The following is a 105,543-nucleotide window of genomic DNA, read 5'->3' on the forward strand; positions in this document are numbered from 1 at the left end:
TTTTTCAATTTTAGTTACATAACAAAAAAATCTGGACCACCAAACTGAGAAAAAAAACATAATTGGGAATAAAGTGCCATAAAGACCCTGGGTTCTTTCTAAACTGTTTCAACCAGTTCATTTTAAAGGTATAATTTAAAGTACTAAAGTCCAGATCCACCCTTTTCACTAATATTCATATACCATGGATTTTCAAATATAATGAATTGAGTTTTTCCACAAAAAATCAAATTCCGCAAAGAGAATCTGGTCAATAATTTTACAGCGCTTTGATTCCAAATGAACAGATTGGGCAGCATAAGCCTTTAGAAGCCTTTATCCTTTGTAAGAAATACCCTGCCTCTCAAAGAAAGATCTCTTTGTAGCCACTGGTTAAATCTCTTCTGAATTTTATTCGTAAGGGGTTGAAAATTAAAGATACATCTTTCATTTTGGTCCTTTACTATATAAACTCCAAAATAATAAACCTTTTCTTTCACATGAATATCATGAATAAAGGAGTCATTGCAGTTTTTTATGGCTAAAAGCTCACATTTTTGAACATTTAAATGCAGGCATTAAATGCTTTGGAGAAAAAAAAAATCAATAATATTTATTGCCAATGGGATCTAAGAAAGAGGGTGGTGTCATCAGCAAGTTGACTGATGATTACCTCTCCCTCGGCTATAGCTACTCCTTTCAGATTGCTGGTTTTTATGTGAGCACAGAGAAGCTGAGCAGAGAGAAGAAAAAGGTGAGGTGAAATGGGGCATCCATGCCGAATTCCCCTTGAAATTTCAAAATGGTGGGTAGCACCATGTTTTAGGATAACGGAACTACTGCCATTTGTGTATAAAGTTCTTATGGCACTACAGAAGAATTCTCCAAATACAAATTTCTCAAGACACTGGAAAAATAAATATATGCTCCAGAGTGTTGAAAGCTTTATAAAAAAGAAAAAAAAAATCATCAGAAACTAGACTTGAATAATCTAAGATATCTAAAACCGTCTAGGGTTACGTATGTAACCTCTGTATGGCAGATAGGCCCTGAAGCATGGCAACGCGACACAGCGCTCGTTCTCTGTTCTCAGGGAACAGAGGTTACATACGTAACCCTAGACGTTCCCTTTCGAAAGGGAACTCTCGCTGCGTCTAGCTGACGCTATGGGGAACGATATACCAACGCCGCCATGCTGAGGGGAGTGTCTGCCCATTGGCAGTGACAACTGTCAACACAAGTAATTCATAGAAAAACCTGAGCGACTCCCCCTCAGGTCACTGGGCTGACAGTGACAGCACTCCCTACGGTCATAGCCCAAGCTATGAAACTAAACAGAACCCTAACGCACTGCGTGGGGTCCCATCCAGACAGCTCGAAGGCCCGGGACCACTACTTCCACAGAAGGGGTCCCTTTAAGGGAATGTGGCTAGGGGACCCGAAGGAACCCCAGCCAGTCACTACTCGGGAAACCAGTTCTCCCGAGTGCCACCAGGGAGGCCTGACCTGGTGCCCTAAGTGTTATGGACACTTCGGTTTAGCCAACCCTGTCTGTTCAAAAACAGAACCTCTGGAAGGTGCCCAGGGGGCATCCAAACTAAGGGACTGAAACACTGGCAGCCCGGAACTCAGAGACGGGTTATCCAAGAGAGCAATACTCAGCGTAGCGCTTTAGAACCCTTGCTAGCGAGGGGAGTCTGCCTGCTCAAATCAAGGATCTACCAGGTGCTTGTGTTTCAAAGCAGTAGGGAGGCCGAAAGGGCCTAAGGACTGATCTAACAGGGAGGCCTCATGAGAGGCCTACGACCGTCTGACCAGGCTCAGGCAGTTGAGCGCTCATAGACGACCCTCATTGAGGGGAGCAGCTGAACCTGCCTGGCGGGTAACCTCCAGCTGTAGGCCCAACTACCACAAGTTCTCCACAGAGAACTGGTAATCAAAAAATGCCTAGCTCATGAACTTCACCTTCAAGGAGGCCCTGTGGGCCTACTACTTGATAGCGGGTTTTCCAGGGAGGCCTATAGAGGCCTACTACCTAACAGCAAGCCATGCTGGCAACCCGAACATCCTGGCTCGGGACTCCATCCTCAGGGAGGCCTACTGAGGCCTACTACCTGACAGCAATACCGCCAATTTTCAGAGCGTTCAAGCTCACTTCCAGGGAGGCCTAGGGAGGCCTACCACCTGCCAGCGAAGCATAGTCCCTTGCTGAGGTTACGTCTTGTTTTCTCAAGGAGGCCTAATGGAGGCCTACTACTTGACAGTCAAGCTACGCAGGCTAGTCGAGCATCCTGATTTAAGGATCTCGCCCTCAAGGGAGGCCTATTAAGGCCTACTACCTGATAACCAGCCTTTAGGGAGGCCTGGAGAGGCCTGCTACCTGTTTGCAATTCGTGCTAACTGTTTCAAATGACTGGGTCCCAGGAACGCCTTAGGGAGGCCTGATGGGGCCTACTACCTCGTTCGAGTGACCACAATCTGGGAGCTCACCCTCAGGGAGGCCTATTGAGGCCTACTACTCGACAGTCAAGCTACGCAGGCTATTCGAGCATCCTGATTAAGGAACTCGTCCTCAAGGGAGGCCTATTAAGGCCTACTACCTGATAACCAGCCTTTAGGGAGGCCTGGAGAGGCCTGCTACCTGTTTGCAATTTGTGCTAACTGTTTCAAATGACTGGGTCCCAGGAACGCCTTAGGGAGGCCTGATGGGGCCTACTACCTTGTTCGAGTGACCACAACCTGGGAGCTCACCCTCAGGGAGGCCTAGTAAGGCCTTAGAGTTAACAGCAGGCCTTCAGGGAGGCCTGATGAGGCCTACAACCTGCCTCTGGGAGTGACCACAATCTGGGAGCTCACCCTCAGGGAGGCCTAGTAAGGCCTTAGAGTTAACAGCAGGCCTTCAGGGAGGCCTGATGAGGCCTACAACCTGCCTCTGGTAGTGATCACAACCTGAGAGCTCACCCTCAGGGAGGCCTAATAAGGCCTTACAACTAACAGCAGGCCTTCAGGGCCTTCAGGTTAACTCTAGTAAGGCCTTAGAGTTAACAGCAGGCCTTCAGGGAGGCCTGATGAGGCCTACAACCTGCCTCTGGTAGTGATCACAACCTGAGAGCTCACCCTCAGGGAGGCCTAGTAAGGCCTTACAACTAACAGCAGGCCTTCAGGGAGGCCTGATGAGGCCTACAACCTGATAGCCGGCAGGCTAGCTGTCCCGATGCGCACATCGGTACATACCTCCAGTGAGGCCTGGTCGAGGCCTTCCAACTGAAAATGCGCCTTGTTCAAGAGGCCTACTGAGGCCTACAATTGACAGCCGACCTTCAGGAGAGCGTAATTGCCCCTTTTTAACCTGATAGCCAGCTAGGCTAGTAGTACCTTGATGCCTCAGCATCGGCACCTGACTTACTGGAGGCCTGATAAGGCCTACCACTGTCACCGTACTCTTGAATCGGTGCAATCCTCCAGCGAGGCCTAACTTTAGAGGCCTGCTAACTGGGAAAAAACATATTGCAAAATGTGGGTTGTAGTAATATTAGACCCTACGGCTCGTCTTCATGGAGGCCTGCTGAGGCCTAACACATGATAGCTACCCATTGCTATGGGGACCCGTTCCAGGGAGGCTTGTAAAGCCTACAAGCTGTACGAGTTTCGCAAAGACGAAAAATAACTGCCAGACAAACAAACTGGCTGCTACTTAAACCAACGACTCTCAAATGAGAGGAGGCCTCCGATCCAAGTGGTGCACAACCAAAGGTGACGGTGCCTCAGCAACGCGCCTCCTTCATCCACATCCCAACTGACGCCGCAGCGCTCAGTCGTAACAGAGACAAACTAATCCAACCTGCAGTGGCTTAGGGAACCGAAGACACATAGTAACCCTAAGCGGTAGACAAACACTCCATTCTATCAGAAAAGTGTGCTACCGCCTAGTAATCCGCAAACATTTCAAAGAAAAGAGCGGCGGCCTAAACACTACTCTCAATATGAGAGGAGGCCCATTTTCTGATAACCATGCGCGGTGGCCTACATGGCGCCATCTTGACCAACCAGGGAAAGCCAACACACGCTACCTACACAGCCCAGAGCCTGGCGCTGTGCTAAGCCATCTAAACAGGGGAAAGATAGTTCTCTCTGATGAATACCCAACTCTATACAGGAACCTGGGGTCTGTAAGAAATACATATTTTTAGTGTAATACACAAAAATGACCACTCTCACCTGCGGCATGTTGAGCGAAGACTCATTGTGCAGTTCTCACCACCATGTTCTACCGCCCTTGCATGCCTGAAAGGGGCGTTCTCGCCTCAGGCCTGATGTAAGAAGCGCCTGGGTAAAAAATCATTAAAAGACATTAAAAAGGAATCCGTCTCCTCTGTGCCCTGCTCCTCCACAGAGGGGGGGCACGAGAGGAGACGCTAGCCCTCTGGTCCTGCCTACGGTCCTCAGACCGTGAAGGACCAAGTCCCGCCTGCCTGGGTGGGGGCGTGGATCTCAGCGGTATGCATGTCTTAAATGCGGCTGAGCGCGCCTTCGCCTCCCTGAACTTTCCAACCACCGCCTCAACGGAGGTGCCGAAAAGTTCAGTCGGTGAAACCGGCGAATCGAGGAGGATGCCCTTCTCTTTCTCCCCGATATCGGCCAGGCTCAGCCACAGATGCCTCTCCGTGACCACCATAGCCGCCATAGAGCGGCCGATAGCAGCAGCAGTCTGCTTGGTGGCCCGGAGAGCAAGATCTGTGGTGCGGCGCAGCTCAGCAACCGCCTCAGGGGACAGCCCGGCCCCCTGGTCGAGATCCTCCAACAGGTCCGCCTGGTACGCCTGCAACACTGCCATCGTGTGCAGGGTCGCACCAGCCTGACCTGCTGCCGTGTATGCCCCTGCCATTAAAGCACAACGTGATTTAGAGAGGCAGAGTTTGAGCTCTCAGTGTTGATGCCCACGAAATGCGAGAAAAGTTCGCAAACTTTCCTCGCCAATCGGTAGCCTCAACACATATCCATATTCCCCTATCCCCTCGACATCAGCGAAGTTAAAACGCTGATGTCGATGAATATTGGGTAAAATATGGATTCTATGCCCTCTCGATCTCTTTAAGAAGATCAGGAAGGAATGGAAGGCTCATCTGAGCTGATGGTTTATGGCCAAGGAGAAATCGATCGTGCAATCTATCACGAGCGATCTCTCCTCTAACGCGCCAACATGGCAGCCGCAGCCTGCCTGCAGCACGTTCCATAACATTCATCAGCTCAGCATACACGGTCAGAGTGGCTGAGAGGATTCATACCACTCTCACCAGCCATCCCTAAGAGCACTTGCTGTTTAGTCTCGTTAGCCGCCAGATTGTCGCAGCGATCAGCGAGCTGCATCTGAGAACCCATGATGCATACCAGCGCTCAGCCTCAGCATGAGCGGGACAGCATCATCCAGTCCCAGATGCCAAACTCTCTTCCCTCAGGAAAAAAGCCAGACTAGAGTGGAGCGATCTCAGATTGAAAACCGCTCACACTCACACACAAACAACTTCAAATGAACTTGACTGTGCATGCTCTTGATCCCAGGCAGTAAATACACACTCGTGTTAATTAATAATTGAATTTGTTTTACCTTAACTCATATAGCAGTTCAAACAGACAGTCCCTGAAGACGAGAAAGATGTGTATGTGTTGGCACGGCGCCCTTTTATACTTCCGGGTCGCACGATGATGACGTCATGGGCTGACGTCGGTCAAAGACTTTGGCGTGATTCGATAGTAGCTTCAGACACAAGTCACGCCGAGGGCGTTCCCCATAGCGTCAGCTAGACGCAGCGAGAGTTCCCTTTCGAAAGGGAACAGAGATTGCAAAAGCTACACACATCCTTCACTCAAGGAGAAGTACACATACTCATGTGTAAAGACACTCTGGTAAAAGTTGAAGTACGATCTATACTTTTTTTTTACTCAAGATAAAGTAAAGAAGTATGGGCTCGGACATGTAAGTTAAAAAAAGGCCATTACTACATCCTGTTTTAGTGTCACGATGGTAACTGGACATCACATCATATTAATACATTAATACAAAAGAACTTACATTTCTAATTTTGTTAGCTGATTAATGTTTCCGTGCTGAACAACCAACATGTACAACAGGGCTGGACTGGGAGAAAATTTCAGGCCAGGAAATCTCAAACACATCCAGGCCATCCCAAACACCCACAACAAATTCTGAAACCACAAACAACCCATTTTTTTTTTTTAAATCCTTAGGCTGGGACTGTGCGTTTGCCAGTCAAGACTTACCGATTCATGATTTATTAGAGATGCCACCAAATACAGATTAAAACTAAAGTAACAAGCCTGGTTTAAAAATGTAAGGAGTAGAAAGTACAGATATTTGTGTTAAAATGTATCGAGAGAAAAAAAGTTGTCAGAAAAATAAATAGTGAAGTAAAGATTCACTGATTTACTGATTCCAGAAGAATCTACTTAAAGGGGTTCTTCACCACTGGAAAGATGAATGTGTATTTAAATTGGGTAATTTATGTAGTAGAAATGTGAAATTATTTTAGAAGTTGGTGCCTTCTAGACTGAGAAAAGACAGAAAATGTATTTTTGTCTCATATGGATGAAAGACAACTGTTCAATATAGCATGAGAAGAACGAGAGTCGCTGCACAGACCAGCAGCAGGAGTCAGATCTCATTCATCACGAGACCAAGGAGCTGACAGATTGGAAGATTTGGTTTCAAAGCGAAATGTAAAAGCGCCTATTTAAGTGAGTTTGTCATTGTACTGTTTTGTTGTTGTGTTTTTCATTAAGAATAATAGGTTAATGAACCCACAATTCAAGAAACCCACCCCCAAATTGGTGCCAATTCAAAACCGAATTTAGAAACTAAAATGAGAAATTCCTTCAAGGCTGCATTGTCATTCATTCACGGACTCACAGTCATTCACAATGCATGTCCAGTCCATTCTGTGAGTGAGATCCTATACCCCTATGGGTGGGTTGAAAACATGCGGAACTAGCTCCTACTACTGGCTGTAGTCTCTAGCCTCTGGCCAAAAAACCTACGATCATCTGAGCGTCATCTGCGTCATCTGAGGCGTATTTCCAGACATAAAATACATAAATCTCTCGTCTCAGGGGGATATGAGGGTGAGGCGGTGGGGGGGCACGATCATTAGAATATACTGCCGGGTTTCTAATGATACAAAGATTAATGCTAATCGCTGAAGTAACCCTTTAAGTGCAGTAACAAGTATTCTTCATTACTTCCCATCTCTGATTACATGGTGTTTACACAATATCTATTGTATTATTCATTTAGATGTTTCTAAGTAAATCATACACAACAAAAACATGGTTTAATTCAGTGTTGTATTGTTTGAGCAAAAAGTATTGAAAATTAAACTTCAATTAAAGCTGCAGTCCATAACTATTTTTGATAAAAAATTATTAAAGTGGTATGGTGGATTTCCGCAGGAAATTCAAGCATGTCTTTGTGTCATTACATCACGTCTGTATACATAAAGAAGGAGTCCGGCTAGATAGGCTATCGCATGTGAAGAACGGACCATTTATAGCCTTTTCTCACAGCAGCTGGAGTAATTAAATGTATCATTTTGATGGCGGATTATAATCCAGAAAGGCCCAAATGACACCATCAGTGACAACTGAAGAGTCACCTGTCAAAAGAAAAAGAATAGACTGTACGGAATCTACAGGTAATGCTAATACACACTAAATACACAGTCACGCAATGCTAAGGCTGTTAACATTAACAATTTGAGAACAAAGTATAACAATAATAACAATTTGCACGGTTTGATGTGATATGAGCGATCGTTAGATTTCACCGTTGGTAGCGCAATATGTTGTAATGTTTTGTTCTCAAATGTTGCAGACATGTTACTTACTTGTTCAGATGACATTTTCCGGTGAAAACTCTTATTTAGGTTATACTCCAAAGCCCTATTCGGATGGTAATTTTAATCATTTACAGGGGCTAGCTAGTCTGTGATTGCCGTCCAAATCCAGAATGTCAGTGTTTTTCTCCAAACACCCGCGTAAAAATCCCCGGCCGAATTACCTACTGTTTTTTGACAAACACCATGGACGTGTGGTAATTGAATTGCCGTCCGAATCCACATCTCTAGTCTCATCTTTAGTTTTCAAAAAGAGATTGCTTCAAAATTCACTGTTTATTTTCTTTTTGACATGCACTATGGAGCACCATATCGTTGCGCTTTGCTGTAATTTGGATGCATTTTAAAGATCTAGCCTACACTTTTATTACTGAAATGCTGGAAAGTATTTAAAAGAACAATCTTTTATTACTGCTCAAAAGAGAAAGAGAAGAAAAAGATGTAAATATTTGAAATGGGCCGTTATTGTGGCAGTAGTTAACGTACGTTAAATTAGCAGCATTATGTGTACCTCATGTAAATAAGAAGCTGTATTAACTTATTTCCGCTAATTTCCAAATTTTTTACATCATATGTTCCTGTTTTTTAAACAGGAGATTTAAATAATTAAATAATTGCCTATTATTAAATTAAATATGAATTTATTCGTATTATTCCAAGCCAACGTTTTATTTACAGCAGACAATCATTCAAATGCACGAGTTTGATCACTGAGGTGACATGCACATTTATTTTTACGGACGTCCACATGAGAAACAATTACTGTTCGAATAGGGCTCAAGACGTAGAATCTGTGATTCTGAAGTACAGTATCCACACCGGTGCGGTGACTGACATCAAGCCGCACAAACTCCTCAAAACATTAGATTCATCTGCGCTGAGGCAAAACTTTGAATGCATTTATTAAGAAATATTTGCTTTCTCACAATATCAAAGCAAATATAAAGAAAAATCCTATCCAGTACCCACAAACATCATGCTGGGGCTACTTAAAGCTACACTATGTAACTTTTCCGTCCACTAGAGGTCGCCTGTTCAAAACAAAGGCGTAGTTTGATGACGCCACGTTTGAGCGCAGAATCTTGGGACATGTGGTCTTCACCTCACAGCCGGTGGGAAACAGTCAGGATAGGACTCGGGCAGAAATCATGTTCATGGATGCGATTATTAACATTACTGTAGTCTGAAGCAGAGCAGGACCGAGTGTTGTTGAGCTGAGCAAGGCCGCAGGAGCGATTGAAGAGCGGGACTGTTATTATGGCATAGTCGCTGTCGGGACTTTTATTATGACACGGTTGCCGGCGGCACTTCCTCTTCTCCAGTGCTGAGTGTGAGGTAACGCAGCTCTGTTTATCGTATTAGATATATCTGAGTGTGTTGAAAAGGAAGTTATGACGTTCGCTCGGCGGCTGCTATGACACTTGTTCACAATGCAGTGAGAGTAAAGTGTTTCACTGAATAAAACAGGAGACCGAGGGTGACGCAGATATGACGCAATCGACAGGCGACTCCCTCACACGCATAGCTCACACGTCCCGGCTCCTTGGTTAAAATAGCAATTTTCTCACGATTTACAAATAGTTGAAAACATTTGGGATATTCTAAGTACTCAACTGAACAAAATATATAACACTGGCCTAGTGATTTCTGGATGTTTTACTGCAAAAATCCTACATAGTTCACCTTTAACTTTGAAAAATATCGAATGAATTCTTGAAACTGTAGAAAACTACAGATTATTATTACCACAATTATTTTGAATGAATGTACCCTTTTGTTTTTTTTAAAAAAGCCTGTTGGTGTAATCAATAAACTAGATTACTTACGGTTATATTGACTGGCATATGCTTCTCATTTGTTCAGTGCCGAACTGCCGATATCTTTATCTTGGTATTACTCCTTAAAATGAGCAAACAACTTTAGCATTATGCAATATCGAATATTATCATTTGAAGCAGCTGACAGAAAGTCCAAAGTGCAAAGTCTATTTGTAACATGATCTTTATGGCACAGATATGATATCTATTCTACAGAAAATAATTTCTACTACTTCTCAGCACCATAACTATATCTTTGCAAACTTGTTTATTATAAAATAAAATAACAATTTATTAAAGAGTACTTTGGCTCAGTGCTCATTTAACTACCTCCTATCATAATTTGGATGGTTAACTTGAAAGTGAGAGCAATCAGGGAATGACAGATTGCATGAGGAATGAGAGTTCATGAGGGAAATTAATTGAATTCAAATGAATTTTTTTGTGTGGAAAGAGGCAATTTCACATGTACAGGTAAAAGCAACACAGAACAATTAGATCATACACATATTCTCACACACATTTTCTACAACAATCAATTGTTTTTATCATATTACTACAAAAATAAAATAGTTGTGTAATGGCTGTGACTGATGTTTAAAATGTTCAGTGAATGAAGTTTGTGAACCCGTACAACATGCTTTTCTGCATAATTTTACCTTAATTGAGATCAGCTCTTCATCTAAGTCCTATAAAATAAGATAAAGAAGATAAAGAGAACCCAATGAAATGAGAAAAAAAGGGGGTTTAGTATTGAATGTAGTGTTTGGTTTTCGTCACACCATTAAAGTTAGATTTTAGACTCACATAGGTCCATTTATACTTAATTACTTTAGCTGGACAATAACTTTTTTTTTCTAGAGCTGAAAATGTTGTTCGAAGCATTTGGTAGGCCTAAAAAAAAATATTCACTGTAAAGACTGAAGGATCAAATCATTATTCAAGGCATTATTCAAGATGATACAACATATTTTTTTTATTTTAAAGCATGCATAGCAGTAAAAAAAAATGCATAGACAGAAGAACAATTCAGTATTTATTGACAGAGGAATTGAATTCAACTGAATTGTTTATCAGTTGTAAGCGATCTACTTCAAATGCAAATGTGTCACTCAGTTTTCCTTTTTCTGCTGCAGCACTTGACACACAGATATCTAACTGTTAAATATATAGATAGAGTGAATATCAGAACAACTGCAAACAATATAACTGCAACATCTACTGAGTAATAAGAGTACCAAGGCAGTTTGTAGGACTCTGTACGAAGGTTTACAGCACCTTTGTGTCTCATTACAAACTCAATCTAGAAGAGGGCACTGTCCAAAGGTTTAATTGGCTTGTCTCTGTGCAGATGAGAGAGTCTCTGCCAGTGTTGGGCACGTTACTTTAAAAAAGTAATTAGTTATAGTTACTAGTTACTTCTTACAAATAGTAACTGAGTTAGTAACTGAGTTACATCATTATAAAAGTAACTGTAATGTATCTATATGTGTAATACGTGATGACGTAAACTGTACTTTATGATGTAAGCCGTACGGGGAAGTACGACGGAACACATGTGCAGAGTGAGTGAATAAAGCGCATCAGTTCAGTTGTCATCTGTTGCAGTCTTAATTTATTACAGGACAAACAACAATACATGGTGTCAGAAGTTGTAAATGCAAAGAAAGAAGAATGGCACAGTTACAGCCACCATCAAACCTATGTCTACAAGGAAACCTAAAACTGGAAGATTTGGAGTCAAAAATTCGACCTGTTCCTAACGGCTAGCGGTATCGTGGAAAAATCTCAAACAGTGCAGTGCGCCACATTTCTACATGTCGCGGGTGAGGAGGCAATTCAAGTTTTCAATACTTTTGAATTTGATGATGATGAGAGAGACAAAATCAACGTTCTCAAGCAAAAGTTCAAAGACTATTGTGAACCAAGAAAAAATCTACCTTACATCCGTCACATTTTCTTCACGAGGGCTCAAGGACCGTCTGAGAATATTGACTCCTACGTCATGGACCTAAAGAACAAAGCCAAAGAATGTGAGTTTGGAGAATTGCATGATTCATTAATCAGAGACAGAATTGTTTGTGGCATTAAAGATGACGCAGTAAGAGCAAGATTGCTAAGAGAAGCAGATCTCACATTAGCAAAAGCTGTGGACATCTGTCGAGCTAATGAAATCACATCCAGTCAAGTGAAAGCACTAAATGAAGAAGTAGACATGCACAAAATTAAAGCAGTAAAATTTAAACAGAAAATTAAGATTAAGATGAAGATCTTGAACTGCAGAAACTGAAAGACTACATACTGAATGGATGGCCTACAGAGAAAAGTTCAGTGCACAAAGACATTCAGAAGTATTGGACTTTTAAAGAAGAAATCAGTTATGCATCAGGTCTCGTGTTCAAAGCATCAAAACTCATAATTCCAAGTAGAATGAGAAAAGAAATGTTGGACAAAATTTAGACATCATTTATTGGCCCGGAATGTCAGCTGAAATTGAAAAAATGATATCTCAATGTGCCACATGCAACACTCATCGAAACAGTCACGCAAAAGAACCGCTAATACCTCATGGTTGTGAATATTTGATGTGTGTGGACTACTACTCCAAGTTTCCAGAGATCACAAAGCTGAACGGCACAACCAGCAAAAGTGTAATCCTAGCAATGAAATCACTGTTTTCAAGACATGGTATACCGGATGTGGTAATATCAGATAATGGTCCACAATATGCCTGTCAAGAATTCAAGCGTTTTGCAGAAAACTGGGAGTTCGAGCACAAGACGTCTAGTCCGAGATATGCTCAATCTAATGGACAAGCAGAAAGAATGATCCAAACCATCAAGAGAATGCTCACAAAGTCACAAAGTGAGAATGCAGATCCATATATTGCATTGCTGGAATACCGCAATACTCCACTAGATGGCATTGGTCTGTCACCGGCACAACTTCTAATGGGAAGAAGATTGAAAACCAAACTGCCGACTTCAAGCAAATTGTTGACTCCAAAAGGAAGAAAGAAAGTTCAAGAACAACTTAAACAGAGGCAGTTAAAGCAAAAATTGTACTATGACAAAAACACCAAACAATTGCCTGAGATATCACCAGGAGACAAAGTGAGAGTTCAGCAAGGACAAATCTGGAATCCTGCAACCGTTTTGAGGATGCATGACTTGCCAAGATCGTATGTTCTTCGCACATCAGATGGAAAGATCTACAGAAGGAACAGAAGGCATCTGTTAAAGACAAAAGAACAAGAATTTCCATCAACAAATGATCAAGATGACTCTGACATAGAGTCAAACGCAAGTGCAACACTGGAGAGAGAAATAAATCCAGACACACATCAAGAGTGTTCAACTGAAGAAAAAATCAATCCAAACATCATCACAAGATCAGGAAGGGAGGTTAAAATTCCTTCAAGATTTAAAGACTATAAAATGCACTAGCTTGACTAAGGTATCCGAGTAAATGTTTAATTACACAGCGGAGTAATAATGCTTGTTGGTGAATTCCTTATTTAGTGTTGAGATAGTTGTTAAAGTTCTAAAAAAAAAAAAAAAAAAAAAAAGGGGGATGTAATGTATCTATATGTGTAATACGTGATGACGTAAACTGTACTTTATGATGTAAGCCGTACGGGGAAGTACGACGGAACACACGTGCAGAGTGAGTGAATAAAGCGCATCAGTTCAGTTGTCATCTGTTGCAGTCTTAATTTATTACAAGACAAACAACAATACAGTAACTAATTACCAGGGAAAGTAACTAATGTGTTACTTTTTTTTTTCTTCAAATGTTCAAATATGTCAAATAACTTGGATGCCCCCAATATTAAATATGTTAAATGAATGAATTGGACACTAAATAGAATAAACTATTATTATAAAACATTGTACATTAATGTACACTATTGTAATGTTGCTGTGGGACAATGTGAGAGACACCTATCAAATTCAATATATTATTGACAATATTATAACATTATTGTAAATATTATCAGTAGACCTACTATAGTGTACATATTGTGTAAATATTATCAGTAGACCTACTATAGTGTAAATGTTGTGTAAATAGTATCAGTACTTCTTTACTACTCCACCCTAAAACACTTCCCAACTGAGGTTAGTAACTGAACAATGACTGAAATCTCCTTGTGTCATATTATAATCTTTGTTTTTTTGTTTTTGTTTTTATTTTGGTTTTCTTTCTCTTCCTCATAATTCACCCTTATTTTTACCACGAAGACTGTTTATAATTTCCTGTTTGTATTAAGAGCTGCTCTCTCTGGCTATGTATTTTCTGTATTCTATTCTGAAGAAACGATTTCTATGCAGCCATGTTTGTTTTGTAAATCTTATTATTTTCAATAAAAAAATAAAAAAAAAATAATAATAATAAAAAAAATAAAAACTGCAAAAAAAACAAAAAAAAAAACTTCTTTACTACTCCTCTGCAAGTGGAGCGTTATCACCTGGGTTTTTAGCCACTAATGTTGTGGCTGTGATGACGTGAGGCTTCATTAGATTAGAAATAGAATTACTTGCCACCGGCGTGGAGAGACTCTTTCTTCCTGTGCATAAGCTGCACGTTACAGAAACATTCTTACCTTTCACCGCAACGAGGGAAAAGTAGCACTTATACTTTCAGTTTGCGAAAACTACCTTTGAAGTCGTTGGACTGCCATCGATGACTGTGCATATGCGTGTGCGTCATAAGTGTGTGTGTGTGTGTGTGTGTGTGTGTGTGTGTGTGTGTGTGTGTGTGTGTGTGTGTGTGTGTGTGTGTGTGTGTGTGTGTGAACTCAACCTATCAACCTCAACCTTGTCTCCCATCCACCAATCATCATCAGTTATGTGTAGCACCCAACCCACCCCCCAACACGCATGGCTGGCGCACACGCGCGCGCGCGCACACACACACACACACACACACGCGTTGCAGGTCCGACTGACAGAGAGCCTGTTCGGATGAAAACCGCTTCAATTGAGCTCAATTATAGTAACGCCGCATTTCTTCCCTCAGTAACGCTAACGGCGTTGTAACGGAAGAAACAGTAATTCGTTTGATTACTCGTTACTGAAAAAAGTAATTCCGTTAGTAACGCCGTTATTCCCAACACTGGTCTCTGCATACTCCGTCTGTAAGATGTTTCATTGATTAGTTCCTGTATGGCTGCATGCAGCGTGTTCTTGTTTAAAGTTGCGATGGAGAGTATCTTGGCTCCTCCCTTTTCTTGTAAACGAAGAAGATTTTCATACTGGTCAAAAAAGAATGGAATTCCAACCACTGGAATACCATGGTACAAAGCTTCTTGAACCCCATTGGTTCCGCCATGTGCAACAAAAACTTTAGTCTTTGGATGCCCTAGAAGATCGTTCTGTGGCATCCAGTCAACCAGTAATGTGTTGTTCCCCAATGTAGATGGTCTCTTTCCAGTGTATTTCCAAATCACCTTTTGAGGGAGCCGAGCAAATGCAGCAGCTATTTCTGCTGTAAAATCATCTGGTAGGGCACTGATAAACGACCTTAAAGCAGCACTAGGTAACTTTTCAACCTTCATAATATATTTTCAAAACTCTTGTGATGATACATCGACTTACAATAGGTTGAATGACACGTCTGCCATAGCCTGACGGGGTCTGTATCGTTTTTAATCGTACTTTTAAACTTCGGGTTTCGGGTAGTAACCCGAGAACAAAAAGAACTACAAAATTAGACTGCTTTACGGCATATACGTCACTTCCACCACCATCCCCACTTCCTTAAATTCGGACGTGCGTGAAAAAATCGCTCGCAAATCATTTGTTTGCCGAATGTTATAGTCATGGCCGAAGCAGCACAGAAAAATAAGAAAGCAAAGGTTTTGTCTGAGGAAAGCAAAAAGAGAAAACGAGAAAGTGATCGGATTAAAGGCAGGCCGAGGATCAACATTGGGCCAGCGTTTGCTCGTTGGCGTGAGCTGAAGGAGGAGGGGCTACATTCTTGCAAGTAAATACGTAATACATACAAAATCATATTTTAGGATACCTAACATGTCTGTGATATTGGTTTATTTGTCTTTCCTCAAGCTTTAATGCAAATCGATTTTTCGAATTTGCAGATTCATCTATGGTAGCTTGATATTATAATATTGACGATATATGGTTATTACCTACCACTCAAACATTGAATTGAAGTATCATATAGATTCTGTAAAACGGGAACCAATAGACTAGGCTACTATAATGACGCTGGCTTGTAAACGTGAGCATCGCGATCATTTGGCGTTTGAAAAAAATAAAACCCATGAAATTGTATTCATATGACATGCTGAAACATATGCCACTGTACCTGGGATGAAGACATTTCACACGCGACGCAAGCAGAACACCTGCATGTGAACTCCTGCAGAGTTCAGGGCTATCATGGTTGTCATGTCAACAAATGCACGTGCGATGCATCCCCTGATGTAGAGTGACCGTTTACGACAGTAGTAGAGGACAATACTGTTTCACAACTGTAGGGGGAGCCCGAGAGCAAAAGTTACCTAGTGCGGCTTTAAAGACATGATAATGACTCCATGCTCTCCAGAACTTTGCATGAAGTTTTCCAGATCATGTGGAAGGGCCTTTGACGGTTTACACTGGAAGCCACCAATGTAGATGATATTTGGCATTGTTGGACGTGGAAATTCAAAAACAAAATCAACCCTCATAAGCCATCAGCCCCCTGGAGAAGTTCACGAAAGTGCACACGTGGATGGAAATATTTGTCACACAGTGCTTGGTACTGTGGCAAATTAAAACGGCTGTTCTGAATGTCCATTAGGAAATAGAAGAAAATGTTCCCTTACGAGAGTACTCTCGTATTGCGTTTTGCTAAAACGCTATGGGGGAATTCCTTTCCTCGAGATATTGAAGCAAATTTTTATCCAAAAATACCTTCTATACGCAGTGCAGCTGCACAACTCTCAGCAGGAAGCAGCTGCGTGCTGATTGGCTGTGCCGCTGCAACTGCAGCAACCTATAGCGAGACCGTGGGGCGGGACGGACCAATCAGGTCCTTCCAAACTCCCGCCACAAGGGGCAACATAATTTGCATAGCCTAGGGTATATAAGACCCACTCTCGCAAGGTTAGTCAGATTAATTCTTCTTCAGCGACTTGCAATCGTTGAGCTCCGGATCGAAGCCTGCCGTCGACACGCACCCAGCGGAACACGCAGCCTGAGGACGTCGGATTCTCCGCCTTCAGCCTGCCTTCCAGCTGCGCCATCCGGCACCATATCCTTTATACCTTCTGTTTTCTAAACATTCAAAAAGAGCCGAGACGTTGATGCAAATGTCTCGTTCCTGCGCCTCGTGCAGAGGTTTCATCGCGGACGAGGATCGGCACATCATCTGCTTGTCATGTCTCGGACGAGACCACACGCAGGCTGCACTCAACCAGGGCGGCTGCCCTGAGTGCGACGAGCTGGCGCTGCAGACCCTTCGGGCTCGGCTCGCCAGCTTCGACTCGGATCCCGTCCCGTGCTCCCAGCCTCTAGAGCCACGGAAGAAAAAACGTCGCGACCAGAGGCCACCGGAGCGCTCTGACGAGCACACGCCGGGCATGTCCCCGCGTGCCTCGCCATCGCCCGTGTTGTTCGCCGACGAGCAGCACAGCTCCCCTCGCATGGCGGCTGCTGCTGTTTCGTTCGGCGGACCGGAGGAGGAAGAGGATGACAGCCTTTCCCTTGCTGCATCCGGGAGCGGGTGGTCGGACGCCGCCTCGGAGCACGCCACTTCGACGCGGACGGCTAGCGGCGTCATAACCTCAGTCGACGCTGAGCTTATGCGCTTGCTCACCAAGGCCGTGGACGACCTCGGCATTGACTGGTCTCAGCCCGAGGAGCCCACGAGAAGCCGTCTGGATGAGTGGTATTTCGAGAACCGCCGTCAACCTACCGCTCAAAGACCCGCTCCCTTCTTCCCAGAAGTCCACGAGGAGCTAACAAAATCGTGGAAGGCGCCATTTTCATCTCGCGCCAGATCCTCTTTTTCTCCAGCGCTTTCGGTAGTCGATGGCGCTCAGAAAAAAGGATATCAAGCCCTTCCTCCCCTCGAGGAGGCTGTCGCTGCACACCTTTGCCCGCCCTCCGCCAGAGGATGGCAGTCAAAGACCGTGCACCCTTCCAAGGCCTGCCGCACTACGTCCAGCCTCGCCGGTCGAGCATTCGCCTCCGCCGGCCAGGCGGCGTCAGCGCTACACTCCATGGCGGTTCTTCAAGTCTTCCAGGCCAAACTCCTCCGTTCCCTGGACGAGTCTGTTCCTGATAACGAGGCTCTGAAGGATCTGCGCGGCGCCACTGACTTGGCCCTGCGCGCCACCAAGGCCAATGCTCAGGCGATCGGCAGATGCATGGCCAGCCTGACGGTGTTGGAGCGCCATTTATGGCTTAACTTAACGGAGATGAAGGACGCGGACAAGACCGCGTTCCTGGACGCGCCCATTTCGCCTTCAGGATTGTTTGGTTCCGCCGTGGTTGGGTTCACAGAGCGCTTCACTGAGGCACAGAAAACTTCGCAGGCAATGCGACATTTCCTGCCCAAGCGTTCCAGCTCCTCCGCTAGCCGTCAAGCTAAGGCTGGACCAGCCCAGCCCGCCAAGGCGCCGCCTTCAGCTCGCCAGCCTCACGCAGCTTCCAAGCCCGGTCAGCGTTCCCGCTCTACGAGCCGCAGCAGACCGCCGGAGCGTCGAGGTCCACGACCCAGCAATGTGTCGAAACCTGAGCCTCCGAAGCCGTCCTAGCCAGAGGTATGAAGAGAAGGCGGATAGTGCCCGCTTCGGCCGGTGCACCGCCTCGCTCTCTTCCAAAACGTTCCCCAGCTCCCTTCAAGGCGGCTGGGAACGCCACATTCACAGCCAACGAGCCCGCAAGCAAGCGCGCTCGCCTGTACACAAACGCCGTTTTCACGGCGACCCATATGAGTCACAAAAAGAGCTTTTTCTCTGTAGGCAGTGTGCCAGCATTAAAGCATGTACCCCTACACTCAAGCACTCCCCCATGTTCCCCAGCCCCCTGCACTCAGGTGGCTGGAAACATTATTCTCACAGTCAACGAGCCCGCACTCAAGCGCGTTCGCCTGTACACAAGCACCAATCCTCTATGTCCCCCGGCCCCCTGCACTCAGGCGGCGGGAAACAATTCCCTCATAAGCGCCAGCTTAGCGCAAGGTTATCGGGCCACCGAGTCCCTGTTACTCAGCGACTCGCCCCACAGATTAATTCAGCCCCTGGCTTCGAAGGCCGAGGCCTGGCGGGCCATTCCCGGCATTTCGAAATGGGTGTTGAACATAATAGAACGAGGTTACTCGCTACAGTTTGCTCGCAGACCACCGCGCTTTCGCGCCGTGGAAGAGACAACGGTGAGAAGCGACAAAAGTCACGTGCTTCGAACCGAGATATCAAAACTGTTAATAAAGGGAGCGGTAGAAGCCGTACACCCCTCACAGAGCGAGTCAGGCTTTTACAGCCGTTACTTCCTTGTACCAAAAAAGGACGGTGGTCTAAGACCCATCCTAGATCTCAGACATCTGAACAAAGCCCTTATGAAGCGCCCGTTCAGAATGTTGAGAATGAAACAAATCCTCGCGCACATTCGCCCGGGAGATTGGTTTTTCACTGTGGATCTAGAGGATGCCTATTTTCACATACAAATAGCCCCCCATCACAGGCCATTCTTGAGATTCGCCTTCGAGGGGAAAGCATACCAATACAAGGTGCTACCTTTTGGTCTATCTCTAGCCCCTCGCACGTTTACAAAGTGCATGGAAGCGGCGCTAACCCCGCTGAGGCTTCGGGGAATGAGAATTCTCAACTATCTCGACGACTGGCTCATAATAGCTCAGTCAGAGATACAGTTATTAAACCACAGATCTTGGCTTCTCAACCATTTACAATGCTTGGGACTCAGAATCAATGTGGCAAAGAGTTTATTGTCTCCCACACAGAAAGTTTCGTTTCTGGGAACAGTATTGGACTCAATGCAGATGAGCGCGCGGCTGACGTCACAGCGCGCGCTCTCTGTTCGGAACCGAGCGGTTTCCCTCAGGTCCGGTGCACACATTCCTCTCAAACACTTTCAGAGGATGTTGGGTTTCATGGCCTCGGCGGCGCCAGTTCTCAGACTGGGTCTGTTGCGCATGCGCCCCCTACAGCACTGGCTGAATCGCCGCGTTCCAGCTCACGCATGGCTTTCGGGCCGATTGCAAATCAAGGTAGACCACAGCTGTGTGTTAGCTCTGGCTCCTTGGAAAAATCCCGTCTGGTACAAGACGGGCGTGAGTTTGGGCACTGTTACGAAGTGGAAAGTTATCTCGACAGATGCATCCAACCTAGGTTGGGGAGCCCTTCACGAGGGCAGGCCGATCTCCGGTCTCTGGTCAGACTCGGAGAAGAGCCTTCATATAAACTGTCTAGAGATGAAAGCGGTCACGATATCGCTAAGAGCTTTCCTTCCGTACATAAAATACCACCATGTCCTGATCCGAACGGACAGCAGGTCGGTGGTAGCCTATATAAATCGCCAAGGCGGTCTGAGATCTATCGATCTGCACTCAATGGCGGAAGAAGCCCTAATATGGGCAGAGCACAATCTGAGCTCGCTGAGAGCGACTCACGTGCCAGGCATTCTGAATTTGGGTCCGGACATGCTGTCCAGGGGCAAAGTGTCCCCGGCAGAGTGGTCTCTTCACCCAAATATAATTCAGATAATTTGGGGCAAGTTTGGAGAGGCAAAAGTGGATCTTTTCGCCTCAAAAGACAATGCTCAATGCCGAATATATTTCTCCAAGCACGAGGATGCGTTGGCCCACGAATGGCCCAACCTTCCTCTTTATGCGTTTCCCCCAATCTCAATGTTACCTCAGGTCATAGAGAGGATCAGGGAGAGCAAATGCGCTGTGCTTTTAATAGCCCCGCTTTGGAGAAATCAACCTTGGTTCTCACTGCTGAGTCAGATGTCAGATGCAGCTCCGTGGCCGATCCCGCTGAGGAGAGATCTCCTCATGCAGGCGGAACGGCAGATCTGGCATCCCCGTCCCGATCTATGGGCGCTTCATGTTTGGCCCATCAACGGGTACATGAGAACCTTTCTGAAAGCATAATGAACACTATTACTGAAGCTAGAGCCCCCACAACTAGGCGGCTCTATTCAGGCAAATGGTCAGTCTTTTCAGACTGGTGTAAAGCGCGAAGTCTGACCCCACATGATTGTGCAGTGTCAGAGGTGCTTACATTTTTACAAGAGCTTCTGGACGCGGGTCGTTCCCCCTCCACGCTCAAAGTTTATGTGGCTGCTATAGCAGCGTATCACATTAAAGTGAACGGACTGTCACTAGGAAAGAGCGATCTCATTGTTCGCTTCCTTAAAGGGGCTAGAAGGCTTCACCCACCTCGCCCCCCTTCAGTCCCTATATGGGACCTGTCCACGGTCCTGGATGCCATGAAGAGCTCTGCATTTGAGCCTCTGCATTCTGTGAGCTTAAAGCTCCTGTCACTAAAGACCGCTTTTCTGCTAGCGATTGCATCAGTTAAGCGAGTGGGTGATCTGCACGCGCTCTCTGTGAGCGCCTCGTGTCTGGAATTTGGGCCAAACGACTCCAAAGTCGTCCTCAAACCAAGACATGGATATGTACCTAAAGTGCTTTCAACTCCGTTCAGAGCACAGGTTATTTCACTTTCGGCACTTTCATCACAGTCAGATGAAATAGATGCTAATTTGCTCTGTCCTGTCAGAGCGCTGAGAATATACATAGAGCGTTCCGCTGCTTACAGGCAAACTGAACAGCTCTTTGTATGCTTTGGCGGACGCACCCGAGGGTGCGCGGTTACAAAGCAGACCCTGTCACGGTGGATAGTGGATGCTATCTCACTGGCCTATGAGTCTAAAGATCTCGGCTGCCCTTTAGGCATTAAAGCCCATTCTACTAGAGGCATGGCCTCTTCGTGGGCTTGGTCTACTGGCATTTCTCTGAATGATATCTGTGCGGCGGCAGGCTGGGCCTCCCCGTCCACTTTTATCAGATTCTATAATTTAGATGTTCCGGCTTTACAAGCTGGGCTTCTTGCTGTATGAACAGATTAACCCCTTAAGGCTCGATAAGTCCGGCCTGGGTTGAATATTGTATAAGTCATAAGCATATTCCTTATACGGCCCGAAGTGTCTGGCCACTCATTATTCCTGACCCGATTATGTCTGGTCTATACTTTATTGCACGAATATCGTGTTCATTCTCATGAGGACCCGACTCAGGTCTGGCCCATTCTGAATTATTGATATCATACTACGGGCCCACCTAGGTTGGCCTGGGTTTGGTGTCGTCGGCTTTAGAGCCGTTAAGCAAGCACGGCGTTTTGCATTGGTCCCCCGTAGCGTTTTAGCAAAACGCAATACGAGAGTACTCTCGTAAGGGAACGTTTCGGTTACTAACGTAACCTCGGTTCCCTAAGATGAGGGAACGAGTATTGCGTTTTGCTTGCCGTGCTTGCTCACTTGCTTAGGAGTCGCTTCAGTCGATTAACCTGACTAACCTTGCGAGAGTGGGTCTTATATACCCTAGGCTATGCAAATTATGTTGCCCCTTGTGGCGGGAGTTTGGAAGGACCTGATTGGTCCGTCCCGCCCCACGGTCTCGCTATAGGTTGCTGCAGTTGCAGCGGCACAGCCAATCAGCACGCAGCTGCTTCCTGCTGAGAGTTGTGCAGCTGCACTGCGTATAGAAGGTATTTTTGGATAAAAATTTGCTTCAATATCTCGAGGAAAGGAATTCCCCCATAGCGTTTTAGCAAAACGCAATACTCGTTCCCTCATCTTAGGGAACCGAGGTTACGTTAGTAACCGAAACGTTTTTTACCCGTTGAAAGAAGTTCATCTTGTCAGTGTTTCCAGATCCTGTGATAGGGATGTAAGACATTGGTGAGGGAGCGATATCAAAGTGTCCCTCTCCAGTAGTGGTCCATCTCACATTATATACCATGGGTAACTTGAGTTCATGAGCTAGGAGAATGCCTGCACCCCATGCTGGATCAGTAAGCATCAGATCGTATTGCTTTTAATGCAGTGTCTTTCATAATTTCCTTGCTTTCAAATATGTTTGTTATAAGCTGACATATCATTTCATGATTTTTATGAATAGCATTGTATGCATCCAAAAACAGCCATACAGCGCTCATCCAGTGGCTCTTTCCTCTTTCGGATGTCAACCAAATTTGACAAATTCTTCATCCATTCCTTTGGTGTCAGGTATGGTTATAGAGTTGTAATAAGTTGAATTCTCCTTTACGAACCAGCTATTATAGGTGCGTTTTACATCAATGCTGTGCCCTTGACCATGTAAAGCCTTGATGAGGATGTCCATGTTCACCCAGTGACTTCCCTCCACAGGCACCAACAAGATTTTGCCATCACAGTGAGAACCAAAAAGTATTATGACTATTATCCAGAGAGAGACAGAAACCATGTTCTTAGAAAATGGTTTCATCTTGCCTGTAAATAACAAAATAATTGAATTACATAAATTTATGTGGCCGTTCAATGCCTTCTTGTAGGCTATGTCAGGAAACATGACATCTAAAAAAAAAAATATTATTTTATTCCTGACTAAGTCTCAAAGGAGACACAGAATTAATGTATTTCTTGTTTAGGGAAGAAAAACAGTTTTTGGGGATACACTTCCAATTAATAAAAGGGGCTGGCATATAACAAAAATAATCAAACCACCAAATCGACTCCAATGAATGCAGAAAACAATAACATAATTACAAAACAAAATAAGAAGGTTCTTCACAATGATAATCTCAAAAATAAATAAAAGGGGTGCAAAACAGGGTCACACCTATAAAACATATTTACGTTGTAATACCCATGTCATTATACACATTTGTGTCCTCATAAACCATATACATGAACATACACACACTAACAGCAGGCCCTGACAGGAGGAGGACAGAGTAAAGGTACACAGGACCTACAATTTCCACACTTTTATTAGCCCCGGGTCCAGTGGACCCGAACATCCTGTGTGTAATATAAATGTGGAAAAAAAAAATTAATCGTATAATTTTTCTTTTGATAAAAAATGAAAACAAGGGTTAAAAAAAAATAATGATGACAAAATAAAATAAATACATTTCCCAGGAAAACGGATCAAACAGGGCAAATACAGTCATGCATGACTAAAATGTCCAACTGTCAAAATCACGAAATTAACCGATGATCATTTTCAAATGTCAAAAGTAAGAATAAACTAATTTAAGTGCAGTAAGTGCCCAATATAAGTGATTGGAATAAACAACGTAATTAGCAGGCATTACACACACATTACTGCACACACCACAGCCAAAATGTGTCATTCACTGATACATACTGTACGATACTACAACAAAACATTAACAACAAGCAAGGGTGTAGATTTGGTTTGAACATTGGGGGGGTTGAACGTTGGTTTGCTGCCTGTTTCTATCTATCTTTCTATCTATCTATCTATCTATCTATCTATCTATCTATCTATCTATCTATCTATCTATCTATCTATCTATCTATCTATCTAGGCCTACATGCTTTAACTGATTACAAATTCAACATATATACAAATATGAAAGAGACAACATTTAGACATTTATTTTAAGATTTTTACATTCCACCTTAATGCATTTAAAAAATGTTGTTTAAAGGGAAACACATCGGCTCTTGGACAACTAAATCATTGATTATTACAGACACTATTGAAAAATGAAACAGATGTTATACTTCTAGTTATAGCTAAATACATTGCAATGGATTAGCTAGCTAAAATATATGTGGTGTGTACGTAGCTATTACACAATATTCTCATACCTCATTCTCAGTACATGCTTTATTTTTATTTTTTTGCATCCCTCTCTGATCAGCAGTTAAATATAGTCCGCTGTGCAGCGCTTCTCTTCTTTTTTGGTGCTACGTTACCCGTGTGCTCTCCCATTCAAACACAACTTGCGTTGTTTTGGTGAAAGTGCGACTCATTGGTTGGGCGTTACCAATCGGTTCAATTGGTGAACTTTTTGTCTGATTTATTATGACAAACTCATATTTGATTAGGAACAAAATTATTGTTACAAAATAAATTAACTCTACATATTTTTCATTTGATCTACTGTGATTTTCATGTTGAAATATTGGGGGGGTTTGAAAAGAGGTAACATTACTATCAGGTGGGGCGTGAATGTTAAATAAAGTAACAGATGTTCCATTCATTATTGCATGAACAAAAATAAACCGGCCCTCTTTGTCAACATATTCCAAAATTTTTAAACTGACCCAGCTCTCCATGCCATCTTCAGTCTGTCAGTGGATCTCCAGCTTCCTGACAGACCGGCAGCAGCTCGTGAGACTAGGGAAACTCACATCGAGGACTCTCACTACCAGCACTGGTGCCCCCCAGGGGTGTGTTCTCTCCCCACTGCTCTTCTCCTTGTACACCAATGACTGCACTTCTAAAGACCCCTCTGTGAAGCTCCTGAAATTTGCAGACGACACCACTGTCATCGGCCTCATCCAAAAATGTGATGAGTCTGCTTACAGACTGGTGGTTGAACAGCTGGCTGTCTGGTGCAATTATAACAACCTTGAGCTCAACACGCTCAAAACGGTGGAGATGATGGTGGACTTCAGGAGGAACAGCCCAGCTCTCCCCCCACTCACCATCATGAACAGCATTGTGGAAGCAGTGGAGTCATTCAGGTTCCTGGGCACTACCATCTCTCAGGACCTGAAGTGGGACAATCACATTGATTTCATTGTGAAAAAGGCCCATCAGAGACTGTACTTCCTTCGTCAGCTGAGGAAGTTCTACCTCCCACAGGAGCTGCTGATTCAGTTCTACTCGGCTGTCATTAAGTCTGTTTTATGCACTTCCATCACTGTCTGGTTTGGTTCAGCTACCAAATCAGACATCAGGAGACTACAACGCACAGTCCGGACTGCGGAGAGGATTATTGGTGCCTCCCTGCCAACCCTCCAGGACCTGTACTCTTCCAGAGTGAGGAAGAGAGCAGGTAAAATCATCACAGACTTCACTCACCCTGGATACCGCCTGTTTGAACCGTTACCGTCAGGACAGCGACTCCAATCACTGGCCACTAGAACATCTAGGCATAGGAACATTTTCTTCCCACAGGCCATTTCCCTCTTGAACAGTTAAATACCCCCCCAAGGCATATGCCTGTAAGTGCAATACTCCCACTGTTTAGTGCAATATCTTCTAAACTCAGGAGATTATTTATATTTATATTTATTCATACTACTCAAATACTGTAAATATGTTAATAATCTGTAAATGTTTATTCTGACTAAACATAACTGTGACCTTACATTTTTTTATACTATTTTCATATTTTTATTCTTAGAATTTGTATTACTATGTTCTTGTTGTGTTTGTATTGTATATGTGCACTGGAAGCTTTAGCACCAAGAAAAATTCCTTGTGTGTGCAAGCACACTTGGCAATAAAGCTCTTTCTGATTCTGATATTCATCTCTGTATTGTCTTTTTGAAACACATTTTTAAAACTGTTCTCTGAAGTAATGCAAATACAACATTTATTCAGAATAAATATCCTTTCATTAAAAAAGCCTGTTGTTTTAATTCATAAACTATAGATTACTTACGGTTATATTGACTGGCGTATGCTTCTGCTTTGTTCAGTGCTGATATCTTTATCTTGGCATTCTGTCTTTGAAAATGAGCAAATTTCTCCTTTAGCATTGCACTTTACCAAATACAGTGAGCAGCCCACAGCAAAAAAGTTCATAGTACAAAGTGTATTTGTCTTCTATATGGCACAGTCAGGGGCGCCTTTTGATAACCAGAGGCCCTTGGACTACAGCTATAGAGCGTTAAAGTGCAGTTAAAGGTATTTCAAGAATTTAAAAAAATAAAAATTAAATAGGAACATATTAGTATATTTTACAGTGCAGAAGTAATATATAAATAGTAAACTGCAAGTATAAGTAAACTTGCAGTATAAATCTACAACTAGTTGTTTTCTGAGAGTATACTTCAAAGTGAACTTTTTATAAACTACAAAATGTGCTACAAGTATTTGACTAGTAGACTATCAGTATACCTATATGTTCACTTGTAGTATAGTTGCAGTACAAATTAAAAACTAAGTTGTAACCTTGTGTACTCAAATTTTACTACTGTTACACTTGAAGTATACTTTTACACACTAAAAAGTGGGCCAATGTAGGCCTTTGTAGTATTGAAACATTATTCTTATAGTACATTGATATTATACAAGTATACTTAAAAAATATACTTGAACTTTACTTAAGTATACTTAGTAAAATGAACGTATTTATTCCAACAGCCTGGATCGTTGCTGAAAGAATCGTTTATGGTGCTCTCGAAACAGGCGTTAGCATCAAGGCTTCCTGTGTCAATTTCTTCAGTCTGCCATAGCAGCTCAACAACCAGGGTACTTTAGATGCATCTTTCATGTGCACATTAGTAGGTGCACTACAGACATTATTAAGGCCCATAACGGGTGTAGATGTTCTCTCACCTTTAGGACAGTGTTGTTCAGAAGGTTTTGTTGTTTTATTGCTGGTGTCTTGGTCATATAAATTGCACGTTTTAAATTCTCTAAATGATGGTTAACATCAGTTATTGCTGAGGAGGTATTACTATTTGCAGGCTTAAAATATCCTGTAAGTCTTTGTAAAAGCTGTTGGTTGAATTGTTCTATTAGTTTGTTCATTTTTCTTTTTTGTGACCCACTCTCGTGCTTTTTGAAATCCGCCATCGTTTACACTATATCGCATACAGCCACAGCGGGCTGGTAACCGAAAGGATGCATCCATTAACCAATTCATGTGTTCACACTTACAAATAATCTGCATGAGCTAAGGATAACTCGGACACATTTAGTCTATAGAACAGCACAAAAGTGTGTGCGTAGCCCAACTTGCTGCCGCACAAAACTCCTGAACTAAAACTCCCTTAAGTAAGGCCTGTGATGTAGCCATGCCCCAAGTGGAGTGGGCCCTTAATCGCTCAAGAGGTTGAGAACCTCTGCATTTATATGCTATAGTTATAGCTTCTACAATCCAATGGGTCAGCCGCTGACGTGACAATGGCTTCCCTTTGTGAGGAGTTGCTCAAGACACAAAAAGCTGGTCATTCTTTCTGAATCCTGCTGTCCTTTCCATGTACCCACGAAATGTACTGGACATAAATAATTAATTCTCTTATCCTCCGGAGAAGAGAACGGAGGAGGGTGGAAGGCTGTTAGTTCTGTAATTGGACATCTATAAGACGAGTCCACCACTTTAAGTACGAAAGCAGGTTTAGGGCGAAAGGAAACCTTTGTGAGCCCTGGAGAAAACTGCAAACAAGTCGGGCAGATAGACAGGGCCTGTAAGTCGCTCCGTTAATCTTGTGAATTGGTAAGTTTCGTCAGGGCGTGAAGAAATATTGAGCTGAGTATCGTCAGCATAAATATGAAAACTAACGCCATGCTTCCTAATTATATCTCCCAGTGGTAGCATGTACAGGGGAAGAGCAACGGTCCTACTGAACTTGTGATCGGTGTGACATCTCTTTATTTACTGCTACAAACTGATAACGGTCATATAAGTATGATTTAAACCATGCCAATGCAATTCCACTAATGCCAACATAATTTTCGAGTCTATTCAAAAGAATGTTGTGGTTGATATCGAATGCAGCGCTATTCGAGTAACACTAATAGAGAGATACAACACAATCGGATGATAAGAGTAAATCATTTGTAACTCTGATGAGAGCAGTTTCAGTACTATGATACAGTATAAATCCTGACTGGAAATCCTCAGAGATACCATTTTTTTCTAAAAAGGAGCATAATGGTGAGGACACTGCCTTTTCTAGTATTTTTGACAGAAAGGGTAGATTTCAGATTGGCCTGTAATTGACTAATTCTGTAGGATCAAAATGCATTTTTTAATAAGTGGTTTAATAATAGCCAACTTAAAAGTTTTCATTACAAATCCTAATGACAATGATGAATTAATGATATTAAGAAGAGGATCAATGACCTCTGGGAGCATCTCTTTTAATAGCCTAGTCGGTAAAGGGTCGAGCATACATGTTGTTGATTTTGATGATTTAACGAGTTTAGCCAATTCTTCTTTTTCTATCAAATCAAATCAAATCAAATCACTTTATTTGTCACTCTACATATGCACAAGTGCAACAGTAGGTGAAATTCTTAGGTGCAGTTCCGAGCAACATGGTAGTCATGACATGACATGTACAACATTTAAAGCAGCATCAGATTACACTGATGCGCCCACAATTACTCACAGCACAGTAAACTCTACAATAAACAATAAATAATTTACACAATGTGAGTGTAGTTCTCACAGCTTTAAACAATATACACATACTTACAATATACATATACTTTAAACAATATACACTAAACATACACTAAACAATATACATTACGCTATAATAGTAATAATAATATACAATGTACAGTATAAAATATTATTCACAGATTGAAAAATTGAAATCCAAAGTGCAATAGATGCTGTATGATAAATAAATGTGTATATAATGTGTGTTTATCTACAGTGGGTTGTGCTGAGTGATATTCTGTCCAGTGTGTGTTATGATCCTGATGGGTCAAGAGTTAAGGAGTCTGATTGTTTGTGGGAAGAAGCTGTTCTGGAGTCGGCTGGTGCGTGATCTGATGCTGCGGTACCGTCTGCCTGATGGCATCAGTGAGAGCAGCCCATGGTTCGGGTGGCTAGAGTCTCTGATGATCCTCTGAGCTCTCTTCACACACCGCCTGACATAAATGTCCTGGAGGGAGGGAAGCTCACCTCCGATGATGCAGCTGGCCGTGCGCACTACCCTTTGCAGGGCTTTGCGGCTGCGGGCGGTACTGTTGCCGTACCAGGTGGTGATGCAGCCAGTCAGCAGGCTCTCTATGGTGCAGGTGTAGAACCGTGTGAGGATGTGGCGGCTCATTCCAAACCTCCTCAGCCGTCGCAGGCAGAAAAGGCGCTGATGAGCCTTCTTCACAACGGCCTCGGTGTGGACGGACCATGAGAGATCCTCTGTGATGTGGACACCGAGGAACTTGAAGCTGCTGACTCTCTCCACCGGTGCTCCATCGATGGTGATGGGGCGGTGTTCTCTCTCATTCCTCCTGAAGTCGACCACCAGCTCCTTGGTCTTGCTGACGTTGAGGGAGAGGTTGTGCTCCTGACACCACCGTGTCAGAGTGTGCACCTCCTCTCTGTAGGCCGTTTCATCATTGTCAGTGATGAGACCTACCACCGTCGTATCGTCAGCAAACTTGATGATGGTGTTGGAGCTGTGGGTTGCCACACAGTCATGTGTGTACAAAGAGTACAGGAGTGGGCTGAGAACACAGCCCTGAGGGGCTCCAGTGTTGAGAGTCAGTGGTGAGGAGATGTTACTGCCCATTCTGACCACCTGGCGTCTGTTTGACAGGAAGTCCAGGATCCAGCTGCATAACAAGCTGTTTAAGCCGAGAGCCCGGAGTTTAATGTCAAGTATGGAGGGCACAATGGTGTTGAATGCTGAGCTGTAGTCTACAAACAGCATTCTCACATATGTGTTCCTCTTTTCCAGGTGGGAGAGAGCAGTGTGAATTGTTGATGAAATGGCATCATCAGTGGAGCGGTTTTTGCGGTATGCAAACTGCAGTGGGTCCAGTGAGGGGGGGAGAACAGAGCAGATGTGGTTTCTGACTAGTCTCTCAAAGCATTTGCTGATGATGGGGGTCAGAGCAACAGGACGCCAGTCGTTTAAGCAGAGTGTTTTTGACTGCTTAGGTACAGGAACAATGGTGGACGTTTTGAAGCATGTGGGGACCACAGACAGGGAGAGGGACAGGTTAAAAATGTCCGTGAAAACTCCAGCCAGTTGGCGCGCGCACGCTCTGATGACGCGGCCGGGAATCCCGTCTGGACCCGCAGCTTTACGGACGTTCACCCGCCGGAAGGATCGGGTTACATCCGCTTCAGATACGGAGAGTGCACTAACCTCTGTATCTTCAGCCGCGAGCTCTCTCTCCGCGAGGGCGGTGTTATTTCCCTCAAAGCGAGCATAAAAGGTGTTGAGCTCGTCCGGGAGAGAGGCAGCGGTGTTCACGGTGGAGTTTGTGTTCCCTTTATAGTCTGTGATGGTGTTAATTCCCCTCCACATGCTTCTGGAGTCGGTGGTGTTGAACTGTCCTTCAATCTTGTCCCTGTACTGGCGTTTTGCTGCTTTGATTGTTTTCCGGAGGGCATAACTTGCTTGTTTATGCTCCTCCGCATTACCAGAGTTAAAAGTGAAGGTCCGCGCATTGAGTGCCGCGCGAACATCCCCATTTATCCACGGCTTCTGGTTTGGGTACAGCCGAATTGTTTTGGTCGGAACAACGTCATCTACGCACTTCCTGATGAAACACGTTACGCTATCAGCGTAGACCTCGATGTCGTCATCAGAGGCCGACCGGAACATCTCCCAGTCCGCGTGATCAAAACAGTCCTGTAGCATAGAGTCCGATTGGTCTGACCAGCACTGGATGGTTCTGAGGGCGGGTGCTTCCTGTTTCAGTCTCTGCCTGTAAGCGGGCAAAAGTAGAATGGACGCGTGATCTGATTTGCCGAATGGTGGGCGAGGGAGGGACTTGTAACCCTCCTTGAAGGGGGAGTAGCAGTGGTCTAAAACACGGTTCCCTCGCGTGTTGATGCTAACATGTTGGTGGTATTTGGGTGCGATGCGCTTGAAGTTGGCTTTGTTAAAGTCCCCGGTCACAATAAACGCAGCCTCAGGATGCGCGGTTTATAGCAGTGAATGAGTGTAATTCTTCCTCAGTGACACTGCAATGCATTGTCTGATGTGATACTGTAGTAGACGGTTGCATGGTTATAATTTTTTCCCTAATATTATCAATCTTGCACGTAAAGAAGCCCATAAAGTCATTACTGCTGTGCTGTTTACGAACATCAGAAGTTGAAGCTTTATTTTTGGTTAATTTAGCCACGGTATCGAATAAATACCTAGAGTTGTGTTTGTTTTCTTCTAAGAGAGTTTTTACGGTCTTTCTGTATACGATCATGTAGCCTGGATGCCAGCCGAACTTAGCCTACAACATTTGAGCTTAGGCAGTTCGGTCTGGACTTGATCCGTAAAGGAGTAATTATGCCTGAACAGAAACTGTTCGGACCAATGAAATTGTCAGGGCGGGCTTTAGACGATGATGGACAGATGATAAACAGTAATGTAATCATCTACGTCATCAAATGCGCTAGAATTGAATTCTTCTCCGGAAAAAAATTGCATTTGGGGGGTAAAATATGTGTTATTTTGGCAGGTATGCCAGCTAAAATTCGCATTCCTGGGTCTCTATATCACATAATTGGGGTCGCTTCAACCCGCGGACTTGGCAACACAGTGCATTTGAGTTCTGTTGACATTTGACAACTAACGTTATAACGTTATTCTTCCAGCTGCGCTCCATTTTTTCTGGCTGCTGTTTTTAGGGGCCAAGTGTGCTTGTTGTACCACGGTGTTGGACTATTTTCTTTAATCTTCTTTAAGCGCAGGGGAGCAACTGTGCTGGAAGAGAGAGTGTCAAGTGACAGATGATTGTTTACGCAAATGTTTGTAATGACAACTCTCTGAGTGTTTAGCATGGTAATGGGTTTTTCAATGTTGATATGTTTGGTCTTGGCAGAATAGATCTGCTATGCTGCTGCTTTTATTGCTCCTTCAGAACAAGTATAGGACTTGCTACTGCCAATACATGCACAACATGCTGCTGTGAGCGAGTAAGACATGCTACTGCTGTACAATATAATCTACATGAGTTATTCATAGCAGATTTATACAGTTGGAGCTGGGGAAGGTGGAGGGTTTCTGAAAGCATGCTGCACTGCTAGGGCAAATGCTAACCAAGTATTTGAAGGTTGAGCATGCAAGCTCATTGGCTACTGATTAGAGGTCGACCGATATTTGTCATTTTGTAATATATTGACATCGGCCGATATCCGTGTTTAGTAGCGCCGATTTAAAGTCAGGCATGTCCACGGGTAGCCCCGTGTTATTGGTGCGGTGGAACCATCGGGAACTGGCATAATGCTACAGCTGGTTGAAGGTTTGCTTATGTGGCAGGATGGACTGTGGTTGGACTCAGTCCCTCCTCCCCATTTAGTTATATTGGCTTTATCCTTTCTAGCCGGTTTACTATTGGCTCGTGGTGGCCAATCAGGTCAGGAGGAGCATGTTATAGCTCGAACGTAACCCCGGGTAGTGACGCTGAAGGCTCGTGTTGTTTGGGTCCACCCAGTTTTTGGTGGTGTCGCAGGTATGTAGAGGTCATTTGTAAATGTTGAACTGTTGCTGGTTTGCTTGGGGGTTTATGTAGGATTTCGATTTTCCATAGAATTCCTTGCTTTGTTGCGGCTACCCCGTTTTCCACCGGATTGAACGGAATAACGTGTTATTGTTGACTCGCGCACTGCGCATTGCCTGCGAGATTCATGTGTCAGCGTGCTGTTGCTCAGGTAAGTAGTTTTACGTTCGGGCTATGTGGTTGCTTTATTTGGGTGGTAGTTTAATAGAACTATTATTATGTGTTTTTAGGGATAGCTACCATCGCAAGGAAGCGTTTGCGGCCTGCCTTGGGGCAACTGCTGCTTTGTTTGTGTTGTGAATACACGCCTCTTCTAAGTGCGGAACTTTTCGCCGAGTCCGAGTTAATGGACTGAGGTCATCTTTCATATAAACCGCCTCATTGGCCACTTGTGTGACCGACTGAGCATCTGCCCTCATGCAGTTACCCACGGATGAATGTGTTTGTTACGTGATTTAATTGTGATCGTTTGTGATTTGTGCGTCCTTGTTTCTTAACGATTATTTCGTTTGCCTCGTTTGTTTAGTTCATTTATCAGTATTTTGTTTTTGTGAAGTTATTTCATTTGCTCTCTTTGTTTATTCATTTACCAGTATTTTGTTTTTGTGAAGTTATTTCATTCGCCCTCTTTGTTTATTCATTTATCAGTATTTTGTTTTTGTGAAGTTATTTCATTCGCCCTCTTTATTTATTCATTTATCAGTATTTTGTTTTTGTGAAGCTTTCATTTGTCTCTGTTTCTTTCATTTCTTAGCATTATTGTTATGCAATATTATTTTTTCCTTAGTTAATCTCACTGATCAGCATTTCTGTTGTTTTGTAACATGATTTAATTTTCTTTGTTGTTTATTTACTTTATCAGTGTTGCTGTTGGTAAAGTTATTTTGTTTTTTTTTGTCGTTGTGGTGTTAGTCTGATTTCTGGTTTGAAATTATGACCTGTAGTTAATTTTGTTTATTCTGTCCTTATTATATGTTTGAGGAGCTGAGTGCTGACGGTGGGGACGGCGCGCTCGAGGTGGTGGGCTCTCTTTGCTGTGTAGTGTGGGTGCCCTCACAGTGTGATTATTGCCGTGTTGGTGGTGTGGTTGTGCACATGCGTTGGGGTGGATTATCTGGATACTTATGCCCGACGGCCCGAGTCGCTGGACGCCCACCAGTAAGCCTCAAGCTCGGTCTTGTGAGTGTGCGTGTGTAAGAGACTCCTTGTCAGTACACTGACTCAACCATCTCAGGTGCTATTTATTATTGTGTTTTATTGATAAAGATGAATTGTTCAATCCATTGGATTGTGAATTTAGATATACTGTGATTTACCATTAACTCTCCTCCAGAGTATAGTGTTTTAGGAATGTGCTGATGTCAGCTTTCAGAGTGTTTACTACTTTTTGCTGTGAATTTGCTGTGCATCTGATTAATAAAATTTGTATTTTTTTTTGTATGGAACTACTTCTCTGTTTGTTCAGTGCCCGAACCTGACGGCCTAAGTTTATAGAAACCTTGGTGGTTACTTACAGTTCCCCGGATTAGATCTCGGGGTGGCGTAGTCGAATTACATTACTGCCGCTGCTACACTTACTTTCAGTTAACTTTAAGGACTGTAGTCGAAAACTATTATCAGCTTGCTTGCTAACATATTAGCCCCAATGTTATAAGTTCTGTTTTATTTTTCCTGTATCGGAGTCTCAGAATTTCACTCTGTGCGTGGGGTGGAGAAGGCGGCAGCTCTCACAAACACTGCAGTGTGATTGAGGGCGAGGGCTATGTTACTCCGCCCCACTCACAGACAGCACCGTGCACCGTATTATAATACATTGCCTATTTAAATATTCAAGTGCACATAGATGAGAGTTCACGCGTCTCTCAGTTTTTTTTCTCGTGCGGCACAGCAACACTAGCTTAAGCGCACCCACGCATCTCACAGAGTGCGAATATTCATACAAAATTATGTCAAAAAACCTGTCTTGTCGTGTAGCATCGTAAACATAGTCGGTTATGTCTTTTAAATGAACGTAAACATGAAATATGCCAGTCACCGCCAGCGTTTTTGTCATTTTCACAAGTTTCATGGCCCACAGTATGAATATCTGAACATGCAATGTATCAAAAGAACAGACTCTCTATTTTATTCTCTCTTCATGCATGATTTTTTTATCAACACTTGAATGTGTCATGAAAAAAGCAATTTTGAGTAAAAATGTTTTGTCAAAGACTAACATTACATTAGCAACAGTAACTAAAGGGGGCAGGTCTTTATGAACGGTTAATCACACATGCAGACCATTAGTAGGCAGTGTCCACGGGCATGTTGAAGGTGTAACCCACAGGTGTCAAGGCAAAAGCAGAAGAAGAATAAGCTTGTTTTTGTGCCTTGTCAGATAAGCAGCAGCAGTGATGGCGGCAAATAGACAGCAACTTGTGAAGAACAGATAATTTATATATGCAAAAATGCATATGAGAAAATGCAACTATGCAGGCGGTGTGATCCAGGGTATGGCCTTGAGCAGGGACAGGCAGATGATGACCCACACCTGGGTCAAACGTTAAAGAAACTTATCACTGTTTGAAGTAGAGCTTAGATCGGGTACAAAAAATGAAGCCCGACCCTACCCGAGCCCATGCACGTTGTGTCCGAGCCCGGCCCGGCCCGACATTTTAGCTAATTATGAGCCAGAGCCCGATTTAAACACGACCATTTTTCAATATGTGGGCGTTCTGACGAGAACGAGCCTGTAATGAGCAAAGCGGACCAGTGTGACGCTCAGCTCAATAATCCAATGCATATGAAACAATGTATTTTGTTTCATATTTATGTTTAAATATTATTATGTCATTTTCAAATTTAATCTGATTATGAAAAGTGCAAAGATGCAAGTGGGTCAGAAATGATTTTGACCTCTTCATTAAAGGTCCCATGACATGAAATTTTCATTTTATGAGGTTTTTCAACATTAATATGAGTTCCCCTAGCCTGAATATTGTCCCCAAGTGGATAGAAATGTTGATCGGTGTAAAACCGAGTTGTGGCTGTCTTTCTCTGCCTTTGAGAAAATGACAGGCCAGACTAGCCAATCCTGAAGTCTCCTGGTTTGACGTCCAAGCAGGCACGGTTTCCTCCCTTTCCTCCGCCCAGAGAATCTGGCACGCCCATGCAAACGCTCGAGAGATCATTGCATCATTGCTTGTGAACGAGTGAACGCTGGCAGTTTCTCAGTGTTTGGATGTACAAATGAAAACAGAAGTCTTTTTTCAGTTCCTTCTGATCTGTGATCAGTGATTTCTGATGTGTAGCTAATTATTTATTATTCGTGCACACAATGCGGCTTCTCTCTCTCCAGACAGAACGGTGTTTTCGTGTTTTATATCTTGTGAGTCAGTGTTTTTGTACGTCCTCGACGCGTCTATCGGTTCTAAAATGTGCATACAGTCATGAGTTTCTGCTCAACATCAGCAGAGATAAACCTCACACACGCCGAAGCTCGGCCTTCAACATCCCCGACCCACAGTACTGCATCTGGCCCACAGCGGAGGCACCAAACGCGGCGTGAGATTAAGCAGAAGGGGGGTAAGCTTGAGCATATCCGGGCTAGCCAGCCTAGCCCCACAATAAACTGGATTACATCCGATTACTGCTGTTGTGTCTTTGTTTGCGCTGTGTACTCAACGCGCGTCACTGACGCTTTTATTTTATTTTAAAAATAATGCTATTATCAACACTTACTTTTAACTCGTTCATCTCGACAGCTGTAATGGTACTTTGCATGTGTTACAAAGTTGGTAGAATAATGATGAAGAGGACTCGGTGTGACTGGGACTCGTGTTTATTCAGAACTCTCAGATACAAACACAATAAACTCGCGCTGACTGACAGCGCTCTCATAACTCAGTAGTTACTATAAATAACTTTGTTAGCAATCGCTGAGCTCAGTCTCTGATACATTAGTGATGTCCGGTTCGCGAACGATCTTTCTTTTGAACCGGTTCTTTTTAGTGAACCGAATCAGTTCACCAAATCGGACTGAATCGTTCTAAACGGTTCGCGTCTCCAGTCAGCGCTGATCCATAATTTACTAAAGTTACTAACTTTCTGACATGAGTGACAGTCCCTCCGACTAGAAATAGACTAATAACCTAAAGTATATGCTGTAACTAAAACAGTTCAGACATGCTGAGAACTGATGTGAAGTGAACTCAGGTCCATCCGTCTCCCTGGCAGACTCGTGCCTGCTCGTGCCTCGATAAACCACGCCCCCTCCGCTCATATAAAATGCAAAGATGTCAGCCAATCACAACAGTGGGTGTTTTTACTGAAGTCTCACAGCAGACACGCCTCTTGAAGCAGGGCATTCAGCCACAGGGCAAACAGCAGTATAGAAAAAATGCCTTTTATTTCTAAATTATGACATTTTATGATGTAAAAGTCATACTAACAATATAAGTACAGCTCAGGAAACATTATAAAATAATAGAAAAATGCCATGCCATGGGACCTTTAAGTTTTGTTTTGTAGAAAGCCTTTCTTTAAAGTGAATTTCATTTTGTATAAATTGTATCTTTATTTTAATCAATATTTCAAATACTTGTAATAAATAATTTAATAAATCAGAAGCAAATAGGCTATAGCAGACAATAATCGTGACATGAAGGTGCCGGAGCGATCACTTTCATTGCACATGAATTGGAGCGCGTCTCATAAATAAACCGAAACTCATCAGGCTACTTGCCTCACAGACATGAGAAATATGTGTATAGAATGCTTGAAATGTCTACTTTTAAATGAAACAATTCAAAGCGAAAAAAAAAAAGTTAAGCAAAGCGCACTGTTCACGTGAGCAGCTCATGGCGTCTCAGAGCGTTTCTGTTCAGAATGCTGCGCTTCATCACTGCATGTTCTGTGAGTTTAACATGCATTTTTAGACTAATCCTGACTTGTGCAACTTTGTACACATTTGTTTTTTAGTTGTAGCACTAGTTCTTACTTTGCTCTCACACACACACACACACACACACACACACACACACACACATATATATATATATATATATATATATATTTTTTTTTTTTTTTTTTTTTCTGATTATGCCATAGCTTTCTGCCCACCCAATTAGGCTAATAAAGTAATGTTTAAAAAAACACAACACAAATGCTTGATCAAGGACCTGGCCCCACTCTGCAGCACCCGGCCCGAGGATAGTGGCGGGAAATATCCGCACGACCCGGCCCGCGGGTCTAAAAATGAATAATTCAGTATTTATAATTTCATGAAATGTAACTGTGATTAATGCACTCTGAATGTTGTTTCAATAACAAACAAACATCTAAATATATTGTTTTATATTTTATGTATACATTTGTTTAATATATATTTTTAATATGTTTTCATTGAACATTAAACAGTGAAAACAGAATGTTTCACTCAGTTTTCCTTTTTCTCCTGCAGCACTTGACACACAGATATCTAACTGTTAAAAATATAGATAGACTGAATATCAGAACAACTGCAAACAATATAACTGCAACATCTACTGAGTAATAAGAGTACCAAGGCAGTTTGTAGGACTCTGTACGAAGGTGAGCAGCACCTTTGTGTCTCATTACAAACTCAATCCAGAAGAGGGCGCTGTCCAAAGGTTTAATTGGCTTGTCTCTGTGCAGATAAGAGAGTCTCTGCATACTCCGTCTGTAAGATGGTTCATTTATCAGTTCCTGTATGGCTGCATGCAGTGTGTTCTTGTTTAAAGTTGCGATGGAGAGTATCTTGGCTCCTCCCCTTTCTTGTAAACGAAGAAGATTGTCGTACTGGTCAAAAAAGAATGGAATTCCTACCACTGGAATACCATGGTACAAAGCTTCTTGAACCCCATTGGTTCCGCCATGTGCAACAAAAACTTTAGTCTTTGGATGCCCTAGAAGATCGTTCTGTGGCATCCAGTCAACCAGTAATGTGTTGTTCCCCAATGTAGATGGTCTTTTACCAGTGTATCTCCAAATTACCTTTTGAGGGAGCCGAGCAAAAGCAGCAGCTATTTCTGCTGTTAAATCATCTGGTAGGGCACTGATAAACGACCCTAAAGACATGATAATGACTCCATGCTCTCCAGAACTTTGCATGAAGTCTTCCAGATCATGTGGAAGGGCCTTTGACGGTTTACACTGAAAGCCACCAATGTAGATGATATTTGGCATTGTTGGACGTGGAAACTCAAAAACAAAATCAACCCTCATAAGCCATATATCAGCCCCCTGGAGAAGTTCATAAAAACGTACAGGCGGATGGAAATATTGATCACAAAATGATTGGTAGAGTAGCAAATTAAAACGGCTATTCTGAATGTCCATTAGCAAATAGAAGAACACGTTTTTTACTCGTTGGAAAAAGTTCATTTTGTCTGTGTTTCCAGATCCTGTGATAGGGATGTAAGACATTGGTGAGGGAGCGATGTCAAAGTGTCCCTCTCCAGTAGTGGTCCATCTCACATTATATACCATGGGTAACTTGAGTTCATGAGCCAGGAGAATGCCTGCACCCCATGCTGGATCAGTAAGCACCAGATCATACTGCTTTTCCTTCAGTGTCTTCAGAATGTCCTCACTTTCAAATATGTTTGTTATAAGCTGACATATCATTTCATGAGTTTTATGAATAGATTTGAATACATGCAAATACAGCTGTACAGCACTCATCTGGCTCTTTCCTCTTTCATAGTCAATCATTTTGAAGAGGATGTCTTCTACAAATTCTTCATCCATTCCTTTGGTGTTAGGTATGGTTATAGAGTTGTAATAAGTTGAATTCTCCTTTACGAACCAGCTATTATAGGTGCGTATTACATCAATGCTGTGCCCTTGACCATGTAAAGCCTTGATGAGGATGTCCATGTTCACCCAGTGACTTCCCTCCACAGGCACCAACAAGATTTTGCCAGCATCACAGTGAGAACCAAAAAGGATTACGACTGTTATCCAGAGGGAGACAGAAACCATATTCTTAGAAAATGGTGTCATCTTGCCTGTAAATGATAAAATAATTGAATTACATACATTTGCATGATAGTGTATTATTATGTTGTCGACACTCTGCAGTACAGATGAAATTATATGAAAGAGACACTTTTTTTCATCCAGGACCTGTACTCTTTCCTTTCAGAGTGAGAAGAGAGGCAGACAGAATAATTGCAAATGTTATGTGTGAAAACATTAAAGTTCCTCAGAGGAACGCAATACTTTTGGGAGACAACATCAAAGTTTTGCGAGCGAATGCAAAGAAGTATATTATTTCCTCCCATTTCATATTTTTTTCCCCCATTGCCATGTCCCCCTAGGGGCTTTGTAATTTTCTCATTCATGTATTTCTTTATCCCTCTTTCTTTGCCACTCATTTTTTATATATACTAAATAATAATAATAATAATAATTCTCCTTCCCTTACTTTTTCTTCTATAATTATTTTTATCTTTAATATTATTCAAATGATTAAACATATTAATCAAATCAATCATGCATTCATGTGTTTTTATCATTTTTTAAATTAATTGTTTTCTTTCCTGTGTGTTTGTTTTCTGTGCTTCAGTTCAGTTTAGTCTTGATTGCATCCTAGTTACGCCTGGAAAAATGATTTTCAAATTATGTGAGATATAAGGGCAATTTTAACCAATCATCCAAATGCACACACTAGAAAATTGGTCCGGACAGCGAGAGCACATATCTGTCGATTATAGTAACATTTTCACACGAGATCTCACAGAGACTTGCGGGATCAAACGTGACCTGAAAAGAAAAACTAATGGAGGATTATCGATGGTGGCAGCTGATTATCTTTTCATGAGTTTTGCTTTACAGGAAGGAAAACAAAGAAGAAAAAAACAATATGGGTGTTCTAAATACTTCACTTTGGTGGCATGTTTGTGGCTGCCAAGTTTCAGCCATAGAAGCATGCAACATCTGGTTGGTGAAGCTTGCTCACTCGCTCTCATTGTTTGATATTTACGATTTGCGATTGTGCATGCTCTGATGCGATCGGGAGCAGTAAAATAATCGCAAAGACACCACACAATTGAGGTTTTTTTGGACAAAAAGTTGTTTGCGGCACGCCTACAATCGGGCCATGCCCCCTGATCGCTTGGGGGTGCAAATTGGGCTCAAAATCTTCAAGTGTGTAGCCTTAGGCTGCATTCGAAGTCGCATGATTCCATACAGTAGTAGACGAAAAACAGTATGTGACAAAATAAGTATGTCCGAATTCACAGGACTCAAAAAAGAGTAGACAAAAAGTTCCCAGATGACGTACTATTTCTGACAAGATTCTTAAGTGTGCATATGATGGACCCTTTACAACTGGAGAAAATTTGTGATTGGCAGTGAAGAGACGTAAATGATGCTGGTAGGTCACATGATAAGGACAACATGGCGAATGTAATATGTCCGGATTACATGGATACAACACACATCGTACCAGAGGCATTTCCTCCGGGTAGAAAAGGGAGGCAGTGTCTCCTCAAAATAAACTGGATGTCTAATCTATATAACAGTAATAATCTATATAAGAAAAATAAAACATTGCAAATATTACAAAATGTGACCGTGTAAAAGTCACTTGTTTTTATAAAGTAACAGTGTCCACCAGTGACACCCGCAGGTGAAGTTACAGAGTCTGTTGACTTTTAACAGAGCCCCTAATACGTGCGGTGAGTTTTGTGCGGGGTAATAGAAATTAATGGGGAAAAGTCATGTGAGAGGAGGCAATGGTTCCCTCATGCTATGATTGGATACGATCAGTTCTGATTGGGTATGATTGGTTTGTGCGATAAATCCCACCTCTCGTTTTAGTACGTATCGCCTGAATGAAGACAAGGATGGTGTTAATGGGAAGACTAATTAATAAGTAAGTAAACAACTCAGTCACTTAGATATCACCACACAAGATACCGCTTTATGTCACATCAAAATCAAACTTGAAAAGTCCTGAAAACATGATGACTGTGGGTTTTTTAAAGTGAGCAATCGGCTTGGGGAAATTAAAGGTACATCATCGTGTCTGTGACCAGTGTGTATACAAGCTTGATGACAGCTGAAAATAAGTAGATTATTAAAAAGAAAAGCTGAACATTAGTTCACAAATAATTGTTTAAATTGTTACCAGCTTTTATTTATTATTTTGGAATAAATGTGATTTAATACAAAATGTAATGCATTGTTCTCTCTTTTTTATGTAATGTTTATTTGACCACAAAACAATTAAGTGTAACAGGGACATACATTTACATTTGATATAAAAACAAATGTGAGGACCTTGCCTCCTCATTTTAAAATACCACCATGGACCACTGATTCGTACTATATATAGAACATACTTTTTTAGCGGTTGTGAAGTGATTATTCAAAATAAGCACCTATTCAGGAGTATGCGATTTTGGATGCAGCCATAAAGGCCGTTTCTCAATATGCGTTCTTGTCTGTACTTGTGTTCTCGTGGACTTGTGAAACGTCATCAGTTGCTGCCCAAGTACTGTTCCAATTCAAAGTTTACATCTAGCCAAGTACAATTCAAATCCCCGGATGTGTCCTTGATCCTCCCCTTTTACCGAGGATGCATCGAGAGGTGACTTGTGTGGACTTCAGACAGACCGGTATCCCAGAATGCATCTTGCGCCAACAAGCAAGCATCAATAACGGATGAGAAACCACGCATAGTTTAAAAATACTACTGTTAATGTGTCACAAAATGTAGTTTTAAGACTTTTCAGGCGAGAATGTAGTTGTTTATAAAGAGAGTGCCTATTTGAAAATTTATCTGCTGTTTTCGGAGTTGTGAGATCCAGTCGATCAGCGGCGCTCAGTGCTTGTTAACCCCGCCGAGAGCAGCCTTTCCTCGGCTAGTCCTTCTGACCTTTGCCGCTGGCTCTGATGTCTCTGTAGTGGTTAAACATGATATAATTTGTCTTGTATAGATCTAACGGGCGATTTTTGGTCTCATGAATCTATAATTTGTTCCCTGCCAAATCGTTTTGGCTGAGGGCAAAGTGAAGTTTCATAACTCAATTTTTTTAGGCTATTTAACTTTACAGTATAGCCTACTAGCGCTGACTTTGTTTGACTGAATTATTTGCTTTATTTATTGTATAGCTTCTTATACCTTTTACTTATACTTTTATAATGGCTATTATTTATCACCAGGGAGTAACGAGTTACAAAAGTAATGCATTACAGTAACATATTACTTTTTGCTGTAATGCAGTAGTGTAAGGCATTACTAATACATTTTCAGTAATATTTTACTCGGTACATGTTCAGTAACGCTATCGTTACTACACACTTTTAGCCGCTGGCCAGTGGAAAAGCTGCTAAAGAAGGCTTAAAGGCTCTGTCGTTTCAAAGAATAGCACAACGGCGAGTGCATCGATTATAAACACCTCCCCAAACAGACGAGGCACGCGCGCAGTCAGCGGAGGCTCGTGAAAGTTTACATACAGTTCTGTTGTGTCTAATATGAATAGACCCAAGCTTTGCCCAGATATTGCGTAGATAATCACTTTACCTCTACCATAATTTTCGTTTTTTTCTAAAATTTTCATAAAAGTCGTTTTTGATTCTGTCTGTCTGTCATCCTTTCTTGCATTGTCTTGAGCCTTCACGTTGCAAATGATAGGCTATTTTGTTAGTAGCTTGGTTAGCCCACATTCATTATGCTACATCATATCGCCTTCTACTGGATGTAAAATGCTCAGTAGAAGCCTACATTTTGTCATTTTAGAATGTTATGTTCTACTTCTGTAGTTAATTGGGTGAAAGTAACTCAAAAGTAATACAGGAGTAATGTAACGCATTACAATTCTGATACAGTAATATTGTAAGGTAAATAATTACTTTTAAATAACAGTAACAAGTAATCTATAATGTATTACAGTTTGGAAGTAACTTATACAATACTATTGATCACACATAAATTCACATTTAACAAAAAGAGACTGGGTTTTATTTTACTGTTTAATGAGAGTATAGTTCCTAGCCATTTCTGCCTATAGAAACTGTTCATTTTCCTGTCTTAGTACACGATGTAACTACAGAAGAGTCAAGTTTTAAATAGGAAAAATATTGAAATTCTTTGGTCATTTATGAGCGAGATGCTAACGGCCTAATCAGATTCAATGATCTATGCTAAGCTATGCTAAAAGTGCTACCACCAGACCCGGAGATCGGCTGAATGGATTCGAAAACAGTAAAACTCAACTGTTTAACTCTAGGGGAGTTGTAAAATGAAAGAAAAGAAAGTGGAGTGTTCCTTTAAGCGTGACAATAACAAATAAATTGATTAATTTTAGTTAGTTTTGCAAAACGATTATGGCCCAGATTTACTAAACAGGGCAAATTAGCGTGAGAGTGAAAAAAAAAAAAAAAACACTGATGGGAGTGGAAAGTTTTGCACGTGATCTACTGACTATGTGCAAATTAAAGAACACAGATGCAGTCGATCATTTCCATAATGACCAATGCAATATACTACTTTATGTCTGGTTTAAGACATGCTTTTTTTGGGGCGGTAAATGAAGGCACAAACACATTGACTTAGTAAATCACCTTGCATAATTCATTTAAATACTCTCCTTACATACATTTTGCGTTTGAAAGGGAAACTCCTACAAATACATATGCAATGAGGTCAGCCAAGTAACCCTATCCATGCCTTTTCAACACAAATTTTTCACTGCGCATCTTTAGTAAATCCTGACAGTAGTTTTTTAACACCAAAAGAGGGTTTGCGGTGGTGCAAGCTGTTAGTAAATCTGGCTGTATTTCTCAAAATCTTGAATGTACAATCACTGAGTGCATTAATGAAGAAATCTTTTTTTTTTCACACAACATAAAATCAAATATTAAACAATTCTGTCCAGTACCTGCAAGCATCACACTGGAGCTACTAATCTGTATTGTCTTTCTCAAATTCATTTTTAAAAGTGTTGTAGAAAACCATAGACGATCTCTGAAATAATGCAAATGTCACATTTATTTGAATAAATATCCTTATATTAAAAACTGTTTTAATACAGTAGATTACTTACGGTTCTATTTCATATTTTTTCAGTGCTGATATCTTTATCTTGGCATGTTTTTGAAATTGAGCAAATGTCTCCTTTAGCATTGCACCTTATCAAATACAGTGAGCAGCCCACAGCAAAAAAGTTCAAAGTACAAAGTTTATATGTAACATGATCTATATGACACAGATGTTTTTAAAGTGCACACTTTTACTTGATTTGCTAGTGATATCAATTCTAGAGAGAAGAATGTATACAACTTTTCAACACTGTGACTATATCTTTTCACACTTGCTTATTATAAAACAACATATCTATTGATTTAAGAGCACTTTGTTGGTGGCCATTTAACTGCCTGCTATCAGTATCTGGACTGTGAATTTGAGAGAGAGCAATGAGGGAAAGAGAGTTCACATGAGTTTATGAGAGATCACTCAAGGGAGTGCATAATCTCAAAAGGAATTCAATCTGTTGAATTTTGTGAACAAAGACAGAATGCCACACGCACAGGCAAATGTCTTAATAAGTTGGTATTTACAACTCCAGCCTATTGCTTTTTTCACATTATTACAGACAGACATGGTTGTGAAGTGGCTTGAGGCGCTAATTTACCAAGTACAAAGGTAGTTTGTAAGACTCTACAAAGGTGAACAGCACCTTTGTGTCTTATTACAAACTCAATCCAGAAGAGGACACTGTTTAAAGATTTAACTGGCTTGTCTCTGTTCAGATGAGAGTCACTGCATACTCCGTCTGTAACAAGCCAATTCAAGCCTGTAATCTTAGCCAACAAAAAAAACAAACCCATAACGCCTGCTAACGCTGCAGTACACATGGAAGGAGACAATTTTTGAATGGATGTCATTAGGGGATAGGCTTCACTACGCTGAATTGACTGCTTTTGTGAGGAAATAGCTTGTAATTTAATTAATCGACAGCCTATTGGCTAATCTTCAACATGTTTTCTCTTAAACATTCATTTTGGATTGATCTTCTTTTAGAGTTTACGCTGGAAAAAAAGAGAAGTCACGGGCTATTGCGTGACAGTTCTGATTCAGTTTACGGCACTTCTCATTCATTTCTATGGTATCCGCAAACAATGATCGACTGTTCCACAACTCTGAATGAAATTCAATGATGTCAAGGCTGTGATTGGTTATCAAAGCACACGTGATCCAAGTTAGTCTTACGCTTTCTCCAATGGTAGAGCCACAGACCCTTATATCTCCCAATAATAAGACCATCTCTGGTAGCATGGCTCATTGATTACTTCCTGTATGGTCGTGTGCAATGTGTAATGATGGGGAGTATCTTGGCTTCTCCCTTGTAGTCAAAGAAGATCAATCCTAACCACTGGAATACTGTGTTACAAAGGATTTGAACCCCATTGGTTATGCCATGTGTAATAAAAACTTTGTTCTGTGGCATCCAGTCAACCAATAATGTGTTGTTCCCCAAAGTATAGTTTCTTTTCAGTGTATCTCCAAATAAACATTTAAAGAAGCCGGGCAAAAGCAGCAGCTATTTCTTCTGTTACATCAGTAGGACCCTGCCCCTAAAGACATGATAATGACAATGTTGTCTCCAGAACTTTGCATGAAGCCTCCAGATCATGTGGAAGGGCCTTTAATGGTTTGCATTGGAAGCCATCAATGTAGATAATGTCATTTTTGGACATGGGAATTTAAAAACAAAATCAACCCTTGGAGAAGTTCATGAAAATGTTTTGTTTATGTATATGTGCGGCAGTCGTCTGTGAGGGGCTGCCGCTTTTACTTTCACTTTGTTAATTTATTTTATTAAAGTGTGTTGTTTATTGTTCGCCGGTTCCCGCCTCCTTCTTCCCACACATACATACTGCGTTACATTGGTGCCGAAACCCGGGAGGAAGGAGAGACATGCTGTCGAAGAGCCCTCGCTGCTGAGGGGGATCGCGGTGCTGAGGAGTTCGGGCAGCGCGGATGGGTGAAGACCGCGAGTGGCTGCCCGAGGCGGTGGTGCTGGAGTGAGTGAAGATCCAGTGGGACGGAGAGCTCCCTCGCTGCCATTTAATAACGCTGCGTGTCCACCAAAGCGTTTTTATCCAGCTGAAAACGCTAGGCGCTCTGCTGAAAACGCCTCCCTGTGGGCGCTCGAGAGCGTTTTGGCAGCGCAGCGTTTTTTTCAGTTGAGACTCTTTGCTTGTTATGATACGGAATATCCGCGGAAGTGTTACTAGCATCTCATTTTACAGAAAGTTTTTTTTTCTGTATTGATTCTATATAAAAATGCGGATACAATGTAAAGTATTTGCTCTGGCTCTTGTTTTAAATTATTTTGTTCCGTTATTATACTGCTTTTTGTCATCTGTTGACGTTGTACAGTACAAGCAGAATGTTGCGGTTGGTTGGTGTTGTATTTGTCCCGCCCCTCCTCCACTCTGATTGAACGGCTGGGTGAAAAGTGACAGTGATGAGCGCTGCGTTTTGCTCAAAGTTGAACATTCTTCAACTCTAGGCGACCAGTAAAAAAACGCTGAGCGCTCGATCAGCGCTTGAGCATGAAAAATGCGGCGCTCCCATTGAAAACCATTGAATACGCCAGCCAGCCGCGTGAAAAAACGTTTTGGTGGACACACGCCCTTTGATCTCGACACTCTTTGATCTCGCCGCCACGTGGTCACGTGGTTCATGGAGCTCTCAATAGAGGGTATGCATCGACGTCACTTTCCCGCCGGAACACGCCCCCTCAGCCGGGACTGAGTGGCAGAAGAGCTGCTGCGTGACTGGAGTTAACAGGGAGTAAAACAAACAGTTATCAGTTTAAACTTAAGGTTGGACTTGATATAGTGTTCTTTACAACTTGGCAAAGATCCAGTGATCCATGAATATTGACATGCAGCAAGGAATCGAGTTTTCCTGACATTTATATAATAGCCTGAATTCCATACATATAATATCAGTCATCACAATTTTGAGAATGAATCCCGCATGTATATGCGGATATGGGTCTATGTATTAAAGTTTTTATGTCTCCGTTTGTCAAGAAAGGAAAACAAAAGTTTTATTCAAATTCGGAATATATTATAGGCCTATTCATATTTTTTATTTATCGCCTAGACAGCGCAAAAATAGTGCTCCCTTTATAATCACTAAAAGCTGTCACTCATTCAATGAACGCAATCTCACAAAGTTCCATTATATTAATCAGTGAAGCTGACGTCACAATTATTATCTCTTATTTACATAATGTCTACACTTTGTTAGAGAGGATTAGCGCGTGTGCAGAACTGGACAACAACTCGAGCGGTGAGTGGATTCTAACTTCAACACCTGTGATTGGCCATTGCATATTAGAAACCAACAAACATGTCTGTGATTGGCTACATTACTCATCGAGGGGAAACACGTTGGAAATGTAATAATTTGACGAGTGCAAATACAGAAACGCACTGGCTCTTTTGCCAAATCTTTTTCGATAATAAGATGCTATTATTACAATTTCTTACAGCGGATTACATATCCTAGATCAGCAGTGTTGGGCAGCTTTTCCCTCTAAAAGCAATACACCGTAGCAGTAAATCCTGAGTGCCAGTGCACTGCCTGGGCAGTGGTTTGAGTGCGAAAATCTCCCGTCGGTCCAGAGGGGGGCACAGGGATGTTCATGGGGTCCGTAGCCAAGCCTCTCCCAACCCCCCCTGGCGTCGGGCCTTGTTTTGTGTGTTTTTCGCTGCATTCACACTGTAAACCAATGCTGCCTCAGTCTTTTTGCAACTCAATGTGGCGTAACCGCAGTCACTCCAGCTGAAGGTGACGTCACGGGTATGCACGTGACGTCACCGTCAGCTGGAGAGACTGCAGTTACGCCCAAGCCTGCAGCACTCCTCTCAGAAACTGAAGCCTACGCGCCTGGATCGCCCCCCGGTGGTTGGTCCCAGTATTGCTCATAAACTCCACCTCTCCATGTATTAGAATGGACGCGATACACACTAAACAATTAAATTACACTTCAAATAATTGTTTCCTAAAGATGGTTTCTGTCATTTTAGGCAGTTTTTATCACGATGATTTAATTTCAAGTGCTCGTTTTTTAAATAAGTTAAGTTTTAGTTAGTTATTTGATGCTATAAAAACGGGGGGTGTGACATCATGATTGACAGCTGAGATTGAAGGCTTCTCTGAGTGAAGTTGTCATTGAGGCTATAACGGACATCCCTGTGCCCCCCTCCGGACCGAGGGAGACGAACTTGATAATAGCGTGTAATTTTCTCACTAAACCACTGCCGTCTGCTGCTTCTGCTAAGGATTTCTTTTAGAGGGAAAAGTTGCACAACACTGCTGACCTAGGATCTGTAATCCTCTGTAAGAATTCGTAATAATAGCATATTATTAGGGGAAAGGAGTTGGCAAAACGATCCGTATTTGTACTCATCAAATGATTCAATTTCCAACGTATTTCCGCTTCGGTGAGTAATGTAGCCAATCAAAGACATGTTTGTTGACATTTCTACAACGCAATGGCCAATCACAGGTGTTGAAGTTAGAATCCACTCACCGCTCGAGTTTTTGTCCAGAGATTCATTGTGTCGTCAGCTTCACTGATTAATATAACAGAACTGTGTGAGATTGCGTTCATTGAATGAGTGACAGTGTTTAGTGATTATAAAGGGAGTGGTCTTTGTGCGTTGTCAAGGCAATATAGGCCTATAATATACAGTGAGGAAAATAAGTATTTGAACACCCTGCTATTTTGCAAGTTCTCCCACTTAGAAATCATAGAGGGGTCTGAAATTGTCATCGTAGGTGCATGTCCACTGTGAGAGACATAATCTAAAAAAAAAAAGTATGATTTTTTAACTATTTATTTGTATGATACAGCTGCAAATAAGTATTTGAACACCTGAGAAAATCAATGTTAATATTTGGTACAGTAGCCTTTGTTTGCAATTACAGAGGTCAAACGTTTCCTGTAGTTTTTCAGCAGGTTTGCACACACTGCAGGAGGGATTTTGGCCCACTGCTCCACACAGATCTTCTCTAGATCAGTCAGGTTTCTGGCCTGTCGCTGAGAAACACAGAGTTTGAGCTCCCTCCAAAGATTCTCTATTGGCACCTGTTACCCATGGCTATCTGCTAAGAACTGTAGGCTACATCAATAAATTACAACAATTTCGTGCTATAGATAGATAGATAGATTTTTATTGTCATTGTATGCAATACAACGAAATTCTGTTGGAGCCATCCTCTCCAAAAGCAGCATGAAGTAAAAATTTAAAATAAAACTATAGTATATGTACACATACACCAGCACATTCTCACCCAAGCACGTCTCACACATACACATTCGTCTGGTACATACAGTACACATTCATTCCTTGTTCTCAATAAATATCTATAAAACAGTAAGCATTAAACACAGCAGTATTGCACCGATTCGGGGTAGGTGGAGTATGTATGTTTTAATGATTGTATGGGTGTATGTGTGTATGATTTCTGTAATATGTTCACAGCTCTGGGGAAGAAGCTGTTCCGAAGTCTATTAGTGCGTGTACTTGGGGTTCTCAGTCTGCCTGAGGGGAGGGTGGTGAACAGGGAGTGTCCGGGATGTGAGGTGTCCTGCCTGATGTTTGTGGCCCGTGTGAGAAGGCACTGTCACTGATACAGGCAGCGGAAGAGCATATTTTACGCTGAGCTTGCTTCTGCTTTTCAAACATGGAAGTGTGACGAAGGCACATAGGCTATATAAATTCCTGAATGTGGATACAGGCATAGTTTGTACACAGGGGCGTAAATTTTATCTAACAGTAGGGGGGGACGATAAACATGAAATTTCTCAAGAGCAATTTTTGAAGGGGACACAAATAATATAGCCAAAATCGTACTTGTAAGGATATGTGTACCAAAAAAAAAAAAAAAAAAAAAAGTGTGCTTATTTGCCGTTTTGGTGCACTGAATAATTATCTAATTTTTCTTTTCTCTGTCATTTTATCTGACCAACAACACAAAGCAATAGTTGTTTAAATATGAGTAGGTTCACCACACAGTCATATTATTTAAAATTATCTTGCATCCTCCACATAGTATTTTATACTATGATATTCAGTTCTTTAGATATTCAACTGCAGCAAGCTCTGATCTGCCACTTATTATCATTTTGAGCAAAACCCAACACAGATCTGACAGAGCGCCGTGCGCATATACTTTAGATTTAGAATTAGCGCCAATTCGAGGGTGGGTTGCTTGAATTATGGGTTCATTAGCCTATTATTCTTAATGAAAAACACAGCAAGAAAACAGTACAATGACACACTCCCTTAAATAGGCACTTTTACATTTCGCTTTGAAACCAAAACTTCCGCGATCATCTTGTCTGTCAGCTGTTTGCTCTAATGATGAATGAAATCTGACTCTCGTTCGGCTCGTGCTGTATTGAGCAGACACGTTCAGTTTTTAATTGTTGTGTCTGTTCTCTAACTAAACAAAATTATTTTATTACTATAAAAATGAAAACAACGGTGGCCCGGGGCGGTGCCGCGGTGGGCAAGTGGCGCTAACAGTGTTTTGCCTAATCTGTATTAAAGAGAAAAGAGTCACTTCATCTGATGTTTAAAGTGAATAAAATAGTATTGACAGCTTACTGGAGTTTCACAACTGCTGTCTGAAGAGCTTTGTTCTCTCCCCAAACTTGTGGTGGTAGTTTTTTTTACGTTCAATGGGTAACGTTAGTTGAGGTGCGCGGTGGATCAAACCACTGTGGGGCAAGGGGGAGGGGGGACTCAAAATGTTTCTAAACTTAAACGCATTTTTTGTCCCGTTTGCTTTTGTATTGTTTTACTACTTACACATTTATTTTAAGTATATATCATTATATTATTTACAATACTCAGCATGGTTTTTAGGGGGGGACAGCCCTCAGATTGGGGGGGTCCTGTCCCCTCCGTCCCCCCCGTGATTTACGCCCCTGTTTGTACACATCACTGTACAACACGTCCTTATTAGGAGAATATATATGTCGTTTTAACAAGAAAAATATGTCGTTTTAACGACATAACATCTAGTTATTACGAGAAAATTATGTCGTTTTTATGACATAAGTTATTAAGTCATAATTCAGTGGAAAAAAATTATATGTATGTGGCAGCAATGCGTCACCGTTGTTAATACAACAATATGCATTTCAAGGCTTGTTTGAACTATTATTAAAAGATGGCTCTTTCTGTTTTGCAAACATCAAGTGATAACGAAAGTATTGGAATAAAAGTTTATTGTCAGGAATCCGGATATAAACACTAAAGTTGCGGGAGCCGTGATCCAAATGAGTAGGATAAATTACATTTGAAAGTCTAATGTTTTAAATAAAGATTCTATTACAATAGTATTCCACTAGGTGTCGACCAGTGACTCATAAAACATGTTTGATGTAGCTCATTGTATCATTCATTCAAGAGATCCGTTAAAAAACTCAGGACGAACTAGTTTTCATTCATAAATTTAAATTAAATATTTTTATATATAATTCATCCATTTAAATTAAAATATTAATTTTTATAGACACATTTATAGTAGAACCTCAAGTAAATTAGGCCTACATGTTATTTTGTTTAGATCATGGGAGAACTGTGAAAAAATGCATATTTTCCAGAAACTAAAAAAATTAATCTTAAAAAAATTAATATATCTGGCATATAGCCTATTATAATTCATAATAATAGGAGTGAATTCAGTCATCTCAATGGCAAAAAATTTCCCAATCACCCTGAATTCCCCCCATACAATCTTACAAACTAGAATGAAGTCTTTATGTACATCAACAAGGATTTTGGACGATTATAGTGCATTCTAACCATATGCTGCAAACCACTTTATGCCCCAAGCACAGTATTCAATGATAATGATTACAAGATGAGAACTTGAGAGACAGTGAAAATGTATGTTAGATCCAGTGTTGAGTTGACCTCTCTCTCTGCAGAAGGTATTCATATATAAAAATTAATTTTGATATCCAAAAACATCAACAGCTTATGTTAACTCACTGTCTTACCAGCCCACGAGTCAGCGGAGTCAGCAGATGAAATATCAGAAGGAAGGAGACGAAATCATGGTAAAAATATCAAAATATAATAAAATAAAATAACAATATGACAATATGTTTATTGTATGAAAACAACAATGTGTTTATTGAATAATCTCAATGTGTTACTACCATGAAAAGTCAATGGACAATTAATGACAAAATGGTCCCATGACATTGAAGACTTAGAAATGTAAACTCTTTATCTTCTAACTTTTAACTCTTACTTCTAAAACAATAACAGACCATATAAAAATATGTTGACCTTTTTTTTTTAAAGAGCAAACAATTACATAAAAATTGATATAGCCCACATATAAATAAAATAATATAGGAAAATACAAAGACATTAATTAACAGTAGCCTACTACTGTATGTATGTACAGTTAGGTGAGTCTGGTGTTTGAAAGTTTGAAACATTAGCTCCTTCTGTCATGGAATACAGAGAAAGTCATGATAGGTTTTTCAGTTCATCACTCAGAAACACTTAGAACAGCCTACAACATCTTTAAAGGCTTATTCAGGGAAGTACAGCAGGATGTAGGAAATGGTTGAGTATTCTTTTATGTAAAAATATCTGTATTTTGTGCTTAGTATCCATTTAGAGTCTTTACACATCAGCTTGTGTCGTCATTTCGTCATTTTGCGTCATCGGAGGAATTTTTGGCCAGAGGCAAAAACTACAGCCACTAGATGGAGCTGTTCCACATGTTATCAACCTGCCCACAGGGGAGAGATCTAACGCACAGAATATAAGACACAGGCGGCCACACGGACAATAACAGAGCACGGTGCAGAGTAAAGTGAGTGTTTCAACTTTTCAATCAATTCCTGTGATAGTTTAGCTTCCATATGCGATCTAAAAACGTGCCAGACTGGCGCTTACCTCAGCTCTCCTCAGCTCTGCTCAGCTCTTCGTGAGGAATTAAATCTGACAGTGCTGCATCTGTGACGTGACTTTCGTTCGGCTCACTCACACTTTAGTGAAAAGACACGTTCAGTTTTTAATTGTAGTGTTTATTCTCTAACTGAACGAAATTATTGTATTACTATGAAGATCAAAACGACGGTGTACGGAGTGGCCTCGTAGGGCAGCGAAGCAAGTGCATTCTCGGAGTTGTTGTCTTTCATCCACATGAGACAAAAATACATTTTCTGTCTTTTCTCAGTCTAGAAGGCACCAAATTCAAAAATAATTTCACATTTCTACTGCATAAATGACCCAGTTTAAATACAAAGCTTAATGCTAAATCACTGAAGTTACCCTTTAAGGTTGAACAGCGGCTATCCTGCAGTTGAATTTTCCTATTGGACGTTGTGGTACATCGTGACGTAGGATGGTTCTTCCAACGGCTCACTACCCACGCCCCTGGCACGAGCTCACCACGCCCTCAGAAATGTTTTCCCCAATCACATGATGAGAATGGCTTCACTCCAGTATGAACTCTCATGTTACACAAAATAGAAACGTTATGAATGAAACTTAGTTGACTCTTGCTTTAACATTGTAATGAAGAAAATGTGGTTTAATAATGCAGGCTTTTCTTGCGATATTATTGCCACCCGTCAGGTCTGTTGCAAAGCTACTGGCGTCACTCCAGTCATTCTCCATCTTTGCGACTCGCGAGTCAGACGTCACTGCGGGTCTCAGGTGCACGCCCTCCGCTCAGTCCCGCCCTCGGTTCGTCCCCTCTGTCAATGCTGGGCTCTGCCCACTTTTCCAGCATTTTTCAAATATTGCCAGTGGGTGGAGTTAGGCTCTGAGCTGGGCTTTAGTTACCCTTTAAACTGATAACTGTTTGTTTTACTCACAGTTTCCCCTATTGACTAGGTGCACGAGTTGTACGCTTCCGTGTGAACTGATGACTGACAAATATTTATATAAAATATTTGTATCAATATCAGGCTCATATAAATGTCAGGAAAACATGACTCCTGGCTGCATGTCAATATCCATGGATCACTGGATCTTTGGTGAGTTGTAAGGAACACTTTAGTTTAATAACCGTTTGTTTTATTAGCAGTTTCCTCTATTAACTCCAGTCACGCAACAGCTCTTCTGCCACTCAGTCCCGGCTGAGGAGGCGTTTTCCGGCGGGAAAGTGACGTCAAACATAAACAACTCCGCGCTGTCAATCTGTTTGAATAGGATTAAGCAGGACAGACAGCAGTTTCACTATATTTGCAGCAATTTCTGGTAAATATTAACACAATATGTGCATCAACTTCGACTAGACTTTACAGTAGCATTTTATTCTGGGGAGAGGTAAAGAAGAGATAAAGTTAATATTTTTATTTAGTGATCTGGTTATTTTATTTAGGTCATGTGAGTGCATGATTTTACAGAGTGTTGTAGCCTATCACTGGCATTTCTGTTGAAAATAATGACCATGTCATATGTTTAATTTACCAGGAATGAGAATCCATATCGATTTAAACAAGTTTTATACAGTCTCTAAACGCTGAATGAATTTTAGTGCAAGTTTACGTTTTACACAAATCTTCCCATTATCTACAAATCCTCTCATCATAACAAAGCACAGAGACGATTTAAATAAAGATTTATTGTGAAGTTTAGTCAGAAGTTTTTGTTTTTCGTGAGACTTTGTGATTTTCCCTACAATTAGCCTATATATTTAACACTTAAGTAGCAAAAATAGATATGTAAATAATTGTGATTTGATGATCTATAAAAATGCATAAAAAAAAGAGAAAAAATGGGATATAGTGAAAAAAGCCAATAAGTGTTCCTCTTCCGCCATCTACTGGTTACTGGTAATTTATTTTATAATTTAAATGTTGTTAACGTCCGAATGTTATATTATGATACTCACAAGCATACACAACAGGTGAATATAAATGAATGATTCTAACATATATAGAATTTAACCCAAGAAAGAAGTTTTAAATAGTGTTTAAAAAAAACAACAGGGCAACCAATTTAATTAAACTCTTTTTATCCAGGCGTTAGTCATATTCATTATTCATAGTCATAGTCGTTATACGTTATTCCTTGAATGGGCTGACTGCATAGAAACGCTTTTGACAGAAAGAACTCAGAGAGACTAAAAACTGTTGAAATATGACAGATAGCATCTGGATATATAGTAGCTGTTGCAGTGCTGCTCATGTTATTCTGCAGTGAGGGGCTACTGGATGATGAACTCAAGGAAGGAAATCAGTGCCGTACAGGAAACTAACCAGAGGTTGGGTCGCCATATGATTTGAGATCTGGCTCTGGTGTAGTGCCCAAAAATTCTAAAAGAATTAAAGGAACAGGAAATCAGCATAAAATAACAAAAATAAAAATGTGAAATTATAAAAATGCTAAAACGTGTTGTTTTCCTCTGGTTTATGCTGTATCGCTCTTTCACTTGCAGGTGTATGTATCTATAATGTTCAGGCCTACGCAATGTATGTGTATACATGTGTTTGTTTTATTATCAGAGGAATTAGTATGATGTTTGTGTGATATGTGTTAATTTCAATCAGCTGAGAGTAGGGGTGTGTATCACCAACATTGTCACGATACGATATGCATCACGATACTGACGTCACGATACCATACGTATCATGATATGGATCAATTTGGAATTCAATTTCTTTTGAGCAGAGTTTAGTAACAGTAAAAGTATTGAATAACCAGTGTTAGAACAGTTGTGATAACTGAAAAACTATTTTGTTTTTGTCATAAAAAAAAAGAAAAGAGTTAAATGTTAAATGTAAATGTAAAATTGTCACAAAAAAAACTTTGGAAAGGCTTGGTTCTTGATTATTTTGGATATAGCCTATATAAGGTGTATAATATGGAATGTAAAACAAATCTCATGATAAATCTAAAACAAATTTGGGAAAACAAATATCTCTTAACTAATGCTGTAAACTATGGGAGTCAGTTGTAGCCTACTATAATATTATAGGTAAAACGAACTGATTTGTACAAATACTTAAATTACACAAAATTACGTTTTTTTTTAATAATAATAAAGTTATAATATTAACTTTACAAATTACATAATCATATAGGCTACATATTTTTTGAAATATAAACATTTAAATGGTGGCTGTCATAAAAACTTGCCAAGTTCATTCAAACATGCATTCAATATTGAAGAACATTACTAATTATAATGAATATGGAATATGGTACATATATTTAGCAAAATGCTCCACTCTAGAGTCAGTTTTTCTAGCTGACTAATGAGTTTATGGGCACTGGATATATATTTTTTCTGAGGTAAACGTTACATGACATTGTTTACAAGCTTTTACTGGCGCCTTTCTGCGTTTGAAACACTGATTGAGTGATTCCATGTGACATGATACGGATTTCGGTAAGTTGTACTCTATCTTTAAACACATGTTCAGATGTTCATTCATGTTTATTTCGCGCTGTAACTGGTATTAAGTATTAAGGCGGAAGAGATGATCCGTTTACGTGCGCGGCCGCTTCTCTAAGTATTAAAGGTCCCATGGCATGGCATTTTTCTATTATTTTATAATGTTTCCTGAGGTGTACTTATATTGTTAGTATGATTTTTACATCATAAAATGTCATAATTTAGAAATAAAAGGCATTTTTTCAATACTGATGTTTGCCCTGTGGCTGAATGCCCTGTTTCAAGAAAGTAAAAACGCCCACTGTTGTGATTGGCTGACATCTTTGCATTTGAAATGAGCGGAGGGGGCGTGGTTTAACGAGGTCTATGAGGCACGAGCAGGCACGAGCTGCAGCCAGAGAGACGGATGGACCGGAGTTCACTTCACATCAGTTCTGTCAGTCTCAGTTCAGTGAACTGTTGTAGTTACAGCATATACTTCAGGTTATTAGTCTATTTCTAGTCGGAGGGACTGTCACTCATGTCAGAAAGTTAGTAACTTCAGTAAATTATGGATCAGCGCTGACTGGAGACGCGAACCGTTTAGAACGATTCAGTCCGATTTGGTGAACTGATTCGGTTCACTAAAAAGAACCGGTTCAAAAGAAAGATCGTTCGCGAACCGGACATCACTAATGTACCAGAGACGGAGCTCAGCGATTGCTAACAAAGTTATTTATAGTAACTACTGAGTTATGAGAGCGCTGTCAGTCAGCGCGAGTTTATTGTGTTTGTATCAGAGAGTTCTGAATAAACACGAGTCCCAGTCACGCCGAGTCCGTCTTCATCATTATTACCAACTTTGTAACGCATACAAAGTACCATTACAGCTGTCGAGATGAACGAGTTACGAGTAAGTGTTGATAATAGCATTATTTTTAGATATGTTCCTATCATAGGAAAAGCGTCAGTGATGCGCGTTGAGTACACAGCGCAAACAAAGACACAACAGCAGTAATTGAATGTAATCCAGTTTATTGTGGGGAAAGGCTGGCTAGCCCGGATATGCTCACGCTTACTCCCCTTCTGCTTAATCTCGCGCCGCGTAAGGCGCCTCCGCTGTGGGCCAGATGCAGTACTGGGGGTCGGGGATGTTGAAGGCCAACCGTGTGTGAGGTTTATCTCTAAAGATGTTACTCTGCTGATGTTGAGCAGAAACTACTGTATGCACATTTTAGAACAGATAGACGCGACGAGGACGTACAAAAACACTGACTCACAAGATAGAAAACACGAAAACACCGTTCTGTCTGGAGAGAGAGAAGCCGCATTGTGTGCACGAATAATAAATAATTAGCTACACATCAGAAATCACTGATCACAGATCAGAAGGAACTGAAAAAAGACTTCTGTTTTCATTTGTACATCCAAACACTGAGAAACTGCCAGCGTTCACTCGTTCACAAGCAATGATCTCTCAAGCGCTTGCATGGGCGTGCCAGATTCTCTGGGCGGAGGAAAGGGAGGTAACCGTTCCTGCTTGGACGTCAAACCAGGAGACTTCAGGATTGGCTAGTCTGGCCTGTCATTTTCTCAAAGGCAGAGAAAGACAGCCAGAACTCGGGTTTACACCAATCAACATTTCTATCCACTTGGGGACAATATTCAGGCTAGGGGAACTCATATTAATGTTGAAAAACCTCATAAAATGAAAATGTCATGCCATGGGACCTTTAAGGCGGAAGAGAAGATCCGTTCACGTGCGCGGCCGCTTCTCTAGAGCTGAGCTGCACCAAAGCAATCTCACGCCACAGCGCCAAAGCGGTATTTATGTTTTTGAATTTCGTAATAAAATGGACTTAATTTGAAATCTGAGACTTTGTTTTATATCAATAGCAACAAAGCACAAAGAGTATTGCTATTTAATGGATGTGAGGCTGCAATGCTCCGTTCATTCATTAACTGAAAACCTCTTCTCGATTGTGAATGTCTTGCACTGCTGCTCGCGTTGCGTTGGTTACATTCAAAAGCACACAGTATCGATACGGCAGCTGCTTCGCATGATATGATATGCGCATCATCAGGAGTTCGTGACGATGTATCGCTGTAGCTATCGATATTCTGAGCACAGCCCTAGCTGAGAGTGTGAGGGGGTTATGGATGTGAGAACTACTAACTAATGCTTCTAAAAGGGGGCACGTGTTGATTAGCTCACCATGACAATCGCCGAGATGAGCTGTTTTGCCGTATTCAACATCTTGCTCATAACCAGTTCTGCAAAACAGGAAAGACAGAGGGATAAGAAGTTCTGTACAAATTTTGCACTGATGGGTGAATCTAGTTTAGTTATGCAGGAAATTAGTCAGTTATTCCGTTTAGCATAACTTTTTTTCCCTGTTTCAATGTAAATCTGAGTATTTTTTATGATTATAGGACTTACTGAATAGCTGCAGGAATACGCTCACAAGCTCCATGTGACATCCACCCACAGTACGGGTCTCTAGAAGCAATACAAGACCTGCAACACAAAAACCAACGTTTTTACCTACACAATACGGAAAATTAACACACCTCACTATGGTTTTTGTGCCGTTCAGACTAATAAAATGAAACGTGAATTAGATATGACATAATAAATAGATTTTGCTGCCTGTATAAACAAGGGATAAGTGGAGCTGCATTGAGCACTCACTTTTGACAGGAACTGTGTCGTTCGCAGCGACTGAGTGGTATTCTGACCACACAGCTGGAAAAGGCCACATAGAGCGTGTGGGTGTCTTTATGTAGGTGGAAAGACAGAATTCGCAGATCATCCTCATTGCTGGATAAACACCTGGGAGAAAAACAGAACAGAGGGAGGGAGACGGTGAAGAACAGAAAAATCACGTTATCGGATCTATCTGTCAGTCACTACTTTCTTTAGCCATACAATTTAGCAGAAAGAGAATAAAAAAACACACTGCAGAGGGAAAGTGAAAACCCTTTGCTTTTCACATCAAACATATCTAATCTCATCTTAAATGACCCAAAACTCTCATTCAGGTCACAAAAAGACAACTTCATTTCTGGGTAAATAGCCAAGACAGTTTCATAAAATGACTCTTGGGTCTACAAATAAGTTTCTCACAATTTAAAGGCAAAAACAATATGTCTAAAGACTGATCATGTGATATAATTATAGGATGAGAACATACTTGGCTTGGTTGAAAATGTCGATCTCCTCCAGTAGGATGCTGTCATTTAAAGACAGAGGGGATGTCTTGGCCAGAACTTTTAGCACGATGCCTGCCTCAGAGCCAATGAAAACCACTGTGTAATTCTTATGGGGTCCTGCAGTGTTATCCACGGCAAGTGCCGTTAGCCTATACCTACAAAGAAGTAGGAAAAACACTTGAGTGCAGGGCTGCTTTTCAGTTACAAGGAGACGCCTGAATTACAAAACCCACAGGACAAAACATGCTGAAACACGACACATCTATCAAGAACTGAACTAGTTAAATTAGGTTTGCCAGTTGTTTAGCGCGTGAAACCAAAGCTCTTTGCTGGGAGGGTTATAAAATGTTTACCTGATGCTTATTTAACAGCTGACATTGGGTATAGAAACTGGTAAACTGGCAGTGTGTTTTTATGTACATATATGTAAAATCTGTGCCAGTATAGGATTTCTTTCTGAGGGGTATCAATTTTTTTCTGATTACGAAATTTAAATATCTTTAAAAGTTTAAAAAAAAAAGTCAAATAAAAAGGAGCTGGGTTTACATATTGATCAGATGGTCTTTTGCTGTCAAAGTGGGCAGTACTTAGACTACGCTGTTAGTCAATAGTCTTGGTTGCAGCAAATCTTGCGATAGTGTCAGAACAAGGTTTTGAGACTAGCCTGAATGGTGGCACTTTGCCCGTACCTTTTGGTGAACCATGGTTCGTCTCCGATGGAGGGAACTGAGGCGTCCATGAGTGGGTGTGACTTGATGAACTGAAGGGTCGCGTCTGGAAACTCGATTGAGGTTTTGTAGGACTCCGCTGAACCACGTCCCGCACAGCAGCCGGGTCTGAAAAGACAAAATGCGCACAGATGCAGTTCCGGTTGAGGGAAAGAGGGCAAAGAGCCATGTGCTGCCACATGCCTGTAAATCTATACCCACCTTCATATGGCCACTGCACACACAGGTTAAATATGCAGCATGTCCAATTATCGCGTGTTAATTATTAATCTTGCAATGATTAGCCCGTCACGCACTAGTGCCATGCACCAACCTGGGCTTGGGCAGCTTTTCCTCTGGAAATGGTGTCCACATTGAATCTGCTGTCTTCTGCTCTTTGAAATGGCCAAGGAACACTTTCTCGATGTCCTCCATGGAGAACGCACACACCACGGAGCCAGGGATACTGTATAAATCGGAAACAGTGGTGTTAGCGCCAGGGTGGGAAATTAGCACCCTGCCTTGTATACCAGCCACCGTGGTGGGTGGATTGAAAAATTCCTTGTAACGGATTGGACCGCTTTTGTCAAAGAATGCTGTTGCCAGTAACAATAATGCACTTTTGTTGAGTAACTCATTTGATTGGTTTTCAGCGCTGAGCTGATACAGACCGTGGGCTCAGGGAACGGATTATTTTGCACTCCACTCCAAACGCTGTCTTCATTTAAAAAATGTATTTTGTTTATTAAACGCAAAGTTTTTAATTTTAAAAGCATTTCTAAATTCAGTTCATATTTCCAAGCCAAAATAACGAAATGTTAAAAAATGTTACCACCATACAAATTCAAACATTTAGTTCTTTTAATTTTAATGAATGCTTGAATAACACGCCTATATCTCCTTCCATTCAAAATAATGGCTAGTGCGGTGGCTGGGATATACAAACCTACCAACATACGTGGCATAATTTTTGGATTGACTTATCATGAGAGGAAAAAAATAAGTTTTAGTCGCATATCATAATGGAAACGCTGTCATTTCGCAATAGTTTATCAACATTTATAAAATCGTCTCGGTTACGTATGTAACCCTCGTTCCCTGAAGGAGGGAACGGAAACGTACGTCGTAACTGACCGACGAATCCTACCAACACGCCAGGATGCTGGCCCTTCCAGCATCCTGCTTGAGCACACTGGACCATGCTTGTATGGTGTGGAAGTCAGGGCTCCAAGCAGGGAGGTCAGTCACTGCTGTTTGTGCAAGACCCACTCAGTGTGACTATTGGATAACGCTGGGAAAGCGTGCCCGTCTCGGGAGTTGGTACGCTGCGGAGCCACGTCCTTCACTGGAAGGAGAGGCGGCGGAATACACATAAGGACTAACCTGGCAGGGTAGTACAACATATGGCAGTCTCTGGGGTGGTTCCAACCTGGTTCCAGAGACGACAGAGCGGGCTCTGTCAAGGGAAAGACACGGGGCTAGCTGAGTAAGGTAGCTGGTACCGTGGAGGATACACATATAGGGTTGCCGTGAGGGAACAACAAGCATACGGGTGCAGGCCTGGCGTCAGACGGCCGCAACGTCTGGCACCGAAGGGGTGACGGAGGAGCTCGACAGGGTTAGCCATTTCTGGGGAACACAACTGGAGAAGAATAGATGCACATATCCGGCCCAGAGGGCGGGAGTGGCGTTGCAAGCCGACACTTAGAACGGGCACTTAGCGCTACTGGCCACTGGGGGCGAGAATGCGGGAAGATACCGGCTCTACACGGAGGCCATAGAATCTAGCAAACGTGTTAGGTGTCGCCCAGCCCGCAGCTCTACATTTATCTGTTAGCGAGGCACCTTGAGCCAGCACCCAGGAGGAAGCAACACTCCTTGTTGAGTGTGCTCACAACCTGAACGGGCAAGGCACGTCTTGGGACTGGTAAGCCAAGACGATAGCATCCACTATCCAGTGGGCTAACCTCTGCTTGGAGACAGCCTTTACCTTCTGCTGGCCTCCATAACAGACGAAGAGATGCTCTGAGGTCCGAAAGCTTTGAGTCCGGTCAACTTAAGCGTGAAGAGCACGGACGGGACATAACAAAGCCAGGGCTGGGTCTGCCTCCTCCGAAGGCAGCGCTTGCAGGTTCACCACCTGGTCCCGGAAGGGAGTGGTAGGAACCTTGGGCACGTATCCAGGCCGGGGTCTCAGGACAACGTGAGAGTTGGCCGGCCCGAATTCTAGGCACGATTCATTGACCGAAAGTGCATGCAGGTCCCCTACCCTCTTGATAGAGGCCAAAGCGGTCAGGAGCACTGTCTAGACTCTACTGTATAGAGGCGCCTCGTTGAGGGTGCTCTAGCAGAAGAGATGGTGTCTACCACTGCTTGTGGCAGGCATTTTTCAGTAGCTCAGTTAAAACAGTGTAGCTTTTCCAGTAGCTAACTACTTTATCCAGCAAGTAGCGGTATAGCGTAACCAAAAGCTACATTCCGTTTTGGGTTCTGACGAGAACGAGCCTGTAATGAGCGAAGTGGAGTGGTGACGCTCAGCTCAATAATCAGCTCTTAAACCTTATAGTCTATTTTCATAAATCTGGTCTTATTTTAAACTAGACACTTGAAATTTTGTTACCCAAGAGTCATAATAACTCAAAGTTATATAGGAACAGAGTAAAACAATATAGGTAAAAAAATATTAGGTAAAATATACATGTGTTACAAGTAGACAGGAGGCAGACACAGATGTAAACAGGTATGGTTAGTTTATTTTACCACAGTAGAGCATGTGATGTGGAGCAGATGAGTAAACCGGTTGTTGGTAGATAAGATGGTGATACGAGAGAGAGAGTTACTGTCTTTTGTATTGAAGGTGGAATGACGCTGGAGCCTGGAGGTAAATGGAGACTGGAGATTGCTGGAGACTGGAGATTGCTGGAGACTGGAGATCGCTGGAGTACAGAGGGACAGACAGGAACACACCCACACAGCAGACAAGGAACACGGAAGGAAGGAGACACTCTGGAGACAGGTAGTATCAGTAGTAGAGTCCTTGAGGTAAGCATAGGCAGAAGTATATGCGAACGAGACCGGACGTGGAGTGCTGTGTGCGTGTGCTTCTTATAGTGCTGGTGATGAGTGCCATGATGAGGTGCAGGTGATAGTGATCAGTACTCTGGGGATGGAGTGCGCTGTGATTGGTGATTGGTGGAGGGTGGAACCTGACGTGTCTGTGACAGTACCCCCCCTCCACGGCCCGCTCCAGAGGGCCGAGAACCCAGACGCCGTGGTGGTCGTCCTCTACCCCGCGGAGCTGGCTTCTCAGGATGACTGTCGTGGAATGTCTGGTGTAAACTGGGATCTAAAATGTCGTTCCTTGGGACCCAGGAGCGTTCCTCAGGACCATATCCTTCCCAATCCACAAGATATTCCAGCTGACCACCGCAACGTCGGGAGTTCAAGATCTCATTGACCTTGTAGGCCGTACCGTGCTCCAGGATGAGTGGAAGGGGGGGTTCGGCGGGAACTACGTAAGGTCCTGTGGGGGAAACAGAGGGATGGTGAGCTTTGAGTAGTGAAACATGGAAAGTAGGATGTATACGATACCCTTGTGGCAGACGGAGTTGATATGTGACCGGGTTGACCTGCTTGGTGATGGAGAACGGGCCAATGAACCTGGGACTCAGCTTTTTGCAAGGCAGACGCATTCTGATGTCTCGGGTAGAAAGCCACACCAGCTGACCAGTTTGGAAGACGGGGGTGTCAGAACGCCGAAGATCCGCGACCATCCTGCGTCTGCGCAGGGCCCGTTGCAACTGATGGTGAGCTGAGTCCCAGACCCTCTCGCTCTCTCGGAACCAGTAGTCCACAGCAGGAACGTCAGAGGGTTCCCCATCCCAGGGGAACAGTGGAGGTTGGAAACCGAGTATGCATTGGAATGGGGTGGGTCCAGTGGTCGACTGCTTCAGGGAGTTTTGGGCGTACTCGGCCCAACCTAGGAACTGGTTCCAAGAGTCCTGGTGGTCATGACAGAAGGTACGTAGGAAGCGGCCAATTTCCTGAACCTTCCTTTCCGTCTGCCCGTTTGACTGTGGATGATACCCCGACGTCAGGCTAAAGGCCACACCTAGGAGCGAGAAGAACGATCTCCATACTCGGGATATGAACTGGGGACCTCGATCGGATACTATGTCTTCAGGTACTCCGAAGTATCTAAACTTGATTGAAGAGTGTTTCGGCTGTTTCCATGGCAGTAGGCAGACCTGGGAGTGGAATTAGACGACATGATTTGGAGAAACGATCAACTACCACTAGGATGGCGGTATTACCGTCTGAGACCGGCAGGTCAGTGATGAAATCTACTCCTAGGTGTGACCATGGGCGTTCTGGAACGGGCAGAGGAAGGAGCTTACCAGCTGGAAGATGACGTGGAGACTTGGAAATGGCACACTCCCTACAGCCCTGCACGTACCTTCTGACATCCTTTGCCATCCCTGGCCACCAGAAGCGTTCTTTTAGCAATGAGAGGGTTTCATTGACCCCCGGGTGACCAGTACCGAGTGACGTGTGAGCCGAGTGAATGGTGGGAGTGCGTCGTGTCCGAGTGAGGTACAGCAAGCCAGGTGGACAGCCCGGCGGAGTGTTCGTGGAGGCATTGGAGGAGGGAATGGTTTCTTCGGACCAGGTAATAGGACTTACAATGAGGGAGCTTGGAATAATGGGTTCTGGTTCTTCGATCTGTTCGTCAGGGGCATGAAGACGGGAGAGAGCATCAGCTTATGATTCTTGGTACCGGGACGATAGGAGATGGTGTAATTGAAACGAGAGAAGAACATGGCCCAACGGGCTTGTCGGGGGTTTAGTCTCTTGGCTGATCGAAGATACTCAAGATTTTTATGATCTGTAAGCACCAGGAACGCATGTTTGGCTCCCTCCAACCAATGCCTCCACTCTTCCAAGGCAAGCTTGACTGCGAGAAGTTCCCTGTCACCGATGGAGTAGTTGACCTCCGCCGGGCTGAGCTTGCGGGAGAAGGCGCATGGGTGGAGTCTACTTGGCGTCCCCTGCTGCTGAGACAACACCGCTCCCACTCCGGTTGTGGAGGCGTCCACCTCCACGACGAAGGGCTTTTCCGGGTCTGGATGGACTAGGAGGGGAGCGGTGGTAAAGGCTTTCTTGAGGTGGCAGAAGGCGTTGGTGGCTGCCGGGGTCCAGGACAGAGACTTGGGCTTGTTGCGTAACATACTGGTGAGTGGATGAGTGATGGAACTGTAACCTTTGATGAACCGTCGATAGAAATTGGAGAAACCTAGGAAGCGCTGGAGTTCTTTTATAGTGGTGGGTTCTGGCCAGGTTGTGATGGATTCCACCTTCCTCTCGTCCATCCGGATGCCACTGTGATCAATGTGGTATCCCAGGAAGGAAACTGAAGATTGGTTGAAAGAACACTTTTCGGCCTTGAGGAATAGATGGAACTGACGTAGACGGTTGAGGACCTCCGCAACGTGTTGGCGATGTTCGGCCTGGCTCCGGGAGTAGATGAGGATGTCGTCGATGTAGACTAGGACGAATCGATGGAGAAACTCCCGGAGCACCTCATGGATGAAATCCTGGAATACGGAGGGGGCGTTTACCAATCCATACGGCATGGCGAGGTATTCATAGTGACCAGTAGGGGTAATAAAGGCAGTCTTCCACTCGTCCCCCTCACGTATCCGGATGAGGTTGTACGCGCTGCGGAGGTTCAACTTGGTGAACACAGTGGCACCACGGAGATGTTCGAGGGCTGCTGGGACGAGAGGAAGGGGATATCTGAACTTAACTTTGATCTTGTTGAGGGAACGATAATCGATGCATGGCCGCAAGCCTCCGTCCTTTTTTGCCACGAAGAAGAAGCTGGACGCAGCAGGGGAAGTAGACGGCCTGATGTAACCTTGATCGAGGGCTTCCTGGATGTATTCCTCCATGGCCTTCTCCTCCGGGATGGATAGTGGGTAAATCTTACCCCTTGGTACTGGTTCACCCGGAAGCAGGTCGATGGCACAGTCCCATGGCCGGTGTGGAGGCAGCTTGGAAGCCCGTTGCGGGCAGAAGATATCGCTGAAGGGGGCGTAACACTTAGGAACATCGACTGAGCGTTGTTCAACTGGACTTTCGATGGATGTGGCACAGAGAGTCAGATCAGGCAGAGATGAGGATGGAAGAGGAAGTTCAGTCAGACATTGTGAGAAGCAAGTGTCGCCCCACTTCAGGATTTCGCCCGTTTTCCAGGAGATGGCAGGGTTGTGCTGCTCCAACCAGGGGCGCCCCAGAACCACGTCAGCGGTCGAATCCTCCAGAACCAGCATGTGAGCCTCTTCCCGATGTAAAAGCCCAACCTGGAGAGTGACTGGTCCAGCCACGGTGCAGACGTGCTTGCGACTAAGGGGTCTTCCGGTTATTGAGCTGATCCTGTAGGTGGTCGGAGACGGAGTGGTCTTGAGGCGTAACTGGCGGCAGATGGCACCGGAGAGGAAGTTGCCGGCTGACCCCGAGTCGAGGAGCGCGACCACTGATAGGGAGACATTAGCGGCAGTAAGGGTGACGACAGTGGTGAGTGGTTTCATTTTATGATCAGCAGGAATAATGGCACTCACCATGGGTCGTGGAGGTCGTGTGGGGCATGCAGCTATGACATGCCCAGGTTCACCACAATACAGACAGAGACGTAGGGTCAGCCGACGGCGGCGTTCTTCAGGGGTTAGTCGGGAGTTCTCTAACTCCATGGGTTCGTGGGCTGGTTCTGGGGAGCTGACGGGTTCGGATCGGCGGTAGGGCACGTTGAAGGGATACTGGTCCTGTTGCTCTTGGATGCACGCCTGCATGCGAGTGGCACAGCGAATGGAATGCTGGATGAACTTCAAGGCCGATGGAGTCCTCGCATGCAGCGAGATGCAGCCGTACCCGAGGTTCCAATCCTTGCCGAAATGTAGTTATCAGTGCCTGTTCATTCCATCCGCTGACTGCTGCAAGCGTTCTGAATTGCAAAGCATAATCGTAAATAGACATGGATCCCTGTTTTAAATTATAAAGTTTCTCACCAGCTGACGAATCTGTGATTGGCTTCCCAAACACCTCCGGGAAGTGGGAAATGAACGCTGTGTATGATTGCGTTACCGCACCCTGTTGTGACCAGATGGAATCGGCCCACATCAATGCTTTGCCGCTGAGCTGAGAGATAACGAAGGCTATCTTGGAAGTGTCGCTCGGGTACAAGTGCGGCTGCATCTCCAGGACCAGTGTGCATTGCAGCAGGAAGCCGCTGCAATTCTCCGCCGATCCTGAGTAGGGCGCCAGTTTGGCCATGGGACTAGCATACGGAGGTAGTGAAGGAGGGTTGTTGACAGATGGGTTGGTGTTCGCTGGTGCAGGTGAGTGAACAGTAACTGGAGTGGGTTGTGGAGGAAATGTACGCCGAAGCGCATCTACCATTTCCTGGAAGGGATCCGGTTGGCTCATACTGGGTCTCGGTTGTGGTCCGGTCTTCTGTTACAAGTAGACAGGAGGCAGACACAGATGTAAACAGGTATGGTTAGTTTATTTGACCACAGTAGAGCATGTGATGTGGAGCAGGTGAGTAAACCGGTTGTTGGTAGATAAGATGGTGATACGAGAGAGAGAGTTACTGTCTTTTGTATTGAAGGTGGAATGACGCTGGAGCCTGGAGGTAAATGGAGACTGGAGATTGCTGGAGACTGGAGATCGCTGGAGACTGGAGATCGCTGGAGTACAGAGGGACGGACAGGAACACACCCACACAGCAGACAAGGAACACGGAAGGAAGGAGACACGCTGGAGACAGGTAGTATCAGTAGTAGAGTCCTTGAGGTAAGCATAGGCAGAAGTATATGCGAACGAGACCGGACGTGGAGTGCTGTGTGCGTGTGCTTCTTATAGTGCTGGTGATGAGTGCCATGATGAGGTGCAGGTGATAGTGATCAGTACTCTGGGGATGGAGTGCGCTGTGATTGGTGGAGGGTGGAACCTGACGTGTCTGTGACAACATAAATATAAAACTGAATGTCTGATCATGTTTTGATTCAAATTTGAGGAAGATACTCTCAAAAACGTAGCTTCTGTAAGCTTTTATGTCTAGCTTAAGCGTAAGCTTAAGTCTAGGCGTCCTTTCAAAAAGGCCCTTTATTTCAGAACATTTGTAATTGTAAAGAGTAGTTTTTCATTCAAATAAATCTGCAATAAACTGCTAATTATAATGGATATACAGTTACTGAAAAACTAAAGCAACTATTTACATAATTTACAAAGTCAATAGTTTACAAAATCAAATGATTCTGACAGTTTTTGCCATTGAAATGAATGGGGGGAAAAGTGAATTCACCCCATACTATGCTAGTTCACTTTCTTTTATAAATTTGAAATCCAGAAAAAGTGGCTGGTTAAAAATATAAGTGGCTGGTAAAATTGTGCATCCACCAGCCACTGTGGCTGAAAAAGTGAATTTCCCACCCTGGTTAACGCAGTCTGTTTTCATGTGGAGATATTATGGAAAGGATTGTGACAAGCTTTACCTGTTCAACTGGGTGGTGAAAACTCCAACCACAGAAGGCACCCCATTAATGTCGATTATGTCTGTAATTGCCTGGAGGACGTCAAAGTAGAAAAACGATTCTCCAGGAACAGAACAGTTCAGGCGAGCCTTAACAAAAGATGTCCAGTGTGTCCGCTCCCGCCGAGAACCTCCCATGTCATTTTTACAGATCCGAGCCACTCTGGAGTAAACCGCCTGTGGCGAGAGAAAAATAGTGGGAGAAACTCAGCATCGCTCTCTAAATAATAGATCTATCTCCCAAGCAGCTCAGTTGAATCTAAATGTACGCAAGAAGCCTTTTTCTCTTAGATAGAACAAAACTGCAGTGTGCTAAAGGGCTTGAATTAGCACCATGTTACCATCTTAATAATTCACAACTGTAAAACCTGCTCTCAATGCAGGTGTTGACTGCAAAATTAACTAAACTTAAATATTCATTAGTCTGTAGTACAAAAAAGTCATTATACGGGCCAATTTAAAGCAAATCCTAAGGCAACGGATGATATATTGTAGCCTGGCTCCGCCCTCCTACTTACTTCCGCTCAATTTTCATTTTCCTTCAGTACTACGCCTGGGACTGCTGTATATGCTTAGGTTTTTGCCCGAACAATTTTTTACCGGTCCAATCAGCGAACAGAGGGAGTAGCTGAGAGCGATGACGTTGATGTCGTGCGCTAGTTTGAGTTGTAGTTCAGTAATGGCGGCGGTGAAAGATGCGAGTGTGTGGCAGCGCTGACGAATGTCCAGAAGTTAAAGCTGGAGTGTGGCGAGGTGGACGAGCGAGCGAGATCGGTGTGCGGGATTGAGAATGAGACACACCGATCTCGAGTCCTCTCATGAGGGAGCACGGAGGCATATAAGGACGACCAACACCGGTGAAGGACGAGAGAGGACCAGGCCTGGATTTTAAGTTGTGTTTTGTTATGTATGTGCGCGGCAGTCGTCCGTGAGTGGCCGCCGCTTTTACTTTCATTTTGTGTTTATTATTTGATTAAAAGTTGTTAAACGTTCGCCGGTTCCCGCCTCCTTCTTCTTCCCTGAACAAACGAACTCCCGTTACACGGAGCAAGAACAATCACTGCTGTACTGCTGATGTTGTGGTCCGGGAAAAGTATTTTTCAGCTCGCTCCTTTAGTGGTGAAGGAGTTGCTGAAGCCGTCCGTCTCCCACCACCCGCGAGAAAAACCCAGGTTGAATTATCGACTATTTTTGACAAACACCAAGGTCGTGTGGTAATGTAATTGCTGTCCGAATCCACATCTCTGAGTTTTCAAGAATATATCACTTCAAAACTCACTGTTTATATCCTTTATAGACCCCTGCAGAGTACTGTGCGGTTGCATGAGCTGTAATTTGCATTTCTAGACTTGTATTTCTTTAAATACTGGCAAGTGTTTACAAGAGCAAAATATTTCATCACCGCTCAAAAAATAAAAGAAGAAAAGCACGTAAACATTTGAATTGGGCTGTTATTCACGGCAGCATTTATTCTTATCATACCAAGCATATGACATTTTATTGACAGCATACAATCATGTTATGATTGCACGAGATATGCAACATGAGAGCAGCGCGTTCCGATCTCAAAACTCTCCTCTCCACCGTGAATAAATAACAATCCGAATGCACGAGGTTTTATCACTGACACTGAGGTGATGTGCACAGTTAATGTGAGAATCAAAGGCGAACGGCGCGTGACATACGTCAGGACCAAACGTTAGCGATTGGTTAGGCAGATCCAGAGTGACTCTTGGCAGATCCAATAGTTTTAAACTTCAACAGAGTACCCGCCTTAAAAAAAGTAAACGCTTGTCAATGGAGAGTGGCCAGACTCTATGTACAAATGAAATGTACGAGAGTCTGGTAAAACCAGGCTAGATATATTGACTCGCAGGGACAAATGTTCATCTCTAAATAAAAGCCTATGAATACTACATTAACATACAAATCAGAACTGTATTATCACAGTTTAGATACCATAGTAATACCATCCCTGTACCATGGTATCACATTATTTTTTGTGTATGATTTGTTAACGTTAGCATCGTAGCAACGTTAGCATGGCATATTAGGCTGCAAGTCATACCTTTCCCAAGTTGTTGTGCTCGGCAGCGATTTCTCTGAAAAAGAAGTAGACGAAATCCCCATAATCCACGGCGTGGAGGAAATGTGGTTCTGGGAGAGAAAGAGAGAGAAGCATTAGCATCTCCATTGCTGACCGCAAGTTAAATTTAGATGCATTTTTGTTGGCTAAGTGGAATGCCTGAGTGTTGACCTAGATTGTGCCACAGAAAGCTGGATTTTATATCAACACCCGCCATTTTCTGTTCTCCCACAATGACCCACTTCTTTAAGGTATGGTAGAGGTTATAGATCAAATGTGTACTGGGTTCAACTAATTTAGCAATGTTAGCATAAAATAGGCTACAGACTAGCAGACAAGCAAGAGTTTCTATACCTTTTAGCCACTTGGAGTCATCATTGATGGTCCGAAGGGCAGGACCGTCTCCCATGCTGCGATAAATCAAAGCATCGCTGGCCCGGAAGTCTGCCACCGTAGCCGAGTACAGATTACCATCTGTGACACATAAATATGTGAGCTTAAAACACACTTCAGCTTCATTACACAATAGCATATTACTCACGCAATGTATTTGGAATTCAGCACACATTCACAGAACACTAAAGGCCTTTTTACACTGAGAATGAAACAGAAAAGCAAAATATAATCTCCAAGGCAAGGTCTATTTAGACAAAACGAAAAAAAAAAACAACAACCTTCATTTATATTCTTAAATGAACAAGTTATTTCATAGCATTATATGCTTTTTACTTAATTGTTCCTGCTATTTTATGTTACAGGAACTACAAAAATAAGTAATCCTGCTTTCTAAATAATAATAATAATAATTAAAGCTGCAAGCAGTATTTATCGGGGTTCAAGCATTTAAGGCCTTTATGCTGTTAGGGTTTATGACAACCTGAAATGTATTGCTGACACCATAAAATATGCCTGAACAAGAAAATGCTAAAACACAGAGAAAAGTTGAAATAAAATGCGACGTGAGCTCAACCGATCAGCATGTTAAGCGCCCAAGTCCCACCCACGAAAGTTCCGGAACTTTGAAAAAGAACTACCGCACGAGCAGAGCCGTTCGGAGGGGAAAAATTTACCCGGAACTTCATTTAGACCCTGCGGTCGAAACACACCGAGTACCACCCCAAAGTTCCTTGTTCCTGGGTAAAGTTCCTGCGGTGGAAACGCGGCTAGACTGTCAGGACGCGCTTTCATGCAAAATGGAAACACTCATGTGAATAAGTAGCATGTAGGAGAGCGCGGGGCAGAACCTAACGCGGGGTTAGTTGTTACACGCATGTTTTAACCCTTTCCACACATGCCAGAATGACGAAACTTGGTGTATTTACTAGTTGCCATATCAACATTATTTAGAGAAAAAATAGCGCCAAAATTAAAAAATCTCTGGAAGATATTATTGAACATGTATTTAACCATAGCAAAAGTAAATTTCTTACTTAAGTTTAGTTTTCATCTCTGTTTTTTGTGTTTATTTAAAATAAGACAAATCCGATATTATTTTAATCTTATATCAGTTATTTAACAGTTGAGATCGTTCTTTAATGCTGATCTAAACAGCAGAAGACACGAGCCGCGATTTACATCCCAGTTGTGCAGATGGGGTGCGTTGTAGCACTGCGTTACAATGAGCCCCTATTAGAAATACGCCATTATATTCTATACTTTTATGAATTATTTTGAAAAACCATGAGAAAAGGGTGAATAATGACTGAGAGTTAATGTTCAGAAATTATTAATTATTATTATGTTTTGAACTATGCTGTATAGCTGTATTTAGCAATGTGTTTGTAGTCAAACTCAAAAATGCTGATATTTTTAATGATTAAAAAATGCCATTATTTTATTTTAAAAAGTTAATAATTGTATTTTGTTGACAAAATATTTTAGTTTGTCTTGTATATTTTTTTTATTATATCAGGTAACATTTTAAGCTGTTATTTGGTCATGTTACATTGTGCCCCACCACATGTTACAATGTACCCCACCTATGGGGCATGTTGTCACATTTCACTTCCATTCTTTCGGGGTAAATCAAGAAAAAAGTATACACTGTATTAATGAAACAAAACCACATAATTGTACTAGACATGTGTGCAATTAATGTGGGAAACAATAAATACTCTGAACCCCAAGTGGATTTACACAAACTGAGAAAGTCAAAAAGCGTTAGATTGTGCCCCGCTCTCCCCTACAGATGAGGATGTAACCACTGTTCTAAATATAGCTCAGGGGACATAATCAGTAAAATGAATTGCGCTGAGGACGCAGACACACACATATATTTGTCAAAGCACATTTGCTTGAAGCTTAAAATAAAAATTCTCATGTTTAGGGCACTTGGATCATGTACCTTTCCTGCATCAGCTCACTCGGTTTCCACTCCACTATCACAAATTTTGTCCATAGAATTGCATTATTCAGTGCTGTAATTTGGTGCGACTGGTGGAAGCTTTACGTACAGAGAGCAGACCCGACTAATCGATAATGAGAATCATTAATGATGTTAAGTAGGGGCCTATTAAATCAGAAGCAAGGAACGGCTACTACTGGAGGGAGGTAAAGACACGACAGATAAGTGAATAGTAGTGTTGTCAAAAGTACTGACCGCGATACCAAGTCGGTACTGAAATTAAAAAAATATATATATATTTTTACATTTTTAAAAAAAATTTGTAAACTTTTTTTCAGACGCTTTGAGCGCTGTTGAACACAATCAATTTTGTTCTGGTTTAGATTGAAGATTATATTAATATTAAAAAAATATATTTTATTTGTAATTTGTTTCAATCAGATAAATAACAGGTTTGAAAAATCAATTAATGAGTTCAAAAAATCAAAACATTTGTCAATTGTTCTGTTGCTTTTTCTTGGACAAGATTTCAACAGCTTAACAGCTCTGAATTTAAATTGATGGGGTTTCACACTTTTCACACAATGTGTAAAGTAGATTCTCCAAAAAAAAACACACTGTGTCTGTCTCTTTCAATTTGACAAAAGTAATTTACAACAATAAACCCTCAAACTAAATAAAATATAATAGTAATTAAATATTTGATTTGACCCAAAATATAGAATATAATTCAGAACTCCTTCCAATAAATTACTTTCCCTTCAGAGAGTAAACAGCACATTAAACAAAATGAATTGGAAAAACAGAAACAAATGAATTGACTCGGTTGAAGAAAATCCATAAAAGGATCGACTCAGTTGAACGAATTAGCGAAAGAGTACGCAAATCAAATGATTCAGTTCAAAGCGTTGTTGAACTGTGTTTCGATCAGTTCAAGTAAAAAAAAATCTCCTTTTCGTAAGCAAAAATCAAACAGATTCAATGAAATAAAGTATATCGTGCTGAAAAAACAAGAAAATGTGGAATTCTCCTACCAGTTAATAAAAATAAAAAAAATCACAGTTCAAAGGGAAAACAGATCCGTGGGCAGCTCGCACATTTAATCGCGTCCAACACAGTCACAGACGATTCCTCTCCAAATGATTGTATTATGCACAAAACAGGTTTCCTGTCTCGCAGATGATCACATAGAAAAAAAGATAGAACAAGGGAAAACAGCCTTGCAAAAGATAAGGCAAACACAATAGTTACCAATCTTTCATTCAAGCATTACACACAGCTCAAATGCCACATTAATCCAACTTTTCAACGGTTATTAAACACATTTACAGTCATAAATCACTTTTGAACTGCATTTTTACACATAGTAGCTTTAGCCTGTGTGCTAATCAGTTCAGCTCACTCTGTGTGCTCGCGGCCTACTCAACTCTGCCCAGAACGAATAATCTTAGAAACGCTTACATTTATTTGACGTAATATCGGAAATTGCACTCACCAAAGCCAGATAGAATCACTATTTCAGATGATTCATAAAAAAAACTCCGGATCCAATCTATCTCTACTCTACCGATTTTCACTTCACTCTCTCTCTACGACGACAACAGTTCAGCTGACGCATTCAAAGTCCAACTTTCCATGTGCTCTCAATCACAATTTTCGTTAGATTAACTTTCAGTGCAGAGTTTCTGGAGAAGTGCTCTCTCGTCTGCTCACTGATCTGCTCTGATGATCTGACACAGCGGTGGCGCCGGCGGGACGTGAATGCACCGTTACTATTGGCTCACAGGAGTGTCAGGTCGTTTCTCAATACCAAGTACGCGAATTTCTGACTTGCTTCCTTGGTAGTTCAGACTTGCAAGTTCGACTCAGGAGAACGAACTCCAGAGGACGAGAGGAATCGTCATTAGTCGTCAATTGTGAAACGTCATTAGTTGCTGCCCAAGTACTGTTCCAATTCAAAGTTCACATCTAGCCAAGTACAGTTCAAATCCCCGGGATGTGTCCTTGATCCGCCCCTTTTATCGAGGATGCATTGAGAGGAGACTTGTGGACTTCAGACAGACCGGTATCCCAGAATGCATCTCACACCAACCAGCGAACGTCAATAGCGGATGAGAAACCCTGGCGTAATTTAAAAATACTGTTAATGTTTCACAAAATGTAGTTTTAAGACTTTTTCAGGCGAGAATGTACTTGTTTAAAGCTCAAATCTGTGGTTTATTTATAAAGAGAGCGCCTTTTTGAAAATTTGATCTGCCGTTTTCGGAGTTGTGAGATCCAGTCGATCAGCGGGCGCTCAGCGGGCACTCTCCCCACCGAGAGCAGCCTTAACTGACTAGTCCTTCTGAAGATATAATTTGTCTTCTAACGGGCGATCTTTGTTCTCATGAATCTATCATTTGTTCCCTGGCAAATCGTTTTGACTGAAGGCAAAGTGAAGTTTCATAACTTTATATTTTTAGGCTATTAAACACATAAACTGACATTTAACAAAACTAGACTGGGTTGTGTTTTATGTAGGGTTGGGTACCGAAATCCGGTTCCAATATGGCACCGGTACTTATATAACCGGTATGTACCGGACCGAATCAGAACGCAGATTTCGGTTCCTCATTTCGGTGCCAAAATTCAAACGTGATTTTGCGTGCTTTGGCTGCACCGAGCCAGAGACAGACGCTCAGCGCTGGTCACATCACAACTCATGACAACTATTCAGTGTTTTCAACCACATCATGTTTATTCCAGGTTTCAGACATTTAAATGCTCATAAGTAGGCTACTAGCAACAAAACACACACTGATGTCTATGAAAGGGGCAATGACAATCCTTTCAGACGGTTATAATTTGACTAACGTTACGTGTTTTATTCACATCAGATACATACATGCACATTATATAGTAACTATATAGTTTACTCTATTCTTCTTCCAGTTCACTGGTCACTTACTTTCATGTATTTCGTGAGACGAGAATTAACTCAAGTGTTGTAAATCCGACAGATCCGATTCTGAGGCATAAACTAACATGGCGCCGCCCATTGCGCTTTATAGATCAACTAACACACATTCACTCACACATTTGAACATCAGATAGTTCGTGACACAGTTAAGAAGTTTGTGAATATTTTGAATAAAAAGAAAAAGCTAAATAAACCCGATACAGCTGAGCCGTCAGCGCTATTGCGGCTGCTGTGTGTCATGTGAGAAACATGACGCGTCGCCATGGAAACAATAAGGCGATGCGTTCTAAAATATTTAGCCAGAGAATATGATCATATTTCAAAATAAAGCTGAAGCTCGAAGCTGGTTTGTAGCAGAGCAAGAACACAGACGACCGCTGTTATTACTGTAACTGTTATTTAGAGTTAAATTAGGCTTGTTGTAGTTGGGTTAGGTGGCTTAGGTTTTACTGTGAATTTGTAAATAAGTAAATTATAATTTGTAAATAAGTAAATTGTGTTTTGTATTTATTTATATTCATACATTTAAGTATACATTAAACTTTTAATAAATGGTTCAATTTAAATAAAAAATAAATAAATAAAAAGCCATTTAATGTCGTCCACCTCGTTTTGTGGCCTTTTTTTTTTTAAGTATCGGTTCAGGCACCGTTTAGGCACCGGAACCGTTTTAAAAGTATCGGTTTGGCACCGGAATCGAAAAAAACCCAAACGATACCCAACCCTAGTTTTATGTCACTTGTCTGAACCAAATATTAATGTTTTTTTTTTTTATGTAAACGAAAAGAGGCAGGGTTTTTAATATTTCATTTTGTTATAAGTATGCAAGATAATACATTGCCTGCACTACATTTGTGTGGCTATAATATGTTTCATATTTTTTTATGAAAATGAAAAGAGGCAGAGTGGTGTTTTATCATATATTTCGTTTTATTGTACCCTAAAATATACATATATACACTGAATAACCCTATCAAGAACGCTGCTGTTCCATTAGCAGAGTACCGGACTATTGTCCTCACTTCTCCAGAGTTGAACTTGGCAAGCCTGAAATATCACGGACGCAAGTCAGAAGTTTGCAAAGGCCTACTTGGTATAGAGAAATTTATATTTTAGGCTACAATAAAACGAAATATGTCATAAAACACCACTGCCTCTTTAAAAAAAAATTTACAAAAAAAATCGTAAACATATTAGCCACACAAATGTCGTTCAGGCAACGCGTAGCTACATTAATTATCTTATATATTTATAACAAAACAAAGTATAAAACATAACCCTGCCTCTTTTCGTTTAGATTTAAACATTAATATGTAGTTTAGGCAAGGTGACCAGATTTCTGAAATGGAAACCGGGGACCTTTCCTATTTGAGTGGTCAAAATATTACTAAAATCTCATTTGTTATTATCTTTTAATTAAAAAACGTTTTTGTTTGTGTATTTGTTGTTGTTGTTGTGGGCTTTCTATATTATTATTAACATTAATAATTATTATGATTTAGTTTGATTTTAATTGGATTTAATACAATTCAACACACCCGCAAAAATAAATAAATAATGAAAACAGTTAATAGTTGCCATTAGTTGCCATAGCAAGCAGTTCAAAACAATATTATAACATGACTTAACAAAAACACATTACAAAAATAAAACATAAATATGATAAATAAAACTATTTAACAAATATTTTAACATTTTATAATTGTATTTAATATTTAAATTTTCACAAGTTTATACTACTATATAAGTAATAAATAAATAAAAACATTTTTTTTACTTCAAATGTTTTATTACACTTGTGCTTAAAAACAACTCTTACTATCCTAAATTGGTCTTGTTTTGCATTTTAGGCTTATTTTAAGCAGAAATTATGTGTATTCTGGATGTGTTGCAAGTGACAAAATAATGCCGCACCCCGTTGGGGCTCTGTTATAAAGCACATGCAAACAGTATTACTTTAATTGATGATAATGTCGCTCTCCTCTGGGTTACATTCTTAGTAGTAGAGGCTCGCGCACGACCAAGTAGCAAAGTACTGATCGTTGCGTCCGTTAGTGCGAGATGTATTTTGGGATACCGGTCTGTCTGAAGTCTCTTCTTGATGCAACCTCGATAAAAGTGGCGGATCAAGGACACATCCGGGGATTTAAACTATGCTTTGCTGGCTAGATGTGAACCTGATGTGAACTTTGAATTGGAACAGTACTTGGGCAGCGACTGATGACGTTTCACAAGTCCACGAGAACACAAGTATAGACAAGAACACATAGTGAGAAACGGCCACAGTCACTGCAGCACAATCATTTATTCTTCTTCTTCTTCTTCTGTTTCCTGGCGCATTGCATACTATGTGCATATCACCACCTACTTTTGCTGTTATGCAGTCACAATTTATTTATCAAATTGTTCTAGTTTTTACTCTTTTCTATTTTCCCCACATACCTGCATAACTAAACAAATACTCATTATATAAATTATCAATGCTCTATCCCATTCCTTCTTCCCAGGACCCACCTGGCGCTGCGTGTTCAGCTCCTCCAGTCTAATTTTGTGGTCTCCTAAGATCCAGAATAGACTAGACCATCTTCGTTCTATAATTTTAAATCCTTTCACTTAACCCAGTATTATATAAATATATTATTAATGTCCTGTATCCTACTTTATCTCTATTAAAATCATTTCCTAATAGATATTCCAAATCCTTATTTACCTTTCCTTTTTTGTTTAAATTTAACATTAATTCCTTTCTTTCTTCGTCATACCTTTTACAATCATATATCACATGCTCCACCGTTTCCTTCTCCCCAAAACTTTCACACAGACCAGTCTCATGTATTCCAGTTATGAACAATGAAGCATTCAACCCCGTGTGTCCAAGTCTACATTCATTGATTGGTAGAATCTCTTACTCTTCTAGAACACTTTTTTTTAATGAAGCTTTTTTTTTCTGAACTCTGAAGTTTTAACTCATTTACTGGTGGCCAGGGTTCCCCGGGTTACAAACAGTTATGGAGTTATTAAGAGATGTGCAAACTTTTTACCACAACACTTTCTTAAATTTTGCAAACAATGGTTCCTAGATTATTACCTAGTGGTGTGGTTGAGTGCATCAAGTAAAGACTTGGAAAAATTACAATCAGTCTAGAACAGAGCCAAACAACTCACAAATTGTAATAGAAATAGAAGGGCTAGTATAATAAGAATGCTCAAAACTTTAGGTTTGCCACTGGTGAAAGACTGTCTCTCTACTTTGTTTTATAAGAAATATTTATTTGTCTAGAGTTCCTAATGTCCTGTAATGTCAACTTTATAGTAGTAATAGTCATAATTTCAACACCAGGCATGCAAAACGACTGTAAAACAACGGACTGCAACGAATAGATGAATGGAAATATGGAATGATTTACTATTGGATATTACATATTTTAAGTAAACAATTTTTTTTACTTTTTTCTTTAAAGGAACATTTAATGGCAAAATATATAGTAAATTGTTGATTTTGATATGTGGAATACATTTTGGGTTTGTATGTTTCATTTACTTTTTTTTGTTGTGGATTACTGTATTTTTTTTTACTTGTTGGGACCTCAGGATGAGTAACCACTGCTTAGGTATTGGCTAATGGGGATCCAAATAAATAAATAAACTTAGCTTATCGATGAAAAAAGATCATTTACAGTCAATTTTCTAAGGAATATATTTTTTTAATTAAATGTTTAAAGTTATAGCACCACGTCTTGCCCAATCTCCACCACTTTTTTTTTTAGATGTCCTCAGAGTGTTTCCATACATTTGTGTGTCATAAATGTGTTATAAATATCTCACTTAATTTTGAAGTTATAGACCAGGGGTGTACAAAGTTGGTCCTGGAGGGTCACTGTCCTGCAGAGTCTAGCTCCAAGTTGCCATAACACCCCTGTCTGAAAGTCTCTGGTATGCCTAATAAGACCCTGATTAGCTGGTAAAGGTCTGCAGGACAGTGGCCCTCCAGGAGCAGGATTGGACACCCCGTTATAGACACTTACAGTATATTATTGAGAGTATAAAAATGACTAATGGGCATCATTGATTGGATTTCACTTATCATAGTTTTGACATTTGGACATTATTGTTTAGCTATCGACCTATGTGATCAAATTTCCTGTGGTGGTTTTGTCTCGATCGGACTAGCGGTTTCAAAGATAATTGCAAAAGTTTTGTAAGTGCTAAATGACATCGTTACACAAACCATAAAGCAAAACCTGCCATGTTTGGCATCTTTGGACTCGGCAAGGATTCAGGAGTCAAAGGAGGCTACTCTGCTTTCTAATCAGGCATGATGCAAAAAGTTTCCAGCTGTGATTAATGAATAACCTGCATATTTATTGAAAAATACTGTATGTGTGTATATACTGTGAATTCAAGGTTATTGGGACACTGTACAATTGAGATGACTTGGAAAAAGTGTGTATATATATTTTTTTTTATAGCGCCTTTTATAGTCGCTTCACAAAGTAGAACAATAGTACAATCAATAGACAAAGTATATATGATAAATGTTCATTTTTTTATGTTTTAATGTTTATAGTTCTGTAATTTTTGACCAATACCATTTCACTATGGGCGGGGACAGAGAAACAGAAACCTAGTGATTTACAAAAAGTGATTACTGGAACTTTTATAGCTTTATTGTGTCACGCCTGGTTAGAACAAGACAGGGGCGGACTGGCCATCTGGCATACCGGGCGTTTTCCCGGTGGGCCGCTGGACAATGTGGGCCGGCCCGTTGCTACGTAAATATATATGAAGAATAAATTATAGTAAAACTACGTAAACCTATATCCTTCCGTCAGCCCAGACGAATGGCCCGCGCAGCCCACTTGAGGCAAAACCATAGACAGTAAAAGAAATGGACACAGCGAAAAAGAAATGGACACTTCATGGAGATAAAATTAAGCCATGTTGAAGCACTCACTTCCTGATGGCTGAGCGTACTGTACTGCGCAGCCTCAGACTGAGCTTGACGACATAGATGTGACGTGAGCAACCAGTCTGACAGAGGCAAGTCTTCTAGTAGTTGTGCAAAGTGAAATCTGAATCACGTTGTTGAAATATTTTGTCCCGTTCCTTTTGGCTCTCTATGGGCTTCTCCCCATGCCTCTTCCTTGACTTTATAGGACTTTATGCCTCCACGTCCCCCCGATTGCCTCATAGACAGTAAAAGATTGCCTGCGAGCTTCTCCTCCTGTCTATACGGTAATTTCTCTACTATGCGCCGGTTGTCGCATGGTTATGATGCAATCGTTAGCCTATTTTTACAAAAACGGCTTCTACAGGGCGATAGTGTAAGATACAAGGTAATGGAGCCTTTTATACATTGTCATGTTTCTTAAGAAATAAACAATGGTCAAATGGAGTCTTTAAACGCCTCAGATGTGAAGTTATTCGCTGTCAAAGTGACGCCAAAATTAAGTCAATGGGATGCTAACGGCAGGTGATGGCTTAGTTAGCAATGGCCGCCCATATGGAAGGTACGCTTTCCGGGTGTAGGATTACCCCCTTGGGCAAAACTCCATGCAAAACTCTAATCTATAGCCTGCTCAGTCCCAGTGTCGCTCATCAATGTCAAAATGTTTGCGATATCCAATCAAATTGAAGAAGGCGGGATTTACTAGGGATTTACCGAGCAGCGCGGGCGGCACTTGAATGCGAGCCGAGGTAAGAGCTGAATATGAGTCTATGGGCTACAGCAATATTTCCCGACTGTTAACGATTTAAAAAATTTTAAACGACGGACATTAATTTCCAGGGATGTAAACTACTGCTGACCTTTTAGAATTAATCAGATTGTAATGCCTTTTTATGTTATTCGTCACAGAATGCACAAAGAAACATTAGCGTAGGTGTCGCAGTTTTCAGCATATCAGAGGGAATGTTTGTCTTTCTGTTTCCAGGCTTTCTTCATTAATTTTACAATCATTTTCAAATTATTCATAATACTCAAAATATATTTCTGAAAGATAGGCTTACGCATACATCATGCAAAAACTGGCAACTTTCATATTCAAGTAGCCTATGGAAAGTGTCATATATGAAAATAAATATATAATTTGCTAGTTAGTTCACATGCATTATTTTACACACTGGGAATCAAAAGTTTTAAATAATTAAGACTTTTTAAAAGGTTTTTAAAAATATTGGCTGAATTTCATAAAGTGATTTACTGTTAACCCACCCTGTATGGAATGATCTCGTTCCTGTAAGACTCTCTTAGACTCACTAAATACACCTGGTCTCTGTGCGAGAGAGATAGAAAGTTTACATTACACACACTATTACTATTCACAGTTCTACTGTTCATCAACAAGCTCGTCTGAGCTGTCTGTACAGGTCAAAAGGTTGAAGATCTTCGTTCTGTTTAAGTGCTGACTTACCTGCCCGTGATGAAGAGTGTATCATGTATCTGGGTCATCAGCTGAAAGTCCAGTCTATGCTGAGATTCGTTGCCAGAGGGGCGTCCATGGAAAACCGGGTATTGTCGTGCATCTGCAGAACAAACAGATGCGCTGTTATCAGTATTGGCGTCAACAGACATCGATATTGGTATCGATTGGCTGTGGCAACTGCATGTTAAACTGCCCCGTAGAAAGACTTTGCTAAAGTAATGAATATTACACCAGCAGCTCCCGCATTGACGTCCAGCGACTGCACTGTCAGCATGCTAGGGTGAGATGGTGGTCTAGTGGGTTAAACCATGGAACTGATATGCAGAAGGTTGCTTTGTTCAATCCCAGCAGTCACCACCAGTGTGTCCTTGAGCAAGGCACTTTACTCCATGTTGCTCCAGGGGGATTGTCCCTGTAATAAGGGCACTGTAAGTCGCTTTGGATATAAGCGTCTGCCAAATGCATAAATGTAAATGTAGGGTGTTTTCTCACTGCAGAGCACAGAAGCGCTAATGCAGCGACTTTACGTATGTCATCTTCTTAAGAGGGTAGATGGCTGTATTTTCAAGTAAAGGCACTTTTATGTCCCAAAGATTTTGATATTAAAACTAATTACTACATTAAAAATTTTAGCATGCTTTAACATAATTTATTTTTTGCTACCTTTCAAATGACTTTGTTTGATTTTATTGGTTTAAATAGGTCTAGTCCCAAACCAAGACTTTCAATGTTAAACTAGGAAAATCCATTATAAACATATATATTGTTATGTTGCTGTTTTTTTAATCCAATAATGAAACAAACCATTTAAATATTTAAAATATTAGAATATTTTTAGTGTGTGCCTTTTCCAATCTAGCCCAATCTAGCTTTAATGTTGTTAAATTGTGTAAAAAAGGTGACTGTGTTTGTAATTTATTTCTGCATATTTACGATACATAAATATGAATTATTATTATTAACTAATTTTGGAAGACAAGGGAGTTTTTTTAAAAGACCACCACAAAATGCTAATAAAAAGATCATGATTTGAGATGGTAGAAATGTAATTTGTTTTTGATATTCAGAAAAATGACAAAAAACATTTTGTGTTGTATGTATATCCACTGGCTATTTCAAATGGGAAATGTGATGAACTAGTGAGAGTGTAAAAAGTGTGTTTTATGGCAGTTTGTTTTCTAAAAGCCTGCAGGGCCAAAAGTGCACTGGGCTGAAGAAAAACATTTTTTTTTTCAAAGAACTTGATAAAGATCTTATGTAGATGGAGGCAATTCACAAACAGAGTGACATTTGCCTGTTCTTACAGTGTCTGTCCACAACGTCTAAAGGGATGTTGTCCTCAGGAAAGCTCACAGCCTCCAGGTGGGAAGCCATCAGTAGTAGTAGCAGCAGCAGGTCAGTCGTCAGTTCTCGCCACCCCATTTCTGGCAAACACCTCCTGTACTGCACTTATGTGTAGATGTTACCTGCAACACACACAGACATACAGATGTCGACATCATATATCCCAGGTGCTCTTTGTGCATTTTTGTGTATGGCCTCTGTCAGGATTTGCTGCATAGATTAGAGTGCCTGGTTTTTATACGCATACAGGTTCACTCCCAACAGATCATTCAGTGTGTGTGTATTTGGCAGCCAATGCCCATAATTGAAAATCTGTCCATGAGAGGAGGGTCATAAAACAAACAGAGAGGGGATGGAACGGGAGAGCTTGAGACACCACAAAAGCAGAAATGAACACACTTTACAATACACAGTTTCACACTAGATTTTAGGATATAATTTGTGTACTATTAAGTGTGTGTGTGCATGTGTGTTTATATTGAATACTTTGGTGGGAGTGTGTTTGCTGCACCTGGCACATAAGTCTTCAAAAGGACATTCAAAAAGGAAGATTTTCAAAGGTCTGCATGCTGTGGTTGGGGTTGTGTCCTGGAGAGACAAATATTTATAAAGCTACAAATTATTCATGCCAGCAAAGCCCAAACTGTCAGGGTTTCTGAAACTGAGGACCCAGATGCAGAGTGAACAACGAAGACTTTATTAATAAGACACTAGACAGGGCACAACAAGGAAGTGACAAGGTGTGAATTCAAACAGCAGGGCAGGGGACAGACACCACAAACAAGAGCAAAAATAAAAACTAAGAATTGAGAAAAATGCAAACTCAGTAACAGAAACCTAAAAGAAAACAAAAGAGAGATAAATATATAATGCAAAATAAACTATAACAAACAAGAGGAGCTAAATGAATACTAGAAATACAAGACTGGAACTAGAAACAAAGAAAAAAAACTCCAACCTAGCAGGAAACTAGAGAGAAACAAAACCAAAACTAGAGAAAACCAAAAAATAAGGCTAGGGAAAATAAAGCTAAGAACTATAATTTGGCAAGATCAACAGCAATAACAAGGACATGAGGGGAAAGTAGCACAATATAAAGGGACCAGAGCACATGAGGATCAGGTGAGCACAATTAGTGAAATGAGGACTAGACAAGGACTAAACAAGGGGGCGTGGTAAAGGGAAACAAGGAGGTGGGACAAGAGGAACACACAAACAAAGACACAGCCATGTGCTCAAGCACAAGACAAACAAAGAAACACTTAACAAGGACAAAACACACAAGACTGTCAGGGCAGGATCCTGACACAAACGGATATAAACAATTTACATGGAGACAACAAGCAGCTTGGCAGAACGAGAGAGAGTGAGTGAGTCAGGCCCTAACCACTTCCTGAGAGCGTCTCACCACATGCTTGCATTTAGTATTGACATTTTTGCAATTAGCGCACCTGCATACCTGCTCCCTCACTGTAATATGCAAATGCTGCCTGTACCACCCTGCTGTTATTGATTAGCTGTTGATTGACCAGTTCTCAATTGATCAGCTGAACGGGACGTGCCCTGAGGAAATTCTCCAACTGAAATACAATTCAGTCCTGCGAGGAAGGGAGTTTCTCTGCTCATCTGTTGCCATAATGGATCTTCATTTCTACAGGCTGACTGCAAGAGATTCTGGGCTATCGGGTTTTGATCAGATCAATAGAAATGACTCTTTCTCTGGACATTTTTAGATAAGATGAGAAGAGAGAAAATGTTTATATGAGAAGATGAAGGGATGAGAAGGGACGGAGAGACACCAGACGAGATGATACAAGACAGGGTGAGAATTTAAGCAAGGAGAGGAGATGAGACAAGGACAAGATATTAGATGAGAAAAGATCATATGAGACAATAAAAGAAAAGATGAGGAGAAAAGGGGCAAGATGAGAAAAAAATAGACAAGAGGAGTTGAGACATGCAGAAGAGACGAGAAGAGAAGAAAAAGAGAGATACGAATAATTTGAGACAAAATGAAACAAGAATTGAAGCATGGAGAGGACATGAGACAGGGATGACAGACCAGATGAAAACAGAAAAGAAGAAAAGAAAAGATGAGGTGAGAAAATGTGAGAGGTCAGTATGAGAAAAAGGAGGCAGTAGGACAATAAGACAAAAATAGAACAGATAAAAGAAGGAGGACACATCAGAGACCAACATGAGACAATTTGAGACAAGAAAAGCACATGAGATGAGAAGAGATAAAAAGGATGGACAAGATAGGAATAGACAAAACAAGGTACAATTTTAAGAAAGGAGAGCCACGAAAGAAGAAGATGAGACAAGAATGAGAGGCAAGATGAGAATAGAACATAGGCGACACCAGAAGAGGATAGACAAGATAAAAAGAAAAGAGATGAGGCAAAATTTGAAGAAAAGAGAGGTAAGGAGAGAACATGAGACAGGGATGAGACACTAGATGCAAATAGAAAAGATAATACAAGAAATGAGACAAGATGAGAAAAGGACGACAAGAAACAGATAAGATGAGGACACACCAGGTGACATGAGACAAGCATGAGAGACGAGATGAGACAAGAAGAGATGAAAAGGACAGACGAGAGGAGACCAGAAGATAGAGAAAGACAAAGTAAGAAGAAAAGAGACAAGATGAGGTGAGAATTGAAGCAGGAGAGGCTAGAGATGAGAGAAAGAGAAAAAGTGAGACAATATGGAGAAGGACACACAGAAATAAAACAGACGAGACTAGGACACACCTGATGAGATCAGACAGACGCGATGCGAACTGATGAGATAAGACGAGAAGGATCAAGACGAGACAAGGTGAGAAGAGGAGAGACCAGAAGATGGACAAGAATAAAGATTACCTTTTCTTTGCCCATGTGGTGCTTGAGCGATTAAAAGCTTTAATGCTTGGACACTTAGTTGAAGTCAAAGGTCAAGGGGTCAAAAAATGTGTCTATCATAACAGAGCTCCAAATTATTTTTTTTCCCAAGCGCATCTTTGATCCGTGCAGAAGTGCACACATCAGCAGAACAGGGCTCTCGGAGGGGCCGGGAAACACTGTATGGATTAAGCGGTGTGTACAAGAGGAGCCCCAGTTTAATACAGCACTGAGAGTCTAATCACAGCTTCACAGCGCCGTATCATTTTCCTTCGCTTGGATATTACTTCACAAACTAAAGAGGGATATTTCCAGCACCCTGGAACATATTCATTGTCAATGACAGAAATTCCTCACAAGCTCTAATCATTATTCATAGAAACACCACAGGGAGTTACAGAGACGTGTTACAATCCCACAACAATTTCAATGTACGAAAAAAAAACAAAAAAAACAGGCTTGGGCAAAGTGAAACGTCTCTGTTATGTATGTAACCCTCGTTCCCTGAAGGAGGGAACGGAGACGTATGTCGGAACTGACCGACGAATTGGGATCTGTTTTCAGAGACCAATCTACTTTGAGTGTGTAGAAACGAGCCAATAAACATTGGAACTGACCGACGAATTGGGATCCCTACCAACACGCCAGGGATGCTGGCCCTTCCAGCGCCCTGCCTGAGCTCGCTGGACCACTCCTATGTTGGAGTGGGAGTCAGGGCTCCCGGCAGGGAAGGACAGTCACTGCTGTTCCTGCAAGACCCACTCTGTGCGTGACTATTGGATAATGCTGGGAAAGCGTGCCATCTCGGGAGATGGTACGCTGTGGAGCCACATCCTTCAATGGAAGGAGAGGTGGAAATACGCATTAAGGACTAACCTATCAGGGTAGTACGACATATGGAAGTCTCTGGGGTGGATCCAACCTGGTCCCAGGGGGGAAAGAACACACCCAGAGACGACAGAGTGGGCTCTGTCCAGGGAAAGACACGGGACTAGCCCATTGGGGTAGCAGGTACCGTGGAGAATACACATATGGGGTAGCCATTAGGCGACCACAACATATGGAACCCAGCCTACACACACGTTCCACAAGCATACGAGTGCAGGCCTGGCGTCAGACGGCCGCAACGTCTGACACCGAAGGGGTGACGGAGGGGCTCACAGGGTTAGCCGTTTCCGGGGAACTCAACTGTAGAAAATAGATGCACGTATCCGGCCCAAAGGGTGGGAGTGGCGTTGCAAGCCGGCACTAGTACGGGTACTTAGCGCTACTGGCCACAGGGGGCGAGGATGCGGGAAGATACCGGCTCTACACGGAGGCTATAAAATCTAGCAAACGTGTTAGGTATCGCCCAGCCCGCAGCTCTACATATATCTGTCAGCCAGGTGCCTTGAGCCAGCGCCCAGGATGAAGCTACACTCCTCGTGGAGTGCGCTCGCACCCCGAACAGGCAAGGCACGTCTTGCGACTGGTAAGCCAAGACGATGGCATCCACTATCCAGTGGGCCAACCTCTGCTTGGAGACAGCCTTTCCCTTCTGCTGGCCTCCGTAACAGACGAAAAGCTGCTGTGAGGTTCTGAAGCTCTGAGTCCGGTCAACGTAAGCGCGAAGAGCGTGGACGGGACATAACAAAGCTAGGGCTGGGTCTGCCTCCTCCGAAGGCAGCGCTTGCAGGTTCACCACCTGGTCCCAAAAGGGAGTGGTGGGAACCTTGGGCACGTATCCAGGCCAGGGTCTCAGGACAACGTGAGAGTGGGCCGGCCCGAATTCTAGGCACGATTCGTCAACCGAAAGTGCATGCAGGTCCCCTACCCTCTTGATTGAGGCCAATGCCGTCAGGAGAACTGTCTTCATGGACAGGATTTTTAGCTCAACAGACTGCAAAGGCTCAAATGGAGGCCACTTAAGTGCTCTAAGCACCAGGGCTAAGTTCCAAGAGGGTAACGAGGTTCAACGAGGAGGATTCAGTCTCCTCGCACCTCTGAGGAACCCAATGATTAAGTCGTACTTACCTAAGGATTTACCGTCTACTGCATCGTGATACGCCGCTATTGCCGCAACGTACACTTTGAGGGTGGAGGGAGACAGCCTTCGCTCCAGCCCATCCTGCAGGAAGGAAAGCACAACATTAATCGAACACTTCCGGGGGTCTTCCCGGCGGGAAGAACACCACTCAATGAACAGGTTCCACTTCAGAGAGTAGAGGCGCCTCGTAGAGGGGGCTCTAGCTGAAGCGTTGGTGTCTACCACTGCTTGTGGCAGGCCACCTAGAACCTCCGCGTCCCGTCCAGGGACCAGACATGGAGATTCCAGAGGTCTGGACGCGGGTGCCAAAGAGTGCCCCGCACCTGAGAAAGCAGGTCCTTCCTCAGGGGGATGGGCCAGGGAGGGGCTGTCGTGAGGAGAGTGAGTTCGGGGAACCAGGTCCGGTTGGGCCAGTAGGGCGCAACTAACAAGACCTGCTCCTCGTCCTCTCTGACCTTGCACAGTGTCTGTGCGAGAAGGCTCACTGGGGGAAACACATACTTGCCTAGGTCCCGGGGCCAGCTGTGTGCCAGTGCATCTGTGCCTAGGGTACCCCCTGTCAGGGAATAGTACCACTGGCAATGGGTCGACTCCGGAGAAGCGAACAGGTCTATCTGTGCAACTCCGAAGTGGTCCCATATCAGCTGGACACTCCGGGGGTGGAGTCGCCATTCGCCCGGAGTTACTGACTGACGAGAGAGCTCGTCGACTGGTTCAGCGCACCTGGGATGTGAATGGCACGAAGTTACCTCACAAACTTCTGACTCCACAGGAGGAGATGGCGGGCGAGCCAGAGCATGCAACGGGAGCGTAGACCACCCTGTTGGTTGATGTACACAACGGCCGCAGTGCTGTCCGAACAGACCAGTACGGGCTTGTCCCGGAGCAGTTTCTTGAACTGTAACTCTTGTAACTCTAGGCAATTGATATGCCAACGCAGTTGTGGCCCCGTCCACAGACCCGAAACTGTGTGCCCGTTGTACGTGGCCCCCCAGCCCGTGGATGAGGCATCCGTGAAGACCACAGCATGCCTGGACACCTGTTCTAAGGACACTTTGGCCCGGAGAAACGAGGGATCTAACCACGGGTTGAAGGTTTGGCGACAGGAAGGAGTAACTGAGACCCGGTACTGACCGCGCTGCCACGCCCATCTCGGGACTCGGTCGTGCAACCAGCGTTGAAGCGGTCTCATATGAAGCAATCCGAGCGGCGCCCTATGCCCCAGGAGCCTCTGAAAGAATTTCAGTGGGACCGCTGTCCTGCCTTTGAATGTATTCAAGCAGTTCAACACTGACCGGACGCGTTCTGGAGTGAGGCACGCCGTCCGGCTGACCGAATCCAACTCCATACCGAGATAAGAGATCCTCTGCGCGGGGCAGAGTTTGCTCTTCTCTCGGTTGACCCGAAGTCCCAACAGGCTGAGGTGAATGAGCACCATGTCCCTGTGTTCGCACAACTGATCCCGAGACTGAGCCAGTATGAGCCAGTCGTCGAGATAGTTGAGTAACCGAACGCCGCGTTCTCTGAGCGGAACAATGGCTGCCTCGACGACTTTCGTGAAGAAGCAAGGCGACAGGGACAGCCCGAAGGGCAAGACTTTGTACTGATATGCCCTCCCCTCGAACGCAAAGCGTAGGAACGGTCTGTGTCGAGGAAGGATAGAGACATGAAAGTACGTGTCCTTCAGGTCGATCGCTGCGAACCAATCTTGGGGACGGATGCATTGGAAAATGCGTTTCTGCATTAACATTTTGAACGGGAGCTTGTGCAGGGCCCAAATCAGAATGCGCAGGTCCAAGATTGGCCTTAACCCACCCCCTTTCTTGGGTACAATGAAGTAGGGGCTGTAGAACCCCGACCTCATATCGGCAGGAGGAACCGGCTTGATCGCGCCCTTCGCCAGAAGGACATCGATCTCGGACTGCAAGACATGGGCATCGCTGCTCCGCACGGAGGTGAAGAGGATGCCCTTGTACTTTGGAGGCCGCCGTGCGAATTGAATTGCATAGCCGAGTCTGATGGTACGGATGAGCCAGCGTGACGGCCTGGTGAGACCTAGCCAGGCCCCCAGAGACCGAGCAAGTGGGACCAACGGCACCACAGACGTAACCGGGGTGAGGCAGCGAAGTGGAGTACTCAGACCCGACTCGGGAGGCCCGGAGGCGGCCTGGAGTGTTGTCTGAGTACTCCAGGTGGGGCAGAGTGTGGGTGAGAAGGCCCGGGGGCATCCTCGGTGCCCATACTGCTGCCCCCTGGCGAGGGGTGAGAGGGGAGGAAAGGAGTGGCAAGGCCCGGGGGCGTCGCACACTGCCAACCTGTCTCTCTTGGGGCTCAGGGAGGGAGGAAACTGCTCTTTTATTGAGAATGTGGGTACCGCTGGACCCCGCAGGGTGCCAGTCTTGTAGACATTCTTCCCCCGGTCCTCCTCCGGGGGGAGGAGGGGTGCGGACACCACCTCCCCTGGAGCAGGCGGCAACGAGCAGTCGGAAATGCTGCGGCCGGCAACTGGGTGGAGGCAGCAGCGGGTCGCCGGGGCAGGATGTTCTTGATGGCCTCTGTCTGCTTCTGGGCCACTGAGAACTGCTGGGCGAAGTTCTCGATGGCATCGCCGAAGAGGCCGGCCTGGCAGACAGGGGCGTTGAGGAACCGCACTTTGTCGGCCTCACGCATATCCTCCAGTTTCAGCCACAGGTGGCGTTCCTGGACCACAAGTGTGGACATCGCCCGACCCAGGGTGCGTGGGACGACTTTCGTCGTCCCTGGGTCGGAACTACCCTCGTGCAATTCCTTGAGCGCCTTGGCCTAGTAGACCTGCAGGAGCGCCATGGTATGCAAAGATGACACAGCTTCTCTGCAGGCTGTGTAGGCTCTGCCCGTTAGACCGGACGAGAACCTATACGCCCGGGAGGGGAGATGCGGGTGACCTCGCCAGTCGGAAGCGGTCTTAGGACACAGTTGCATCGCTACCGACCGCTCCACTGGGGGGACAACCACGCAACCCTTAGCCACGCCATCATCGAGGGTAGTGAGGACGGAGGAGTCAGTCGATCGTGCACGAGCGCTGTAGGGCGCCGTCCACGATTTCGTGAGCTCCTGATGCACTTCCGGAAAGAAAGGTACTGCGGTGGGGAGCTGAGAACCAGCACGGTCCGTCCCGAGATACCAATCGTCCAGCCGCGAGGGTTCGGGACACGGTGGAGGGTTCCACTCGAGCCCGACGCTCGTGGCGGCCCGGGAAAGCATAGCCGTGAGCTCTGGATCAGACTCGGACAATGCTACCACACCCGAAGGGGGCAGCGCAGCTGAATCCTCATCTCCAGAGTCCATTAGCTCCTCCCCCGATGCAGCAATCGATAACACATTTTCAGTCGGAGCCCCGAAAGTAACGGCTAGCCCCCCATGGGAAGGACCAGCGCGCTCTTCCAGAAGCTCTACCGACGCAGCGGAGGGGGAAGGGGCCCGAGGAGCCTGGTGACCCGGCGGGGGTGCCCTCACTGGAAGACCCTCAAAGACCCTGAGGGTCTCCACCAAAGGCATCAAAGTAGCAGCCCTCTGCTTTGCAGCGGGAGGACCACTAGATCGGGGGATGTGCAATGGGACTCCACCCCTTTTGAGGTATTGGAGCCTAGACCTTAAGACTGCGATGGTCGTGTTCGCGCAGTGCAAACATGAGTCATCCACGAAAGCCGCCTCAGCGTGCTGAACATGTGAGACAGCGATCGTGCCCGTCAACTGGAGATAGATACCGACGGGATCCAGAAACACACGGTTTGAATGACATCTTGAAAAAGACGCAAGGTCAAACCGTGTTGCTCTTTTAGAAGAGGAAACCGCTCCGATCAGTGCCGAGGCACACAGGGGAAATGGCCGCGGCTCACAGCCGTTCAAAGGTACAAGCCCGCTGTGAGCACTCAAAGGAAAAACGCCCAGCAAGCTGTGACAACAGCTGTTTGTTCTTTTCTCTGCACGCAACCACCGCTGCAAGGCACCGTCACACCGACACTGAACACCGGAAAGCAGGTAGGACCTCTCTGACTTGTTTTGCAAAAACACTCTTCGTAGGAACATACAGAAACGTAATGCTCGGCTCCGAAGTTGAAAGCAATATGCGGATCTTCCACTTCCGTATTTATACCCACAACGCGGAGCGGTATGATTTTTTTTGAATAATCATATATTTTGCTTTGTGTCCAGCAAAAAAAAAAAAAAAAAAGTTTAATTAATAAATCAATAATCAAGTCAGGTGATGTATATTTCTTTTGTATTGTATCTAATTAACTGGAATATGCAAAAATATTGGTAACACTTCACAATAAGTGTATTTACTTATTTGCTTAATTCATTTATTAACATTAAAAATGAGCAATACATTTGTTAAAATGTTTATTAATCTTTGATAACGTTAGGTAATAGAAATACAATGTTCATTGTTAGTTCAGGTTAGCTCAGGTCCATTAAATAATTTGAACATTTACAACTTAATTATTATAGTGTATTAGTACATGTTTAAATTGACATTAACTAAGATTAGCACATGATTAGCACATGCTTTGGAAGTATTTTTCATTTTCATTCACTGATTTAGTTAGGCTAACTAATGTTAACAAATGGAAATCAAAATATTTATATATTTTACAAGAATCCCCAGCAAAAAACAGCTACATTGTGATATAATATACTTAACTAAATGTATTGTGATAAGATATTGCTCATAACGCCCCCCTCAAACTTTAAAATGATCTTGAAAAACGGGCCCTCGGATCTGCTTTCACAACGCAACTGTTCGATAGTAGTACTGGAACGGTTGGACTGTATTAGGTGATGGCTTAAATCTAGCTTCCTCAGTGGTGTGACACACTGGATTTGATCAGTTCCAAGCAAACAAGGTTTAATTGTTGGCAGTATTTAGCTGTACACAACACAGCAGTACACAGTATCATATGAATAGATGCGCGTGTGTGTGTGAGTGTGTGTTCGACAAAGAGAAAGGAATTATTATTATTGCTCAAACATTTCTCAATACACTGTTTCCAACATAAATCTCTCAAGTAACAAAATTATCAAGTTATTAGAACAAAATAAAGGAATCCATATCCAAGCAATGAAATTCTAAACCAATACTGCCACTTAGTGGTCAGAAACAGAAGCTTCATCATGCCAAAGAGGATGCTTACAGAAGTGGGGATAAAGTTTTGTATAACCAGGCCAGAAACAGACTGACAAAGGAGATCAGAGTTGCTAAAAGAAACTACTCTAAAAAGCTGAGAAACCAGTTTTCTTCCAACGACTCAGCTTCAGTTTGGACAGGCTTGAAGAATATCACCAATTACAAGTCACCATCCCCCCGATCTGCTGAGAATCAACAACTGGCCGATGAGCTGAATGCTTTTTACTGCAGATTTGAAAAGCCCAAACTCACACCACACACCCTCTTTGATCTGCAATTTACACGTCCCCCATCACCTCCTGCTCCCCCTCTCCTCCCCCTCCTGTCATCCAACCCGAGCTTAAGGTCTGTGTGGAGGATGTGTGCCGAGTCTTCAAAAAACAGAAGACTAGGAAAGCTTCAGGCCCAGACGGCATCTCATCTGCTTGTTTGAAAGCCTGCGCTGACCAACTGGCCCCAGTCTTCACGCAGATCTTGAACAGATCATTGGAGCAGTGTGAAGTTCCCTGCTGCTTCAAATGGTCCACTATCATTCCCGTCCCCAAAAAACCCAAAATCACTGGACTTAATGACTACAGACCTGTCGCTCTCACGCCTGTGATCATGAAATCGTTTGAAAGACTGGTTCTGGCCCACCTGAAGGACATCACTGGACCCTTGCTGGATCCACTTCAATTTGCCTACAGAGCAAACAGGTCTGTGGATGATGCAGTCAACAGCATTATATCCTGCAACATCTCGACAGACCTGGGACTTATGCAAGGATCTTATTCGTGAACTTCAGTTCGGCCTTCAATACCATCATGCCTGATCTTCTCTCAGCTAAACTGACCCAGCTCTCCATGCCATCCTCAATCTGTCAGTGGATCTCCAGCTTCCTGACAGACCGGCATCACAGCACTGGCGCCCCCCAGGGGTGTGTTCTCTCCCCACTGCTCTTCTCCCTGTACTGACTGCACTTGTAAAGACCCCTCTTTGAAGCTCCTGATATTTGTAGACGACACCACTGTCATCAGCCTCATCCAAAATGGTGACGAGTCTGCTTACAGACTGGAGGTTGAACAGCTGGCTGTCTGGTGCATTTATAACAACCTTGAGCTCAACACGCTCAAAACGGTGGAGATGATAGTGGACTTCAGGAGGAACAGCCCAGCTCTCCCCCCACTCACCATCATGAACAGCACTGTGGAAGCAGTGGAGTCATTCAAGTTCCTGGGCACTACCATCTCTCAGGACCTGAAGTGGGACAATCACATTGACTCCATTGTGAAAAAGGCCCAGCAGAGACTGTACTTCCTTCGTCAGCTTAGGAAGTTTAACCTCCCACAGGAGCTGCTGACTCAGTTCTACTCAGCTGTCATTGAGTCTGTCTTATGCACTTCCATCACTGTCTGGTTTGGTTCAGCTACCAAATCTGACATCAGAAGACTACAACGCACAAACTGGACTGCGGAGAGGATTATTGGTGCTCCCCTGCCAACCCTCCAGGACCTGTACTCTTCCAGAGTGAGGAAGAGAGCAGGTAAAATCATCACAGACTCCACTCATCCTGGACACCTCCTGTTTGAACTGTTACCATCAGGACGGCGACTCCGATCACTGGCCACTAGAGCATCTAGGCATAGGAACAGTTTCTTCCCACAGGCCATTTCCCTCTTGAACAGTTATATAATATGCAAGGAGGTCAGCCACAAAAGTAACCCTATCCATGCCTTTTCAACATTAATTTTTCACTGCGCATCTTTAGTAATTCCTGACAGTAGTTTTTTTAACACCAAAAGAGGGTTTGCGGTGGTGCAAGCTGTTAGTAAATCTGGCTCTATTTCTCAAAATCTTGAATGTACAATCACTGAGTGCAATAATGAAGAAATCTTTTTTTCTTTTTCTTTTCACACAACATAAAATGAAATATAAAGAACAATCCTGTCCAGTACCTTCAAGCATCACACTGCGAGCTACTAAACTGTATTGTCTTTCTCAAATTCATTTTTAAAACCACAAACGATCTCTGAAATAATGCAAATGCCACATTTATTTGACTAAATATCCTTACATTAAAAATTCCGGTTGTTTTAATTCACAAACTGTAGATTACTTACGGTTCTATTTCAGCTTTTTTCAGTGCTGATGTCTTTATCTTGTCATTTTTTTTAAATTGAGCTCCTTTAGCATTGCACCTTATCAAATACAGTGAGCAGCCCACAGCAAAACAGTTCAAAGTACAAAGTTTATTTGTAACATGATCAATATGGCACAGATGTTTTTAAAGTGCACACTTTTACTTGATTTGCTAGTGATATCAATTCTACACTCTAAAAAAAAAGGTTCTATATGGCACCAAAAATGGTTCTTGGCTCGTAATCATAGGGGTTCTTCAGAGGTGCTATATAGCACCTTAGTCAAAGAACCTCTGAAGAACCGCTGAAGAACCACTGAAGCACCAAAATGGTGCTATATAGCACTAAAAAAGGTTCCCCTATGATTACGAGCCAAGTACTACTGATTTAAGAGCACTTTGTTGGTGACCATTTAACTGCTGTGCTATCAGTATCTGGACTGTGAACTTGAGAGAGAGCAATGAGGCAAAGAGAGTTCACATGAGTTTATGAGAGATCACTCAAGGGAGTGCATAATCTCAAAAGGAATTCAATCTGTTGAATTTTGTGAACAAAGACAGAATGCCACATGCACAGGCAATTGTCTTAATAAGTTGGTATTTACAACTCCAGCCTATTGCTTTTTTCACATTATTACAGACAGACATGGTTGTGTAGTGGCTTGAGGTGCTATTTTACCAAGTACAAAGGTAGTTTGTAGGACTCTACAAAGTTGAACAGCACCTTTGTGTCTCATTACAAACTCAATCCAGAGGAGGAAACTGATTAAAGATTAACTGGCTTGTCTCTGTGCAGATGAGAGTCACTGCATACTCAGTCTGTACAAGCCAATTCAAGCCGAAAATCTAAGCCGAAAAAAATAAAATAAAAAACATAACACCTGCTAACGCTGCAGTACACATGGAAGGAGACAATTTTTTAATGGATGTTAGTGGAGGACAGGCTTCACTATGCTGCATTGACTGCTTTTGTGAGGAAATAGCTTGTAATTTAATTAATCGACAGCCTATTGGCTAATCTTCAACTTGTTTTCTCTTAAACATTCATTTTGGATTGATCTTCTTTTAGAGTTTACGCTGGAAAAAAAAAGAGAAGTCACGGGCTAATTGCGTGACAGTTCTGATTCCGTTTACGGCACTTCTCATTCATTTCTATGGTATCCGCAAACAATGATCGACTGTTCCACAACTCTGAATGAAATTCAATCATGTCAAGGCTGTGATTGGTTATCAAAGCACACGTGATCCAAGTGAGCCATTACGCTTTCTCCAATGGTAGAGCCACAGACCCTCATATCTCCCCACAGCGGGAGGTGTATACTGTCCCAGAGATTTCAACAGTGTACACCTACCGCTGTCTACGTAGGACACACAACATCATGCGAGACAGGTTCCATCCAGCAAACATCTTGTTCCCTCTGCTACGATCAGGGAGGAGGTACAGGTCTCTTCAAGCCTGGATCACCAGAATGGCTAACAGCCTTTACCCCCAGGCAGTCAGACTGCTGAATGAACACTGTTCCCCTCTCCCCCCTCCACTAACTTAATCCATTTAGTATGCACACTATCCACCAATTGCAATACCTGAGTACTGGACTTTGCATCGCTGCAGTATACATATTCACACACACTTTTTCCTCATATTCCCCACTCTCGGTCTACTGTATGTCAATTTTCCTGTTATGTTATGACACGTGTTACTGTTGATCTCTTGCACTTTATGAAAATAAATTATATTATATTATTATTATTATTATTATTATTATTATTATTATTATTATTATTATTATTATTATTATAAGACCATCTCTGGTAGCATGGCTCATTGATTACTTCCTGTATGGTCGTGTGCAATGTGTAATGATGGGGAGTATCTTGGCTTCTCCCTTGTAGTCAAAGAAGATCAATCCAAACCACTGGAATACTGTATTACAAAGGATTTGAACCCCATTTGTTATGCCATGTGTTATAAAAACTTTGTTCTGTGGCATCCAGTCAACCAATAATGTGTTGTTCCCCAAAGTATAGTTTCTTTTCAGTGTATCTCCAAATAAACATTTAATGAAGCCGGGCAAAAGCAGCAGCTATTTCTTCTGTTACATCAGTAGGACCCTGCCCCTAAAGACATGATAATGACACTGTTGTCTCCAGAACTTTGCATGAAGCCTCCAGATCATGTGGAAGGGCCTTTAATGGTTTGCATTGGAAGCCATCAATGTAGATAATATGTCATTTTTGGACATGGGAATTTAAAAACCAAATCAACCCTTGGAGAAGTTCATGAAAATGTACATGTGGATGGAAATATTTATCACAAAGTACTTGGCACTGTGGCAAATTAAAATGTCTACACTCAGCTGTTGTTCTGAGCTTGTAGTAATAAAAGTAGTAGTTCTTTCTATCTGTCTGTTCTAGCTGTTATGGCTAACAGCACAAATTCAGAGTCAGTGCTGCTCACATTATTGGTACAATACGTTTTGCTGATTATAACAACAGAAATGCAGAGCATTATACAGTATTTTAAGTAGCACTGCCTTGCGTCGACTACATACTGTATTTTGTTAAGAAACACAATGGAACAAGACCACCTGGCAGTGATGTCCAATGGGAAGGAGAATTTAGCTTCTGCTGACCATGAGAAAGTGATTGAGAGATTTACCCAAATTAAATAATGAATATAAAGGGTTATACTACAACCATCAAAGAAACAGGGAACCAGATTTAGCCAGAAACAAGATGTCTGTGCAATGCAGTGGTCCCGAGTCCAGTGACCCAAGTCCAATAGACCAGTTGTCCCAAGCCCAGTGGTCTGGGTGATCCTAAGTCTGGTGATTCCTGTCACTATCATGGAGGCCGCTCCTCGCTTCCTCATCTCAGCCTGGAAGGCCATCATGGCCATAGAGTCCCTCTGCTTTGTCACGGCCAGTAGTCCTAGGCTGCATTTTTTATGCCCTTTCATCGCTAACTTCCCTGTCTCATTTACTCGGATGTATGTCACTGATGACGTTGCATGAGTGCCCTCTTCTGGCAGAACCCTTGAAATATTTTTAAATGCATCAACCTAAGCCCTTGATCATTTGGAATCTGCTATGGAGTTGATTTATTATTTACAGTTTTTTTCCTCGTGAATTTGATTTATGTTCGATTCTATACGCCTGTATGTGTGCTAGGGCTGTTAAAAAAATTTAATATAAACAAATATTAAATATGAATATATTCATATATTTGTATTAAATATAAAAAAAATACACAAACAAAAATAGCAATACAATAAACTATAACTGTTAAAAAACAGTCAGCTTACAACAAGTATTAAACGTGGTTAAATGTAAAAATAACACCAATATCATACACTAGAGTTGTGTGAGGTGGGGGTAAATTAAGTAAGATTTGCTGTGACATCACAATAATGGTGCAGTGTGGTCTATGGGTCTGCCTGTTGAGTAGACTCGCTCCCTTGGTCAAAATCTAGATATTTTACTTTATAAAGTTTTAAATATGGATATTTTTCTTACACAAATGCATTGCTTCGCTTCAGAAGGCCTTGTCAACCCCCCATAGCCGTATGGAGCAGTTATATGATGGATAGATGCACTTTTATGGACTTCAAAAACTGTGCAACAATTCTGCCATTATAATGCCTGGATGAACCAGGACATTTTTAATATAACTCTCATTTTATTCGTCTGAAAGAAGAATGTCATATACACCTGACTTGAGGGTAAGTAAATCATGGGCTAATTTTCATTTTTGGGTGAACTAACCCTTTACTAACATTTTCAGTTGCAGCACCCCCCTATTGGTACAATTTGAATGCCACTTGGTGTGCGTCTTCAAAATGCTTTGGGGTCTAAAGCCCGGGACACACTGCACGATTTTCGGCTGTCCCAGACTGTGATCGTGGCTCCTAATCTTTGCTCCTATGTCGTACAATGAGAAAGGTTTAAAGACGGCCGTTGTCACGGTCTTGAGACCAAAGATAGCCTATGACAGTGTCAGAAATTCAGCATGATCACCGCACAGTGTGTTTGCTGCTACGACCTATGTCTACTGACCAGCCAATAAAAATGAGACATGAAATCAACCCGACATGGCGCTAAAACTTATAACTGCTTACTGATGACGTTTTATTCTTCTATAGAAATGTTCATCATAGCCTACGAGTCAAAAGGTGTCATAATCGTACAGTCACTTGTTGTGGTTTCATGTTTTATAGACCCGATATCGTTTCTTATTCAAATGTGGTGAAAAAAACAAAAAAGCACAGCACCCCCAACCTAAAGATCATCTTCCCACGCCCCTGACGTAGCCTAGTATGTTTTTTCTGTCTGCGATTTCTTTCACATGATGTGGTGTTCATCTGCACAGTCAATAATAACCTAACCCTCTATGGTACGGCAACATAGTCTATTTTATTTTTAAAATAATGAAACACCAATTTATTGTTCAAACCTATCTCAGGGAAGAAGAACTCAAATACTAATCAATGAAAGTGCAAAAAATTGGTCACATCACCCATAGGGGTCCATTTTGTGTCCTGTTTCAGCACATGTGCACAGGTCACATGGCTCCATATTTTCTCCAATGAAAAGTGCATTTTTCACTAATTTACGTCCAGTTAATCACCCACAACAAATATGAGTCACCTTCACTGGTAAGTAAAGAAGTATTTTCAAGAACTTTACATTATATATCATCAAATGTTTTATAGTAAATAACAAAAAACTGTGTGTTGCCTCATGGCAACATAGTACCATAAAGGAATCGCATAAGGCCATGCCAGACACTTTGTATACAAATATAGTATATTTGTAAGGAAAAGAGTTAGAACTCTCAAAATATTTTTGCATGCTTTTGTAATGCACATATAAGAATAGTAATTCACATACTATAACTGCACATATTATGATCTGCACATTTTCTATAGCACTTAAAAAAAGGTATAAAACACAACTGGAAGTTGATGAGGGTGAGGATGAGGTGTCATGTGATGAGGAAGATGAGGGTCATAGTGACAATCAGGCAGGGTGAGATTGAAGATGGAGATGAGGATGAAGATGGATATGATAACTTGATGTGATAGTTTGGTAATACTTGTGTTCCACGATGGTACAATGTTGCCTGAGAGCAACAGCTGAATTTGAAATGTGTTTTTTTATTAAATATGACAGTTGTACTACATTATAAACTGGATAAATGTGTTTGTTCAGGTGTCTGGTTAAAGAAATGGATGTTTTCAATAAATATATTTCTTTTTTCTACATGAAAATATCAAATGTTTCAATTTGTCCGTTGGGGTACAATGTTGCCTTGAGGCAACAAACTAAAATAAATAAATAAAAAAAATATGAAAGTTTGTATTGCTATTGTAGTGTCCTATTTTAAGCAGAAAAAACACAACAAATAATTTTTTCCTCATTGAAATCATATAGCGTACCATAAGAGATTGCCGTTTACTAGACTCAAGACTAGCGTGACTCTGAACAGTGAGGTTTTCTTGCTTATGCTATTAACGGACCATTCTTGTGGATGTCTCGCTCAGGACCGCGCTGTCTGTGGAGGCCTGACTAACCGCTCCAACTTCTAGTGGAACTGGTGGCTCACATCAGATTCTGGAAACTCCATGACTACAATAAACTCCATGAAACAGTAATAATACCCCCCCAACTCACGAAATCACTTACGCTCTTGAGTAAGTACTTATTCTGAATTAATAACTATTTCATGGCCGCTAAAATAAGTATGTCCTGTAATTTATGTCCTGTAGAGATAGCTTTCTTTCGCGTTCCTGTTCAGTTCAGTGGTAGAGTGGCCACACACACCTCCACATCCATCATGTGTCTGTCTCCCTCTGGTGGTGCTATATTTTCCTGGTGGTATTATTGGGTATTCTTGGCCATGTTGGTCATGTTAGGGCATGTTCCAGCTCTTATATTTTTTTGGTCAGTCTTACCTTTGAGAGTCCTTATGCCGTGCCTTTGCCCTACATCTCATCTTTGGGCTTTAACTCTGGATGCATATTGACACTTTCTAGTTTAGAGATGACTGAAGACAACTGCAGGGTGAGTGTATTCCTGTTTTCACATTGCACGTGTTGCTTTTGTTTATTTCTTGATTAGTTGGTTTGTATGGACCATAATAAGGATTGTATGAATGCATTGGGTGAAGTCTATGGCCCTTTATATATCTTCACCAAAGTAGGTGGAGTCCTCTTTTTGTATGGGACCTAATCCATAAGGGAGTGTGGGGTTAGTAGTCACAAGGGCTATATAATGTTTTGAATAAAAAAAATCCAATTCATTCTTCTTTCTAACAATGCTATATTGCTATATATATAATATATATTTGTCAAACCAAAATTTATTCAGACACCTTCAACCTTTTCTCACATTAACAGTTTATTCGCTATAGTTTAGAAAATGGTAGTAAAATATGACAAGAACTGTGACACAAAATATATGACATGATTGCTATGACAATTTTTTTTAATACTTTTAACAATTTTCCTAAACTCTTAACACACGAACACACCTACATAACACAATTGCCAAAACGGTTAATCAAAATCACACATTGTAAGCTAAACTCCCACACTAATTTTCAAAATACAATAATACACTAACACAATACACTATGTCTACCAAAACCCTAACACATGTTCTCTTCCAACAGGAACATTTAGTCAATCATAGCACAAGTCATAAAAACACTAACACTAGATTGAATTACAGAAACTGCATTATTTTATGTGTCAGTTCTGCCCTTATACAATAGACAGTATATTTTATTGATCATAGATTGTGTGTCGTTTGAAGACTCTCCACATTTTTGTTTTGTTGGGTTTAGTAAATGCATGAATAAATTGTCATAGCGATTGTGAAAAACTGTAAATTTACTCCCTCTAAATTATATGTAAGTGTGAACTCGTGAAACCCCTGACTTGTCTGAAAAAATCAAACAATTGCATCAAAACTATTTCACCTGTTCTCAAACAAAGCTTTCAGATCATACAAACATGAGTCAATAATATAAGCCCTACAGTTCAGTCATTAGACACTACATAAAAAAATGGAGAACACAGCATCCAGAACATGAGGTTACAGAAAAAAGTATATTGCATGCAGTAAAACATTTTTTGCAATTACGTAAAAAAGTATAGTAATCAAAAGCTAGATATGGTGAATATATAGTGTACTGTGTACTGCAAGTACAGTATTGTATTGAATATTGTATGGTAATGACCACTTCAACACTTTTACTGTAAAAATGCAGCAATCTAAATGCAAAAGGTCAAAGAAAACTCTAAATGAAATATATGTTACAGTACTGTACACTCAAAAAAGTTGTGCAATTGCAAAATCAAGGTCAGTGAGAGAATGATTCTGCCTCAGCATCACGTCTTTGTCATGTCATGTCATGTCATGTCATGTCATGTAAAGTCCGCTTTATTTTTATAGTGCTTTATACAATACAGATTGTTTCAAAGCAGCTTTACAGTGATAACAGGAAAATTATCAGTGATGCAACAAGAGTTCATTTCGGCTGTACAGCAACAACAGAAAATAGTGTCATTGTTTAGCTGAAGTCCGTTCAGTGTTAATTCAGTTCCGTTGTAAAGATAATTAATTATTCAATTAGTTTATTTAATCTATAAAACAGGTCTGGAGAAAACAGCGATGTCAACGTCCAGCTCAGTTCAGTTCTCATTCAATAGTGTCAGTGCAGTCAGATCAATCATATTGTTGATTATTGAATATTGTTGAGGACTCCACATCACAGGCAATGTCTTCTCTTGCCAGGCAAAGGGAAAAACCCTCTGTTAGCCAGATCAGCCTTGACAACATTCTCCACACCTTGCTCTTTCTCATCCTCGGCCTCTTCATCCTCATACACCATTTCTTACACGTAATCTTCCTCCTCTCCCTCTCAGACTCAGTATCCCTCTATTGCTGGTATCAACATTCAGTGCACCTATGTCACTTGTGCACCTGAACAGGCCTATATTTTGTACAGTTGGCTTAATGATTAGAAGTGCGAATAATTTTGAGTGTGTAAATGATGACAATTGTGTTAGTTGTGTTTAACTTTTGCCTCTTGTGTTTAGTGTTTTGTGACTCAAATGTATCACAGTGTGAAATGTGTTTTAAGTGAGTGAGAATG

At 42.3% G+C, this 105,543-nt stretch overlaps 2 protein-coding genes and 1 pseudogene across 3 annotated transcripts; all 3 read right to left on the reverse strand.

The window, feature by feature from the left end:
• Positions 1 to 10,811: 10,811 nt before the first annotated feature.
• On the reverse strand, positions 10,812 to 23,203 carry LOC307131587 (UDP-glucuronosyltransferase 2C1-like; annotated as a pseudogene). The gene is made up of 6 exons: positions 22,553 to 23,203; positions 16,230 to 16,495; positions 14,837 to 15,205; positions 12,878 to 12,936; positions 11,649 to 11,714; positions 10,812 to 11,066 (listed from the first exon to the last, which is right to left on the reverse strand). The product of its transcript is annotated as a UDP-glucuronosyltransferase 2C1-like (transcript).
• A 15,330-nt stretch (positions 23,204 to 38,533) lies between these two features.
• Positions 38,534 to 40,126, reverse strand: LOC307131218 (UDP-glucuronosyltransferase 2C1-like; the record flags this gene model as incomplete). The annotated part of the gene is made up of 1 exon (XM_079824740.1): positions 38,534 to 40,126. The coding sequence occupies one exon, from the start codon at positions 40,124 to 40,126 to the stop codon at positions 38,534 to 38,536; it is 1,593 nt and encodes a 530-aa protein (XP_079680866.1).
• Positions 40,127 to 55,500: 15,374 nt separating this feature from the next.
• On the reverse strand, positions 55,501 to 97,490 carry LOC307131588 (semaphorin-6D-like). Its single transcript, XM_079825299.1, has 15 exons — positions 97,367 to 97,490; positions 85,150 to 85,311; positions 83,834 to 83,945; positions 83,635 to 83,695; positions 83,083 to 83,143; positions 72,472 to 72,591; positions 72,100 to 72,188; positions 69,994 to 70,208; positions 61,776 to 61,907; positions 61,424 to 61,570; positions 60,716 to 60,889; positions 60,214 to 60,354; positions 59,962 to 60,039; positions 59,737 to 59,795; positions 55,501 to 56,460 (listed from the first exon to the last, which is right to left on the reverse strand). Exons 2-15 carry the CDS (start codon positions 85,265 to 85,267, stop codon positions 56,399 to 56,401), a joined length of 1,569 nt encoding a protein of 522 aa, XP_079681425.1. The 5' UTR covers positions 85,268 to 85,311; positions 97,367 to 97,490; the 3' UTR covers positions 55,501 to 56,398.
• Positions 97,491 to 105,543: the final 8,053 nt, after the last annotated feature.

This window comes from Gobio gobio (genome assembly GCF_949357685.1).
Source record: "Gobio gobio genome assembly, chromosome: 9".
NCBI classification, from domain to species: Eukaryota; Metazoa; Chordata; class Actinopteri; order Cypriniformes; family Gobionidae; genus Gobio; species Gobio gobio.

Bases quoted from the DNA above. Each gene is read 5' to 3' on its own strand.
- LOC307131588 (XM_079825299.1), bottom strand. From the start codon at position 85,267: ATGGGGTGGCGAGAACTGACGACTGACCTGCTGCTGCTACTACTACTG. The intron at 83,696-83,833 runs GTAAGTCAGCAC...TCTCTCGCACAG, and splicing joins ACACTCTTCATCACGGGCAG to AGACCAGGTGTATTTAGTGA. The intron at 60,890-61,423 runs GTACGGGCAAAG...ACTTCTTTGTAG, and splicing joins GAACCATGGTTCACCAAAAG to GTATAGGCTAACGGCACTTG.